This window comes from Lithobates pipiens, unplaced genomic scaffold (assembly GCF_037356315.1).
Source record: "Lithobates pipiens isolate NorthernLeopardFrog02 unplaced genomic scaffold, aLitPip1_a1.2 Scaffold_25, whole genome shotgun sequence".
NCBI lineage: Eukaryota > Metazoa > Chordata > Amphibia > Anura > Ranidae > Lithobates > Lithobates pipiens.
In genome coordinates, this window is record NW_027507787.1 from 129,972,771 (window position 1) to 130,116,949 (window position 144,179).

Below are 144,179 nucleotides of genomic sequence, written 5' to 3' on the forward strand. Positions count from 1 at the left end.
TGGATACTACACTATGGGAGACATTTTTTCTCTTCCATGAGGAGCATAGCTGTATATAGCTGCCATTGCCTGGTAAATCCAAGGGATGCCTGAGAAACTGCAGATGCTGGAACCTGGGAATATTGGCCGAGATTGTGGCGTAATATGCTTATTACCCCTGCGGGGGTTACAGGAGCTGGTGAGTGGGGACCCACGAGGGGGAGCACGCAACTCACCCGTCAAGAGCTCCGAGCACAAAAGTCTCCTGCATTAACCTGTTAAACCAGAAATAATCAGTCACATTGCAACGGCTGTACATGTGTTTGTTTTTTTCTTGCAATTTTTTTCTTGTGTGTTTGGTGTATTTTTTCAGAAAAACTTTTTTGCCACAACTTATTTAATATTTTTTGGAAAACTTATATATATATTTTTGGAACACTTACATGTTCTACACCACCTGTTGGTGTTTGGACAATTTATACATATAGAGTTTTCACTTATTCATTTTGGACTTATGTTTAGTCTTTTTGGATTCACATGAGGTTAGAATCACTATTGTACTGTTTAAATATTATTTAACCAGCGGAGTGCCTCTTACATTAGGGGTCCCCAGCAGAATCCCTCCTTACATCAGGCATTCCCAGTGGAGTCCCTCCTTACATCAGGCATTCCCAGCGGAGTCCATCCTTACACCAGGCAATCCCAGTGGAGTCCCTCCTTACACCAGAAAATCCCAGTCGAGTCCCTCTTTACATTAGGCATGCCCAGCGGAGTCCCCCTTACATCAGATGTTCCCAGTGGAGTCCCTCCTTACACCAGGCAATCCCAGTAGAGTCCCTCTTTACATCAGACAATCCCAGTGGAGTCCCACCTTACATCAGGTGTCCCCAGCGGAGTCCCTTCTTACATTAGGCATTCCCAGCAGAGTCCTTCCTTACACCAGGCATTCCCAGTGGAGTCCCTCCTTACACCAGACAATCCCAGCAGAGTCCCTCCTCACACCAAGTAATCCCAACGGAGTCTCTCCTTACACCGGGCAATCCCAGCAGAGTCCCTCCTTACACCAGGCAATCCCAGCAGAGTCCCCCTTACATCAGGTATCCCTCTCAGTGAAGCCCTCCTCATCAGGTATCCCCCAGTGGAGCCCCCCTCTCATCAGATATCCCCCAGTGGAGCCCCCCTCTCATCAGGTATCCCACAATGGAGTCCCCCTCTCATCAGGTATTCCCAGTGGAGCCCTCCTCTCATCAGGTATCCCCCAGTGGAACTCCCCTCTCATCAGGTATCCCCCAGTGAGGCCCCCCTCTCATCAGGTATCCCCCAGTTAGAGCCCCTCTCTCATCAGATATCCCCCAGCAGCGGAGACTCTCTCCGCCGCCACTACAGAAAACCAGATCGAACAGGCAGAGTCAATGGAACAAAATAGGCAGAGCCGGCCGGGTGGCTGCCAATCGAGCTGCAGCGCTGCCTACCCCCCCCCCCCCTTCCCACACCAGGTCACAGACAGACCGGCAGCAGGGTGAGAGGTGGGTGGTGCCACACCAGCCGCAGGCCTCTAGCAGCGGTAGAGGCAAAAGATCAGGAAAACAAGGATTTCCCGGGACATTTCCCAGGAATTGCGAAAACCGGGAAAAGGGTCTAAATCCTGGGAATGTCCCGGGAAATTCCAGACAGAAGTATGCTCTAACTGGACTTTTGCTAGACAGCTTGGTCTGTTAAAGGAATAAATGACTTTCTGGCCAAATCACCAGGTACAAATAAAGTAAAAAAGTAAAACAAAAAGCCTAAAATGGAAAATGAATGCCACATCTACAAACTGGTAAGCAGCAATATGTTATTTTTGTTTTGAGGTTTAGCTATACTTTAACTTCCACTTGTAGAAATAAACCATTGACTAATATAAAAAAAAAAATTTTTAAGGAGAAATCCCTAAAATCCCCTCTTTGTGGGGGAAGGAGGAGGAACTTCCGGCTGAGTTCGTTGCTGTTTGGTCTGCTCAGGATTCCTAGGCTGTGAGTTTGATTGCTTCCCCCTGTCTCTGGAAGAAGCTTCAAATGATCAACTGAATATTTATCACAAGCTGGCCAATTACTGGAAGGAAGCATTCAGAAAGTGGTTGGGGAGCAAATAAATGAGCAGGAACCCAGAGCAAAGAGTTATTTCCTTGTTTTGCTTCTTGTACACACAGCCTACTTTGACCGCGGGAAAACGCAAAATGATTTTAACGTGTTTTGTGGCTGGCGATCAAAATGTCCATATCATGAAGGGAGGTTTACGCTCCCCCCTAACCGGAGCAGTTCCTAAACTCTGCTAAAAGCCTATGTGTACATTGACCAGTGGCATCCGGTGCTCAATATTTTGGGGAGGGGTGGCGGCAAACAAACCTACTGTGAGTGAAGGGGCAGTCCTTAAGGAGGCAGCTGCCAAAAACAATTGCGTGGAGGGCATGTCAAAAAAAGCCCTGGGGAAAACATTGCCTAAAGTTTTGGTAGCTTCATCTGACCAGATTTTGTGCTACAGCAAATCTACATTCCTTTTTATTTCACTGAGAAAAGTTTTTCAAAATTTGAAACCACAACTGGAATCATCCTCAAACAACCTGAGTAACATCAGTCAAGACCTCTAGTGTGGTAAAAAAAACAATAGAGGGCTAGAGGACTGCGCTGTCTTCCCCTTGCCCTGGCAACTGTTTTTATAGGTGAAGTTCCCTCTTTCTGATGTCGGCGGCATTCCTTTTAGTGATTTGTTTTCCTCTGTTTTGTACTTGGGCTACCCACTCAGTATTTGATTTTGTTTTTTACTGTGTAGGGCTACCACCCCAAGGAGCCGCTTAAGTATATTTGGTTCCGTACTCTGCCCCAACCCCAACAACAGTCCCAACCCCTCTGGCACACCTAATATGCGGTATCAGAGCAAAACACAGCAGTAGAAAGAACACAAACCGTGGTAGATCATAAAGTATGTTTACTGATATGATAAAGGCACTTAAGGGTGAACAACATAAGCGTACACGTTAGAACAGGGGTAGGGAACCTTTTTGGCTGAGAGAGCCATGAACGCCACATATTTTAAAATGTAATTCCGTGAGAGCCATACAATATAATTAAAACTAAATACAAGTAAATGTGTGCATTTTATGTAAGACCAACACTTTTAAAGTACAATAAGTCTCTGAATTAAAAATTCAGATTTTTTTTAAGGGATAAATCAAAGAACAAAAGGAATACGGCAAAGTTGCCAAACATGACATAAACAATAAAATGTGTAACAAACACTTTAAAAAGAAAAACCCAATAAAGTCCAAATATTTAAGTGAATACAATAGTCCTTGAAGTCCACGTAGGACACAAAATGTGGTGTTTCACACGGTGTAAAGGCTAAAAAGAGGTCTTGAAGACATCTCAAACCAGTGACATCTGGGTAGGTAAAAAGAAGATGGGTACTCTTACCGAAACACAAGGTCATACAGGCATATATAGATGGATGAATCCCCGCAGGTCTATCCGCCACTGGAACTGCCGTGGATCCTCTGGTCAAAGAAGGATCAGTCTGTATCATCCACGAAACTCCAACTCCTCAGGGGTCCCGATGGAATGGACGGGAAGAACCAACTCAAATCCAAAAAAACGGGCTAGCTAACGAGGCCAGACTCATGCAGGGGATCACATATGAGAAAAAAGAAAAACAGCTCTAGTTAGTCTACATGTGTTCATCTGCTGTGTCTTAGTGAGCAGCAACTTTTTTGGTTAGCGCAATATTTTCCTTTTTTTTTTATTTTCAGTTCAAACATGACATGACCTCTGAATTCTTTTTAATAATGTCGTTATGCTGTTGCTAACCAATGATGAAAAAATACTTCTTACCATTAATGCGACTTCTGGTGCTGCATGGTTTTGCTGATGGCTCTGTAGTCTGGTTGATACGTGGTGAGGTTAAGCTTCATGTAGTAGTTGAGACTTCCATCCGTTAAACGTGATCGTAATTTCGATTAATTATAACTGTAAGGTTGTCATCTCCCCCACTGTAATATCCACGTCATCTCCCCCACTCTAATATCCACATCTCCCCACTGTAATATCCACATCTCCCCCCACTATAATATCCACATCTCCCCCCCACTGTAATGTCCACATCTCCCTCCACTGTAATATCCACATCTCCCCCCACTGTAATATCCACATCTCCCCCCTTTAATGTCCACATTTTCCCACTGTAATATCCACATCTCCCCCCACTGTAATATCCACATCTCCCCCCACATCCCCCTGCTGTAATATCCACATCTCCCCACATCTCCCCCACTGTAATATCCACATCTCCCCTATGACTGTCTGCTTGCTTATCACTACACAAGCAGGCAGATCCATGAGCAGTTGAGGCGGGTGATGATGACATCAGCACGCCGCTCACCTAGGGTGCCGCCGGGTGTACCAAGATGGCCGCCGCTCCAGAGCTAGGCCGAAGCCACGGCCTTTCCTATGAGCTCAATGTGTGGATTGGCACACCATGCGATCCGTGGATTGAGAGGGCCAGATGCGGCCATCAAAAGATCCAAATCTGGTTCGCGAACCATAGGTTCCCAACCCCTGTGTTAGAATAATATTTCAGGTTTAATGTTGCCATTAGTAAAATGGCAACCACCATGGAAGAATATCAAAAACGTATCCAATATGCTGAATACCTAAACAGCTATTATACACACATATGCATATACATGGCCTATGTGAACAGGCAGCAGAAGGGCAGAAGAATTGCTTTCAGCTATGTCAGACCACTCCCTTCTGTTCCTCAACCCACAGGCGTAAACATTAAATGCAAAAAATCAGAAACATACAATATTAGTCAACTGCAATGAAGTTTAACTTGTTCTTTCAGAGAGTTCTAGGTAAATTCAACCTTAATGAGCACAGCAAAGACAACCCCCTGCAGTGGGTAGGGAGGTTTGAAGTAGTCCTATAATGTAAAGAAGCAATGCTTTGGTCTTCAGTAGGGATGAGCTTCGTGTTCGAGTCGAACGCATGTTCGACTCGAACATCGGTCGTTCGTGCGTTTGCCGAATTCCGAACGTTTGGGCCGTTCGCGGCAAAATTCGTGTGGCCCACAATGCACTGCGATGGCGCAATGCATTGCTGTCTCACGATTGGCCAAGCATGCACTGTGACCCCGCATGCTTGGCCAATCGCAGCGCCAGTAGCGAGGAGAGCAATGGTTGGCCACAGGCATCCTGCCTGTGGCCAATCATAGCTCAGACTGTGTAGTGCACGCCCCACACTATATAAAGCTGCCTTTCAGGCGGCCTCGTGTAGTGTTTGTTAGCATCTGAAGCAGTGGGTGTTCTGTGTACCTTCAACACAGTTACACACCAATCGTTTTTGGCTGATTTACTATTTTGCTCTTGTGTAGTGGTTACTGTCTGTGCCCTGACCGCAGTATACACCACTATATTCACCTCACCTATATAGCTAGTGATCTAGCTTTAATAATAGAGCTTGCAGTCAGTAGTGTTAGTGCGTGCTGTCTGCGTGCTCTGTACCCAGTACATACCACTATATACACCTACAAAGCTGTTCTCTATTTGAGCCCGATTGTCATTTACTGGAGTTATTGGAAGTTGTGTGTGCCTCCAGCACAGCACAGTATACATCTGTATATACCCCTTTAACTCTGCTGTTTTCTTGTTATTGTCTGCGTGCCCTGACCGCAGTATACACCGTGATATTCACCTCACCTATATAGCTAGTGGTCCATCTTTAACAATAGAGCTTGCAGTCAGCAGTGTCACTCAGGAGATAGTGCGTGCTGTGTGCCTGCTCTGTACCCAGTACATACCGCTATTATCCACCTACATAGCTGTTCTCTATTTGGGCCCGATTGACATCTGCTGGAGTTATTGGAAGTTGTGTGTGCTTCCAGCACAGCACAGTATACATCTGTATATACCCCTTTAACTCTGCTGTTTTCTTGTTATTGTCTGCGTGCCCTGACCGCAGTATACACCGTGATATTCACCTCACCTATATAGCTAGTGGTCCATCTTTAACAATAGAGCTTGCAGTCAGTAGTGTCACTCAGGAGATAGTGCGTGCTGTGTGCCTGCTCTGTACCCAGTACATACCGCTATTATCCACCTACATAGCTGTTCTCTATTTGGGCCCGATTGGCATCTGCTGGAGTTATTGGAAGTTGTGTGTGCTTCCAGCACAGCACAGTATACATCTGTATATACCCCTTTAACTCTGCTGTTCTATAAAAAAGGCATCTGCAGGAGTTAGTGGGTGTTGTGTGCCTCCAGCACAATATAAACTACCCAACTACTGTTTTACCCAACTCCCTTCAGGCCATTACCATGTCTGGAAGGCCAGCAAGGAGAGGCAGACAGGCGCGAGCCGATAAAAGAGGGCAAGCAGGCTCTGTGTCTAGAGACAACAGTGCTGGTCGTGGACGCGGTGCATTGTCATCAGCACGTGGCCATGGGACATGCTTGTCCTTCTTTTCTGCAGCTGGACATGTTGAACCGCAACATGCCAACGACTTGGTAGAGTGGATGACCAAGCCCTCTTCATCCTCCTCATCCTCTCTCACCCAGTCTCAGGGTAGTAGAAAAGCAGCTGCCAACACATCGTCGTCCCTCCTCTCAATGTCATCATCAGTGACACCTTCCCTAGACCCACCACGTCCTCCTGAGGAGTCTCCTGAACTCTTTGAGCACAGTGTTGGGTACATGCTCCAGGAGGATGCCCAGTGTTTGGTGGGCTCTGATGATGACACTCAGCTAGAGGAAGGCAGTAGCGTGAGCACAGAGAGAGGGGATGCTCAAGAAGGACAGCAATCTGGCAGTCATGTTCCACAAGCTGCAGCATACTGCCAGGTTTGCTACAGCGATGAAGAGGGAGGGGATGATGAGGGCACTGACTCCACGTGGGTGCCTGGAAGGAGGGAGGAGGAGGAGGAGGCACATGTCCAACGAGGCAGGATGCCCTCCGGGGGCCAGCTTAGGGGCAGCACACCGACTGAATCACACCGCAGAGCTCCGCCTGCGCAGAGCGCTTCCTCTGCGCAGAGCGCTTCCTCTGCGCGTTGTTCTAAAAGTTCTTTGGTGTGGGCCTTTTTTGAGACGAGTGCATCAGATCGCACCGCTGCTATTTGCAACATATGTCTCAAGCGTATCTCACGTGGCCAAAACATCAGCCGCTTGGGCACCACATGCTTGACCAGACATATGTTGACCTGCCATGCAGCTCGTTGGCAAGCATACCTCAAAGACCCACACCAAAGAACAAAGCGGACCTCTCCTTGCTCCTCATCAGCTGGCATCTCCAACCCCACTAGACCTTCAGTCCTCTCTGAAACCTGCTCTGAGAGGAATGAAGGTGTAGAATTAGGTGTGTCACAGCCAAGTGCTTCCGGGAACTCTGCTAGTGGTACATCCACGTCCGATTATAGCAGACAAATGTCCCTGCCCCAGCTGCTGGACCGGCGGAAGAAATTTACTCCCAGCCATCCACATGCCCAGCGGTTGAATGCTAGCTTGGCTAAATTGCTAGCACTTCAACTGCTGCCTTTTCAGTTGGTAGACTCGGCCCCCTTCCGTGAGTTTGTACAATGTGCGGTTCCTCAGTGGCAGGTCCCCAAACGCCACTTTTTCTCACGGAAGGCAATTCCGGCTCTCTACCGGCATGTGGAAGGCAATGTCCTTGCCTCGCTGGACAGGGCGGTCAGCGGTAAGGTGCATATTACCGCTGACTCATGGTCCAGCAGGCATGGACAGGGACGTTACCTGTCTTTCACGGCCCATTGGGTCACTCTTCTGGCTGCTGGGAAGGATGCAGGACAAGGTGCAGTAGTATTGGAGGTTGTTCCGCCACCACGCCTCCAAAATGCTACTATTGGTTGTGACACACCTCTCTCCTCCACCCCCTCCTCTTCTTCTTCCTCCATGGCCTCTTCCAGTGCTCTGTCCTCAGAACCAGCGGTGCTCCGTAAGCGTTGCAGGGGCTACGCAAGTACGCAGGCAAAACGATGCCATGCCGTGCTTGCGCTGGTTTGTTTGGGGGACAGGAGCCACACTGGGGCGGATGTTTTGTCAGCTCTGCAGGGGCAGGCCGAGAGGTGGTTGACGCCACGCCAGCTTAAGCCAGGAATGGTGGTTTGCGACAATGGCACCAACCTCCTCTCCGCCCTCCGACAGGGACAACTGACCCATGTGCCCTGTGTAGCTCACGTCCTTAACCTGGTGGTGCAGCGGTTCTTGGGCAGGTACCCCGGCTTACAGGATGTCCTGAAACAGGCCAGGAGAGTCTGTGTGCATTTCTGCCGATCATTTAATGCCTGTGCTCGGCTGGCTGAGCTCCAAAAGGAGTTGAACCTGCCCAAGAACCGCCTTATATGTGACATGCCCACCAGATGGAACTCAACATTGGCCATGCTGCAGCGGCTGCACACGCAGCAGAGGGCCATCAATGAGTACCTGTGCGACTACGGCACCAGGACAGGGTCAGGAGAGCTTGGTTTTTTCTCACCACGCCAGTGGGGCATGATCAGGGATGCATGCACTGTCCTGTCACCGTTTGAGGAGGCCACAAGGATGGTGAGCAGTGACAGTGCATGCATCAGTGACACTATACCTCTTGTCCACCTCTTGGAGCATACGCTGCGTGGAATAATGGACAGGGCACTTGAGGCAGAACAGAGGCAGGAAGAGGAGGACTTCCTTGCCTCTCAAGGCCCCCTTTATCCAGACAGTGTTCCTGCTGTGCCACCCATCACACAGGAAGAGGGTGAGGAGGAGGAAGAGGAGGAGGAGGATGATTGTGTCAGCATGGAGGTGGAGGCTGGCACTCAGCATCAGCAGCAGCAGTCTTATAGGGATGATTTACAGTCCCAAGAAACACGTGGACTTGTACGTGGCTGGGAGGAGGTAGCTGCGGATCATGTGGTCCTTAGTGACCCAGAGGACTCCGGACCGAATGCCTCAGCTAACCTACGCTGCATGGCCTCCCTGATCCTGCAAAGCCTGCGGAAGGATCCTCGTATTCTTCGGATCAAGGAGAGGGACCATTACTGGCTGGCCACTCTCCTTGATCCACGGTACAAGGGTAAGGTTGCCGACCTTATCTTGCCATCGCAGAGGGAGCAGAGGATGAGACATCTCCGGGGGGCCTTGCAGAAAGCTCTGTGCAACGCGTTCCCAGAGACTGGGAGGTCACAAACTCCTGGTCCTGGACAACGTGTTGCTGAGGCATCAGTCAGAAGGAGCGGTGGAGAAGGTGGCCGTCTGACTGATGCTTTCAGACAATTTTTTAGTCCGCAGCCCCAAGGTATGATTGGTTCCAGCACCCATCGCCAGCGTCTAATTTACATGGTGCAGGAATACCTAGGGGCAAGGTCAGACTTGGACACCTTTCCCACTGAAAATCCTCTGGCTTACTGGGTCTTGAGGATGGATCATTGGCCAGAGCTTGCACAGTATGCAATTGAGCTACTGGCCTGTCCTGCATCCAGCGTTCTTTCGGAACGCACCTTCAGTGCTGCTGGTGGCTTTGTTACCGATCACAGGGTGCGCCTGTCCACCGAATCAGTTGATCGACTGACCTTCATCAAGATGAATCAGTCTTGGCTCACCCACAGCTACCAAGCACCTGAAGCTGATGTAACCGAATAATTTTTTTTGAAATACCACATCCCTTCAAGACTGCCTATGCTGATGCTGAGTGACTGTCCTGTTATGTTGATTGTCTATCCTCTTCCTCCTCCGCTGATATGTTGGAAGAACATTTTTGGTTCTGGGTGATGCCAGCAGCCCAATTTTTCTGCCCCTGTTTAACAGGGGCGTTTAAGTACAATTTTTGATGCAATGCTTTGCAGCAGGGCTAATTCCTGCAAAAAAACTAGAGTGTATGGCAGAGGTTGCAGTGTGATGGCACCAGTGCCTAAGGCCCAATTTTTCTGCCCCTGTTTAACAGGGGCGTTTAAGTACAATTTTTGATGCAATGCTTTGCAGCAGGGCTAATTCCTGCAATAAAACTAGAGTATATGGCAGAGGTTGCAGTGTGATGGCACCAGTGCCTAAGGCCCAATTTTTCTGCCCCTGTTTAACAGGGGCGTTTAAGTACAATTTTTGATGCAATGCTTTGCAGCAGGGCTAATTCCTGCAATAAAACTAGAGTATATGGCAGAGGTTGCAGTGTGATGGCACCAGTGCCTAAGGCCCAATTTTTCTGCCCCTGTTTAACAGGGGCGTTTAAGTACAATTTTTGATGCAATGCTTTGCAGCAGGGCTAATTCCTGCAATAAAACTATAGTGTATGGCAGAGGTTGCAGTGTGATGGCACCAGTGCCTAAGGCCCAATTTTTCTGCCCCTGTTTAACAGGGACATGTAATTACAATTCTTGATATAATATTTCACAGGAGGGCCCCTTCCTGTGCCCACCCAGAGTAACTGTGAGGACTTATAGTGTTGTGGCACCAGCACCACAACCACCAAAGGTCAATTTTTCTACCACTGTTCAACAATGGCATGTTATTACAATTCTTGATATAATCGTTCACAGCAGGGCGCTCCAGCGCCCACCAAGAGTCACTTTGAGGGCTTACAATGTTGTTGCAAAACCAACACCTTGTTCCGCCATTTCTGCAGAGCATATAGGGCAGGCCCCTACTTTCAAACATCCAACTTACAAACATCTCCTACTTGCAAACGGAAGGAGACAACAGCAAGTGAGATGAAAAAAGATGGACGACAAAACAAATTATACAGGGGTGATAACCCTTCCCTATGTTTTCCAAAAAGCTTAAAAATATTTTTTTTGACTGGAGCTACACTTAAAAAATGTACCAGTTGAAAATTACAAACAGATTCAACTTAACACAACAAACCTACACAGTCCCAGTCTTGTTTGCACCGCCTGTATACTGCTGTTCTGAGTATATAGGGCCTGGGGGCCACACGCATTTCCTTTTTTTAATATGGGTACGGGGTTCCCCTTAATATGCGTACAAGACCCAAATAGGCTGGTAATGGGCAGGGAGGGCTACCCATGCCATTTTTCTGAATGATTTTCAACCATATTGCAGGAACCAGATATAACATTAAAACCGCAAGCAGTTTTAAATGGTGTTATTTCCGCTTAATGTCATTTTGTGCAGGGACTGTTCTAAACACGGGAAACACGTGGCACTTCACAGGCATACTACAGACACCCACCAGGCACCATATTTAAAGGAATATTTCACTTTTTTTTTTTCACTTTAATCGTCATTAAAATCAGTACTCCCACCAAAACGGTAGTTTTTAAAACTTTTTTTTGCAGTGACCCATGTCCCCTGAGGCAGGAGGCAGGTCGCCAAACCCTTTTTAGGACACTATCTTGCATATTAGCCGTTAAAATTAGCACTTTCCAATTCGAACGTTCGAGTCCCATAGACTTCAATGGGGTTCTAACGTTCGTACCGAACGCGGGGGTCGTTCGCAAGTTCTGGTGCGAACCGAACCGGGGGGTGTTCGGCTCATCCCTAATCTTCAGCTAGCTTTGTGGAAATTACAAGTGAAGAATTCCTAAATAGCAGAGCAAAGCAACTTGACTGACATGGATGTAATAATCAGAGAAACAGACTAGCAAGGTGCAAATAAAAACACAGTAATTGCTGGTTCAAAAGTGCTGTAACCTGTAGGACTACAAGTAGCAGTGAGGTGAATGAAGACAGTGATGTCTGTATACAGTGTCTATGTGGATGAATGGTCTTATCCTTCAGAACCATAAGCAACAGGTAGTGAACAGAAACAATGATGTCTGTATACAGTGCCTATTACAAAAGAATGGGCTGATGTCCTCTCACCAACTCTGTCACTGAAGCTGCTGGTAGCAATGAAGATGGTGATGGCTTTTCAGGGCCTCCCTCTGGGCCCTTGCTCAGGGAATGAGGGATCTAATGTACTATGCACAATATAGTAGCATGCCTTTGACTGTAGCAAGTATTGGCCTGGAAAAAGCATATGATGGAGTGGATCATAGATATATCTTTACTGTGTTGAGGCAGATGGTAAAGCTCAAGGACTTTGTGTGTTTGGTGGAGTGCTTATACCAGGGGATCAGCTGACAAGTTTTGGTTACTGGGAAGTTATCTGTGTTACGAACGTGGGTGTCAGATCCCTGCCCTCCTCTCTAACTGGCAACGAAGGACCGGCCAACCTCACACCACACTGTCACTTACGTAACAATGCCACACTCAGCTGCACCCAGCCCAAAGATTTTCTAGCTTGCGGGACCACAATCTAGGTGCGGGCAGCCTGAGAGTGGTTGTCACTGGGCTAATTACACAATTAACCCTTTAACTGCCAGCACCCCTGTTTAAAAGACAGAGCCAGGGGGACTCGTAATTTTAGCAATATCAATTATAATTTTAGAATAAGCGTCTGCAACACACACTGCCACCACAGACAGGTCTACTCAGTAGCCTTACTCTACAACAGTAGCACCCTTTTTAAAAGACAGGTTTGTTTATAGCTTGCATCAGGAGTAGGGATGAGCTTCGAGTTCGAGTCGAACTCATGTTCGACTCAAACATTGCCTGTTCGCCTGTTCAGTGAACAGTGAACAATTTGGGCTGTTCACAGCAAATTCGAAAAGCCGGAACACCCTGAACAAGTCTATGGGAGAAATCTAAAATGCTAATTTTAAAGGCTAATATGCAAGTTACTGTCCTAAAAAGTGGGGACTCGGGTCCTGCCCCAGGGGACATGGATCAATGCAAAAAAAAGTTTTAAAAACGGCAGCTTTTTCAGGAGCAGTGATTTTAATATTGATTAAAGTGAAACAATAAAAGTGTAATATTCCTTTAAATTTCGTACCTGGGGGTGTCTATAGTATGCCTGTGAAGGGGCGCATGTTTCCCGTGCTTAGAACTGTCCCTGCACAAAGTGTCATTTCGCAAGGAAAAAAAGTCTTTTAAAATCACTTTCCATTGTCGGCTCCCGTAATACAGAGAACACTCAATGAGTGTTCTCTGCATTAGCCGACAATTCATTCATTGATAATATAAAATAAAATAAAAAATGAGTGGGGGTTCCCCTAAATTCAATTACCAGGCCCTTCAGGTCCGGTATGGATATTAAGGGGAACCCTGTGTCAATTTTTTTTTTAATTGACGTGGGGGTCCCCCTAAATATCCATACCAGACCCTTCAGGTCTGGTATGGATATTAAGGGGAACCCCGCATCAAATTTTAAAAAAAATTGACGTGGGGGTCCCCCTAAAATCCATACCAGACCCTTTATCTGAGCATGCAACCTGGCAGGCCGCAGGAAAAGAGGGGGGACGAGAGAGCGCCCCCCCTCCTGAACTGTACCAGGCCACATGCCCTCAACATTGGGAGGATGCTTTGGGGGTCTGTGATGTTGATGTGGACAAGGGCCTCATCCCCACAACCCTGGCCGGTGATTGTGGGGGTCTGCAGGCGGGGGCTTATCAGAATCTGGAAGCCCCCTTTAACAAGGGGACCCCCAGATTCCGCCCCCCTGTTTGAAATGGTAAGGGGGTACAATGTACCCCTACCATTTCACAAAGAAAGTGTAAAAAAGTGTAAAAATTGTTAAATAAGACAAACACACTTTTAAAAAATTCCTTTATTAAAAAAAAAAAATAAAAAAAAAAGATTCCAGCGGTGGTAATCCACTCTTGCTATCCAGCGATGAATGATCATCTCTCCAGGGTCCAGCGATCGCTGATTTAATCCAGCGACGGGTGATTTTCAGTCCAGCGCTGTCCATGCATGCATCCGTCTTCTGTCTCCACTGCGGAGACACTGCGGGGATCCCAGCACTGATGTTTCTTATATTAGGAGGGCGGGGCCACCCGTCACCTGACCCCGCCCCCTCTGACGCTGATGAGGGAAGCCATGGGGTTCCCCAGTGACGTATGGGTGACCCTGCCCCCCTCTGATGTAAAGCAGGTGCACCCACGCTTTTTTTTATTTTTTTATCAATGAATGAATTGTAGGCTAATACAGAGAACATTCATTGAGTGTTCTCTGTATTACGGGAGCCGACAATGGAAAGTGATTTTAAAATACTTTTTTTCCTTGCGAAATGACACTTTGTGCAGGGACAGTTCTAAGAATGGGAAACATGCGCCCCTTCACAGGCATACTATAGACACCCCCCAGGTACGAAATTTAAAGAAATATTACATTTTTATTGTTTCACTTTAATCATTATTAAAATCACTGCTCCTGAAAAAACGTCCCCAAACACTTTTTAGGACAGTAACTTGCATATTAACCTTTAAAATTAGCACTTTAGATTGTGAACGTTCGAGTCCCATAGACTTTAATAGGGTTCTAAAGTTCACACGAAGTTTAGGTCTGTTCGCAGGTTCTGGTGCGAACCGAACAGGGGGGTGTTTGGCTCATCCTTAATCAGGAGCTTTGAAGACAAGGTTAACACTTTTCAACATAAGGGTTTAATATAAAAAGGTCAAGGTTGGTGCGAATAAAACATTTACAGAAAAAGGATGTTTCAAAAAATAAAAACAATATGCAGCCACAAAGAGATAGGGTAGAATTGGAAAGGAAGAATACTTGCAATTAATGTCCGAGGGTTGATCAGAGTTCGATCGATGAGCAAAGGTAATCGGTTCTCAAACTTGGCAGATGTTCCTGCTTGGATGGTAAAAGGAGAACTGACCATTGCCTTGGCCTCTCCTCTTTTCTGTCAAATCAAAGGGAGTGTTGACAGCGACCAGTGACCAATTGTCTGGTCATCTTGTTTAGGGGTTGGTTGCTGGGAGGTGTCTGCACTCATGACCCTGTCCCAGGTACACTGTCATGGTTATGCAATAGTTTGTCTGCTTACCTGTTGCCATGTGTTCATCTAGAGACTAGCCGACCCTCACCTGTCTGCTTTTGTAATCCATCCTCTGGCATGGCTCCACCCTAGCTCCTATCAGAGAGCTCTATATTAACCTGTGCACTGCAGGCCAGCCTTGCTGATCAACCTTTGTGTGTTAGCTTCCTGTTACCTGCCATGTGCTCTACTGTTGTTCCGCTAAGTCCATCCTCACCACTAGAGGCGCTGGTGAACACCTGCTGGCTCTTAGACTCCGCGCCCCAGGGAATCTTATGCTCTAACCCCAGTGGGATCTGTCCCCCGTCTGCAGCAGTCAGTCGTAGGGTCCACAACCTTGCGTGCACTCCTGATCCCTACGGTGTGCATCTGTCACCTCGCCTCAAGGTGACCTGACAAACACTTTGTGATACATATTCATATATCTGCCTCTCTACTGCTTATAGACTGCAGATATACATTTTAGTGATCAGCATGATATTTGCTTCAAAACAAGTACACATGACAGGTTTCCCATTTCAGGGTTACCTAGGAGGAATAAGGGGTCCCAGTGGCTTCCCATATGACCTGACATAGGGGTGTCTGGACTTGTTATAGGAAATGTTAGAAATTATCTGAGGAAACTAAATATGTCCATATTATGGCTGTGCTAGTATTACTTTGGAAGTTATGAAGCATGCTGAAGTTTCAGAACTATACTAATCTGTCAGCACTCTATGTGGTTTGAGGTATTTACGACAGGTATCTGTTGGTTCTCTGAATGGAGAGGGTTACAGTTTTACGACAGGCTGGAATACCCTGCCAGGCAACATGAGCCTCGGGAGGAGGAAGGAGGGAGTTCAGATTCTTCTGTGTCAGGGCTGGCTTAGCCCTTCCTTCTCTGGGCTGGCCGCTCAGCTATCAGCTAATTGCCAGCTCTCTTCTCTCTCCACAGTTACCAACTGTTCCTGATGATGCTCGTCTGACCTGCCTACTTAAAGCCTTCCAGCTCACTTCACCTCTGCCTTTGCCTTGGTCACATCACTGAAACCATCTCATGTGGTTTGTTTAAAGACTGGCTTGCTGACATCCCTTCTGGCTCCTTATCCTGCTTGCTGTGCTATACTTGGATACCTGACTTCTGGCCTGGCTGACTACCCGATCTGGTTACTGGACTCTGGCTATGCTTGACTACGCTTTTTTTATTTACCTTTTTATTTTTATTAATAAACAAGTGTGATTTAATTGTACTTCTGTCTCAGCCTGATTCATGGTTTCTGACAGTAGGCAAAGGCCATGAATTCAGAAAATACAGTCAATCCACTTGTTGGTAATATTTTTTCCAGATTGGATGAGCAAGATCACCGCATGGATCAGTTTGCTATGGCATTACAAACATTCCTGAATCACACGGCTCACCTGGAATCCCCCACGGTGGCTGCTCCGGAACAACCTGAGTCGCAGGCTGCCCCTGCTGCTGCGGCAGTCTCTGTGCAGGCACCCGCCTCAAGTATTACCTCTATAAGAGGTATGTCTGGTTCTGCTCCGCTTCCCCAGCATTTGGGGGTGATCCAGTTCAATGCAGAGGGTTTCTCAATCAGGTTGAGATATACTTTGAGATGCTGCCCCAGGCGTTTCTCACGCACAGAAGCAAAGTAGGTTTTGTGATATCTTTGCTTTCTGAGAGAGCCTTGGCCTGGGCTAACCCTCTATGGGAGATACAAAAACCTGTTGTCTTGAGTTACCCTCAGTTTGTGGCCTCCTTTAAAAGGGTTTTTGACATTCCTGCACGCTCCGCTTCTGCTGCCAAGTGCCTCATGTCCATCAGAGTATGAGAACTGTTGCCGACTATGCCATTGAATTCCGTACTCTGGCAGCAGAGGTTGCTTGGAACAATCAGGCCCTCGTGGCTGCTTTTTCTCATGGTCTCTCGGATTTCATCAAAGATGAGATAGCAGCCCGAGATATACCCACTGAGCTGGAGAGCTTGATCTCGTTTGCCATCCTCATTGATTCCAGACTCGGAGAAAGATTTTCTCTTAAGGAGCGCTTGTGGAAGTCTCCTGTGAGCTTTGTAGTCCCACCCATGCCTCCCTCACCTCCCATGCCTCCTGGTACCGAGTTGGTCAGTGAAGATGAACCCATGCACCTGGGCGTCACATGTCTCTCTGCGGATGAGAGAGGATTTAGGAGGAGGGAGAGATTGTGCCTTTATTGTGGCCAGGCAGGTCACTTTTTGAAGTCTTGTCCTACCCGTCCAGGGAACGCCCGAACCTTGAGGTCCTGTCATGGACAGACCTTAGGTGGCGTTGTTTTGTCCCCAGTTATCCAGAAGGATAAGCCCCTGGTTTTGGTCACCCTTTCTTGGGCTGAGTCGTCCATCGAGATAGAGGCTCTAATCGACTCTAGGGCTGCATGCCTGTTCATTGATGCTGCATTTGTTTTGCAGCACTCAATTCCGCTGCAGATGCGTGACACTCCACTTGCCATTGAGGATCTTGACGGGAGACCTTTACAGCCTGCCCATGTGACTCATGAGACAATTCCATTTTCCATGGTCGTAGGGGCTCTTCACCATGAGATAATCCAATTCCAAGTTATTTCCTCACCTCACTGGTTATTGGTTATCCTTGGTTACAAAGGCACAACCCCTCTTTTGATTGGCTCCATGCTGAGGTTCTCTCCTGGTCACCACAATGCAATGAGACATGCTTCCTGAAGGTATCCAAGGTCCTGTGCACCTCTTCACTCCCCTCCCTGCCGGAGGAGTACCGTGATTTTAGCAATGTCTTTGATAAAGGTCAAGCCGGTAGTTTGCCTCCACACCGGTCTTATGATTGCGCAATTGAGCTTCAACCTGGTACCATACCTCCTTGTGGCCAGGTTTACCCTTTGTCGGTCTTGGAGGATAAGGCCATGGAGGAGTAAGTTGCTGATGCACTTTCTCGAGGTTTCATCCGCAAATCCTTGTCTCCTGCTGGTGCTGGTTTCTTCTTTGTGAAAAAGAAGAGCGGTGAACTGAGACCTTGTATAGATTATAGGGGTCTCAATCATGTCACGATTAAGAATGCCTACCCGATTCCATTGATTGCAGAGTTAATTGACCGCCTCAAGCGAGCAACGGTTTTCACTAAGCTTGACTTGAGAGGGGCATACAATCTCGTGCGCATTTAGGAGGGCGACGAGTGGAAAACTGCATTTAATACCAGAACAGGCCATTATGAATACCTGGAAATGCCTTTTGGCCTTTGTAACGCCTCAGCAGTTTTCCAGAAATTTATTAATGATGTCCTCCGAGATTTGTTGCAGTTCTCTCAATGTCTCAATCTCAATGATATCCTCATATTTTCCAAGTCCCTGGAGAGCCACCACACAGATGTTTGTCGTGTGCTTCAGAAACTCTGAGAGAAAATTCTCTATTGTAAACTGGAGAAGTGCGAGTTCCATCGTGAACAGGTTACATTTCTGGGCTATGCCATTTCCACTGCTGGTTTTTCGATGGACCCAGAGAAACTTTTGTCAGTCCTACATTGGCCTTGACCCATGGGTTTACGTCCTCTGCAGCATTTCCTGGGCTTTGCCAACTACTATCGGAAGTTTATTCGTAACTTCTCGTCTCTGGTCAAGCCCCTGACTGATATGACCAGAAAAGACGGTAACCCACAGAGTTGGTCTCCGGAGTCCATTAAGGCCTTTGAGACTCTCAAGGCTGCCTTTGTTTCTGCTCCTGTGTTGGCACATCCTGATCCTACCTTGTCTTTTATCCTAGAAGTTGATGCTTATGAGACTGGAGTTGGCGCCCTTCTGTCTCAACGTCCTAACTCTGAGAGAGCTATGCATCCATGTGGCTACTTTTCCAAGAAATTGTCACCTGCTGAGTACAATTATAAGATTTGTGACAGAGAGCTGTTGGTGATCATTTTAGCCCTGAAAGAATGGAGACATCTCCTTGAAGGTACCACTGTGCCTAATCTTATTCTTACTGACCATAACAATCTTACATTCTTGTCTGAGGCTAAGCGACTCTCTCCCAGAAGGGTGCTGTGGGCTCTTTTCTTGTCAAGCTTTAATTACATTGTCTCATTCTTACCTGGTACTAAGAATGTAAGGGCTGATGCTTTGTCACGACAGTTTTCCTCCACTTCCAAGACGGAGTCGGTTCCGATTCCTATAATTCCTCCTGATCGTAGCTTGGCTATGGTTTGCACCAGTCTTACTTCTCCTTTGGGTGACAAAATTCTTGCTGCTCAGGTCCATGCTCCTCCTGATAAACCTTGTGACCGCTGCTTTGTCCCTGAGAGTCTCCGTACTGAGAGTCTCCAGACTTACCATTTTCTCAAGGCAGCTGGCCATCCTGGAAGAACCAACTCATTTGGGCCATTTCCCAACAATTCTGGAGGCCTAGTCTACCGGCTGATGTTACTGCCTTCGTAGCTGCCTGTCCCGTGTGTGCTCAGAGTAAGACTCCAAGACACCTTCCAGTGGGCCTCCTACAACCCATACCCTATGGAGAGAGGCCCTGTACTCACCTGTCTATGGATTTCATTGTGGAGTTGCCCAACTCCCAAGGCAACACTGTTATCCTTATGGTGGTTGACCGGTTCTCAAAGATGTGTCATTGTATTCCACTTAAGAAGTTGCCCACCTCTAAGGAACTGGCTTCCATTTTTGCTCGGGAGATCTTTCGCTTACATGGGCTACACAAGGTGATTGTCTCGGACAGGGGCAGTCAGTTTGTTTCCTGGTTCTGGTGAGCCTTTTGTGCACAGTTGGGAATCCAGCTTGCATTCTCTTCTACGTATCACCTGCAGTCTAATGGGGCCGCAGAACGAGCCAATCAGTCCTTGGAGCAATTCCTACGTTGCTATATTTCTGACCATCATAACAACTGGTCTGACCTATTACCTTGGGCAGAGTTTGGTCACAACAGTGCCTTGAATTCTGCCTTCCGATTGTCTCCATTTATGGCGAATTATGGTTTCCAACCTTCCATGTTGCCTGACTCATTTGTTCCGCAGAGTATTCCTGCATTAGAGGAGCATCTCCGTGATCTTCGTTCCACTTGGGTACAAGTTCAAGAGGCTTTGCGTCATGCTAATCAGGGTCGTCTTAAATATAGATTGGGCCCTGGGCAAAATTTTTCTTGGCCCCCCCCCTATGCAATTTCCCTCTCCACCTACTCTGAGACATACAATAAATAGCAGCTAGACCTAAAATCAGTTTTCTGTATCAGGCAGCAATTGTGATTGGTTGCCAGCAGTTACAGCATATCTTTACTGCTTACTGACTAGTTGCTAGAGGTTACAGCACATCATCTCCTCACAGCAGGGGAGCATGATATACATAGGAATGCCACCTTTATTTACATATCAATGCCGCCAGCTGCAGCTATTTACTTAGTATTGTCACCGCTATTTACATATGAATGCCGGTTATTTATATGTAAACACAGGGTCTGCAGGTGAGTCACTTGCACACAACAATAGGGCAGAGCTGGGCAGCATTAGTACCAACACTTCACACAGATATTAGGACACAGCACCGGAATAAAACTTCAAGGGACGAGGGAATTAAAACCTGGATAGTTGGCAAGTATGAGGCAGCTGTTTTGGACCCCACAACAATGACAGGGTCCAGGGCAGCTGCCCCTTTTGCCCTGCCTTAAAGACGGCCCTGATGCTAATGATAGGTACAGACTCCATGCTGACCGCAGACGCCTGCCTGCGCCTTCCTACCAGGTTGGGGACAGGGTCTGGCTGTCATCTCGCAACTTCTGGCTTCGTGTTCCCTCACTGAAGTTTGCACCTTGGTTTATTGGGCCTTTCCGTATCCTTCGCAGGATTAACCCAGTGGCTTACGCGTTGGACCTTCCTCCTAGTATGCACATCTCTAATGTGTTTCATGTCTCCTTATTGAAACCGTTGGTCTGTAACCGATTTACCACCTTGGTGCCACGTCCTCACCCTATTCAGGTTGAGAACCATGAGGAGTATGAGGTACAATCCATTGTTGACTCCCGTAGATTCCGTGGGTGCATACAGTACCTGGTGCATTGGAAGGGGTACGGTCCGGAGGAACGCTCCTGGGTTTCATCCTCTGACTTACATGCCCCTGTCCTCCTCCGCGAGTTCCATAGATGGTTTCCCCTCAAGCCCGGTGGCCCTCCGAGGGAGAAGGTCCATTGAGGAGGGGGTACTGTCAAGGCTGGCTTAGCCCTTCCTTCTCTGGGCTGGCCGCTCAGCTGTCGGCTAATTGCCAGCTCTCTTCTCTCTCCATAGTTACCAGCTGTTCCTGATGATGCTCGTCTGACCTGCCTACTTAAAGCCTTCCAGCTCACTTCACCTCTGCCTTCGCCTTGGTCACATCACTGAAACCATCTCCTGCGGTTTGTTTAAAGACTGGCTTGCTGACATCCCTTCTGGCTCCTTATCCTGCTTGCTGTGCTCTACTTGGATCCCTGACTACTCGATCTGGTTACTGAACTCTGGCTATGCTTGACTACGCTTTTTCTATTTACCTTTTTATTTTTATTAATAGACAAATGTGATTTAATTGTACTGTCTCATCCTGATTCATGGTTTCTGATTAAAAAAATATATATATAATGTGATATTCCCCTGGTTCAAAGTAAGGGGTCCTGTGCGTCCTTATTCACTGATTCAGGTCCGAATTTTTGCCTGAATTTGCGCCTGAATCATACCCTTTTTAAATGCTGACCGCGGTTGTCCCGAAGCTGTGTGAACCGGCTCCGTTGAGAGCCGGGCACACTCTCATGTCATGCAAATTGGATGTGGGCCTTAAGTGCACTTTTTTGTGTGTGTGTTGACATGCACTTTTTTTGTTCACATATGGATTTTTGTTTTTGCACACCACTGCAGAATAAAAATAAATAAATAATAAGTTTGCTCGATGCAAAATAAAAAAAAATAAAAAATCTGCTTTACGTTGTAGGAAGCCCCTGCATGAGTAATTATCTTTAACCAGTTCCCGACCAGCGCATGCCGATGTACGTCGGCAGAATGGCACGGGCAGGCATATTGGCGTACAGGTACGTCCAATCTTTGATACCGCCATGCCATCGCGAGCGCGCCGCCAGCGATGGGCTCGCATGCTGGTCTGGACCCCCGTGAGTCCAGTCGCGGGTCCCGCGTACTCGATCGCCGCAGGCATACCCGTGATCGTCTCACGGGGCGGCTGAACGGAGAGATGCCGTTGTAAACAGAATGTCACATTTCCACAGCACCATTATTATGTTGTATTTGTAAACCTGTTTGGTGTTGGTGTCCCTTGTTAATTTTGACATTGTATTTTTGAAATGTACCTGCCTACTCACCCAAGAATTTTATATTTGCTATTTGAAGAAAAACACATAGGCAAGTATTTCCTTGAAAAAAAAAAACTATTTATTTTACATCATAAAAACAAAATAAAGATGAAGGTAACGCTGGAGAAAGTGCTTGAATTTGCAAAGCCTTTGGCCCCCAAGGCACACATGAACTTTGTGGCTCAAAAACTTGGTAGCTTGAGACGTCCATATAGAAAGGAGGTCAGTCTGGTCCAGGAATCCCAGAGAACAGGAGCAGCAGCAGATGACATATGTACCCAGGCTGTGGTACTACAACAGGCTGTGTTCTTCAGATCAGACTGAAGCCAGTCAATCACTTTCTTGTCTTCCGTACAGCCTTCCCTGCAGCCTTCCCTGGAGGCTGTGGCTCTGAAGGTGGACCTGTGGCAGGAGGAGGAGGATGGGGGAGCAGTTATTTTGCCACTCAACCCCTTGTGGATGGTTGTAAAAATAATTTTTTCACATTTGCGCCGTTGACCCTCCTCCATTTGCTGTAAATTGGAGGCTATGTAGATGCCATAGGCCTCTACAGCATTGAGGGGGGATTTCAGGGCGTCATTAGCCTTCTAGATGAGGGCCTGTGCTGCCTTCTCTGTTTTAGTCCCCTTCCTGGGCCTTTTGTAAGGAAGGACGAGGGGAGGCACCTGAGACTGGGTGTTACTGGGCCCTGCCACCTCCTGGCTGTCACCTTCCTCCACCTCCTCCTGTGTGCCACTTGCCAGAGCCTCGTCCTGGCTGAGGTCTTCCTGTGTATGAAAAAGGGACATCGTTTTAGTTTTTTGTTCATCAAACACACACAATTTTCAGCTCATGACTGTTGCAAATTTAATGTTACTAAATAGAAAAGACTATCATTCTGAGCCCAGCATTTTTCATTCTTATCCCAATCATTTTTGGCCACTACTGTCTATTGATATGTGAAACACTTTTTGTTAAATCATTCATTTCTTCTTATTAATAACATATAATTAACAATCATCATTTTCACATAAAAAATATGTATAACAATCCTATACCTGGCTCCAACTGGGCTCCTCAATCTCTTCCTGGATGGAAGGCCCAGGTTGGTCCACAGAAGCCTCAGCTGGGCTTGAGGGAAGGCTGGATGGAAGGCTGGAGGGAAGGGGTGCTGGAAGAGTCGAAAGCGATTCCCTGGCCTCAATCTGGTCATCAAGAAAGCACATCCTGTTATAGTACCACAGACTGGGTACATAAACCTGATCTGCTGCTGCTCCTGACCTCAGGGATTGCTGGACCTTCTGATACTCCTTCCTATAGGTGCTTCTCAAGCTACCAATTTTTGTTTCCAGAGACCTTATGTCTGCATTGGGGGCACAGGTCTTTACAAATTCAAGCAGCTTCTCCAGCTTTGCCCTCCAGCTGCTTTGTTATGATATAAGGGTTTTTTCACCTCCCATAGATTTCTCATATCTCTGTATTTATCCAGGAATTCGCCCAGGAATTCTTGATCTTTTAATGGATACATATTCTCTGCAAGACCAAACAAAAGACCAAAAAACTAATCTCAGGCCGCGTACACACGCGCGGACTGTTGGCCCAACTTTGTCCGTCCAACAGTTTGAGCGAACAGTCCGCTCAAACTTAGCATGGACGGACATGGCCACACACGACGGACGAACAGTTTGCTGAAACCGTGCGCGATGACGTGAACGGCACGTACGACGGGACGAAAAATACGACGTCCTATACACTGCAATGCAACCTTCCGACGTGGAAATCCTTTCTGAGCATGCGCGAGACTTAGTTGGCCGAACAAGCCTACACACGAGCGAACAGTCCGCTGAAACAAGGTTTCAGCGGACAGTTTTTCGGAATTTCCGTAAGACCTTGTTCGGCCAACTGTCCGCTGAAACTGTCCGCTGAAGCCCCACACACGAGCGGACTGTCCGCCCAAACACTGTTCAGCGGACAAGGTTGGGCGAACAGTCCGCGCGTGTGTACGCGGCCTCAGGATAATCTTAAAAGCCGATATAGGCCTCAATCTAGATTCAGTATAGTCCGCTCATGTCACCAAAGTTAAAATCTTACCTTTGGTCTAACGTTCGTCGATTCCATTCCTCCTTCCTCTGCACACAGAACGTAGTTACGACACACATGTATTTAAGCTTTATATACACTGCGCATGTGTGAAACTCTGCCCGCGTCATCCGCCCCTGACGTTCTTTCTAGACTATTCCCCACACACAGAACGTAGTTACGACACACACGTGTTTTAGCTTGATATACACTGCGCATGCATGAAACTCCGCCTGTGTCGCCTGCCCCTGACATTCTTTCTAGGATATTCCCCGCCCCGTCTCTTTCGTCGCAGTGGGAGAGGAACACGGCGGAGACACACCAGGTGCATAATAAGAATAGCAGTAACGAGGAGGAGGAGGAAAGCCTGGAAGCAGGAACGTCACGATCCCGGAGGAGATTTAAGGCCACAAATATGTCCTTTGCTGAGATGTTGGAGATGTTCGACATCTTGAGGAAGAACGACTATGACGGGAATTATGGTACATACCCAAACCCAAATCTGAGAAAGGCCAAGATCATGACTAAAGTTGTGAAGAGTCTGCACAGGAATTTTGGGGTACGACGATCCAAGGATCAATTGAGGAAACACTGGTCGGACCTCAAATTAAGGGAGCAGGATCAGTACAGAAAGATCAAAAAAGTTCTTTGAAAAAGTAAGTATTTGTCATGTGTTCCTATTATTATTAACTAGTTGCTGACCGCCGGCCGTCAAATGACGGCCAGGCGGCGCAGCTATTGTGGCGGGAGGCCGTCATATGACGGCCTCCCGTTTAAACAGGGATGCGCGCGATCGTGCGCGCGCATCCCTGTTTCTTCGGTGGCGGCGTGTCACGGAGACACCGCTCGCCACCGAAGGGGGTGAACAGCCATTCGTTATGGCTGTTTACCACGTGATCGGCCGTGATGAAGTCACGGCCGATCACAGATGGTCACACCCCCTACGTGCACGGCGCATGCGCGCTATCGCGAGCGCGCTGCGCGTGCACGTCGGTGGCGGCGTGTTCCCTGGGAACACTGCTCGTCACCGACACTGGTAAACAGCCATTGGCTGGCTGTTTACCCACGTGATCGGCTGTGATCCTTTCACAGCCGATCACTAAAATGTAAACAAACCGCGGTAACGGGATGTTACCGGGTTCTCCTCCTCACACACCGATCGTGTGTGAGGAGGAGATTGCGGTAACATCTCGTTACCGCATACAGTGTACACCAAACATACTGATTGCCCCTCCCCCCAATAAAGAGGACCTGTCACCACCCCTCATAGTACCTGTCAATCACAGTCCATCAGAGTACCTGTCACAGTCCATCAGAGTATTTGAGTACCTGTCCCAGCCCATCTGAGTACCCGAGTACCTGTCCCAGCCCATCTGAGTACCCGAGTACCTGTCCCAGCCCATCTGAGTACCCGAGTACCTGTCCCAGCCCATCTGAGTACCCGAGTACCTGTCCCAGCCCATCTGAGTACCCGAGTACCTGTCCCAGCCCATCAGAGTACCCGAGTACCTGTCCCAGCCCATCAGAGTACCCGAGTACCTGTCCCAGCCCATCAGAGTACCCGAGTACCTGTCCCAGCCCATCAGAGTACCCGAGTACCTGTCCCAGCCCATCAGAGTACCCGAGTACCTGTCCCAGCCCATCTGAGTACCCGAGTACCTGTCCCAGCCCATCTGAGTACCCGAGTACCTGTCCCAGCCCATCTGAGTACCCGAGTACCTGTCACAGTTCATCTGAGTACCCGAGTACCTGTCCCAGCCCATCTGAGTACCCGAGTACCTGTCCCAGCCCATCTGAGTACCCGAGTACCTGTCACAGTTCATCTGAGTACCCGAGTACCTGTCCCGGCCCATCAGAGTACCCGAGTACCTGTCCCGGCCCATCAAAGTACCCGAGTACCTGTCACCAGGCCATCAGAGTACCCGAGTACCTGTCACCAGGCCATCAGAGTACCCGAGTACCTGTCACCAGGCCATCAGAGTACCCGAGTACCTGTCACCAGGCCATCAGAGTACCCGAGTACCTGTCACCAGGCCATCAGAGTACCCGAGTACCTGTCACCAGGCCATCAGAGTACCCGAGTACCTGTCACCAGGCCATCAGAGTACCCGAGTACCTGTCACCAGGCCATCAGAGTACCCGAGTACCTGTTCCAGTCCATCTGAGTACCCGAGTACCTGTCACAGTCCACCTGAGTACCCGAGTACCTATTTGCAGCCCATGTCTCATAGAATATACGTTGGGGTGTTTACTTTCCAAAATGGGGTCATTTTGTGGGTAATTTCACTGTCCTGGTGGTCCAGGACCTTCAAAAGTGTGATGGGTAGGAATGAAATAAGATGTGTCATTTATGCTCCTAGAACGCCTGAACGTACTACTTCAATGTTTGGCCCATCTATGTGGCCAGGCTGTGTAAAAGTCCTACACATGTGGTATCGCCATACTCGGGAGGAGTAGCAGAATGTATTTTGGGGTGTAATTTTTGCTATATACATGTTATGTGTTAGAAATATCTTATAAATTGACAATTTTGTGTAAAAAAAAAATGCGTTTTAATTTTTTTCCACATATTCCAAAAACTTCTGGAAAAAAATGAACCGTTCAAAAGACTCATTATGCCTCACAGATTATACGTTGGGGTGTTTGCTTTCCAAAATGGGGTGATTTTATGGGAAATTCCATTGTTCTGGTACTCCAGGGCCTTCAAAAGTGTAATAGGTGGTTGAGAAATGAGATGCGTCATTTTTGCTCGTAGAACGTCTGAAGGTACTACATCGATGTTGGTGCTCTGTATGTGGCCAGGCTGTGTAAAAGTCTCACACATGTGGTATCGCCGTACTCGGGAAGAGTAGCAGAATGTATTTTGGGGGGTAATTTGTTGTATACATATGCTGTGTGTGAGAAATAACCTGATAATATGACAATTTAGTAAAAAAAAATAAAAAAAAATAAAAAATCTTCATTTTGCAAAGAATTGTGGGAAAAAATGACAACTTAAAAAAACTCACCATGCTACTTACTTAATACCTTGGGATGTCTACTTGGTAAAAAGGGGTCATTTGGGGGGTATTTGTACTTTCCTGACTAGTTAGTGCCGGTTCACACAGGGGCGACGTGACTTGCAGCGCGTCTCACAGACGCGACCTGCACACGATTTCAGCGGCGACTTGCAAAATGACTTCTGTATAGAAGTCAATGCAAGTCGCCTGAAGTCGCCCCGAAAATACTACAGGAACCTTTTTCTAAGTCGGAGCGACTTGAGTCGCTCCTATTAGAACGGTTCCGTAGTACAGAACGGAGCGCGACTTGTCAGGCGGCTAAGTCGCCTGACAAGTCGCGGTAGTGTGAACCGGCACTTAGAGTCTCAAGAAATGAGATACACCTGATGTACTGAAGGCCTCATCAGAAGTGATCAATTTTCAGTGATTGGCACCATAGTTTGTAGACTCTATAACTTTCACAAAGACCAAATAATATATACTAATGTGGGTTATTTTTACCAAAGATATGTAGCAGTATAAATTTTGGCCAAAATTTATGAAGAAAAATTACTAATTAGCAAAAATTTATGACAGAAACGAAGAAAAAGGCATTTTTTTCACAAAATTTATGTTTTATTTTATTTATAGCACAAAAAATAAAAAACCCACTAGTGATTAAATACCACTAAAAGAAAGCTCTATTTGTGTGGAAAAAAGGACGCAAGTTTCATATGTATACTGTGTTGGATGACTGAGTAATTGTCATTCAAAGTGTGAGAGCGCTGAAAGCTGAAAATTGGTCTGGTCAGGAAGGGGGTGTAACTGCACTGTACTGAGGTGGTTAATATTGCATGCTGCGCCATGCGTTTTTCTTTATGGGAGTTGTACATTTAAAAATGGCTACTTTCATGTTCATATGCACAGTAAGCGATCGTAGTAAACATTGTTAGTTTCCTAACTAAATACACTGTTTTCCCAGATCCCTAATTAAATACATTTGTTCATGTTATTTTTGAATTTAATAAAAGAGGTTTAGGACATTGTTGTCTAGATGTGTTTGAACCTAGAAGGAATAGCAAACTAGATTCAGTGTAATGTATGGAGATGACAGTCAGCACCTGTCTACACATCTGGACTCAGGTGCACTAGTGTGGGACACCAGAACAAACTTTTTAGGGTGTCAAACACAGGTACTCCATTGTATACATGGGGGCCCATAAAAGGTAAGTATTCCAGCTTTAGTAGGGCATAAATCATGTTTTCAGCTTGTAATTCTGACCAAACACACAAATGCACCCCACTTCCAAGCAATGTTTATCATTCATATTTGTTGCCTCAAATATCTGTGTGCTAAATATACCTTTTGTTTCATTCTCATAGGGGAGCAAAGAATCGGGAGATATCAGGTCACCAGGGACCCCTCACCTCCTGAACAAGGGGAACAGAGGTCACAAGCTGAGGATGTGGAGGAAGGAGAGGTGCCCGAGATTGAGACCACAACAGGTGAGTGTCTGACACCCCAGCTTCAGGTAATAAGAGATGTATGTTTGCATATTTCTAATACATGGTGTGTTTTTTGGATTTTTAGGTGATGTACAGGTTGTGGAAGAACAATCATCAGCTAATTTCACCAGTGACAGTGCCCAAAGGCTAATCCAGGACATCATGTGGTGCAGCCAGGATTTACACGTTATAAAACAGAAAACTATGGATATTGAAGTAAAACTTAACAACATGATTGATGTCCTAGGAAGAATTTAATTTTACTAAAAATTGGCACTATTTTGTGTCAAAAATTTTTACTTTTTAACCACTTCCCACCCGGCCAATGCACATATACGGCCGGGTGGGAGCCGTCTACTCCTGATAGGACGTTCAGGAACGTCCATCAGAAGTAGCGGGATCGCGCGCGGCGCAATCCCGATGCGCCCGTGTCACCCGGACAGATCGGCAGGAGGGCTCTGTGATTGGCCCTCCTGATCACATGACGGCCGTGTCCAATCACGGCCGTCATGTGATGTAAACAAACAGCCGGTTGCTAGGCAATCGGCTCCTCCTCTCCTCACACAGAAGTCATCGCTGAGGAGAGGAGAGCGGATAGCTGCAGCCGGCTGATGATCAGTGAGTATGAGCTGTTTTTTACAGCTTTTTACTCACTGATCATCAGTCTAGTGTACACACAAATCACCACACAGTAAACACACCACACAGTATAAACACAATGTCCCCACACATGTCCCCAAAACATACATGTCCCCAAATAATAAAAACACATGTCCCTAATAATAAAAACACATGTCCCCCACATAGGTCCCACTAAAATCACATGTCCCCGAGAGGGGCGTGACCGGATGTCAGGGTGAGAGGTCGCGGCGGGCTCAGACCTACCGCTCGCTCCAGAGACTAATGCTGCCAAGGTAGTTTGGAGGAGGAGGAGGGAAGGAGAAGCCGAGCGTTGAGGTGCCGAAACTAGGGGACGCTGTGAAGCTGTGACACCACGAAAGTGAGAGTAACGGTACACTCGGTTGACCGAACGGCGCAACAGTGGAGACATGTGGAGGTCGCCATAGGAAGCTCTCCCATAGAGGAACACCGATCCCCACGTAAGAAACCCTGTGAGAGAGGGAATCCAAGCGAAGGGAGGGATTGAGCGATACCCCCCCCCCCCCCCCGGTGGAAGAGACGTAAGACCCGAAGGTATGACTAGGAAAAGGGGGGTGGAGGAGGCGACCACACATAATGGATCACAAACACTACGTAGTTCCAAAGATAAGGCTGGCCACTCGACCGGGCTGACAGGCGTTGCTGCTGCTGCCGCCGCTTCTAAATTGGAGCGATATGCCCATACGCCTAATCAGACCCCAAACCAAACACCTAAAAAGAACGTGCAAGTCGGAGAGGGGCGGCTGCAGAGTACTGCAGCCGTGCAAACGGTTGGAAGGAAAAGCCAGGGCTTGACGTCCGAAATAGAGCCGACAAGTTTAAATAAAGCAATATGTATGGCAGTCCGGTCGGACACTATGGGTGTAATGGGTGGAATATCGGAAGCACAAGCGTCCGTGAGCAATCTCTCCTTGGAGAGGGGGACTGGACGGGACACTGAGATAAGTACAGAAGGAGAAATTTGGGCAAAAGGTAAAGAACCATCACTAAAAGAAATTCTTTCTGCGGTGAATACATGTAAATTATCATTGGATGATGTATCAGACCAATTAAAGCAGATAAGAGAAGACGGGATAAATCTTAAAAATGAAGTACAGAAAACTGCGGCCCGTATATCAGATATGGAGGAGAGAGTCAGCCAGGTGGAGGATGATGTACTCCCGCTGAAACAGGAGATGCAGATGATGAAGGGCCAGTTAAATTTGTGTATGGCTAAAATGGATAATATGGAAAATATTATACGCAGGAAAAATATCAGAGTTTTAGGTGTCCCGAAGAAAAGTGAAGGCAATAATCTTGCTGAATTTATGGAAATATGGATAAAGGATAAAGTAGGGAGTGAGAAGCTATCAAGATTTTTTGCAATCGAAAGGGCGTACAGAATTCCGTTTAGGATGGTGGAAGGAAGAAGTCATCCTAGACCCATAATCATCCAATCGTTGTCCTATAGAGATAAAGTTGTTATCCTTCAAAGAGCAAGAGAACTGCGTAACCTTAAATATAATGGGGTAAAGATTTCATTGTACCCGGATTTTTCCCCAGAGCTGCAAGGACAGAGAGCCAAGTTTATAGAGTGCAAAAAGAAATTGCAGAGTCTTAAAGTGAACTATGCATTGCTTTATCCGGCAAAGTTGAGGGTATCAGCATTTGGGGAAAACATATTTTTTAATAGTCCAGAAGAAGTTAAGTCGTGGTTGGAGGAAAATAAATGTCTGCTGCAACAGAGGGGAATGCTGTAATATGAAAATAGAAAGAAGATGGACATTTTTCTTTTTTTTTTTTTTTCCCTTTTTCTGGACTAAGAGGGAATGCCCCCATATTGCTCTGTTTGTCTCCCTCCCTCTCTTCTTCCCCCCTTCCCTTCCCTCTTTTTTTTTTTTTTTTTTTTCTCTCGGCAGTAATGTGGACTATTTTTTTGTTATAGAAATAAGAGTTATGGGAGTGGGTGGGTAGGGCGAGTAGGTGGGGAGGATATATCACCCTGGGAGGTAAAAACGGTCATGTTGGAAGCCCCTTAGAAGGGCCCCAAGTGGGGCATGGGAGGGTGGGGGAGGGGAAAGAAAAAAGGGATGGGGAGTATGAATGGATGAATGATAGCGAGAGAAAGGAGGTTGAAAGGATAGGAAAGGATATAGGTAGGCATGGCAAAGGATTATTAATTGCACAAAAAAAATATATATTTAAGTATAAAGTTGATGGGTGAAATTGCATTGAATATGGTGGTCAGGGAAAAAGGGCACAAGAAAATGAAATTAAGAGAGGCACAAGGAAATAATATTGTTCAATTTATATAAAATGTGTGTAAAATGTGTACAAGAAATACGGTAAATTTGAGATACAAAATATGTGTGGGATTAAAATTTTGGAGCACAGGGAAAAAAGAAAAAAGCAAGGGGGAGATCACGTGTGAAAACACAGAAAAAGCACGCAGAATGGAGAATAAAAGTATGATATTGTGATTTAGGTTTTAAATATGGGAGTAAGCAGTAAGGTAGGGAACTTCACTAAAAAGGTTAAAATTTGTTCTTGGAATATACGGGGGGTGAAGGAACAGCTGAAGAGACGTGCGTTATTTTCCATGGGGAATATGGGTAATTATGGGATGCTCTGTTTGCAGGAGACCCACCTGGACCGTGATACAATAAGTGTGCTAAGACACAGAAAATATAGGATACAATATCATTCTACATACACTTCCTACTCAAGGGGAGTGAGTGTCTTAATAGATCCTGGGTCGGGCCTAACCTGCAGGCAGAGCATCGTAGATGTTAAAGGGAGATATGTGTTCCTTTTTTGTGGTATAGAAGATAGAGTATGTGTGATTGCAACTGTGTATATCCCACCACCATTTAATGCAGAAATATTATATGAACTGCTGAAGTTTATAAAGGATAAGCCTGGAATCCCAGTCATAATAGCAGGGGACTTCAATATGATAATGGATCAAAAAATAGATAGGTTCCCACAGAAGGTCGGTAGTAGGGAGGGACCTAATGGGTTGTTATTTCAATTCTGTGAAGAAACGGGTTTTGTGGATATATGGAGAAAGTGGAACCCCTTAAAAAAACAGTATTCTTGTCACTCTAAGACGTACTCCACCTTGTCCAGGATCGATATGGTGCTGTGTAATGAAGAGGCGCTGGGGATGGTGGAGAAAGTGGAGTACGAGCCAAGGGGAATTTCGGACCATTCACCGGTAATGTTTTTAATGACAACAGGGAGAGGATGTAGTAGGAGGGAATGGAAGATAAACCCATTTTGGTTAGAACTAATGGATAACATGGAGGGGGTAAAAGAAAATCTAAAAGAATTTTTGAGCATAAATGTGGGATCTACGTCCCTGGGAATAATGTGGGATACTTTGAAAGCCTTCTTAAGGGGGGAACTAATAAAAAAGATATCACAGATTAAGAAGAATGGGGTAGCAAAGGAAAGAGAAGCAAAAGAAAGGGTAAGGAGGTCAGAAGAGAGGTATATAAGGGCCCCCTCAGAAGAAAGTTCCAAGGAATGGGAGAAAAATCAGGTAGAATATAAAAGACTTATATGGGAGAAAGAAGAGAAGAAAAGGCAGTTCCAGAGGCAGTCCTTCTTTGGCGAAGGGGAACAAGTGGGGAGGGTATTGTCAATGATTGCTAAATCAAACAGTTCGTCCCCAATAATACCGGCGATATTGGATAGGGAGGGAGGTATGAGGAAGTCAACACCTGAAATAGTGGAAGAGTTTAGAAAATATTATGAGGAACTATATAAAGTTTCAAACTCTGAAGTAGAGGGGGAGATGCAGGAATTTTTGGGGAAAATAACATTACCCAGGCTGTCGGAGGAAGATAGGGAGGGTTTGGAAGCACCATTGACCCTGGAGGAGCTGCAAAAAGTAACAGCAGAAATGACAAATCAGAAAGCACCAGGTCCGGATGGACTGCCGATAGAGATTTATAAAAAATTTGGGGAGATACTTTTACCGGCATTCCTACAGGTGTTCAATGGTGCTTTTGAAGCGGGACAGCTGCCGCAATCAATGATGGAGGCCACAGTGGTGGTCCTAGCAAAAGAAGGGAAAAACCAATTGGAGACCGCATCATATAGACCTATATCGTTATTGTGTTCAGATGTTAAAATTTTGGCAAAAGTACTTGCAACAAGGGTAAAAAACATAATACCAAAACGAATACATCAGGACCAAACTGGGTTTATCCCAGGGCAGTCCACAAATATGAATGTGAGACGCACTTATTTAAACATTCAGATTCCTTCAGAAAACAAAGGGAATAGAGCAGTTATGTCCTTAGATGCAAAAAAAGCCTTCGATAGTGTGGAGTGGCATTATTTGAGGAGGGTGTTGGCGGAATTTCAATTTGGTCCGGGATTTATGCAATGGATAAGAGTACTGTATACAGGCCCTAGGGCGAAAGTGAGAATAAATGGGGAATGTTCAGAGGGGTTCCATTTGGAGAGGGGGACAAGACAGGGCTGCCCTTTGTCGCCCCTGCTTTTCGCCCTCTCGATGGAGCCTCTGGCTATAGCCTTGAGAGAGGCGAAGGATATCCAGGGGTTTAAAAGAGGGAACGAAGAGGAAAAGGTTGCCTTGTATGCAGACGATGTATTGCTGTTATTAGGGGACACGGGGCCCTCATTGGTGGCGGCAATGACCCTGATAAAAGAGTTCGGGTATTTCTCTGGACTTGAAATTAACTGGGAAAAATCTGCCCTCCTACCAGTGGATCCCCTCGATACCCCACTGCCAGTACAGGTATCCCAAATAGAAATAGTTAAACAAATGAAGTACTTGGGAGTGAATATGACGGCAGACCCAAGGCAGTATATAGCAGGGAATTTAGTTCCACTTATGTCAAAATTAAAACGTAAAATTAGAGTATGGAAGAACCTCCCCTTGTCAGTAGCCGGTAGGTGCAACTTAATTAAGATGGTGTGGATGCCTCAAATATTATATGTTATACAAAACTCACCGGTTTGGATTCCAAAATATTGGTTTAAAAAAATGGAAAGTTTGTTTAGAGAGGTGATATGGAAGAACAGTGTGGCAAGAATTAGCTTACAAGCACTACAGAGACCAAGGGAAATGGGTGGGATGGCACTACCTAATATGAGATACTACTTTCTGGCTGCCCAATTACAGTATATGAGGGGAGGTAACCTGGTGGCAGTGACAGGAAGGGGGGGTGGACCCCTGGGGAGGGATACTCCACATAATACGGTCGCGGAAGCCGTGGAAGCCGACTCATTTAGGACCAGTTGCCCCACAGTCCAACTGATGGTAAAGTGTTGGGAGGAGGTAAAAGTAATATTGGGGTACAGAGGATATACAGAATTCTCACCAATATGGGAAAATAAAAACTTAGAGGAAATTAAGAAAATGGGGAGATTAGTAGAATGGGATCGGAGGGGCATACACTTCTTAGTACAACTATATAAGGACGGGAGACTGAAAACATTTCAGGAATTAAGGGATGAATATGGGTTACCGGCTTATTACCTCCTTAATTATATACAAATTAAACATGCGTTAGAGGCACAATTTAGAAACAGGAAGTTGGAATGGAGTAAGATGCCTGCACTCAGGAGAATCATAAGCTATAATATATCGAAAGGAGGTATTTCTGAGATCTATAGGTATCTAAAGGGAACAGAACAAGAAGGGGTAATAGAGGAGGAAAAAAAGGCAAAATGGGAAAGAGAGGTGGGCCCAATATCGGTAGAACAGTGGGAAAAGGTTCTGGCATTGGGGGCGAAAGTTTCCTTATCTCCATCAAATAGTATATCTCAAATGTATTTAATCCATAGGGTATATTATACTCCTCTTAAATTGTTTAGATTTGGGAGTAGACAGGATGCAGAATGCCAAAGGTGTGGGGACCGAAGAGGAGATTTAATACATATGATTTGGCGATGCCCAAGATTATATAGATATTGGGTAGGAATAATAGGAAAAATTAATAAAGTGTTTGGGTTATCATTGGAAGTAGAAGCCAAAATCTGTATAATGGGATTGATAGAAGAAGAGGAGGTACGAAGGGATATCCACACAGCGGTCATTAGATGCCTTTTTCAGGGGAGGAAACTAATTGCGTTTAAATGGCAGAGGAGGGAAGCGCCTACAGTAAAGGAATGGATGGAAAGGGTGAAAGACAACATAAAAAAGGAGGAATACATATATAGGAAAAGAGGTAATTATGGGAAGTTTGTTAAAATATGGGGAAAGTGGGGTGAGCAATGAGAAAGGGTGAGTAAGTTGCAAGAGTGATGGATGAAGGAGGGAATGAATGAGAGGTGGGGAGGGGGACGGGAGAAGGGAATGAGCAATTTGTTTAAGTTTGATGTTATTTAAAATTTTCTTTTGTATAAATTGTGAATGGAATATTACTGGCGGAGGGAATGGGAGGGGGTTGATAGGGGGAGGGAGGATGGGAGGGGGGGATAAGGGAAATTTGTCTGTAAGGGGAATTATTGTATGTGATTACTTTGTGGTAATATTTGTAAATTTGAATATAAAGCAAATAAAATAAAAAAGTTTAAAGATTAAAAAAAAAAATCACATGTCCCAATGATTATCTGCACACATATGTACGTGATCACCTGCACACATATGTACATGATCATTTGCGTACATATGTCCGTGATCACACAAACCAATTATTATACACTTAACGGAATTTTTTTTACCAAAAACATGTAGCAGAATACATTTTGGCTTAAATTTATGACAAAATTAGATTTTATTGGATTTCTTTTAAAATAGAAAAAAGAAAATATTGTTTTTTTTTCCAAATTTCCGCTTTTTTGCGCTTATATCGCAAAAAATAAAAAACGGAGTCGTGAATAAATACCACCAAAATAAAGCTCTATTTGTGCAAACAAAATGATAAAAATGTCATTTGGGTACAGTGTAGCATGACTGCGCAATTGTCACTGAAAGCGCTAGAGCGCTGAAAGCTGAAAATTGGGCTGGGAAGGGAGGGGGCCGAAAGTGCCCTGTATTGAAGTGGTTAAAAAAGCCTAATTTTTAAGATGCACACAGTATGTCAACATGTGCTATCTGCCATCAGGGGATAGCAATGTACGCATTTTGGGCCTGCACCCCCAAAACACGTCCATTTGTCCCCCATGATGGGAGATAGCACATGTTGACATTAGGCATGGGATCAGAATGAAAATCCCCACTTTGACTCCCAATTTGTGTGCATCTTCAAAATTAGGCTTTTACAGGGGTGACTTCACCCCATCTGTGGAAGGCAAGATCCACACGTTTTGGACAATATAATGTGTGATCTTGCCTTTTAAGTTTTTTAATGTTGAACTTTGTAAGTTCCATAGCCGTGTATGTTTTGTTTTGAAACATGGCTGTTTATGTAACCTTAAACCCAAAAAATATTTAGCTAACTCAAAATGTTATATTTTTATACCCAAAAAATGTTTTAAAACACACATGTGAATGTGTACGGAGTAAAATAATTTTTACTCAACAATGTGTGGCTTCTTCTTTCAATGATCAATAAAAAAAATTGTGTTTAAATTGGTGTTTACACTGTCAATGGGTTTAGATAATAATGTACAAACCACTTGGTACTGCAAGTGCACTAGGAGACAGAAAAAAGAAACACAAGCAGGAATTAAAAAATCCTGATTTTTCCAGCTTTAAATGTAAAATTTATTCAAAAATGTGCTGGCAAAGCAATGCCCCACCTCCCCGAAAAATATTCCAAATAATTTTGTCGCACTTCACGGGCACTTTGGGGGGGCAAGCCAGGACGGGCCCCTTCCAGGGATGTCATTAATTGCGGAAGTCCAGCGTCAGCCCAACTGTCACCACATAATTTGGGTTGTTTCTTTTCATAAAGTTATGCAGGATGCAACAAGATAAAATTATGGTATTAAGTTTGTATTCCGCCATATTAATGGCCATTTGAAACAGGCGGAACAGGCTGGCCAGAATCCCAAACGCGTTCTCCACAACTCTTCTGGCTCTGGCCAGCCGAAAATTAAAAACCCTCTTCTCAGGGGTGAGAGTCCTCAGGGGGAATGGCCTCATGATATGGTTTCCCAGACCGAAAGCCTCATCTGCTACGAACACAAATGGCAGTCCTTCGACGTTCTCCTCCGGGGGTGGCAATCCCAAGCCACCACTCTCAAGACGTCGGTAAAACTCGGTCCGGGTAAATACTCCTCCATCCGACATCCGGCCATTCCTCCCCACGTCCACATATATAAACTCATATGTCGCTGACACCACCGCCACCAACATGATACTATGAAACCCCTTATAGTTAAAATAGTATGACCCCGAATGGGGTGGTGGGACGATGCGGACGTGCTTCCCATTGATTGCCCCTCCGCAGTTAGGAAAATCCCACCGCTGAGCAAACTGGGAGGCCACAGTCTGCCATTCCTGTGGAGTCAAACAAAAAAATATAATTAGTAATTTTGCACAAAAACATTACAAGCAGATTATACACAAACATTGTTGGCCAACATCAGTATAACATTTCTTGGAAAGAGTATTTAAAGACTAAAATATAAGGTCCACTCATTAGATTCATCATCACCCCCTCTGATGGCCCCTTGTAAATATTTCGGGGGGAGGTATGTTTTGGACAGGTAACCACCCTCTCCACTACGTAATGGAGTAATAACAAAGTAATGTGTGTTACTTTGGCCAGCCCCTTCTTAATTCCACTATTAGTAGCCCACCGGACAGGTAATAAGAAGTGGCATCAAAAAAAATTTATTAATGGAAGCACATTTGTAGATTCTTCAATTACCTATCAAGATAATAATAGGAGAATAAAAATGTAAACAGTAGCATTTGAAAGTATTGAGGCAGGCCCTTGCACTACATGCTTTGGAGAAATGCATCCATAAATCTGACCACAAAAAGAGGTATGTATAGTGTGTATTGGGTTTGGCAAAGTCAGCAGATAGAGGATTGCTATCAGCTGATTTATTAGCAGTTGGGGGGAGGGGGTTCCAAATGATTTTGGGCCCCCAAAAAAGCCTCTGGCACTCTGCATGAATTTAAGGACAACAATAACATTTGTAAACATTTTAGGGGGTCTTTAGGGTAAAGCATTACAATGGAGATGACAAAATACATTGTTAAGTCACTAGACTATAGGAGTATATGGGCCTCAGATAGCATGCTGGGGGGGGTTAGTGAAGGCAAATATGCATGAAGGAGAAAAAAGGAGCATACAAAATTCCAACATGCATGAGGACAAAGAGGAAATTCCCAGCGTATTACAATTATGTTAATTATAGAATGATGAAAGAAATCCAATACATTAGCAAACATTAAATACATAGAATTATGCCCCGTACACACGAGCGGACTTTTCAACATCCAAAGTCCGTCAGACCGAGTCCGTCAGACTATCCGATCGTGTGTGGGCTGCAACGGACTTTAGCTTTGCAAAAGTCTGACGGACTTTAGAAATGAAGCATGCTTCAAATTTTCCCGACGGAACTCCGCCGGACCCGGTCCCCTTCGAAAAATCCGCTCGTGTGTATGCTACTCCGACGGACTAAAACCGACGCTAGGGCAGCTATTGGCTACTGGCTATGAACTTCCTTATTCGAGTCGGGTCGTACGTCATCACGTTCGAATCCGTCGGAGTTTAGTGTGATCGTGTGTGGCCAAGTCCGTTCGGCCGAAAAGTCTGTCAGAACTCCGTCGGAACTCCGGCGGAACTCCTTTGGAAGTCTGTCGGACATAAGTCCTCTCGTGTGTACGGGGCATTAGATGTTAAAGGAGAAAACTTACCCTCATATATTCCTTCTGCAGGACCTGTATGATGGCAGAACAGGTCTCTGGGATAATGATTTCCAGAGCCTGGGGGGAGATGCCTGTCGAGAACTTGAGGTCCTGAAGGCTTCTCCCAGTCGCTAAGCACTGCAACGTCGCAACTAGCCTCTGCTCTGGAGTGATGGCTTGCCGCATGCAGGTATCCTGCCTGGTGATATAAGGGGACAGCAACGCCAGCAGACGGTGAAAAAACGGGGTCCGCCATCCGGAGATAATTCCTGAAATCATCAGGATTATTCTCACGGATCTCACGCAGCAAAGGCATATGAGAGAACTGGTCACGTTGGCGCAACCAATTCTTGGTCCACGAACTCCTCCTTGCCCTGTTCATGGACTGGGCTTGTGTCAAAGTAAGAACCCCAACACCAAGCCCCCGCACAGCACGAACTCTACGATGAGTACGTACACATAACATGGCTTCAAAACGGTCGGCTGGTCAGAAAGGACAACAGAAAGCACTGATAAACATCAAGGCCTGAAAGAACGAAATGCAAATCAGCAACGAGCGGACAATAAGCCCTGAAAATCAAAGCGTACTATGCCAAGATATAGTCCACAATGAGAAACAAATGCTTACTGACTACACGCACTGATAAGCAGATACGCACCGACAAGCACAAACTGTAGAGCAGTAACGAACTGAAGCACAAATATGAAAAGCGCGAATCGTCTCTCACCAAACTTCTACTAACACGCGATAAACACGAGATCAGCAGGAGCCCTAAGGGTGCCGTACGTGGTGCTGAACTTCCCTTTTCTAGTCCCGTAGTACGTGGTGTACGTCACCGCATTCTTGGCGATCGGAATTTGGTGTGACCGTGTGTACGCAAGACATCTTGAGCAGAATTCTGTCGGAAAAACCATCAGATCTTCTTCCGACGAGAATTCCGATCATGTGTACGTGGCATTACTTGTAGGTAAAATTAATAACTCCTAAACCTATATGGTTTAGGACATATTTACTTTATATGGAGACGCAAAGTTAGCGGCACATGCACTGTGAAGGCACCCGCATGCATGTGCGGGACTGAAGTAATCCGCGGCTTCAACCACTCACAGCACCGGAGCCGTGATACCCGGAGGAAACGCCAAGGGAACATGTCAGCTCCCTTGGCGCGGACCGGGATCAGATGTCAAGGTCTTGTTCTAAGGTGGGTATTTCATAATGAGCTAGTATGCGCTGCATACTAGCTCATTATTTTTTATTTTTTGTAAAATATATATAAACTAAATATAAACTCACAGTGATGATATAAAAAAAAGTAAAATCAATAATGAACAATTGCAGCTGCTATACACAAAGTGCTAATCACTTGAAAACCATAAAACAAATACAGTGCTCTCAAACATACGGAGTGGATATAAAAGAATATATATGTGAAAAAAATGATATGTAAGATGAACCGACACAAAGTCCAAAACAAATCACAGAAGGTGCTCCAATCCAAAGTGAATGAGTAAAAACTTCAGGCGTACAACACCCCCTTAAGAGTCCCCACTCACCAGATCCACATGAAAGCCAGGTCAGCAGATCCAGGGTTCCTCAATGAAGACTTTGAGCCAAATAGACACGTATCCAGAAGTAAAAAAAGGGGGAACTAATAGTGAAGTGCCATCAAAAAATTGATTTATTTGAACAAAAGATGGATGCTTACAAAACAAAGGGATTAAACAAGCATCAGGCATGGAACAGATTGTATGAAACCAGCGTTAGTAGCGTGCGTTCCGAACGGCCGGAACTGACGGGACACTGTTTCCGGGAATACTGACGTCAGTTCCGGTCGTTCGGAAGACACACGTTTGGAACGCACGCTACTAACAATGGTTTCATGCGATCTGTTCCATGCTTGATGCTTGTTTAATCCCTTCGTTTTGTAAGTAGCCATCTTTTGTTCAAATAAATCAATTTTTTGATGGCACTTCACTATTGCGGCTTAATTTCCCGGTTCCCTACTGCGCATGCGCGAGTTGCGCTGTGCAATAAGGATGGTCCCCGCTGTCTCTGGGATCCGTGTGTTTCCCAGCAGACAGCGGGGGACCTTCGAAAAGGGGCGTAGCTTCTGCGGAAAGGGGCGTAGCTTCTGCAGAATCTACGCCGGAAGTGGGTGCAGATACCTGTACTGTACAGGTACCTGCACCCCCTCCCCCCTGAAAGGTGCCAATTGTGGCGCCGTAGGGGGGGGTTCCAATGAGCGGAAGCTCCACTTTAGGGTGGACCTCCGCTTTAAATATAATTTTTTTCACATATATATTCTTTTATTTCCACTCAGTATGTTTGCGAGCACTGTATTTATATGTTTATACTAGCTCATTATGCCTATGTCTTGCAGGTTTTTTTGTTTTAACAACCGCTTTAAATGTGGTAACAATTGGAATAAAACTAGCATTTGATGAAACCTCAGACGTCGGTGACTAAAAAGAAGCACTACTGCAGATCCTCACACCTGCACCCTCAGCCACCAGATGGCGCTAACATATTTCTGAGTAATCTCGTCTGGTCACAGACGAGAGCAAGTGCCTTGTCTCGCGAGAGTTCGGCTGTCCCTTTTCTGTCTCTTTTGTGGTTGTCTGCACTGTTGTGTGCGGGGTGAAGGCGGCTCTCTGCCACCGGAGAGTATTGCTTGGTCACCGGGACCTCAGACCTTCACAGAAACAAAGTGGTGAGTCTCTGCTAACACATGGAGTCGCTACGGTGTGTGTACTGGGGTTGTCGCGGCGCTAACATTGTACAAAGGGTCACCCATCGCTTTTTCCTGTTCTCCTACCTTGTGCGCATGTGCGACGTCATCAGCTGTGTGATGGGGAAGCTCGGCTAACCCGGTGAGATGGGGGACAATCTGGTCAGTCAGGGCAGACTTCTGTATAATTCCGGCTGTACAATCCCCTCTAGTCTAGGTGTACCGGAGCTATGCAATATGAGGACTGGCCCAAACAATGCATCCTGTATACACCCAATCACAAGGCCAGATTATACATAGCTGGTGGTAGATCTGGTCATCCATGTGCCAATGAGGACTGAAGTGTGGCCCTGGACATCACTAAAGGGCCACACATAAAATACTGTGTACAGACAGCAGACACTACAGGATATAGGTAAAGGCTATTGGTATGATACAGGAGGTGGCCGGAGACTGCACACATAATGCAGGAGACTGCTGGAAATGCAGCTATAACAGGGCAATAGGGAGATAAAGATGAGTGTTTGCCTGTGGTCCGTACAAAAATGGTCAAATGGCCACAGGTTGGGCACCAGGGATCCAAGGCTTGTTCGCACAGGCCCCCCTACATTAGGGTATGTGGCTGCACAAGTGTTGTGATGCTTTGGGGTCCCAGCAAAAATGAAACTGCACATTGCATTTGGTGGGTCTTACTGATGTCATGTATCACCCATTCAAAGCCCAAGGCTATGTTCACACTGTTGCGAATTGGATGTGGGTTTCCCTGCATCCAATTAGCATAGCAGGAGATAGCTCTGTGGTTGCTGAAATGGTGAATGGGGACACACTGGACTCCTGCTGTGAGCGTGCTGCAGTGTGAGCGCAGCCTAACTCTATGTATTAGTGACCTTACTCCGATCTGTGATCAGCTGAGAGTCCTTGACTCGTGATCACAGAGCATGCAGGGGGTGCCCAGACATCCTATGCTTTGGAGGACGTACATGGATGCCCTCCCAGCAATTAAGGCCTGTGCTGTAGCCATCTTTCAGCTATAGGGCGGGAGGGGGTTAAAGGAGAGTATGCCTGTGGAGTGGTGCCAAACCTTGGTACCAAAAAATAAATAATTCATAGACCATGCTTTAAAAGCTTTTACAGGTTATCAGTTTAGCTATACATAGAGGGCCTGGCACTAGAATTCTTGCCTTCACTCTCACATTCGTGGTGATATTTCACATGTGTGTGATTTCCATTTACATATGGGACCGACATGTGCATTCACCTTTGTGCATGAGCATGGGGTGGGGGCTCTTAACACTTTTTTTTTTTTTTTTATTTTTTTTTACTTTTTAACTCTATACTTTTTTTTTATATAAAAAATATATATTTTTTTTTATTGGATCAACTTGATTGTTTTTGCAGGGGATGAGCAACATCCCTTGTGATAACATTGACCATGACAGGCCCTCTTTATGGAGAGATCTAGGCTGTCCTCTGGCCTCCAAAGCATCTGGTCAAACGGAGATCAGTTTGAACAAATGCTTTTATAAGCCGGTAACGACTTGTTTACATGAAAGCCAAACCAGAAGTGACACCCCTAATCGCCTCCCATTTCTGACATCACACAGTGGGAAGAACAATTACAGTTCCTCTCGCTGTGTCCCTTGATCCGGATGCCAGTGGTCACATCCAAGGGCGGACTGACTCATTGGGCCCCTGGACAATAGGAGAAGATTATGGGGACCCCAGGCAATAGATTATGGGGCCACACAGTATACACATACAATATATACACACACTGAAAAGGTACTGGAGAGGCGAGGCCGCTATAATCTTGGGATTTTTAAAAATAACAGATTTTTTATTTTCTTTACATATGTCCCTGGTTTTATTGAGGCTGGCAACTCTGATGGGGCCCCTTAGTGGCAAGGGGCCCTTGGGCAGTCCGTCCCTGATCACATCCTTACTGGGCTCCCTAATGGGACAAGAAAGCCCAGTAAAGGCTGGGGGTGGGGGTCAGCAACCCACCGCCTGTAGAAGTAATCCAGCAGCTGTATAGCCACTAGGATTATGTTAGTGTGCAGAATCTTCGGCTGAAAGATACAATACCAGAATCATGATTGTAGCTGGCCCGGCGGGCGGCGCTATGACCGCCGGGCACCCGAGATCGCTTGTGACAGAACGAGAACCATGATTTGTGTGTGTAAAGACACAGATCCCGGTTTTCTCAGGGGAGAGGAGGCAGATCCTAAGTATACTAAGTATGATACTAAGTAATAAATATGAACATCGATATCTGTCTTCTCCCCTAGTCAGTCCCATCCCCTCTACAGTTAGAACACACCTAGGGAACACTGTTAACCCCTTGACCGCCCCCTAGCGTTAACCCCTTCCCTACCAATGTCATTTATACAGTGATCAATGGCTATTTCTAGCGCTGATCGCTGCATAAATGTCAATGGTCCCAAAATAGTGTCAAAAGTGTCCGACCCGACTGCTGCAATATTGCAGTCCTGATAAAAATAAATAAGAAATAAAAATTACATAAACCTATCCCCTATTTTGTAGACGCTATAACTTTTGTGCAAACCAATCAATATATGCATATCGCAATTTTTTTTTTTTTTGCCAAAAATATGTAGAATACATATCGGCCCAAACTGAGGAAAAACATTTTTTTGTGGTTTTTTTTTTTTTTTTTTTTTTTTTTTTTTTTACATTTTTTTTTATTATAGCAAAAACTACAAAATATTATTCTTCTTTTTTTTTTTTTTTTTTTTTCAAAATTGTCGCTCTTTTCTTTGTTTATAGCGCAAAAAATAAAAACCGCATATTTGATTAAGTACCACCAAAAGGAAGCTCAATTTGTGGAAAAAAAAAGTTTTGTTTGGGTACAACGTTGTGCGACCGTGCAATTGTCAGTTAAAGCGATGCAGTGCCGAATTGCAAAAAATGGCCTGGTCAGGAAGGGGGCAAATCCTTCCGGGGGCTGAAGTGGTAAAGCAAATGAAAATGACAAAAAGGAAAGCAGCACATAAAAGCCAGTAAAGTCCTGATTGGCGACACTGGTAACAGAAGCCACTTACGTTGACAGCATGAAGGTGGGGGGGGGGGGGGAGCAGATAACTGGCTTCTGTTTACTTATAGGTGGCACTGATGGGCGGCCACTGGCAGGCATTACTGATTGACACTGGCACCTCTAATGGGCACTGATTGGCATCCCTGGTGGTCATGGGTGGGCTGCACTCATAATCAAAGCAGATCCCCCTCTCCAGGAGAGCAGCCGACTGGCTCTCCTCTACTCGTGTCTGTCAGTGCGAGTGGAAGAAAAGCAGATAAATGGCTCTTCCTGTTTACACTGTGATCAGCTGTGATTGGACCCAACTGATCACATGGTAAAGAGCCTACCTCAGAGGCTCTTTACCTTGATCGGTGATGCGGTGTGTCAGACAGACACACTACACCAACGATCGGCTTATTCTGCTGGATGTCATATGACATCCGGTCATAATAACTTGACCACTTTCAGGCTGTCATTCTGCTATATGGTGGATGGGAAGTGGTTAATCACCAAGACGGACTAGGGCCAGTGCGATTGATATCGTGCTTGGAACAGTGCTCATAACTACAACTAACATGCATGGCTTGCTCCAAACAAATGAGGAGTGGGGGGGGGGGGAGGAGAAGTTTGGGAGCTCACAGAGGAGAATGTGTGTAATATATGTATATACAGTGGTGTGAAAAAGTGTTTGCCCCCTTCCTCATTTCCTGTTCCTTTGCATGTTTGTCACACTTAAGTGTTTCGGAACATCAAACCAATTTAAACAATAGTCAAGGACAACACAAGTAAACACAAAATGCAATTTGTAAATGAAGGTGTTTATTATTAAAGGTGAAAAAAAATCCAAACCATCATGGCCCTGTGTGAAAAAGTGATTGCCCCCTAAACCTAATAACTGGTTGGGCCACCCTTAGCAGCAACAACTGCAACCAAGCGTTTGCGATAACGTGCAATGAGGCTTTTACAGCGTCCTGGAGGAATTTTGGCCCACTCATCTTTGCAGAATTGTCCTAATTCAGTTACATTAGAGGGTTTTCGAGCATGAACGGCCTTTTTAAGGTCATACCACAACATCTCAATAGGATTCAGGTCAGGACTTTGGCTAGGCCACTCCAAAGTCTTCATTTTGTTTTTCTTCAGCCATTCGGTGGTGGACTTGCTGGTGTGTTTAGGATCATTGTCCTGCTGCAGAACCCAAGTTCGTTTCAGCTTGAGTACACGAACAGATGGTCGGACATTCTCCTTCAGGATCTCTTGGTAGACAGCAGAATTCATAGTTCCTTTTATCACGGCAAGTCTTCCAGGTCCTGAAGCAGCAAAACAGCCCCAGACCATCACACTACCACCACCATATTTTACTGTTGGTATAATGTTCTTTTTATGAAATGCAGTGTTCCTTCTACGCCAGATATACTTGGACACACACCTTCCAAAGAGTTCCACTTTTGTCTCATCGGTCCACAGAATGTTGTCCCAAAAGTCTTGGGGATCATCAAGATGTGTTGTGGAGAAATTGAGACGAGCTTTGATGTTCTTTTTGCTCAGCAGTGGTTTTCTCCTTGGAACTCTGCCATGCAGGCCATTTTTGCCCAGTCTTTTCCTGATGGTGGAGGCATGAACGCTGACCTTAACTGAGGCAAGTGAGGCCTGCAGTTCCTTGGACGTTGTTGTGGGGTCTTTTGTGACCTCTTGGATGAGTCGTCGCTGCGCTCTTGGGGTAATTTTGGGCGGCCGGCCACTCCTGGGCAGGTTCACCACTGTTCCATGTCTTCGCCATTTGTGGATAATGGCTCTCACTGTGGTTCGCTGGATTCCCAAAGCTTTGGAAATGGCTTTATAACCCTTTCCAGACTGATAGATCTCAATTACTTTCTTTCTCAATTGTTCCTGAATTTCTTTGGGTCTCGGCATGATGTGTAGCTTTTAAGGATCTTCTGGTGGACCTTACTGTGTCAAGCAGCTCCTATTTAAGTGATGCCTTGATTGTGAACAGGTATGGCAATAATCAGGCCTGGGTGTGGCTAGAGAAATTGAACTCAGGTGTGGACAACCACAGTTATAGTATGTTTTAACAAGGGGGGCAATCACTTTTTCACACAGGGCCATGATGGTTTGGATTTTTTCCCCAATCGTCTTTCAGGACAGCCACCTTCGAGAGACACTGGCTCCTCCCCTCTTAGGAAACACTGCCTTCATTTTCATGATTTAAGCCTCCTCCTCCCTTCGTTCCTCAGTTATGGTGTTTCCTCCGGTGGGGAGACATCGCTAAGGAACCTTAGCTGAATTCGGTTGGTGAGACTGAAGCTATCCGAGCGGAGCCCCGGCCCCACTCGGTTACCCGACCGTCTATCGGTCGGCCCTTGACAGTCGGATCAGCGGGGAGCTGAAGCGTTCGTACTGTCTATACACCCTAAACTTCGCTTGGGGAAAGCAGGAAGTTTTACAGGGTCGTCCGTCCGTTCACCCGCGGGTGTTTTAACGGAACAGGCAGTCCGGTCGGCTGGGGAAGCTGAACTTTTGACTGACCTTTTTCTATATACGCACTCCAATCTTCGCTTGGGGAAAGCAGGAAGTTTTTGGGGAGGTTCATCCCTGCGTTTCGCCCAGTGGGGCGCTGCAACGAGGACGTCCAAGGCCCCCCGGTGTATCCAGTCGGCTGGGAGCCAGAGGCCGGACCGGTTGGCGGGCGACGTCAATTCCGGTGGGGGCGGACCTCTTCGTTGGATCCGCGTCTTCCGGTTCCGGACGCGGCACGTGGAGGGGAACCTAGCGTTCGGCTGGTGCAGCCTCTCTTTCTACAGTTGCACAGGTAGCTGTTGGAGGCACGTTCGTACCACTCTTCCTCAACAGGAGAATGTCCAAAGCAGTGGCTTCGGGAGCTCCAGGAGTAACGGCACCAGCCACTCAAAGGTAAAAGCCCTGGCGAGGGGTTCCCTTACCTTACAACCAGTAGCTCCACTGGTGTTTTTTCCCCCTAGGTGGTCGGGGGGAAGGGCAGTGCGTCTGGGATCCAGATGGAGATTGATCCTAGGGGAGGGCACTCCCGGTGGTCCTCTTAAGTAGTGCTGGTGTTTCTTTTTTTTAGGATTTTATGCTGCTCTTTTATCTCTAGGTCTCTGAAGGACATGAGCAAGTCTCCCCTTGGTTCTAGGAGGGAGCGTCCTTCATATAGAGCCTCTTTGGGGAATCCCTGGTTCAAAGGCACTTGGTAAAGAGTGTATTGAAGCACCGGATAGCTCAGTCAGACCTTTAACCCTTTCCCGCCGAGCGTACGCACATCTGCTTACTCGGCTTCCGAGGGTTATACCGGGATGATGCCCGCACCTGCAGGCATCATCCCGGTACCGTTTTTTACAGCAGGCGATTGGCTATCCAGGCATAACAACCGATGCGGCTAAAAGCCGCTCGGCTGTTATGCAGGAGGAGCGGGAGGGGACGTCCCCCCCTCCCGCCGCCTCTCGCCGCTGTTACCGGTGCTCCCGCTCGATCGGGAGCACCGATTTGCGATCCGTCGGCTCTGGCTGCTGGGGAGGAACTGGAACGAAGCCGTAATCGGCTTCGTTCCAGTCTCCTCATCGTAAACACGGAAGCGACGTCATGACGTCACTTCCCGTTTACTCGGCTGCCAATGGCGCCGGTTTAAAAAAAATATCCGGTATTCAGAATCGCCGTTTTCGGCGATCTGAATACATTGAAGTGTAAAGGAGGGGTGGGGGGTCTTTTAGACCCCCGATCCCTCCATAAAGAGTACCTGTCACCACCTATTACTGTCACAAGGGATGTTTACATTCCTTGTGACAGCAATAAAAGTGATCAAATTTTTTTTTTTTTTTTTTAAACAATTTAGTCATTTAAAAATAAATAAAAAAAATAAAAAAATAAAAAAAAAAATTTCAAAGCGCCCGCCGTCCCCGCGAGCTCGCGAAGCAAAGAAAACGCATACGGAAGTCGCGCCCGCGTATGTAAACGGTGTTCAAATCACACATGTGAGGTATCGCCGCGATCGTCAGAGCGAGAGCAATAATTCTAGCAGTAGACCTCCTCTGTAACGCTAACCTGGTAACCGTAAAAATTTTTTAAAGCGTCGCCTATTGAGATTTTTAGGTACCGTACTTTGTCGTCAATCTACAAGTGCGCGCAATTATAAAGTGTGACATGTTTGGTATCTATTTACTCGGCGTAACATTATCTTTCACATTTCGCAAAAAAATTGGGCTAATTTTACTGTTTTGTTTTTTTTTTATTCATGAAAGTGTCCCTTTTCCCAAAAAGTTGCGTTTAAAACACCACTGCGCAAATACCGTGTGACATAAAATATTGCAACAATCGCCGTTTTATTCTCTAGAGCCTCTGCTAAAAAAATATATATAATGTTTGGGGGTTCCAAGTAATTTTCTAGCAAAAAATATGGATTTTAACTTGTAAACACCAAATTCCAAAAATAGGCTTAGTCATGAAAGGGTTAACCTAAGGTTCCAGTGGCCTCAGAGGGTTCAGGTCCCTGTTTGAGCGCCATCAGGAAACAGGCAGCAGAACACGGTGCATATCTGGCGGCTTCTGGGAAGGTTCCAGTGGCCTCAGCTCCAGAGCACTCTTTCACCAGCACAGCAGAGTGTTCCACCTAACCCGATGGATGTTCCTCCTGCAGGTTAAGGGAGAGTCTAGAGGGTTCCAGAGAGGAAGTTGAGGAAGAAGTTGACAGTGCCGTCTCAGACTCCCAAGGGAATCTGATAAAGGTGAGGGCTTGGGTGGGGAACCCAAAAGAACCCCTCGATATAAACTTCCCCCTGGATGAAGTGGATAAGCTCTTGAGAGCTATTCATACCACTTTAGGAAGAAGGCATTGTCGCCCCACGATCAGATGTACTAGGACCTGGGGGAAGCGGGTGTTCTCGGTTCATGATGTCTTGATCGATGCCATCAGGAATGGCGGGGTCCCGAAGGAAAACCTTTCTTTTCTGGTGCATTAAAGCAAAGGTTTTTTCTTGGGCGGAAGAGGAAGCTCTTGTCTGGAATAGAATCTCCCAGGTTAGAGACTACCTTTCTTCAGACGTCCAGGCATACTGACCTGTCCTCAGGGACATGGGAATGCTTTCAGACCCTATGTTTGAAATGATGGACTCACTTCTGAAGGATGCATGGGCTTTTTCTCTTAAGAAAATATCTAAGCCTGCCATAGCGGCCACAGTGGTGGCTCATAATATGAAGTGTCGGCTTAGCCAGATTAATGCATGAAGCAATGACGGCAGAGGAGACTTTCTATCCTCCTTTCCCATGCTGCTTAAGGTGTTGGCATACGCTGCTTCGATTCAATCCAGGCGAATGTATGCAAGATCTTCGGCTCTGACCAACTCAGCCTGGAGGGCCTCAAGGCTGAAGACATGGCAGGGGGTCAAGGCATGGCAGGGGGACAAGGCGTCCAAAGCAAAGCTCTGGAATCCTTTTTACAGGAGGCTGCTGTTACTGCTACTGTTTACTGCTGTTTGGGCCAGGTCTTGAAGCAGGGCTAGATCGCACGGCTGATAAGAAAAAGGCCTTTCCCCTTAAGAAGAAATATGGGGAGCAGTAAAAAAGAGGCCTTCCTCCCCCAGTGGGAGATGATCACCTCCAATCAGTTTGTGTTGGGGATCATCGTAAGAGGTTACCGTTTGGAGTTTTCAGAACTCTCCTCTTTTGAGACTCCTTGTCACTGAGCTGCCAAAATGTGCCCTTCTTTCCTCTTCAGGAGTTAGAGGAACAGGAAGTGGTAATACAGGTCCCAGCAGGATATATAGAAAGGGCTCCTATTCTCACATTTTTGTGGTTCACAAGCCTTTGGGAAAAAAGTTCAGGCTCATCCTGAACCTGAAACGTCTGTGTGTCTTAGTCACCTACAGATGGCTTTCGTTGGTTTTGGTCACTGGGTGAGGGCACCTCTTCCACCAAAACTGTTTCAGGGCATGGATAGTATGGATGCATACCTGCATATTCCCATTGCAGAGAACCACCAGCGTTTCCTTAGGCTGGCAGTGATAACTTCTGTAGGGGTGCTACACATTCAGTTCAAAGCACTTCCCTTTTGGGCTATCCCTTTCCTCCTCCTATCTTCACCAAAGTGATGGTAGAAGTTCTGGCATTCCTGCGTCTCAGGGGAGTCTCGGTGATCGTGTGTCCTGAAGATCTTCTCCGGTTTGTACCTTCTCTGACGCAGTCGATTTGGGATCAACAGGTAACAAAAGACCTGTTAGTGAGCCTGGGTTGGCCTCTGAACCTAGAGAAACCCAACTTAAATTCCTTACCAGGGGGTCACCTTCCTGGGGTAGGTGCTGGGCTCAACAGAACAAAAGGTCTTCCCTCCTTGGAGAAGATCCAGAAGATAGACAGAGCACTGTTGTTTCTCCAGGGCAACTGTCAAAAACTCAGTTAGGCAGGTTGAGTTTACTGACAGCCACGCTCCTAGCAGTTCAGTGGACGGGGTCATGTTACCGTCCTCTGTAAACTATTCATCTTGAAGCTTTGGGACCACAGTCAGGGGTCTTGGGACTCTTTGGTTCCAACTCAGGTAAAGAGGTCCCTTTGGGAAAGGGAGCACGTTTGTTACAAGACCTAGAATGGAGTTTCCCAGTATCCAGGGTGGTTACAACCGATACGAACGGCTTAGGTTGGGGTACACACCTAGACTCCTGTTTGGTACAGGAAGGAATCTAAGAGATCCTCAAATTGGAGGGAGTTGAGAACAGTAGATCTGGTTCTCAGGACCTCTCAGAGTTCTCTGGAGACTTCATGTAAGAGTCATGGAAACAATCCCTTGGCAGTGGCTTGCGTCGACAGGACGGGGACTCCTGGAGCGGATCCTTATGGGTCCTGGCGAAGGCCATCCTCAGATGGGCCGAATATTAAAATCCTGTCTTTTCAGTGATCTGTCTTGAAGGAGAGCAAATCCTGATATTAGATTTCCTCAGAGCAACCAGGTTCTCAAGCAGGAGGTTCTTCGAATGGATCACCCAGAGTTGGGGGATTCCTTGCATAGACCTCTCTTTTTCTCAAGGGAAAACGCAAAGGAAGCCATCTCCTGTTCCATGAACAGGGGAGATGGGAGGTCGGGAGCAGACACACTAAAGCACAGAGTTAGGGTTTCTCTAAGTGCTATGCTTTCTCCCCTCCCGTTCTGATTCCTGCAGGGTCAGGGAAGTTTTCAGGTGGAGATTACTACCTATTTTCTAATCACACCTCTTGGGCCCAGGAGGCCGTGGTTCTCCATTCTGAAGGGCCTGTCAGTAGAACCCCCCCCCCCCCCCCCCCCCCCGGGTTTTCCCGGTCTAGGAGTGTCCCTTCTCCCAGGGTCCAGTCTGCGGTCCCCAGGTGGATTCTTGCAGCTTGGCTACTGAGAAGGAATTGCTGAAGGGCAAAGAGGTCTCAGACTGTTTAATAGCCACTCTTCTGAATTGCAGGTAAATAGAAACTCAGACCATTTTCTTGAAGGTATGGAGACGGTTCAACAGCTGATGCTCAGAGAACTCCTTCAATGTGCACAGCCTTGTAGCCGTTCTAGAGTTCCTGCAGTCAGGGGCAGATAAAGGTTTAGCCCCATAAACATTGAACAGTCAGGTTTTCGCTTTTAGCGTATTCCTGGAAGGGCATCTAACATCAGACCTTGGTATAGTAAGGTTCCTAGAGCCTTAAGTAGGCAAAGACCAAGCCTTTGGTCGCCCCCTTCCCAGTCGGGGTCACTCATTAGTTTTACAGGTTCCCACAAAGGAACCTTTTTCAGCAATTGGAATCTGGCTGGTTATGGTTGATCACTCTCAAAACTGTGTTTTTTGTGGCGATCACTGCGGCAAGGAAAGTGAGTAAACTCGAAACCCTTTCTGTTAAGGCACTCCCTTTCCAGACCATTCAGTTTTTAAGATCATTCTGGCCTTTTTACCTAATGGTAGTCTCTAATCCTCAGAGAGTCCGAGAGATTATGCTGCCTATTTTTCGTTCAAAACCAGTGAGCGAACAGGAACACATCTTCTTGGACGTGTCCTTCATTATTTTGGTTACACAAAGCCAGTTCAGGAAGTCTGATTTACCTTTGGTGTTACTTCCAGGGGCTAGGAAGGGTTCCAAAGCCTTTAGACGTACGCTAACCAGATATTTAAGGTCAGCCATTGGGCAGACTTGCGCGGTTGGGGTATTAAAGCCTCCAGTTAGAATTAAAGCACACTCAGCCAGGACAGCGGCAACTCCGCAGACAATGTGGGCTGGTGTGTCTCCTGAACAGATCTGTAGAGCCGCAACGTGGTTCAAGTTTTCTACGTTCGTGAAGCACTATAGATTGGATCTTCTCTCAGCCAAAGACCAAGCCCTTTGGTCACAAGGTGCTGCAAGCAGTAGGTCCCACCCTAAGACAGGGTACTCGCTTATCCTCTCAAAGGTGGCTGTCCTGAAAGACGATTGGGGAAAAATGGAATTACGTACCGGTAATGTCCTTTTCCAGGAGTCTTTCAGGACAGCACCGGTTCCCACCCAAGTTTTTTGCAGATCATCGGGAACTCATTACATGAGGCCGTCAGGTAAGACTTAAAGGTTTGTTTATTTGATGTGTTCTTGTGTCTCCCCAGTTGGCCGGAGGTACTCTGGAAGAACTGAGGAACGAAGGGAGGAGGAGGCTTAAATCATGAAAATGAAGGCGGTGTTTCCTAAGAGGGGAGGAGCCAGTGTCTCTCGAAGGTGGCTGTCCTGAAAGACTCCTGGAAAAGGATATTACCGGTACGTAATTCCATTTTTTTCACCTTTAATAATAAACACCTTCATTTACAAATTGTATTTTGTGTTTACTTGTGTTGTCCTTGACTATTGTTTAAATTGGTTTGATGTTCCGAAACACTTAAGTGTGACAAACATGCAAAGGAACAGGAAATGAGGAAGGGGGCAAACACTTTTTCACACCACTGTATATATATATAGATATATACATTTTCTCCAAGGAGTTTTTTTTTTTTCCTTTGTACACATTATTAATAGTGGCTTTTAGATCCAGCATATCTGGATTTGATTTGAATCACTAGTAAAAAGGCTTGATTTAAATCATAATGTTTAACCCCCTCACGCCCCTCGGCCGTCTAACAGCCAGGCGGCGCAGCTCTCGTTCTTGGGAGCGTGCATCGTGGAAATCGGTTGTGCGGTGTGTCAGACACACCGCTACACCGTTCTCGGTAAAGAGCCTCTGATGGAGGCCAATCATGGCTGATCACGATGTCAACAAGAAGAGCCATTGATTGGCCTTTCCTCACTCGAGTCGATCAGCTGCTCTCCTGACAGGGGGGGGCCTGTTCTGATTGTTTATCGGCACAGCCTCTCCTCAGATACCCGCCCAGGACCACCAGGATGTCGCTAGGACCACCAGGGATTGGAACCACCCTGGACCACCAGGGAAATGCCAATCAGTGCCCATCCCAAATGCCTGCCAGTGCAATCAGTGATGCCTGTCAATGCCATCTATCAGTGCCACCCATAAGTACCTATCAGTGCCCATAAGTTAAGGAGAAAATGTGCTTATTTTCAAAATTTTATAAAAGAAACAAAAGAAAAACTTTATTTTTTCTTCAAAATTTTAGGTCTTTTTTTTTATTTGTTTAGAAAAAAATAAAAACCCCAGAGGTGATCAAATACCACCAAAAGAAAGCTCTATTTGTGGGAACAAAATTATAAAAATTTATGTTTGGGTACAGCTTAGCATGACCGCGCAATTGTCATTTAAACAGCGCTGAAAATTGTCTTTGACAGGAAGGGGTTGTAAGTGCCCTGTATTGAGGTGGTTAAAGAGAAACACTGTTCTCTGTCCCATAGCAGCTCCTCCTCTAACCCGCTGTTAACTCACCGACAGTCCTATTCACTTTAATGGGACGGCTGGTGATACGGCAGTGACACAACAAGGTGAGGGACGTGGCGGCAGCAGGTAAGTGGATGCCTGCTAACAGGCGCTGCCATGATGGATCTGAAATTAAAGGTGCTCTTTAAGGCTGGGTTCACACTGCTGTGCGGAGCGGCTCACTAAGGGGTCTGGTGCTACCCCGTTCACCGTTTCAGGTCCAATTTCAGTCTGTATTTTTGGCTGAATTTGGACCAGAAGACACACAGGACTCCTGTGCAATCTGCTCCGCAGCTGTGTGAACCGGCTCCATTGAGGGCGGGTCACAGTCTCCTGACTTTGTTTTATCTTATGTTTACTGTGAAATTGTGTGAATGCATCAATGCAGTGCATGTTATCTCAGCTTGCAGAGCTTGGATTAATTGAATGAGTTTAGCAAAAATGTAAATATTGCAGAGTTTACAGCCTCATTCTACATAATTTAGCTCCATTTCATGCTGAATAAACTAAATTTATTTATGTATCTTAAATAGAAAACTATCTTTTAGATAGCTAGATGTAGATTTTATTTAATTTTTTTTACTCCAAAGGCATTTTATTAAAGCGGCGTTCCACCCACAAGTGATAGAAAGTAGTAGGGAACCAGGAGTGAAGCCGAAAGTCTTCACTGCCTGGTTCCCTTAGCAGGAATGGCGGCGGCAGCAGCACCCGGGAGCCAATCCAAAGATTGGCTGGGTTGCCGACGTCACGGGCTCCCTGGACAGGTAATTGCCCTAATATTAAAAGTCAGTATTTGTAGCTGCTGACGTTTAATTTCTTTTCACCTAGGCTGGACCTCCTCTTTAACCACTTGCTGCCCACCATACAACAGAATGACCGCAGTAAAGTGGTTGTGTTAGCCTGACCGGACGTCATATGACGTGATCGGGTTAACACAGTCGGCGCACAGCTGTGGGGGCGTGTAGCATGGTGATCGGAAGTGCTGTCTGTCAGTCTGACACACCGCAACGCCAATCGTGGTATGGAGCCTCTGACAGTGGCTTCTTACCATGTAATTGGTCATAGCTGATCATAATGTGAACCAGGAAGTGCCAGTAAACGTCATTCCCCGGTTCACGCTGACAGGGAGAGACGATCGGCGGCTCTTCTTGTGGGGGGGGTCTGTGCTGTGTGCTGTTAATCAACACATTGATTATCAGCACAGCCCCCATCAAAAGCTGCCCAACACCTGCCAGCCTGTCCTCATAATAAACGCATGTCAATACCCTAAAAAGTGCCACTCAGTGTTGCCTATCCAGTGCCGCAAGTGCTGCCCATCAGTGCCCATTATTTTTTTTTTTTAATTGTCTGTCTTGTCTGCAGGGGTGATCAAATACCACCAAAAGAAAGCTCTATTTGTGGGAAGAAAATTATAAAAATGTTGTTTGGGTACAGTGTTGCATGACCACGCAACTATCATTCAAAGTGCGACAGCGCTGAAAGCTAAAAATTGGCATGAGGGGGGGGGGAGTGCCCTGTATTGAAGTGGGTATAATACCTTTGATAAAAACCATTAATTTCTATCCACTGGTTTCGTTTATCTGGCGTTTGAGTGCCATGTGATAAGTGCCATTTTTGGCATTAGACAGTTTGTACAGGACATTTATAGGACTGGATTGGTAAGTGACTACGACCCCCCCTTCGCGCTGAGGCTCTTTAGTGCTGGAAATAGCCTCTGCTAAGCACCTGAAAACCACCTTTCATTCATTCCAGTGTGACTTTTCACATTCAGGCTGTGCGCTTGCGGGACGTTCCGAGAAAAGTGCTGCAAGCAGCATCTTTGGGGGGGGGGGGTTGGGGTGGCGCTGTATTTAGGGCTCTCAAGACGCACTGCCCATTGGAATGAATGAGTATATGAGCATGATGATATTGTCCTGGTACTAGGGCTGGGGGAAAAAATGTATTTAAATCGAGTTGAGAGGTCGGATCGATTCAAAATTTCAGCAAATCGTTTATTATTATTTTTTTTTTTTTTAGATTTTTTTTTTTTTTTTTTTTTTTTACCAGGATCGGTGCCGACACCGACCGCATCGGTCCTGAGACAGGAGTTTTTAGGTGAGGCCGCGCCTTTGGCCTAGTCCGTGAGGCCGGATGCCATGGACACCTAAAAACTCCTGCCCTCAGGACCGGCACAGTGTCTATCCAAAAAAAAAAAACCTTGATTCAAATTAGAATTTTGGGTGCTTCTTCGGGAAACTCTGTCCAGCATACAATCTACCTGATACAACAGATGATCTGAACTGCTTTTCTCCTAAATGTTGATCAGAAGCATGCTATGTGAATTTTGTGATTTTTTTTTTTTTTTTTTTTTTTTTTTTTTAAGATCTACACAGCGGTCCTCTGTCATGTTCACCCACCTTGCAGCCAAGCTTGGTTACTCCATTAATGGTTAAAGCATGTTGTGCTTTCCTTGCCAGTGGTTGTCTGAATGAAATAAATGTTCTGATTCTGGGATGCCATTACTCGGGTTTAAGTGACACAGTACATATGTTGTGGAGTACCCTGTCAGTGGACTGGATATGAAACATGTAGGAATACTTGTTGAACTCTTTTGGCATCTGACCATCATTGCTGTTTAATCTCTGCGCTTACCTACCATCTGGACTACTGGATGGCATGTCCTTACGCCGATTTACATAATTCGCAGAGATTGTATGCTGGACAGTTTCCCCAAGGAGCACCCAAAATTCTAGTTACCACCTGCCTCCAATGTTCACACATTTATTGGATTAACATCTAACCTCGATGCTCCAATAAACCCCTATACCAGGACAATGTCATCGTTCAAATTTTCATCATGCACTGCCCATCATAGATGTATCCAGCAATAGCCTAGCAGCACTGTTTCAGTATCGGTGAGGTCAGTAAGTGACGTTGATCCCCTGAGGACCATTCACATAACGATTGTCAGGAATATTGATCAGCTTTTTAATACAACATACAGTGATAATTATCGCATGACAGTCCTATGTGAATGGTTTTTCTCATCCGGACGTTTGAGTTTGTCCTTGTAATATTAGGTGTCATTTTTTTGTCCTTTGTCCATTCTCACTCACTAATTTCTTGTATTTGTACTCTTGAAGCATTGTGTGTGAAGATATTGCTTATCATTAATATGAACTTTCCTAGTTTCCATTTCTGTGTAATTTTTGAAACAAATTTTGAATTTTTATGACTAACCCTGATCAAGACCCTCTGTTGCCTAAGTAGCCACTTGTCTACCTGGGTAGCCTTACCCGGGTTTCACTTTGTATGCTCTGTTTGGTTTGGCTATGGTAACAGCACCCCATTCTGTTGAGTGGTATAAGGGTGAAGATAATTAATATTTCTCAGTGAATACACCTATATAGGACACATTATTTCTTGTGTTTACATCCCCCCCAATACCATGCCTGCCTGACACTCCAGCCCTCCTGATCCCCCATGCCCTCCTGTCAACCCAGCCCTCCTTATCCACCCAATACCATGCCCTCCTGTCTCCGCAGTGCCATGCCCTCTTGAGACCCCAGCCCTCCTGATACCCCTGTACTGTGCCCTCCATACTCTTCTGCTTGCCCTGCTGACCCCCCTGTACCATGCCCTCCCTACCTATACCATACATACTGCTGACCTCTGGACGCTGCCCTGCCTTTTACTGGGCAGTTCCCTACCTACTACTGACCTCTGTACACTGCTCTACATACTACTTGCACTGGCCAGAAATCTGGTCAGGCCTGAAATTAGTCAAGAAAATCAGCCTGCAGTACCAGATCTTCTGCTTTCATGATGAACTCCGGAATCAGACTTGCGGGGGTAACCAGTTGCTCCCCAGACATAAAACCAATTATGAATAAAAGTGAAAGCTGAGTTTCGCATTAAAGCGAACGCTTAAGGTAGGCTGAGTTTGTATTTTTACAGTGACAGTTTTAGCAAATCAATATATGCTTATTGCTAGGGATGCACAGAAAATCTTGCCGAAAATGGGGACGGGGCCTGTGCGGGGCTCCGCCCATTGTACGGGTGTTTTCCTTGTCTGTCCTCCTTTTGTCCCGCCCGATAGTGCGGTGATCTCCGTGTGTCACGGAGCTGTGCATTGAATTGCCTGGGCGGCTGCAGTAACAATGTCCCGCCTCCTGTGACAGGCGGTACACTGATCCAATGGCGGGACATTGAATCAGCGTGACGTGATTACGGGAGGCGGGACATTGTTACTGCAGCCGCCCGGGCAATTCAATGCACAGCCCAGTGACGCACAGAGATCACCGCCCTGATCCGGGCATGGGTAAGGCTGAATTTAGACACTGGCAAGCTGCATGAGGGGGAAAGAGTGTGCCCAGGGCAAGCATTGCAGAGTTTTGTCCGCAGCTAAATCGCACGTTTTTTGTTCCCACAGTGCTGCTGCATCCAAAAGTCATTTGTTTGCCTCTGAAACTATCCACCTCTGGCCACTTGTGTGAATGTAGCCATGCTATATAACACCAGGTCACAGGACAAAGGCTGTACTCCCTTTATTGACCATATAATAATAATCTTGCTTTTGACCCAGCTAGGTTTTTATCTCCATGTGATAGAATGGGGAAGGGTTAAGTTATTGCTAGTAGAGGTAACGATAGGAGCATTCCCAATAGAAGTCTGTTGGAACGGAACCAGGTAGCTTGCTTGGGGCCAGTTCACACCAGATGCAGTTCCGTGTGCTTTTTCTTTTTTTTTTTTTGCACAAAATGCATGCACGGTGTTTTCCATGTCTTCCAATGGCTCTAGTTCACACCATGCAGTCAGTTTCCGCACCGGAAACTGACTGCATGGTGTGAACTACAGCCATTGGAATACATGGAAAACACTGTGCATGTATTTTTATCGGGCAGGCTGCATCTGAGGGGAACTGGTGAGGCTGCTTTGATCTCCTGCACCATGCCTGCAATCTCTGACCATCTCCTGCACCATGCCTGCAGTCTCTGACCATCTCCTGCACCATGCCTGCAGTCTCTGACCATCTCCTGCACCATGCCTGCAATCTCTGACCATCTCCTGCACCATGCCTGCAGTCTCTGACCATCTCCTGCACCATGCCTGCAGTCTCTGACCATCTCCTGCACCATGCCTGCAGTCTCTGACCATCTCCTGCACGAAAATATTTTTTAAAAACAGTCATTTTCGGTATCGGTTTTCGGCCTAGTGTATTTTTCATTTTCGGTATCGGTTTTGGCACCAAAAAACCCATTCGGTGCACCCCTACTTATTGCATTGCGACTGATGAAGACTGTAAAAAAAAAAAAATTATATATATATATATATATATATATATATATATATATATATATATATATATATATATATATATATATATATATATATATAATATATATATTCAAAATTGTTCTTTTTTTTTGTTTGTTTACAGTGCAAATAATAAAAACGCAGAGGTGATCAAATACCACCAAAAGAAAGCTCTACTTGTGGAGAGAAAAAAGAACGTGAATTTTGTTTAAGAACAACGTTGCGGGACCGCGCAATTGTCAGTTAAAACCATCGTTTTTAACTGTGCCGTATCCCAAAAAAATGGCCTGGTCATTAAGGGGGCATATCCTTCTGGGGCTGAAATGGTTAATGTATACTAGTGTTAGCTAATGTATTATGTTGCAATAGGGCAGATGTATTCTTTTGAATGAGAATAGCATAGTCAAGTTTGTCTTGGAAGCTGCTTTTGTGCACCTGCCAGAAATCTATTGAACTGGTTACTTCTGTGCACTCTGCCTCTTATGGCCTGATATCTCAAGTATGGTTATCGGCTCCGTCTGATTTTTCTTCCCTGTGGAATACAGAAAACCTCTCCCTATGTTAAGGCTTAAGGAGTCAATTTACTATAGGATTTCACGTGTGATCTGAAAGTCGCGTGACTTTTTTTTTTTTTTCTGGAAATATCACATGTGATTATAAGTCAAGTAAAAATATTGAATGTCGGGTAAATGCTGCCAAAAATTAAAAACAAATCACTAAAAACACACATTTATTATTTACCATCATATGTATTTTAGTAATATAACAATAACGCATTACAATGGGGAACTCTGCATTGGCCAAAGTATACAATGTATCAGTGTAGAAATGTTCTGTCCTGAGCTCAGGAACAAAACTAAATTGTAACGTTTCTCCAGAGGGAGATCCTTCCATGAATGGAAACTTGCTAGAATGTTTTCTAAGTTTCACAATATTTCTGTGTGCATGCGTTTTAAGCCTGGTACACAACACTATGAGGTGTTTATTTTTTTTTTATTTTTTTCCAGGGTTGAATGAAAAAAACAAACTGTCAGCTGCAGTCGAACCCGCTGTACTAATGATTTGACATTAGTACAACGATCTGCCTCACTGAATTGTTCTGTTTTGACAGGGGGAGAACATTTCGATCAGCGCTCTCGGCCAATCGGGAGTCGTCGGCAGCTGGTTTTCCATCATGCTCATTTGGCCGGCTTCTGTCGGACTGGGAGCCATACACATGGGCTGAGTGTCGGGTGTTTTTATTTTTTTTTTGAACCAGGTGATATGGCCTGGCATTCAGCCCATGTGTACAGGGCTTTAGGGCCATTTCACACCAGAACGCGGTGCAGGAAATACCAGGTTCCATGTGTGTTTTATACACCATGATCAGAACGTACTTCAGTTGCAATCTGCAGTTGGTGTCGATATTAATGACACTCCAAATGCAGGTTGCAAACACAATGCGTTTACCCTAACCGGAAAGCATGGCACACAAGTGTCATGCAATCTGGTTGCAGTGAGTTTTCAGTTTTTCTTTTGGTGCAGTGCAATATCCGCCTATTCAAAATGAATGGGCTGACATCACACCGCACAGGAAAGCACACAATGACCACTCTGTCATAAATTTCTGCAACTGCTTCAGAGTTGCTGTAGGCCTCTTGGTATGACCTCGACCTGTGCTGGAAACGCCGGCTCCTGCATTTGCGGGAGTGACATCATCGTGGCTCCAGCCAATCGCATAGGTGGAGCTCACAAACCTGAAAGACGGACAGGGGGAATATGTCAGCCCTCAGTGCTGGAGGGCTTCAGTATTTCATAATGTGCTAGTATGCTGTTGCCTTGCAGGGTTTTTTGTACATTATTGGTTTACAACTTCTTTAATGCACAGCCTTCAATATTTTCTGATTCTCTGGCTTTTTATGGGATAGTAGCCTTCATATTGTTCTCAGTACATGTAGTACCTAAACTGTTTATGTGCATCATGACATAGTGGTTTGGATGGCTTCTCAAGCCCTTGTAATCACAAGAACAAGATACCCGGTGCCAAGGGACATTATGAAATCTGTTTTACCAGCTGCCCAAATAACCTACAGAAGTCAAAATAAAGCAGCAGCTATTTGTAGAATTGGTGTTTTGAAAGAATGCATATTGGAATTTTGTTTGCAGGTGTGTTTTTAAGGTAATTGGCTTTGGTTTGGGGCTACTCATGTAGGTAGTTGTTGTTTATTTAAAATGTTCATTCCAGAAAAGGTTTAAACTTTGCATTTTTCATGTGAAAACCCGTCTGACTTGCCGTTTGTTTTTCTTATGTTCAGTAAGTGCCTATTCTCCAGGTTCACAGAGGAGCCTACATATAGGTTAGGATAGCTTTAAACTCCACAAACAGGAATTAAAATGATTGCTGGGATGTGCAATTTTTTACCTTTTTAAAAGAACAAGATGGGGGAAAACCATCTGTAGTCTGATTAGAGGGTATATTGTGATTTGAAGGATAAAATTCCAGTCCCCCCATGTACCAATATAGCATTAATGTGTTTTATTGTTTAAAAAAAAAAAAAAAAGCTTTTCATTAAATCTGACGGTAAAACTCCGCTAAAAATATCTGCGTTTTACCGCCGATGATATGGGCGCAGCAGTGTGAAAGCCCTCTTACCGCTTGTGATTAGCGGTGTGCAGTGTCGGCCTCCTGGCGGGATCAGACACGTGAGATTGTGAATATGCACAAGCCCATCACTAGCTAGCATAGTGGGAGTGCACAATTTGTGTCTCGTCTTTCCTGTGACACCCATAGGGCAGCCTGTTGAAATCAATTGGCTGCACTACATGTGGCTTATAGGACATTTTGGTGTTTTGTGGGGTTTTTTATTGTGCGTTTTGCAGCATTTGCCACTCATTTTTTTCACATGGCAAAATGTGTGTTTGCTACTGTGTTTGGTGTGCCGTTACCAATTAATGGCACTGAAAGCGCAACTAGTAATTTTAGGTGTATAAAGATGGCCATACACTATACAATCTGATTGTACAAACATCAATGAGGACAGTGAAGTGTCTGTAGAATTAAAGGAAAGCTTTGATATTTTTGAAAAAGAATTACATTAATAGTATATTGGTACATAGGGGAGCTGGAATTTAGAAAAAAAAGGTGAACAAAGGTTAACTTGTCCTTTTTAAGGTTAGTCTTTCTTAGCTCTTTCATTTGGCATTTTGAAGTGTGCAGGAGATGAGATAACAGCCTATGTGGATAGAGCTGTAGTACTGAAAACAGGACAAGGGTGTCCTGAGTTCTCTAAAGTTCACCATGCACTGTGCAATCTCCTTTAGATCTGCCATCAACTATGTAGTGCAATGGCCTGCCAGATTGGATACAGAGTGATTAGCTAGATACAGTGCCTTGCGAGAGTATTCGGCCCCCTTGAACTTTTCAACCTTTTGCCACATTTCAGGCTTCAAACATAAAGATATAAAATTTTTATTTTTTGTGAAGAATCACCAACAAGTGGGACACAATTGTGAAGTGGAACAAAATCTATTGGATATTTTAAACTTTTTTAGCAAATAAAAAACTGAAAAGTGGTGCGTGCAAAATTATTCGGCCCCTTTTACTTTCAGTGCAGCAAAATCACTCCAGAAGTTCAGCGAGGATCTCTGAATGATCCAATGTTGTCCTAAATGACTGATGGTGATAAATAGAATCCACCTGTGTGTAATCAAGTCTCTGTATAAATGCACCTGCTCTGTGATAGTCTCAGAGTTCTGTTGAAAGCACAGAGAGCATCATGAAGACCAAGAAACACACCAGGCAGGTCCGTAATACTGTTGTGGAGTTTAAAGCCGGATTTGGATACAAAAAGATTTCCCAAGCTTTAAACATCCCAAGGAGCACTGTGCAAGCGATCATTTTGAAATGGAAGGAGTATCAGACCACTGCAAATCTACCAAGACCTGGCCGTCCCTCTAAACTTTCAGCTCAGACAAGAAGAATGATCAGAGATACAGCCAAGAGGCCCATGATCACTCTGGATGAACTGCAGAGAACTACAGCTGAGGTGGGAGAGTCTGTCCATAGGACAACAATCAGTCGTACACTGCACAAATCTGGCCTTTATGGAAGAGTGGCAAGAAGAAAGCCATTTCTCAAAGATATCCATAAAAAGTCTCGTCTAAAGTTTGCCACAAGCCACCTGGGAGACACACCAAACATGTGGAAGAAGGTGCTCTGGTCAGATGAAACCAAAATCAAACTTTTTGCCCACAATGCAAAACTATATTTTTGGCGTAAAAGCAACACACCATCCCCACTGTCAAACATGGTGGTGGCAGCATTATGGTTTGGGCCTGCTTTTCTTCAGCAGGGACAGGGAAGATGGTTAAAATTGAGGGGAAGATGGATGCAGCCAAATACAGGACCATTCTGGATGAAAACCTGTTGGAGTCTGCAAAAGACCTGAAACTGGGACAGAGATTTATCTTCCAACACGACAATGACCCCAAACATACAGCAAAATCTACAAAGGAATGGTTCACAAATAAACGTATCCAGGTGTTAGAATGGCCAAGTCAAAGTCCAGACCTGAATCCAATCGAGAATCTGTGGAAAGAGCTGAAAACTGCTGTTCACAAACGCTCTCCATCCAACCTCACTGAGCTCGAGCTGTTTTGCAAGGAAGAATGGGCAATAATTTCAGTCTCTCGATGTGCAAAACTGATAGAGACATACCCCAAGCGACTTGCAGCTGTAATCGCAGCAAAAGGTGGCTCTACAAAGTATTAACGCAAGGGGGCCGAATAATTTTGCACGCCCCACTTTTCATTTTTTTTATTAGTTAAAAAAGTTTCAAAAATCCAATAGATTTTGTTACACTTCACAATTGTGTCCCACTTGTTAGTGATTCTTCACAAAAAATAAACATTTTATATCTTTATGTTTGAAGCCTGAAATGTGGCAAAAGGTTGAAAAGTTCAAGGGGGCCGAATACTTTCGCCTATTCTATAAATTTTGGTATATCTAAAGGAGATTGTAAAATCAGATTGTATATAGTACCACCTTTTTTTTTTTTTTTTTTTTTTTTTTTTTAATATACACCTAAAATTACTAGTTGTGCTTTCAGTTCCATTAATTGTTAATGACACACCAAACACGGAAGCAAACAAACTTTTTGCCATGTGAAAAATGGGTGGCAAATGCTGCAAAAAAAGAAAAAAAACATGCAACCCACAAAATGCCAAAATGTCCCATGAGCCACATGTAGTGCAGCCAATTGAAAGCAACATAAAAAAACTCCACTTTAACAAGTCATAAATTACTTGCTGTAATAATGAAATACGTCTAGGTCAGGGCTCGACAAAACCCGGGCTCCAGGTCGCATTTGCGACTAGAATTAGCGACCTGGTCCCTGGGGCAGCACAGCTGGGGGTATCCTGTCTCCGTGGACCCCCCCCCCCCCCCCCCAGCGTGATAGCGTCAGGCCGTTCCGCCGGCGGCAGGTAATTGAGGCCTTCTGCGGTCCTATGATTCCTTCTGGAATCTGGCTCCCTCTTGTGGTGGCCGTTGGTAGGATAACCAGCAATGCTAATGGAGCTTCCCCTGCCTGTCTTTATTGCCTGCCTATCTCCTTCCCTTCATTTAGAACCCCTAAACATTATATATATATATATATATATATATATATATAATTTTTTTTTTTTTTTTTTTTTTTTATTCTAACACCCTAGAGAATAAAATGGTGGCTGTTGCAATACTGTCTGTCACACCGTATTTGCGCAGCGGACTTACAAGTGCACTTTTTTTTTTGGGAAAAATTATTTAATAAGACAAGAGTAAAGTTAGTCTAATTTTTTTTTACATATTGTGAAAGATGATGTTACGCCGAGTAAATTTATACCCAACATGTCATGCTTCAAAATTGCGCCCGCCCATGGAATGGCGACAAACTTTTACCCTTTAAAATCTCCACAGGCGACGTTTTAAAAAAATTCTACAGGTTGCACGTTTTGAGTTAGAGGAGGTCTAGGGCTAGAATTATTGCTCTCGCTCTACCAATCACGGCGATACCTCACATGTGTGGTTTGAACATCGCTTTCATATGCGGGCGGGACAGGCACGTTTTAAAAAATAAAAAAATAAAAAAAAATCTTTTAACTTTTTTATTTTTTTCACTGTTCTTTTAAAAAAAAATTGTCACTTTTATTCCTATTACAAGGAATGTAAAAATCCCCTGTAATAGAAAAAAGCATGACGGGTCCTCTTAAATATGAGATCTGGGGTCATAGATACCTCAGATCCCATATTTACACTAAAATGCAATACAAAAAAAAGAAATTGTCATTTGGAAAAAAAAAAAAAAAATGTCCCTCTAAGAGCTAAGGGCAATAACTTGGAGACAGGTGGGGGGGGGGGGGCATCTTCCCCCTCATTCGTCTCAATGTCAGGCCAGGGACAGGTCCGGATCGCCGTTACCGACCTGGCTCCTAACTTTTTTTAGCTGGCTCCTAGATTCCAAGCAAATTTGTCAAGCCCTGGTCTAGGTAACATTTTATTTACTCTATGTACAGTTGTGCTCAAAAGTTTGCATCCCCTTGGAGAATTTGGTTATATACCTGTATACTATGTACCATTTTTAAAGAAAACATGAGTGAGCGGGCAAATGACATTTCTTTTATTTCTTATGGGATTCATATTCTGTAACTGTAGGTCATTACAGAATGACACAATCGTAAAACAAAACATGGCAACAAATAAACTAATTAAATGACCCCTGTTAAAGTCTGCACACCCTTAGTTCTTAATGCTGTGTATTGCCCCCTTTAACATCAATGAACGTGCTCCAGTCTTTTGTAATAGTTGTCTATAGGGCCCACATTGATTGCCCTGTCTATACAACTGCCGGAGGGTGTCCAGCTGTATGTTGGAGTTTGTGAATGCCGCCTTGACGGTGGTAGCTACCAATGCATTCGGCTTCCCCCTGGAGTACAGTGCGCAGACTGGAGTCCCCAAGTCCTGCCACCTGTGTGACAGAAGACCGCTCCTCCGCTAGCAGGGCACCAGGCAGACATGATGTGGTGGCAGAGCCAGATCATGCTGGCTCCAAGATTTAAAGCAAATTTGTCAAGCCCTGCCCAAAAGATCAGTGATCTACCACCATGCTTCACAGTGAGGATGATATTGTTGTCTCTATAGGCCTTGTTGACCCCTTTCCAAATATAGCGCTTTATGGTTGTGACTCTAAAGCTCTATTTTGGTCTTGTTACTACAGATTAGTGTGTCAAGCTGTGAGGCTTGTCAAGGTGTTGTTGTGGCATTGGTTTAGTAAAGGCTTCTTTCTGGAAACTTGACCATGCAGCTCATTTTTGTTCAAGTGTTGTCATATTGTTCTCCTTAAAACAACCACACCGTCTTTCTCCAGAGCAGCCAGTATTTCTCTTGTTATCCTGAACAATTCTGACAGTTGTGGCTGCAATCTTCCTTGGTCTACCTGACCTTGGCTTGGTATCAAGAAATCACAGAATCTTCCAATTCTTTGTAAGTAAACAGTACTGACTGGCGTTTTCAATTTCCATCTTTATAAAGTTCAGACACAATATTCGTGTTTACCAGCCTTAAGAGCATTGTGAAAAGCAGGCTTTTTCAAAGCATGTGCAGAGCTTTCAGCAAGCTTTATTTAAGCTTGAAAAGTACCATTTAACTCCAATTTGGGAATGTTAGACACTGAACTTACTGTAATGGTGGTGCTAACTTTCACTTTAAACAGGTTAGGCTTTAGCACTGCTTGAAGATTGTTTAACCCTTCCACTGCGAAGTGCTTGGGTGCACCTAAACTTTTTTTATTTTTTTTTTTTTTTTTTTTCTTCTGCTTAACAGCCCCCTTTGTAATAGCAATGTTACTGTGATCGGCTCCATTTAATAGGCCCCTGATATCTCTCCTGCACTACACTAAAGCTACTTGAGCACAGATTGTATGTGCTAGAGTTCTGTGGAAGTTATTGGGTGGTCATGCGACCACTTGATTGCTGCCACCTGAAATCAAACAGTTGGGTTGTCAGGTTTATGACTGTCAGAAACCATGAATCAGACTGAGACAGAAGTACAATTAAATCACACTTGTTTATTAAATAAAAATAAAAAGGTAAATGGAGTAAGCGTAGTCAAAGCATAGCCAGAGTCCAGTAACCAGATCAAGTAGTCAGACATGCCTCAATAACCAGATTGGGTAATCAGCCAGGCCAGAAATCGGGGATCCAAGTGGAGGAACAGCAAGCAGGATAAGGAGCCAGAAGGGATGCCCGCAAAGCCAGTCTTTAAACAGGTACGCAGGAGATGATTTCTTGTGATGTGACCAAGGCAAAGATGAAGTGAGCTGGACTGATTTAAGTAGGCAGGTCAGACGAGCAGGATCAGGAACAGCTGGTAACTGGAGAGGGATGAGAGCTGGCAATCAGCCAACAGCTGAGCAGCCAGCCCAGCGAAGGAAGGGCTAGGCCAGCCCTGACAATGACAGACGCTGGCGGCAGTAAAAGGGTTAAAGTGATGGTACATCCATTAAAGCATAACTAAAACCTCCAACCCTTTACAGCCAAGTTTCTATTCTATGTGCAGTTACCATGATGCACATGTGATCAGGTATGGCATCATTTATTTGATAGCTTGACAGTTTGGTTGAGAGCTCATGCAACTGTTATTATTCATGGCACGTCCTGACGAAGCTGGGGTTCCCTAGCAAAACAAGTTGATGCCATGCTCTTGCATGTCTGACGTCGCTCCACGCTCCTGTCCGCTTCCACTGAAGCCCGTCTGTACCGGTGTGGAAGCGCTTGAAAACTGAAGCGAGATGCATTGCTCCAGTATGCCTGATGTTTTTCTGCTCTTGTTGGCTTTCACGAAAGACCGAATGTACCGGTGTGGCAATGAATTGCACTTCCAGGGTGAAGGTGCCAGATTGCCTGAGCCGCACACTTACCTGGTCTGTCATTGAGCAATTCATACAGCATGAAAACTATGCGTCCGCACTTGGTGAGCCATGGAAATGAGGAAATGCGTGAAGGCTGGATACTGCCGGGGGCTCCATCATACCCTGTTCATTTGAAGCCCATCAAGGGACACGTGTTTTGCCATTTCTACCAGTGTCGCTAGCCCTGTTTTTCTTCTTGTGCAACCATCACGTTTGATATCTTCATACCATTTATTTGCATGTCAGTGCTGCAGGCTCCTAGGTTGTTGATACATTGCCTTTGGGTGGAGGAGGAACATATAGTGCCTAGGTACTTAATACATTTAATAAGTTATTTTTTTTGGTTTTGATTATTCATGGCATGCCTTCAATGTAATGGTTTTGGGAACTTAAATCGATGGGTTTAGTTCTGCTTTAAAATTTATATTTAGCATAAATCTGAACAGCTGAATAGCGCATTTAAAGCCTTAAAAGAAAAAAAAATTGCTCAACGCTTGCTCAATACAAATTGAAGCCCATGTGAACAAGGCCTTGGAGTGGTGCTTGGGGTATCGCTTCCAAAACTACAACTTCAAACTGAGCAAAAAAAATAAGATTTATTGGTAAGGCTAAGTTTAGACATTTGGTTAGAGAATGAAAAATATGCAGTTGAGCTGCATTTTTAATATCCACCTTTTTAAAGTGGTGTTGCCACCAAAAAAAAAAAAATTGCTTAAAATTCATAAAAATTAAAAATAATTGGAAAACAAAAAAAAAATGATTTACTCACCTCTAAATGGCTGTTGCTAGGGGGTCCCTCGTAGTCTGCCTCCTTCATTGCCCAGGCTGGTGACATCACTTCCCCTCGGTGCCCCACAGTCATCTGGGACTTGTCACGTGCAGTGGGTGCCCAGCTGTGAAGCCACAGCCGGGTGCCCACAGTAAGATCGCTGGATCCTAGGACAGGTAAATGTCCGATTATTAAAAGTCAGCAGCTGCTGACTTTTACATTTTTATTTTTTATTTTTTAGGAGGCACCCCACTTTAAGAAGCAAACGGCAGCAGTCGTTTTTACATACTGTTGTGATGCTTCGCTCCAGCAGCAAAGGTTAACCAACACATTGCGATTGGTAAGCCCACCAAATGTGTCCTATTGAAGCGCCACAAACGCCCGGCAACCATGTGCAGTGCATGTGGTCGCAGTGTTTGCAATCCAAAAGGTAGCATCACATCACCTCACTGCCTGTCAGTTGCCTCTGAAAAGTGATCCAAATGTGCATCCCTCTTCAGAGGAGTGGTTGTTTTAGACATGCGTCTAAAATCTACCCTGAAAGTCAGCCATAGGTTTTTTTTACCCTCGATAAGTTGAGTGTTTCTTGTTTTAACATATTGGCTTCTTATCGTCTGTGCACACCAGCTGAGTGTTTGGATAAGGCGACTGTAAGACTGAAACTTCTGGTAAAAGAGGCAAAGCAGAGATAGTGACACAAAATCCTATCTGCAGTTTGTGTGCCACAGACGTGGTTGGGAAGGTGGTTCCAGAGTTCATACACTGTTCAGACGTGCTCAGGTGGCAGAATGCATGTTCAGAAATAGACTGACTTCATTTGCTGTGACCAGCAGTCTTTGTCCAGATATTCTTTGTATGGACTACATGCATAAAACGCTCATGCTGACCATATGCCCAGCCTGTTTTCCAGCAATATAAACCAGCTGGGAATATCTGAAAGTTATTGTACAGATCTAGACATAGTGCTACAATGCCTGCAATATCGGTGGTGGGTTGTCTTGATCCATTCAATCTTTCTGGGATTTGTTGGGATTGTAAACTTGATAAAATGTCTAGAAAACTTGCCTATATATCATGGGCCGCATGAAGGGAAACACTGGGCTCTCACCCAGCCAAATTCCAGCCTGTATTTCCCAGTGGCAGGAAAAGCAGTTTGTATCTGGTTGCTCTGAATGGACCACCATAGGGCTTCTCTGACCTTTTTATAGATTGGACCATCTTATACTGGACTCATTCACAGCAGTGTGTGTCATTTTTGTGTAATGCAAAGACACTGATGAGCACTGTGAAGAAATGGTGCAGTGTGGTATGACATCTCACTGCTAACTGTTTTGTTTTATTTTCTGTAACTTTATTGAAATGTTTCAAACTTACATTTCATTCCTTTTCTATTCACCATAGCATGCTGCGATCGCACTGTGTAAATAATACAGCATGTCCTACCTAGTAGAGTAAGGAAGGCTAGAACTACTGGCCTGTGGTGTCTTTGTCCTAGTTGCAAACATCCCCTCACTTTTTTTTTTTGTACTGTGGTGCTTAGTAGCTATGCTTTTTTTTTTTTTTTTTTTTTTTTTTTATTGATCATTGTTTACTTGCATACAGCATTACAGAATAAATGGCTTCTATTGGAAACTCCAGCTAGAATCTAAAATACCTGGTGGCTTGTGCTTCATCCTAACATGCAGTCTGTCAACCAGGTCCACTCTTACACCAGGTGAGAGGTCATCTGCCTGTATGTCATTTTTGTTTGGCCAATAAAAGTCATCATAAGTAGGAGTGGCTCCTCCCACCAAGTGTCAGGAGTGTGGACCCGATAGGGAATGGCAACATTGTAAAACACTTGCTCCGCCTCCTATCAAGTTCACTCTGACAGCCTGTGGGAGGAGCTGGTTGGGCTGCTGTGATTGTGCAAACGCACCTGCATGGACCCCCTTCAATATAAACCTAGCTTTATACAGTCCATCAGGAATCTGATGTTCATACATAACCGCTGTGTGCAACTAAAGCCTCTAGTACACACTATTCGTTTTTTGTTTTGTTTTTTCAATACCAATCCGCAGACCTTTTATGGTCACACCCCTTTCACAGTAGTCTGTGTTCTGCCGAGAACTCCAACTTGCTAAATTCTCCAACCACCTCACTTCCGATTTAGAGATTTCAGCAATAATTGGAGACTTATACAAAATTGAACCCCCAGGAATGTATACAGTCCGGTACTGGATGATTTCGCTGTTTTCACAGAACGCCGCCTGCTACTAACCAAAAACATGTCAAAACAAAACAACTTTTTTTAAAAAATTTTTTATTTTTTTCTCCGTACCTGCTGTTCTGTCAAAGTGGCAAAATCATCCAGTACTGGACTGTAGATGCTCCCGGGGTTCTGCCGAAAACTCCAACTTGTGTAAATCTCCCATTAGGCTGGATTCACACCTATGCATGTTTAGTGCTTTTTGCAGATTTGCACTACAGTCCATTTACCATGGTTTCTGAAATGTTTAACTGGAAGTGAGGTGGTTGGAGTTCTGGGCAGAACACTGGCGCTTCTGTCTGACTACCACACACAATACACACAGGCCAAATGTCGGCAGGTTTCTATTGAACGATACGGCCCTTAAAAGAGGTTTTTTTTTTTTGTGTGTGTGTGTGTGTGTGTGTTTTTAACCCATCATACTTACCTAGAAGGATGCAGCATCTGTCCCTTGGCGTGTCTGCACTGAGGACCGAGCGATTGAACACTGCCGATGACTCGAGAGCTGCTGCCTGTCAGTCAGCAGCTCTCCTCTGTGCTCCTCCACATTCATTGGAGCACTGAGCTGTGCAGGGGCAGGAAGGGCTGTCTCAGCGGCTTGCCGAGACAGGCCTCCATCCAGGCACCTGGTGGATCCAGACTTTATTGTCTGGACTGGTTCCAGTGATGTCAGCAGAGAGCGGACTTCAGACCACTTTGCTGAAAATGTGTTTGCTTTCATGTTTGCGTAGATTTTCAGTGTAGTTTTTGGAATACTTTATTTCACTTCAATTTGCGATCTTTTATTAAGTTGTGTTTTTTAAGCGTTTGCATGTGATTTGTGTGCTTTTTTGGTGCAGAAAAATTTAGCATGCTGTACTTATTTTAATTTTTTTTTAGCTTACATGAAAGCAGTGCAGTGTTATACACCAGGATGATTGGAATCCATTGTGTCTGGGTACAATACTGCTTGTATAAACACACCTGGATGCATATGGTTTAGCTCAAAGATTTGATATTCCCTTGAAGCCAGGGATTCAGCCAGCCCAGGCCGCTTAGCGTTTTCGGGAGGAAAGGTAGCAGCAGCCTCCCCGCTTCCTTTCCTTTGTCCACTGAACCCCCCCGTGATGATGTCACTATACGTAGTATAACTCATCACTGAATGGAATCCTATGGCGTCTGTGGACGTTTATGAAAAGACGGCAGGAATACATTCAGCACTGTGTTAGCTGTCCTCTGCAGAGAGGTGGCGCTCTCCCCTTCCGCCTCTCTCAGCGCTCTGCTCTGAGCTGTGTACGTGATCCGCCGCTCCCTGCTAGTGGCGTCAAGCGAGCACTGAGGCCCGCCCACATTCCCGTGACGTCAGCCGGTGATTCTTATACTGGAGCGGCCTCGGTTCTCGTTCTTCCGCCGGTGCCGGTACCGAGACATGCATCTGTCACAGGAGCAAGGTATGGCCTGTTCATTGCTAGTAATGTATTTGTATGTGATCACAGATTGGTGTGTGCGGTACAATGACAGGAGGATTGCTTGTGCAGATCTGTGGTATTGTTCTATGTGAGAGGTCACCCGAAGTGTCATTCTATTCCCCGGGGTCATACTGGACACCATAGAGGAGATCCGTGTCCTGGGGGGTGACGGGCCCGGATCTCCTCTGCACAGATCTGACAGCTCGTGATATTCGGCTCCCCCTCCCCCCATTTCTAGATGTCTCCGGAATCGTTCGAGTTCCGCTCAGTGTGTACCTGGGCCGTGCATGTTTTCTGTGTTTTTGCAGCACGTTTTCCACTTGTTGTCAGTCACATTTTTGATGATTTTTGTAGGAGGAGGCTGCACAAACGCACCAAAAATCGCATGAAAAGCACACAGATCGTCCGTTTTTCGCTTAATAGTCGCAAGTAGAACTTTTGATTAGGTTACTAAAAAAAATCGTAAGATTTGTATTGTATTTTCGGATGACAACTGTACTGACTAAACGAAAATCCTACAATCTGGTATCGTACAAGGAAAATTTTCGCGCTTGTCCCATCTAATATCTGATGAATTGTCGTGATTGGCTATCGAAAGCTCTGTACTAATCCGATCATTGTGCAAAAGCGTTATTTTTGTCAGATTTTCGGATCGTGTGTATGGGCCATAAGTTCACACCTGTGCGTGTGCTTTTCATGCATTTTTTCAGTCGCATGTTTGATGCAGCTTCATTAATTTTTTCTTTTTTTTTTGAGGAGACTGGTTGTTAATCACAAAACCTTCCTGCATGGAATAAATAAGTCTCTGCACCTCTTGCTGGAAGCTGTATACATTTGTATGACATTATATGCCATTATATGCCATCACAGCATCATGACATTATATGCCATCACAGCTGCCAGCACAGCAGCAAACAAGTAGCTTTTCTGTAACTTGGAAAACAGACTAAAAACTGCTGACATTTGGTACTGTCCACTTTTAGGTAACTTTGGTTTGTGAAAAAAAAAATTCTAACTTCATGTATAATGCTTGTCTTTGTGGCTTCTGTCTTGGAACTGTCAATAATGGTCATACTTTAATAGAAATGTACCTTGGTTTATATTTAGAGCCGAAGGACAAGTTCAGGTTCACCAAAACAAAACAGATTCTTCTGGCCTGGGCCATTTACTACCCCCCAACCCCCCCCCCCCCGGTGCTTACCTCCCCAACAGTAGCCACCTCCTCCAGTGTTCTGCATAGGCACTCCCCATAGGTCTAAATGTGTCCGCACCGGTACTGTTGGGGGTTATGTGCAGTGGTATGGGCAGTGCTGGACAAGATTTTGGGGTGAAGGCTGTAAAACACCACCTCCGTGTAGAAGAGGTAAGTATGCACCTAGGTGAGGGGAGTTTAGGCTTCTCTAAGTTTGGGGGCTAGGGTGGGCAGCCTGGAGGGTTTTGAATAAACTTGCACTTGTCTTTTTAAGTTCATTAACTTCTCCTTCATGAGAGGTTCTGTGTAAACAGCCTGGAATGTGTTCCTTGTTTAGGCCCCAGTCTGCACAGCTGGCTACCGCAGACTGCCTACAGATCATGTAGCTATGAGCGGTTTGTGATAGTAACCATATTATGAACAAATGTCAGTTGCACGTTCTTTTACTAGCGCAGGTTCATAGCTTTTTAAACTTGCTTTTTAGAACCAACTTGGTTATTTATATTTCTTGATGGAGTGTTAACATTTTGCTATATTTCTTGCTGTTGTAGTTCACTTACAGCTTGCTAATTATAGCTTTTTTTTTCTGGGTGTCTCCAAAAGCTGTTTTTGCATGATACAGTGTTGTACGGCATCTGGGATGTTTTCTAGGAGATATACACTTCCATTTTTATCTCTTAGTTACAGTTCTTAGAAACTGCTGCGTGAGTGACATGTCATTTTGCTGACAGTGGAATGCTTGTGAAAAGTCAGAGGACGTGTATTCATTTTATTTTCTCTCCTCCCTTTTTTTTTTTTCTAAAAGTGCCAAAAAAAATGGATTTGAACCAAGATCATTCCAGTGGCCAAGATCCACTTTCTAAATGTCTTCAAGCTAGAAAGGAATTAGAAACTGCAATTCAAGCACTACTTAAAACAGAACAACAAGTAAAGGAAAATGGCAAAGAGGTATTTTTTTCAATTTTGGGCATCTGCCAAGACTAATCCTATTCCATCATATTTGTGATAAATGGAAAATCAAGCTAATCTGAAAGGGTCTTAACAAAACAAATGTTTTTGTTCTTTTAGTAACTGGTTCTACACTAATCTAATTTGATCCATTTCTAAGGTGTATTTTTTTTTTTCCTGTTTGATGCTAGCATTATTTCTGCTATTACATAATTTTGATCACATGATGGAATGTAAATGAACGCTGTGCTCATTTTATGATAAGGGTTACAATGTCTCACTGTGTGGCAGGTTATAAAATGCAGTCTTCATTAATTAAAATCAATTTCGTGTGACTGCATTAGATATTCTTAGGGACTACATGTTTTTTGAGCCTGGTAATACTACACCAGGGGTAGGCAATCTGAGGCTCTCCAGGTGTTGTGTAACTACATTTCCCATGAGGTATTGCAAGGCTGGCAGTTACAATTACTCCCAGAGGCATTATGGGACTTGTAGTAATGCAAGAGCTGGAGGGCCCCAGTTTGCCTACCCCTGTACTACACTCACATATGCATATTCTTTAAAGGGCTCATACATGTGGGTAGAAAAAATTCCACTGCTTGGGACGTTTTTTTTTTTTTTCTTTATTCAAATAATATTTAGGACACAGCAAATGACATCCCAGCGAAAGAACCAGCTATGAGTAAGCACTAGCCTTAGTGCAATACGCGTCAGGTGTTAGCATCTTTTGCTGTGTCCTAAATATTATTTGAATAAAGCATCATTTTAGCATTGGAGTGCGGCCGTTGTCACACACATTATCTGCATGCTGTGGCTCGCACCCGGATCCCTTCACCTGGAGCAATTATTTCTGAGTTCCCAGGACCTGCCTTTGAGCGGTGGTGTATATCTCATACATGCATGCAGCGTTCGGAGGCATAGAAAAAAAAGCCCTAAAGCTGCATTTGGAGAGGCGCATGTGAGCATAATTAATTTACAACATATGTGGGTACATTTATTCTAGTGACCAGAATAAAGGAATATTTTAGCCAATAGAATGAGTTTATATTCATATGCAAAAGAAATGCATACCAATACGTGAGTTAAAGCGGTTGGTACCTCAAAAGTTCATATTCCTGATATGTGCCTACTGTACTATGTACTTGTGTGAGAAAGTATCCTGTTCTCTTTTTTGTATTCATTTATGTGAAATCCCTGGTGTTCTTGCCAGTCCCTCGGCTTTCCTATTAAAAACTGACCACATTAGGTGGGAGAGGACAGCTTGGTGGGTTCTCTAGCTATGCTGGGAACTCGGTTTGCTCTCCTCCAATGATCGGACTTGTCCTGAAACACCCCCTGCTGCACAGCCATTTACTGGGAAGCTCAGTGTTCTGCAGTTTCTCCTCCCCCAGCTCTTATGCAGCTGAGAACAGAGGGAATGTGATCATTTATTTAAAAAAGAGGGGGGGGGGGTTTATATCTATACAAAATGTTTTGCCTTTGATTTCTATTTTAAACTGAGTTGTTTCATAAGATGATCGTATACAATCACTTAAAGAGACATTTTGTTTTTTTTTCTGCCAACTCATGAGGCCTAAAAGTGCTAATAGGGCAGAGAAACTACTGGGACCCGCTGCTCTTGTCTTCATAATGCCTGATCAGCAGCTTGTATTTTACTAGCATAGAAATTGCACGACACAAATGCCCAGCCGCATAACTCACAGCCCAACTGGGGTGGGGGGGAAGGAGAGTCAGTCTTGGGGATTGCTGCTTTTCAGAACTCATGTACCAATGAGTAAGAACACAATAGAAGGAAAGTGCTGACAGTCATAACACTGATCTCCAAATGAATAAAGCATGTCTGTTTGTTGTTAAAAAAAAGTCCTACACTTAACCAGGAACATCCCATAATTGGCCCAAGTACAATACCTGGAGGAGGAGACCTTATGAGTGACAGGATGACTCCAAGAAACCGCCGAGAGACTGGCTGGGCTAGTATGGTAAAGTGCACTGTGGGACTCCAATGGGGTTTGTGATCCGGCTGGATGATTCCAAAGAACTATGATGGAGGTCCTGCAACCAGTGAGGGAGCCAACCAGGGACACCAGGATGGGTGGAAGCAGCCAAGGGCACCTGACAGTGATGGCCGCTTCACAGACGAAGTTGCACCCGTTGCCCAGAAATTATGTCAAAAGCTTATGGAGGCGAAGGATGGTATGCCACGAGCTATGGGCAGCACTTGTGATGGATGAATGGTCCAGGGTGCACTAAAACAAACAAAAGCCAGAAGCCAAGACTACTTGTTTCGAGACGTGGCCCCTTCTTCAGGTCTAAGGGGCTTATGGGAAACTGTGGCAGGAAGAACAGTGCATAGGTCCTCTGTGTGTTCTAAAATGACAATGACAAAGCCTTCCATCTGCAGGTATTGAACTTTCATCTAATGCTAGGCACGGGGCAGATCCGCTCAGCGGAATCCACTAGCTCAGTGGGAGATCGCTCCGTTGATCTCTGCTGAGCTGGCAGATGATGGGTCCGTCTCTGCATACTGAGCAGGGAGGGACCCGTCAGAGCCCCACTGATTTCTATGGGGAGATCGGACAAAACGGACAGCATGTCCATTTTCATCAGATCCTAGCCAATCTGGCAGACCGATGGTGATCGCCATACATCTGTCTTGATCGGATGGCAGGCGGGTAACAGCAGACACATCTTCGCTGACCTCCACCTGCCCATAGGAGTCAAGGGGTGGCCTGCTCGAATCTGCCTGAAATCGGACAGGTGGATCCCAGCGGGCTTGGGCTTCATGTACACAGGACGTTTTTACAACCTTTCCTGAACAATTTAACTTGACAGATAGTAACCCGCATTTAAAATGTCAATTTTTCTGCATTTACATGCCTCATTTAGCCACATTTTGCCTCGTTTGCGTTTTAGAAGCGTTTTTAAAAAAATGAGCGAAAATGAAAAACGGCTGTAAACAAACATGGCTACCGAGTTTAGCTATACTAGCCACGTTTTAGAGGCATTTCAATCTCCAAACGCTTCTAAACTCAGCGTCTGAACCCACTTTTTTGGCGTTACTGCTGAGCAGTGTTGCCAACCTACTAGATTGAAATTTACTGACACGACACACAAAATTTACTGGCATGGCCACATTTTTACTGTATTTTCCAAAAGTTACAAAATTATAGTTTTCAGTGAAAATTCATTATTTAGGCTACAACCAGTACAATCTGCAATTAGCAATGTGATTTAAGGTAGCTATTAAGGCAAAAAAAATTGTTTTATCATTTTTAATTTTTCATATAGTAATTAAGTAGCTCAGGGACAGAACTCAAGAGGCCAAAAAATTAGAAATAGATTTTCACAGTGACACTGACAGCAGTGTACAGCAGCATATGATACCTCACTGACATGACCCATTTCCTCTTGAGGCACAGTGACAGTCTCTCTCCACGCCAGGTGGTCCCTTAAGTCCAGTCCAAACGGCACTAACATTCCCGCTCCTGGCTTGCTTTGCTTCTATCCCAAAGACCCACACAAGTGGCTCCGACCGGCTCGCTTACACTATGACCTTGCACAGCATGCTTAGGCACCGCCTCCGCCAGACCCATGCACCGCCCCAAATGCACTGTAGCAGGCACTCAGGTGGACAGTGTCATAGCCGGATTTTTAACTGGCAACCTTTTACTGTTGCTGACATTTACTGGCAGGAGAAAAGTGGCCCTTTTTTTTTACTGGCTACTAGTAAAAATATGGACAGTTGGTAACACTGCTGCCCAGCGCGTACAATGCAATGACAAGCTGTTGGAGGTCGCAGCTCTTTGTGACTGTTCGCACAGCGATTTATCTGCATGCTGCGTGCGGCCATTCATGATTACCACAGGTAATGGCTGGTTGTGCAAACAGTCATTAAATAGCTGTGGCAACTCACAGCTTGTCATTGCATTTTATGGGCTCGGAAGGTACACCTCTCTGCACACCTTTCAATCCCAGCAGCAGGAATCTGCAGGTTCTCTCAGCATGTGTAAATGCTCCTGCGAATGGAGCCTAACTGATTGGCTTCTTGTGGTCTACCAGTTCTTTGGTCTCTATAATGTAAAGTGATCATAACTTTTTAATGCAGAGTTAGTCCACTGTAATGTAACAAAAGAATGGTGTTTAGCCACAGAGATTCAACCAAGTGATAGAATATTCTTCTTTATTGAAGCATTGATATTCGATATTCTACAGCCAGATTATCTCCATTACTGAATGCAGAATTGGTGTCAAGGGTGGCCCACAGTGGCTTTTTTGCTTGCACATGACCCCCCTTATATGCAGGGCATTGAAGTGGCACTAAGACATCCCTCCTGATTCACTGTTATCCACTGATCCCCTTCAAACTTCCTTCCCAGGTTCTTGTATGTGATCTCTGTAGTATATAAACCCCTAAATTTGATGCAAGAGGTGCATTGGCAGGGATGAATGTGCTACTTCAAATGGGGGTGGGGGAAGAAAAAAGCAATTTAAGACCTCATGGGGGCTCTAAAGGGGGGCATAATAGCCTTGGGTTCCTGGGATTAGGTCAGTTTCCCTCCCACTGACCACCATCAGCAGGTCAGTTAATTTTTCCCCTACTGGTCAAAGACGCCATTTTTCTCCTATTTTGAGTTTTATTGTAGAATCTAGTTTATATAACGCCACAATTTACTAAATATAATTATTTATTGATTGATATTGTGAAATCTACATTGTATTGTATATAACTGGCACTAATCGATTCCTACCAACATTTTTTAGTATATTACTCTCAAACGGTTGCATACCCCTGACCTGATGTGAAAAGCAACACTACACTTCATGGTTCCAACTCTTACAGAAGAATTTTTGTTTGTCTGAAAGAGAACGTTCCCCCTCCTATAGTATACAGTCCCTGACAAGTCTTGTCGTTTGTGTACAAATTGACCTGAAGTGCCGCTAAAATATATTTCTAATCAAGATTTTGTTACAAGAAATGGGTCATTTTAATCCCAACAGCTTTTTGTAATAATGTTTCAGTGCAAAACGAAACTGAGAAAAAGTATTCTAATATTCACAGCTTGGTAAAGCCCATTGAGTCAATTTTTGCCAAGACATAAGTGTTGTCGCCTTGTTATATGAGCTTCACCTGTGACTAATAATGGATCAATTAGGTCTCAGGTGTGTATAAAAAGAAAACCAGTACACTAGACCTTCTCAACTGCAACTAGACCTCTGCAAACATGCCTAAGATTCACCCGGAGACTAAAGTGTTGATTATCAAGAGGCTGAAGACCAGATCCACTGCTGATGTGGCAGACACCTTCAATGTGTCTCAGCGTCAAGTTCAGAGGATAAAAAAAAAAAGATTTGAAGAGACTGGAGACGTTTTGGACAAGGCCAGGTCAGGCCAACCTCGCAAGACAACTGCTCGAGAGGACCGTTTGTTGGCTCGAAAATCCAAGGCCAGCCCATTTTCCACTGCAGCAGAGCTCCACGAGACCTGGTCACCTGAAGTCCCTGTGTCAACCAGAACAGTTTGTCAGATTCTGTCTCAAAATGGCCTCCATGGTCGAATCAGTGCCCATAAGCCAGCACTAAACAAAAGACAATTGAAAAACCTTGTGGCATTTGCCAAGGGCAACAGCCTGCTAAAAGGATGGACTCTGGAAAAGTGGCAGAAGGTGGATTTTTCAGATGAATCTTCTGTTGAATTACACCACAGTCGCCGCAAATATTGGAGACCTACTGGAACCCGCATGGAGCTGAGATTTACCCAGAAAACAGTGACGTTTGGTGGAGGCAAAATCATGGTCTGGGGTTACATCCAGTATGGGGGTGTGCGAGGGATCTGCAGGGTGGAAGGCAACATCAATAGTCTAAAATACTAAGAAATCTTAGCTACCTCTTATATTCCCAACCATAAAAAAGGCCAAATTTTGCAGCAGGATGGTGCTCCATCGCATACTTCCATCTCCACATCAAAGTTCCTTAACCACTTGAGCCCTGGACCAATTGTCCGCCTAAGGACCAGAGGTCTTTTTACAATTTCGCACTGCACTGCTTTAACTGGTAATTGCGCGGTCATGCAATGTTGTACCCAAACAAAATTTGTGTCCTTTTCTTCGCACAAATAGAGCTTTCTTTTGATGGTATTTGATTGCCTCTGCGATATTTATTTTTTACGATATAAAAGTAAAAAGACTGAAAATTAAAAAAAAAAAAAAAATTTCTACTTTTTGTTATAAGAAAAATCGAATAAACTAAATTTTAGTCATACATTTAGGCCAAAATATATTCAGCCACGTGTCTTTTAGTAAAAAAAAATCATATTTATTGGTTTGCGCAAAAGTTATAGCGTCTACAAACTAGAGTACATTTTCTGGAATTTACACAGCTTTTAATTTATGACTGCCTATCATTTCTTGAGGTGCTAAATTGGCAGGGCAGTACAAACCCCCCCCCCCCCCCCCCCAAATGACCCCATTTTGGAAAGTAGACACCCCAAGGAAATTGCTATGGGGCATGTTGAGCCCACTGAATTTTTTGTTTTTTGTTTTTTTGTCCCAAGTGATTGCATAATGAAAAAAAAAAAAAGTTTACAAAAAGTTGTCACTAAATGATATATTGCTCACGCATGCCATAGTTATGTGGAATTGCACCCCAAAATATATTCTGCTGCTGCTTCTCCTGAGTACGGGGATACCACATATGTGGGACTTTTTGGGAGTCTAGCCGCGTACGGCACCCCGAAAACCAATCACTGCCTTCAGGATTTCTAAGGGTGCAAATTTTGGGGGATCGGGGGGTGATTTGTGTGCCTATGTGTACCTACATGTCAGTGTAGTGTTGGTGCACTTACTATGTGTTCTCCTCTCAGTCTGGTCAAAAAGACCGCCCGGAGGAGAACGACATCACTTCCTCCCTGCCTGTGTTTACACTACACAGGTGGGGGAAGCTTCTCACTTGCCAGGAGCGATCGAGAGGGGATGGTCAGAAACCAACGGCCATCCCCTCATCCCAGTTCGCTCCTGAAGCAAAACGGATCGCCGCAGCCAGCAGGAGGGGGGTCCGATTGGACCCCCGACCCGCTGGAGGGCAAGCACGTACATGTACGTGCTTGTGCCTGTCGGTGCCTTTTTTTTTCCGACGTACATTTACATGCGGCGGTCCTTAAGTGGTTAAGGCAAAGAAGATCAAGATGCTCCAGGATTGGCCAGCCCAGCCACCAGACATTAACATCATTGAGCATATGTGGTGTAGGATGAAAGATGAAGAATGGAAGATGAAACCAAAGAATATTGATGAACTCTGGGAGGCATGCAAGACTGTTTTCTTTGCTATTCCTGATGACTTCATCAATAAATTGTATGAATCCTTGCCAAACTGCATGGATGCTGTCCTTCAAGCTCATGGAAGTCATACAAGATATTAAATTTGGATCTCGCAGCACCACTACTAAATTTGCTGACATATATTTGGATTTTCAGTAAAGTTGTTCAATTTCTGTATAGGCGACAAAACTTTTGTCTTGCCAAAATTTGACCTGTCTTTCTTGATTAAATGATAAATCTTTTTTCAGTAAAACTAATTTATTTCAGTGCATTAAACATAATTTGGGAGGGCTTTAGCTTTACATATGAGCTATTTCTAATGCCAATTGATTGATTAATTAAAAGTCAGGTTAAAAACAGGAGTTTCTACAAAATAGAGAAGCGACAAGACTTTGATCTTGTGTGTGAAAAAAAAAAAAAGGCTCGAAGGTTTCCGGTTTGCACTGCCATATTACTGGTTTCCAAATCGCTGGTACTTGGTAAGTACATTAACTCTCTCCTTGTATGCATATAAAAATTATAAACGCCCCCCCCCCCCCCCCTTTTTTTTTTTTTTTTTTTTTTTTTTTTTATAAGTGATCACATACATTCTGTTCTCAGCTACATAAGGAGCTCAGAGCTGGAAGAAGAGAAATGGCACACTGATCTTCTCAGTGAATGGTTGTACAGAGAGGGGCATGTCAGCATAAGCCACCTCATTGAATTAGCTCTCATCACAGCTAGAGAACTGACCAAGCTGTGCTTTAATGCATAGTGTGATCAGTTTTTAATAGGAAAGCAGAGGAACTGACTTCACACAAAGGAACCAATACAAAGAAAAGGGGATACTTTTTCAAACAAGTACATGGTGCAACCGGTATCAGGAGTTGATGGGCTTGGGCGGATCTTACCCTCTAGGAAGCCGTCACTGCACACCTCCAATCATAAGCAGTGAGGCCTTTCCTGACTGGCAGCTGCACATACACATGCTACCTATGATTGACAGTGTGCAGTGCCGGTTCCTGGTGGGTTCGAGCTCATTCTTAATCGGGAGTGTTGGTTTTACATACTCTTTTTAAGGAAATCTAGTATTTCCCAGTTTTCTCACTTACAAATGAATGTGCTATTGTGTTTTAGATGCTGTAACTATCAATTTCTTTCACAATGGCCCTATGTTTATAATTACCATTGTTACTTGCAGGTTAAAGCTCAGATTCAGTCTTGTATTAGTCGTAACCTGGAGTGTCTGCGTAGCCGTGAAATCTGGCTCTTGGAGCAGGCTGACTTAGTTCAGCAGCTGAAGGAAGAAGCCTTGCAACAGCAAGCTCAACAGCTGTATTGGGTAAGTGTACCATAGGTTCCTCTGGACACTTTTTTCTTCACTGATGTCTGCGTGATGATTTGTGTAATGATAGAATTGACATTTTTATTTTTTTTTATCATTTTTTAAAATAAACAAGCAGCTGAGAGCTGTGTTTTGTAGGAGTTTAGTAATTATGACTTTGGTAATACTTGTAATTTCTTAACAAGCATTAGTCCGATGTGTTACAGGGATGATCTATTGTGTTAGTTTTCAGTGCAGAGTTTCAGTGTGAATCTTATAGCACCCTTGAAGTGGTAAAGTCTGCAAAATACTGACAACCTTTCCAGTGATGCAACCATTGAATCTTTTGCCAATCGCTGATATCCTTTTCCTGCGCCTCTGCCCTGTTTTGGCTTAATTTGGCTGCCAAGGATGACGTGACGTTGTACATGTACACCAGTCGCTGATCCGGCACCATGCGAGAGTATATGTTAAGCTGCACATGTGGAGCTCAGTGTACATTCAATCGAACGTGGCTAACGGGCAGGTCAGTTTGTTTTATTGTAGAAGACATAGCATGTTTCTGCTGTGACAAAGCTGCCTGTTCACAATTTATTTTCTTTCTTTTTTCTGAATGTTTAGTTCCACTTTAACTCTGCATAGAGAAACGGTAGCTGAGTACCATGTAAAAATCCTCTCCTGACCTGCACCTTTTAACACCCAATCCCTGAAATGGGTCTTTAAAACTTGGCAATAAATGTAACAATAAAACTGGAACGCATTGACTCAAATTCCTTGACTCTTACCTAATGTAACCCTTTACAGTGTTACTAATCCCACAACAGTAAAATTGGTCTGTATATCCTGTAAAAAAAAATTGTTATATTCACTGTGGAACCTAAGGGGTTAATACTGTGCATTGTGTAAAGGCTGTTTGATCCTGTCTTCTCTGATCGTCCGTCCCCTTTTTACTGTCCCCAATCCATCTCCTGATAGCACAGAGCTCAATTTGGTGTGTATTGGGAGGGGACATGTGATAGGCACAGGGCCAATCAGCACTGTCCAGACAGAGGGTCAGGGGTCATGCAGCCTCATAAGACAGACAACGTAGAATGAAAACTCCTCTTACAAGCTTTAACCAGACACTCATAGAAGTCACAAGACTGCTATATACTGCTGATGAGAAAAGGTATTTAGCAGTTTATATTTGCATAAATAATTGCATTTCCATGTTCTGCGTACTGTGGGAGACCAGATATAGTGAATTCAGAGTCCTTGGTTTAGTAACACGTTAACCAATTCTTAATGCTTAACTTCTTCTGTAGATTTTGCACTGGGAGCAGTTGTGCTTCATCCTACAACTTGTGCTGACAATTCTATGCTAAATGTAGGGATGAACAGGAGAATAAAAAGCATTAAAGAATAAGGCTTTGCAGTCCTACACAATATCTGTGGCTGGTATTGATTTGTTAAACTTGAGCTAGAACAGGCAGATCTCTTAGCAGCCTTTATCATCGGTGAGATTTTTTTATTCTCTGTCTAATGCATTATTTTTATTTTAGTTGTTGGGACAGTTCAATTGCCTGATTCACCAGCTGGAGACCCCCCACAGTAATGACCTTGCCAATCAGATCACAGTTTGTTTAGAAAGGTAAGTGGCGTAGCATAAATAGCTAAATCATAAAAGTACAGGTTTCCTTTTATACCCATTTTGATTAAAGTTGATTTTCTAATCCTACAGAAAATGTGTAAGCTTTATCAATGGCTTTCACAACCTATTATGTTCAATCATCCTTCTAAAGTGTTAAAGCCATGTGGGAACTGTTCTTTCTCTATGAATTTTCCATAGTAAACTGTAGAAAGAGAGAAAGTTACTTGAACATTTCCTGAAAGAAATGATGGGTACTTAAAAATGTACAAATATTTTTAAACAATGTAATTGAATAGTAATACAAAGCTTGTTTCGCTGTCTTACTTCACAGGAATTCAGTTTGTAGTATAGGTGCTTTTTCCTTTTAATAACACAAATACCTGCATATATAAATTTGTATTCTTTATGGGTTTAATTTTTACAAATTTTCATACTGCTGGGGTTAAAGTATTTGCTAAAAGTGTATTTTTAGCTTCCATATCATTCTGGTTAAATTATTTCCACCACTATTAACTTGGTGTTAGCGAAGTTTCTTCCAAGGCAGAAGTTTGAACCCTAGATATTAGCATTAACACTGAAGTCTGCATCTGCACCAAGATGGGTAAGGAAGCTCACAAAGTATGTTGGTAAGGTGTCTACTAGATCTTCTCCCAGCCTGTACAGCGGACAAAAATGTACATGTTTTCACTAGCTGCCCTCATCTGCACAACTCTCCACTCATATTTTATGCATTTAATTCCTATTTTCAAACAACTGGTTAACCAGGCTTGCTAGGCAATGCCTGAAGTAGCAGACAGAATGGAAGTAAACATGGGTATGTGAGCAATATTGGCAACAGGGAAGAGAACTGTGTTAATGTGCTTTGCCCTGCAACCCAACCCATCCTAAGCTGCTTGTCCCCTCTACACCCCTTTTCACAGTTTGCTGGTTGATATGAAAATCCTATTTTGTGATAATTTTGTATTCTCTTTCAGGTTGGGCAGTCTTGCTCTGAGCCCTGAAGAAACACCCGCTCTGAGTTTTGAAGCTGATGTCCCATCTCTTCGAAAAGCTATTACTGCATTTGGATCAATTAAAACTGTGGTGAGAGCATCGCGTTAATATATGCAGTGCTTGCCTAACCTCCTTTTCTATTCTTGGGTTTGTTTTGCACATCCATATTTATGGAAATTTTACACAACCACAGGAGCATGAATTGATGTTTTGCATGTAATGAATATATAGTGCACATGCTGTAAAAAACAGGCTGAGAGCAGAACACACAGCCATGAAGCTGGTATCTCTTGTGATCACCCAACATGGACTTATTGCAACGCTGCACTGACAATAAAAAATGTCTCCCTACACCTTACTGTTAAATCCTCAGCAATTTCAGCATAACACATTGAGCACAATAAAATACATTCCCCAGTAAACTACAGTGCATCTGGAAAGTATTCACAGCGCTTCACTTTTCTTTTCCCCCACATTTTGTTACAGCCTTATTCCAAAATGGATTAAATTTGTTATTTTCCTCAAAATTCTACAAACAATATCCCATAATGACAACGTGAAAGACGTTTTGTTTGAAATCTTCACTAATTTAGTAACTACAAACCAAGCCATGGATTTCAAGGAATTGTCTGTAGACCTCCGAGACGAGATTGCATCGAGGCACAGATCTGGGGAAGGATACAGAAAAATTTCGGCAGCATTGAAGGTCCCAATGAGCACAATGGCCTCCACCTGTAAATGAAGTTTGAAACCACAGGACTCTTCCTACAGTGGTTCACTCAGCCAAATTGAGCGATTGGGGGAGAAGGGCCTTAGGGAGGTGACAAAAAACCAAATGGTCACTCTGACGGAGCTCCAGCATTTCTGTGTGGAGAGAGGAGAACCTTCTAGAAGAACAACCATCTCTGCAGCACTCCACAAATCAGGCTTGTATGGTAGAGTGGCCAGACGGAAGACACTCCTCAGTAAATGTCATATGACAGCCCATCTGGAGTTTGCCAAAAGGCACATGAAGTACTCTCCGACCATGAGGAACAAAATTCTCTGGTCTGATAAAACAAAGATTGAACTCTCTGCCCTGAATGGAAAGCATCATGTCTGGAGGCAAACAGGCACCGCTCATCACCTGGCCAATACCATGGGGATGTTTTTCAGCGGCAGGAACTGGGAGGCTAGAGAAAGATGAATGAAGCAAATTTCAGAGACGTCCTTGATGAAAACCTGCTCCAGAGTGCTCTGGACCTCAGACTGTGGCAAAGGTTCATCTCCCAACAGGACAACGAGCCTAAGCAGACAGCCAATATAACAAAGGAGTAGCTATGGAACAACTCTGTGAATGGCCCAGACTTGAACCCAATTGAACATATTGTAGAGGTCCGAAAATGGCTGTGCACAGACGCTCCCCATCCAACCTGATGGAGAGGTCCTGTAGAGAAGAATTGGAGAAACTGCCCAAAAAATAGGTGTGCCAAGCTTGTAGCATCATACTCAAAAAGACTTGAGGTTGTAAATGGTGCCAAAGGTGCTTGAATAAAGTATTGAGCAAAGGCTGTAAATACTTTTATGTACAAGTGATTTCATTTTTTTTAGTTTTTTAATTTGAAAACATTTTAAACGAACGTCTTTCATGTTGTCATTATGGAGTATTTTTAGCATTTTGAGGGAAAATAATTGAATCTTATTTGGAATAAGGCTGTAACAACAGTGGGAGAAAAAAATTAAGCACTGTGAATACTTTCCGGATGCACTGTAGTTGTTAAAATTGTTACCCTGACATTTGCAGGCAGTTTACAATTTTCAATGCCTCTGGCTCCTGTTCTCTTAGTGCTGCTTCCCCGAGCTTCCAGTCTTCACAAGAAAGGGGTGAACAGTGTAGTGTTGTAGAAAGAAGGGAGGAAGAGCAGGGGAGTGCCTTGGCATCCCAGGTTACGTGGCTGGGTGTTTCATTCCTAAGTTTTTATTTTTTAGTTTTCTTATTTTGTCCTTCAGCATAGCTTAGGACACCATTGCACAATCGGATGGTTTACAAAGTCAAAGTAAATACGTTGACAATAACAAAGAGCTCACAGACTTACAAATATTCCTCTGAATGCTGATCCTTATGGGAATGTTGATACAATAATCAAATGCATGGACAAACTAACTTCAAGGCACATAGTTACCTCAAGCTACAGAGCTCAGATGGTGTACCAGAGCCTCAATACATGATGCAATGCTGAAGTGCTTATTTTATTTTCCAAAAGCAGTTTTTAAGCACTCCAGTATGAGTGGATTGAGGAGGGAAGATAGGTGTGTGTGTGTGTGTGTGAACAGTAGGAGGAGATGAGTAGGAAAGGAAAGTGTGGGGGGGGGTAGGAGGAAACCATAGCTGTGTTTTTTAATGGCTCTAAACAGCACAGAGATGCACAACTCTAGTCCCTGCATGCGTGGGTGGATCCATAGGCTGTTGCAAGAGGCAGCCCACCCTAAAACTGGAAAAGTAGGGCAGTGGTCATCGCACCAGCTTAAACTGGACTATAGGCCAGCATTAAAAGTTTAAAGGCTGCAAAGCCAGTAAATGATTAAATCAGCTACTTAAAACTGAGGATTGATTATCACTTTAAGGCTACTTTCACACTGCTCTATTGCAAAAACACAGTAAAAATGCATATGCATTTTTACTGTTTCCAGTTCATTTTTCGCATGCGACTTAAAAACCACATCAAAAATGCAACCGTGGGTGCAGTTTTCATGCGTATTTGCTGTGTTTTTGATGCGGATTCCATTCATTTCAGTAAGGTGCATTTTTTTATGCTGCGCCAAACATGCAGCAAGCCGGACTTTTAAAAATGCAACAGACCAGCGTGAAGAGTCCAATAGGATTTAATGGTCATTTGTTTTCCTTCTGCTTTTTTAGCACAAGAACAGAAGAAAAACTGATCAGTGTGCAGGCAGCCTTAGGCTCCTTTCACACATGCGGACCGTTCAGATCCGCCTGTCAGTTTTTTTCAGCAGATATGAACGGTCACTCCCTACAGCTCTATGGAGCGTCGGATGTCAGCGGCGACATGTCCGCTGACATCCGATCCTCTCCGCAAAATCCGCATGGATGCAAACCCTATTTTCCATCCGTCTGGCGGATCGGATGAAAATGGACAGTCAGTCCTTAATCATCTGATCTCCCCATAGGTGGAGTGCGGATATCTGACAGGTCTGTCCCGACAGAGTGCAGAGATGGACTTGTCATCCACCGGCTCAGCGGGGATCAAGCAGAGGAGTAAAAACTGACAGGCCCATGTGAAATTGGCCTAAGGGGCAGTGATGGACAGACCATTACTCAGCGCTGAATCTCTTTAGCCATACTAAAAAGCTATATTATTTAAGCTGGCCATAGATGGATCGATTTTCGAACAATGCACAAAAATGTGTTCATTTGAGAAAAAAAAAGTCACGCTGCTCCCTCAAATTTTAGCATGTAGTTTTCATTTGGTTTCCATTTGTTAAAAAACATTCATTCCAAAATGTTAAAAGTAAACAATCTTTTGAGCGACATTTGAATGTTCTGATAATTTTTTTATACAAATCTTCCTAGGACTTTTTTTCCTATGAATTTTTGTTCAGAATTCTATTCATCTATGGCCAGCTTAAATATAAGAAACCAAGAAAACAAATCTGTCTATAGATCTCTTGACTCCATTCAGTCAGAAATGTGTATATATGCTAATAAATGTTTAAATTTTTCTCATGGTTTTTATTTTCTTTCTGTATTTCAAGAACTGTGAAGTAAGTCCAATAATTGCCAGCCCTGCACCATGCAGTTTTGTTACCCAGAATCCCTGGCTTCTCAACAATTGTTACGTTCCTCCAGTCGATCAGGTACATCAACTCTAATGCTTGATATCATGTCTAAACAGCTGTACTTACATAGTTGGTTAGTAAGGTTGAATAAAGACACCAGTCCATCCAGTTCAACCTGAGTGAGTGTCTACAATTGTCCTTGTACATTACACACTCGCATCGGTCCCTACCCTCAAGGAGCCCATGATCCAAGGTCCCCATTCATATACTAAGGTTAATTTTGGACATAAGCCAATTAACCACTTGAGACCCGCGCTATAGCCGAATGATGGCTACAGCGCGGATCTCCTTTTCCGGGACTACGTCTATTGACGTAGTCCCGCGCACGAGCGGCCTGCGCGCCCTGTGATCGGCGAGTCTATGAGACTCGCCTGATCACCGATCCGTGCAAGGGGTTGATCCCGACCCCTTATCACCTGATCAGCTGTCAGCCAATGACAGCTGATCATGTGATATAACGGAGCCGGTAATCGGCTATTATTCCTCCTCGCGCTGTCAGCGCGAGGAGGAAAAAAAAAAGCCGATCACCGGCGGCCGTGATGGGGACATCAGTCCCGATCACGGCCAGCCCTGCCAGTGCCCACCTGCCCCCTGCCAGTGCCACCCAGCAGTGTCCACAGTGCCACCCAGCAGTGCCCACAATCTGCCTCAACAAAGGTGCTGCACCCCAGTGCCACATATCCGTGCCCATCAGTGTCATCTACCAGTGCCCAGCAGTGCCACCTATCAGTGCCCATCAGTCCCATCTATTAGTGGTACCCATCTGTGCCCATCGGTGCCGCCTTATCTGTGCCCATCAGTGCCCACCAGTGCAGCCCATCAGTGCCCACCAGTGCAGCCTATCAGTGCCACCTCATCAGCGCACTTCAATGAAGGAGAAAAATGACCCGTTTGCAAAATTTTATAACAAACTATTAAACATGATTTTTTTTTTTTGCATCTTTCTTTGTTTAGCAAAAAATAAAACTCCGAGCTGTAATTAAATACCACCAAAAGAAAGCTCTATTTGTGGGGAAAAAATGATAAAAATTTCATTTGGGTACAGTGTTGTATGCCCGCGCAATTGTCATTCAAAGTGCATCAGCGCTGAAAGCTGAAAATTGGTCTGGGACTGAGGGGGGTTTAAGTGCCCAGTAAGCAAGTGGTTAACCTACATGCATGTCTTTGGAGTGTGGGAGGAAACCGGAGTACCCGGAGGAAACCCACGCAGGCACAGGGAGAACATGCAAACTCCAGGCAGGTAGTGTCGTGGTTGGGATTTGAACCAGCAACCCTTTTTACTGCTAGGCGAGAGTGATAACTACTACACCACTGTACGGCTATTGAAATAGAATAGTTTGGGTGATGGAGCAGACAGAGCATAATTGCTTTTCCCATTGCAACAATATGTTAAGCTGACCAAAGACTGTTAAAACCGTGCATGGGCAGGCTGATTGATAAACTTGGGTACAATCAGTCTTCATTGGTACAACCAGCATGTCGGATTTTTTTAGGATGTGATTATTGCTGGCGGCTAGCGATAATCGCTGTATTCGCCTGGCATTGTATACTTTTAGTGTAATTTTCTTATGCAAACACATTTTTAAGGCCCCTTCTAGCCAAAGTGATTAAATTTCATTTGACAAAACATTTTTGTTTTAATATGTCCTTGCAGCTAAACTGTTTTGGATTTAGGAATGGGAAACTTTACATGCAATATCAAATTGTTATTAACCACTTGCCGCCCGCCCCCCGTCAAATGAAAGCTGGGCAGTGGGCTTTTGTTCTGGGTGGACTTCATATGACGGCCTCCCAGAACGACCGCTCTCGCCGTGTTGCTAGGACATAGTGCAACCCCGAAACTGACAGAAACAAAGAAACTTTATTTTTTATTTTTTTTAAACATTTTTGGTCTTTTTATTTTTTCCGAAAAAAAACCCCAGGAGTGATTAAATACCACCAAAAGAAAGCTTTATTTGTGTGAAGAAAATTATAACAATTTCACATGGTTACAGTGTAGCATGACCATGCAATTGTCATTCAAAGTGTGACAGCGCTGAAAAATGGCCTGGGCAGGAAGGGGGTGTAAGTGCCCCCTCTATTGAGGTGGTTAAACTCCTGTATTAGAGGCTTTTCCCTGCAGTTGCAAAGTTGCTAATATGCAAATAAACACATCGGCTCTAGCCAAAATCAATAGTTAGAACGGGAACAAATCGGAACAAACTAGAGTTTAAAAGGGAGCTCTCACAATCTAAATATGGGAACTGACATTGTTAACAAGTTGTGAATTCTGTGTTACTTCCTTTAGTACTTTGTAAGTCAGCTAATGTTCGTTCCAGGTCATTGATTCACTAATTAGTTAGAAATGAGAGGATTGACCCAGAAGTAGTCATCTTCCATACTTTATTTTTATTCTTTTATGGCTTTATGCTCAATTGTATCTTCAAAATTTTCACAATCATAGCGGTTCTATGGAATGTCTTGCAAACAACAACAAATTGTGTAGCTTTACACTAGATTTAATGCCAAATTTTCATACAGTAGTAAAACTTTTTGTACTGCAGTAGCTAGGAGGAAATGAGTACTGCATCTAGGATTAAAATTGTGTGTACATAGCATTTTTGGTTAATCTATTTCATTTTTATTTTTGGTTATATATTTTGATAAATATTTTTAGTACATAGTTTCCATGGTCAACTTCAGCAATGCTGTACATGTTGCAGGTCCCTTTATAGCCGCTTAAATAGATTTACTTGGTGGAGAGAGGATTCGGTGGATGATGATTTTTATATTTATTTTTTTATATAATAATAGATAATAGTGCTGTCCAGTCGCAAATTGTATTTAGTGGCCAGATCCTGAGTTTGAGACTCCTATTAGCTACTCACACTGTAGCATATACCTACACATATACCTACACATGTATACTCAAAGTTCTTCTCTGTCTGGCACAATGCAAACATTGTATATTTTAACAAAAATGTTTAAATATTGCTTCAGCGTACTCAAAAGAAACTGGTCATGAGAGAGATATCTAGGCTGCTACTGTTGAACGCTCCTTCTGCAATTGCCTTGTTGGGTGGCAATCATATGGTTTCTTTGGCTGCAGCGCTTTGCATTAGAGTACCAAGTATAGTGATAAATATGCTACTGTTCTGTAAGGCCCTTTCACTTGGGCGCCTCCCATTTTGCAGAATCCGCTTGCTCAGCATGGAATCGTTCCACTGGTCCCCACTGAGCAGGCAGATGACACGTCCATCTCCACTCACTCTACAGAGCAGAGATGAACAAAGTCCTGCACTCCTCTGTGGAGTAAATGGACCGTCAGTCTGTTTTTCATCCCATCTACCAGACGGATGGAAAATAGGACCACCATCCATCTGTATTTTTTGGGCAGGATTGAATTGACTGACATCTGCCGTTCCATAGGGGAGAGAGCAATGACCGGTCAGGTCCTCCTGAAAAACTGACAGGTGGACCTGATCGGACAGCCCATGTGAAAAGGGCCTAACAGATAATTATGGAACCCAGACACAGTAGGGCATTTTTAGATGACTGCCAGCAGTGGCAGCTCATGACTTTATATAAATGGTAATTATTTTTTAGCCAGCAATGTACAGGAAAGTTCCAGCCACAACAGTGTTCTATATTAGGAAATGGCTGGTCCTGTAGGATTCGTTGTATTTTGGTGCCAGTTTTCTTCAACATGGGCCACGTGACTAGATTATTTTAATTTTTTTTATAGGAAACCACCTGAATAATCCATTAATGTTTTACGATAAAGTTGTTTTGATCTCCTGCTTAGTTAACAAATTGGAAACCTTTTTCTTTTCAGAAACCTCATTCTGGGGCTTTGAGCACATCTCTATCTGAATGGCTTTTGGAGGGCAAAGTTACCAGCATTTCTCCATGTCCTGCTTTGTACATTCCAAGCTCTTCTCCACAGGATTGGCTCATAAACTCAGACATCACTGGACATATTGCGGTATGTTCTGTATAGAATATGTACTGAAATCCTTTTAGTCACGTCAATAAAGAGAGCTTGTCCAGAGAAACAAATTGTCATTGCTGTCCAGCTTTTAGACCCCTTTCACACTGGGGTGTTTTGCAGGCGCTATAGCGTTAAAAATGGCACCTGAAAACTGCCCTAAAACAGCTGCTCCATTCACTCCAGTGTGAAAGCCAGAGGACCTTCACACTGGAGCGTTGCTCTGGCAGGGTGTCAGAAAAAGTCCTGCCAGCAGCTTTTTTGGAGTGGGGAACTCAACGCTCCTTCCCTTTGTAATCAGTGGGGCAGTACTGTCGTACCGCCAGCAAAACGGCACTGCGGCAGCGTTTTGTGGGTGCATTTTAACCCCTCTTCGGCTGATAGCAGAGGTTAAAACTGTCCCGCTACCAGCCAAATGGCGCCACTTTACCGCTGACACCCAGGGCGGCATAATGGGAAAGGGGTCGTAATCTTTTTGGGGCCACCGATGTATGGCACCAATAAGTAGGCAGACTTGTAAACACTGTTGATCACTATAGTAACTGAGAGTCTGTTTTGTAGCTGTCTGTCGGCTTTTTAGCCACTTGATCATTTTCATATAAACAAAATGTGGTGCCCCCTTGTGATAAGTTAAAAAAAAAAAAAAAAAGAGGGTCACGAGGATGACACTGTGGCAAGGCCTGACCAGTTTCGCGGGGCACCACCGGCTGCGTCAGAGGCTCAGATCGCGTGCAATGGATGCAAACCCACCACTCACCATGTATTAAATAATGGCACACTATTTATCTATATATACATATAGATGAATAGTGTCATTATTTTAATATTTAATACATGGTGAGTGGTGGGTTTACATCCACTTGAACAGCAAACAGTCGTGCTTGCTCCATAACTTAGTTGCTGAGCTTGACATATTATGATATCTATGAGATCAGCACTCCAAATCGGCTAGGTCAGCTGTTCAGTTGATACTGTAGCAGGATTAGGGTAAGTGGCTCAGAAAATGTAAGTGACTCTCTGGCCAGCTAGGAGTGCAAAATGACCAGCATTGAAGGAAAGCGGAACTTGTACTAGTAGTACTTAATTACTACCCAGCAACCTCTTGCTATCTTTATCTTTTGCATTCTCTGTAATCGAGCCTCTGCTGCCTCCTATATCTCCTTGTTGGTTCAGTACTATGATGTGCAGCCTAATGGGCAGGTAAGCAGGTGCAGGGTTAAGCTGTCAACCTCAGGCACTAGAGTGGCAAAACAGTGCTCCAAGTCTTGAGACCCTGATCATGGGCGCATACCTGCTGCTCATTTAATACTTTTTAAAAGGTAACTTTTTGGTTAGTCTAGAGACCTTTAGGGACTTATGCACCATGTGCAAAATTTCCAAACAACTGGATGTTGACTTAATCAGTAAAGTCACTAACAGTATCATCTGTTAAAAGAACAGCATGTGTTCGGTAAGAAAATTTCTCATGACTAAACTATTGTATAAGATAAATGTCCAAAAAAATGGTCCATGCTACTCCTCTCATTTAAGAGGCACAAATGGTTAACCTTGATTTGTTTGACTTACAAAAGTTCTTACTAGTAAGTTTACTTGCTAAGTAAGGTCCATTATAGACTTTGAGTATGAACTTCACTATGTGAAATGTGTCTAAGTTTTTATATTTTCAAGCCTCATGAGCTATTAATAAACGTACAGTCAAGCAGATGAGCAGTAGGGGCCATTTTTACCTGGAATTCTATCTTGTGCATTGGGATAAGGCAAGGTCCAGGAGCCATAATGTGATACTGCCAAGGTAGATGATGCATGTTGGTCTCCCTTGTGGCAGCAGTGAGAAGTGTGTAAGTTACTGTTCAATGGCCAAGTTGGAAGCCTGGCTTGTGCCATCAGGATAGTTTTCTGTAAATTAACTGCTCTGCTCAGTTCAACTGCCAATATGCTTTGTATTCAGAATGTATTAATTTTACTTTTTTCCTATTTAACAGGGTTCAGAAATGCCTGCACCACCAACTTTTGACATTGAGAAAATCTGGGGTAAACTAGGGGAATTGCATAATTGGTTGCTAGAGTCCCAAAACAAGGAATCTTGTCCTGAGAAAACTGGAGTGCGTACACGTGACCATTCAGAGTCCAGCTCTTTTTCCTTTGAAAAAGTTGATGATATTGACTTTGATTTGGAGGATCAGGAAGAGATGGATCTTTCAGAGTGGCTCATTTCCCCAGCGACTACAGAAGAATCGACCAGTGAAGTGGACAAATGGAAACTCCTCTTTCATCCATTTGTTCAGGACTACAGCATTAACGATTGGCTCCACAAAGTAGAATCCTGCAGTAACTGCTGTGGTGGAAATACAGCTCCCTTAGAAATAGAAAATCTTGGGAACCTCCGATGCTTAAATGAGCAGCTTGGGGGGAAGAAGGCTACTGTGTCTGGCAATGAAATGTGGCTGTTGAAGGAATCCCAGGCCTTCTTTAAGATGGAAGAAATCTGCAAAGCTAATGAGCCCTGCTCTACTCTCTCGGAATGCGTTTGTGATGAAAGCTGTGAGAAAGATGCTCTAAGGAAGTGGCTTTTGAAGAAGGAAGGGAAAGACAAAAATGGCATTCCTCTGAATCCAGAACACATGGCCAAAGACCAGGAGCCAGAAAAGTCAAAACCTTCCATAAATATGTGGCTGCATCCATGCAAAATAAATTCTGGGGAGCAGACTTGCACCAAGAAGACAGAAGAATGTGATCCCTTAATTAGGCATTTCAGAGCATTGCTTGAAACACCTTTAGCCAATTGGGTTGTCGAGTCCACTACAGCAGAGAAGGCAGAAAACGAAACTTCAAGTAGTAAATGGAAGCTGAACCCCTCAGAGAATCATTCTCCATTTCATTTGCCTCTAGACACTGGTTGCTGGGTGTTGTCCTCAAAGAACATAGATAACGCAGAAAAGTCAGAACATCCTGCACTGGAGGATAAATGGCTCCTACGTAAAAAAGCACATGTAAGTCTATAGATAAGATATTTAACTAAGGCTTATATGCTTTCTTGCTAGAGACCTTGGCTAACATTTTTAATATTATATTTCGACCTAAAACTATTTTGGGTGACAGAATGTAACCATTTACCCAATTATGCCTGTGTGTGATGAGATGTGTTTTTTTTTTTTTTTTTTGGTTAGGAATATTATGGCCTTCCAAGTGTCAGTGACCTCTTTGCCCGCATGAAGCTAGCAGCAGACAAAGACAAATGGCTGTACCGCACTCCCTTACAGGTATGCATACATTTTATTCCAAGAGAACATTGTCATGTAATTTTGTAATAGAACGGCAAATAGATTTGCACAGTATTGGCTTTTTATATTTACTATATTTAGATTTGGGTGAGCACCGTTTGCTTCACCTGCAGACTTTTTATGTTTCAAAACCTCTGGTGAGATTTTCGTAAACATGGACCAGTCTGCTCCCCTCCCTCCATACTCTTATCAGCATGAGGATATTACCCGCTTGCAGCAGGGAACATTTGACAGAGCAGGTAACATTGTCATGTGAATATCACCCCACCGAGAGATAAAGCACAGTGACAAAGTGCTTAGAGATTCTACCTGAAAGCTCTGGTGTACTTGGTTTGAATCCCCATCAGAACACTATCTGCATCTATCTCTGTACTCCAAAGACATGGTGGGTAGCTTAAAGTGATTATAAAGTCTCGTTTATGACAAACATGTTATACTTCCTCTGTGCAGTGGATTTGCACAGGACAGCCTGGATCCTCCTCTTTTCAGGTCCCTCTTCTCTGCTCCTGGCCCCTCCCTCCTGTCGATTACACCCACAGCAAGCAGGTTGCTATGGGGGCAAATGAGCCAAGCTGCAGCTCTCTGTGTCTATTCAGACATGGAACTGCTGGTCGGCCCCACCCCTCTCTCTACTGATTGTCTAACTGACTTAGACAGCAGCATGAGCCAATGGCGCCAATCAGGAGGGAAGTCCCAGGCAGCCAAGGGACTCATGGACATCGCTGGATAGAGATGGGGTTATGTATTAGGGGGTGTTGGGGTGGCTGTTGCACACAGAAGGCTTTTTTATCCTAATGCATCCCCCCTTTACAACCCCTTTAACGACTTGGCGCCCATACTATGTCATATGACGTCGTGGGCTTTGTGGTGTAATATCTGAATGATGCCTGAGGCCACAGACATCATTCAGATATCGGCATTTTCAGCCGGGGATTCCCTGCACCATAAGAACGATCATAGCGGCTGATCCGCCGCTTGATCGTTCTTGCGACGCCTCCCGCTGCCCTCCGGTGCTTGTACCGACTCACCGCTTCCATCAGTGAGTCGGTCACAGGATCCGCCGGCCCCCGGATGATACCATAGAGCTTTCCGGCGGACCAGATCGTCCCCGGAGTCTCTATGATCGTTCGGAGGCCGGGTGCAATGTTATGACGTCACGCCCGGCCTCTGCATTCAAATTAACGGCGCCATTTTGGCTGGGAAGCCAGGATCGTTTTTTAGGCTTCCCAGCCTAGAGGTGAGATATGGGGTCTTATTGACCCCATATCTTACTGTAAATAGGTCCGATCATGCCATATTCCTATTACAAGGGATGTTTACATTCCTTGTAATAGGAATAAAAGTAATCCATTTTTTTTTTTAATTTATTTTTTTTAAGTGTCAAACTAAAAAAATAAAAATGTAACCATAAAAATTAAAAATGAAAGCGGACCCTGTCCCCGTGAGCTCGTACGCAGAAGCGAACGCATACGTAAGTCCCGCTCACATATGAAAACGGTGTTCAAACCACACATGTGAGGTATCGCCGTGAACGTTAAAGCGAGAGCAATAATTCTATCCCTAGACCTCCTATGTAACCAGTAAAAAAAAATTAAAGCCTCGCCTATAGGGATTTTTAAATACCAACGTTTGGTGCCGTTCCACGAGTGCGTGCAATTTTGAAGCGTGACATGTTGGGTATCTATTTACTCAGCGTATCGTCCTCTTTCACATTATGCAAAAATATTGGGCTAACTTTACTGTTTGTGTTTTTTTTTTTTTTTTTTTTTTTTTTCTGAAAAAAACGTTCGAAAAATTGCTGCGCAAATACCGTGTGAGAAAAAACAACACCATTGTCTTCTCTAGGGCAGAGATATGCAATTAGCGGACCTCCAGCTGTTGCAGAACTACAAGTCCCATGAGGCAAAGCACAACTCTGACAACCACAAGCATGACACTCAGAGGCAGAAGGCATGATGGGACAGCTGGAGGTCCACTAATTGCATATCCCTGCTCTAGGGTCTTTGCTAAAAAAAACATTTAATGTTTGGGGGTTCTATGTAATTTTCTAGCAAAAAAATTGTGAATTTTACATGTAAGAGAGAAATGTCAGAATTGGCCTAGGCGCGAAGTGGTTAATGGGCAAATTGGCCCTTCAGGGCAGAGACTAATGTAAGGCACTTTGTGTAAAGCAACTGCATAAATTGTCAGTGATTTATTAATAACTAATCAAAATGGTATTAAATGATTCAAAATTCCATTAGACAAGCAAAACTGAAAATGTTTGTATGGCACTAATCTCAGACGTCTTTTCCTACACAAGCTCCAGGGAAACAGTTTTTGTAATTTCAGTACAAGTATAAAGAATATTCTGTGAACATTGCAGTTTTCTGTTTATTTATCTAATGTAATCAGCGCTGTCATACCAGCATGTGACAGTTGGCAGTTCTCCTTAATTGTTTACAGAAAAGTTGAGAAATATTGCTGTAGAGCTTCTTGAGCAAGCCTTTTAATATAGTTCCAGCGGCTATCACATGTGTGCAGGTGGACTTCCCAACCTGCAATAATTACAACTTAAAATGTTGTATTGAGTACGATGGAAGAACTGTTCTATGAAAAATGTTTACTTGTCGTCCCTTTTGGGGACACTGGAAAGTCATTTTATTTGCGACTGCAGTCACAGGAACACCAAGCTGCTTGAAGATGGTTTTATAGCCTTTACCTCTGATGTGGTGATCTATAGTTTTCTTTCTGATCTCCTCAGGCAGATGTCCGTCTTGCTTTCTCTGGTCCATGTCCAGTGTGGTGCACACTGATACCAGAGGTCAAATGGTTCCCGGTATTCTATACCATGTTCACAGTTCCCAAACCAAAAATGAAATAGGCTGTACTAGTGCTGTGCATATTGTATGATTCAGAAATGTCCTGTGAAATATACTGGTGGGATTATACAAAGCAATGAGCTACCAATTGAAAATTTTGTTCAGCCAATAAATCTTGAAAAGTCCTTGATATGCTTACTACTTTTTTTTTTGTTTGTTTTAAATGTGCCAAAATGGTTCAAGAATAAGATAAACTAATGTCTGTTATATAACATTATTGTGAAATGTGCTAAAATGAGGAGTATTCTAGTAATTATGGAAATATCTCATTGCAGATGTGAAGCAACTTTTGATCTCCAAACTTTGGTCAACCACGCACACACCAAAATCTTAGTGGAAAAGACTTACTAGCTGTTTGCCTGCTGCCTTTTCCTCTGGATTGTTTTCTTGCTCATAACATGTAAAGAAATGTAACCTGTAACGAAATTGCTAAATTGAAACTATTTGGGTAACAATGTAATCTGTTTCTTGAAAATGCCCTTTAATTCCTAGTGACAGAGACAATATTTTCATGATGTGGTGTTGTAATAATGGAGTCTTCGACATTTTCTGTGTGTCTGAGATCTGCTTTTTTGTTATTTTTTTTAAAAAGGCGCATTATTGCTTAAAACAGCAATTTGTTGTTCATAGTTTTAAAGTGTGTTAACTTTTTAACATGACTAAGCTGTGGGCATACACATTGGTAAGTACTCATAGATGCCCGCATGTGATTTTTTTTTTTTTTTTTTATTCCAGTAACTCTGGGGAATATATAAAATGCAGCTTTAGTTAGCCCTGTCCCTTCCATCTGATAGGCTCAGTGAAGCAGTTCATTACAATGTTGGATCAATAAGGAAGCAAGAGAGGGGGCATAACAAAACACAGATTTTGGAACTAATCTCACTATTTGCATACTACAGGTCTCTGGCCTTTTGGGAGCTTTAGGGTCACTTTTACACTGAAGTGCTTTACAGGCATTTTAGTGCAAAAAAATAACGCCTGTAAAGTGCCTCTCCTGTCACTCCAATGTGAGAGCCTGAGTGCTTTCACACTGGAGCAGTGTGCTTGCAGGACGTTAGGAAAAGTCCTACAAGCAGCAACCTTGGGGCACCGCTCCTAAAACGCCCTGCCTATTGAAATGAATGGGCAGCGCTGCCGACGCGCCTGCAAAGTGCCATTAACCCCTTCTGCCGCTTGCGAGTGTTTATAAAAGGGCCCGAGAAAGCACTGCTAAAAGGACGGTAAGGCGCCTCTAAAAACTTTACCATTGACGCCCTCGCTGTCCCAGGGTGAAAGTAGCCTAAATGATGCGAGTACATGCATCACATGTTCACATGTGCCGGCAATTTAATTCATTTGAAGTGATCATATGTTGAGGCTGGGACTAAATTAGTTATTAAATCTCTTTGATACTGATTTAACTACTTGTTGGTAGACATCTCTTTAGTACCACATTGATTTCAGTAGCAGAGTGGTTTAATAGCCTGATGCTGAAGTACCAGTTTTAATCTTTGTTTTAAATTCACATTTTTTGCACATAGGAGTGGACTGAAAGATATTTAAACACTTGAGGTACATTTTTGGTGCTGTTATAGAATCTTCTGCAAGATAAAACATCATCTTGATCATAAACAATCAAGGATTTAAACACCTGAAGGTGCATGTGGCTCTCAGTGATATTCATTTGAACTGTTCATTCTGAGTTCAATACACCTGTTTACTGTCTTTAAAGGGCAGTCACGCTCTTCAATGAATGTGAAAATAAAAGTACCATAGAGTATAATGGCTGTTCCGTGCATGCATTGAGAGCACTGGAGAGCACAGTTTGAGTAGAACCACTATAGTATTTGTTTTATGTTATCGAATAGCACAGGTAGAATCCTATTTTGTATGTCTTGTTAACGGCTCCAGTGGAGTGGCAACACAGGGAATAGCAATGATTGATTCCCAAGATAGGAATACTGCATCCTTTATGCCTAATGATGATTTATAATTTTTAAATAATTTTTTTTTTTTTTTTTTTTTTTTTAATACAATATTCGGATCCTGATAGTACAAAGTACATGTAGTACTTTGTCCTTTCTTCTTAAGTGTCCTTGTATCACTAGCTGTGACATCAGACAATGTGTGCTCCCCTCCCCCAAGCATATGGTAGCCTGTTACCGCAAACAGCTAGGAGACAGCTGCTTTGCCAGCAGGTTTCCAGCTCCCGACACTTGCCCGAAGTAAGCACTGGCAAGAGGAATGCAGAAAGATTAAACGCTTATGCGTCTTGCCTCCCTCTGGGTTCCTTTTGCCGGCGCTTCCCTCAGGCAAGTGCTGGGAGGCAGAGATGGGCAGTCTCTAGCAAAGCAGCCATCTAAAGAGGGGGGCATGCCCTGGCTGACATCACAGCTAGCTTCACAGGGAACCTAGTACTGCATGTACATGTTTCCTTTCAGAACCTGAATAGTGTTAAAAAATAAATAAAATCTTCTATTGGCATGTGCATTACAACATGTCATTATCTATCTGTGGCAATGAATGGTGGTCCCTGTGAGACACTCAAAGATCTCACCATTGGCATTCTCCCTGTGGATCAACAGGAAACATGTTCATGTGTTTGTCACCAACTGCTCATTTTAGGTGGTGTAGAAAAGTAATTGAGAATTAAACATTTTGAGGAGACTCAATACAGTAAGAACTACTTATTTTATAAGTCAGAAATGTACTTGAGCGGTTTTCTTTTAGAGGGGTACACATTTTAAGTTGCATTTCTTAAACCTGTATGAGCAGAAAGCTTTCGTTTTAATCTTTTTCATTTTAGCGTTTTGCACAGAGTGATTGGAAAAGGCAATCTTATTTAAAAAAAATTGTCTTTCAACTCTTTATATATATTAAAAGGTCTTTGTTTCTTTTGCTTCCATAATATCTTGAATTAACAAAGTAACCTATATATTTTTATGGATAACCTACTTGGAAGCAGGTATTTTAGTTAAATCTTTTATGTTTAAATGTGCTCGTAATATTGTTACCTATTTGCCATCAGAAAAACCATGAAGGAAATGGAAATCGAGTTTGATGCCACAGGCTCTTCAGTTGGTGACTCGGATATTCCCAGATTATGAAGCTGTTCAACTGAATTGCCCCAGAGTGTCATCCCTGGTCTAATGTATTTTGTTATGCGATTGTGCCATCGTACATGTAGACATTTAAAGTTTAACACGTCTTAAATCATTCATTATGGGTAACCTATTCATTCTAAAATTACTTTCTTTGTTATGTTCAATTAAAGAATTGGAGCAATAATTATGACTCGACTTTTTTTATACTTGATCTCTTATACTACTATTTCTAGAAATGAAGTCATGCTTGATGTTACAACATTTGGACACCTTAACGGCTTCACCCCTGGAAGATTATACCCCCTTACTGACAAGAGCACTTTTTACAACATGGCACTGCGTTGTTTTAACGGACAATCGTGCGGTCGTTCGATGCCGTACCCAAACAAAATTTGTGTCCTTTATTTCCCACAAATAGAGCTTTCTTTTGGTGGTATTTGATCACCTCTGCAGTTTTTATTTTATGCGCTATAAACAAAAAAGCAACTATTTTGAAAAAAAACAACTATTTTTTAACTTTTTGCTATAATAAATATCCCCCAATAAAAAAAAAAAAACGTCTTCATCGTTTTAGGCCAATATATATTCTGCTACATATTTTTGGTAAAAAAAAATTGCAATAAGTGTATATTGATTGGTTTGCTCAAAAGTTATAGCGTCTACAAACTATGGGAAAGATTTATGGCTTTTTTTTTTTTATTTTTTTTTTGCTAGTGATGGCAGTGATCTGTGATTTTTAGCAGTATTGCGATGGACAGATCGGACACTTTTGACACATTTTTGGGACCATTGAGATTTATACAGTGATCAGTGCTATAAAAATGCACTGATTACTGTGTAAATGACACTGGTAGGGAAGGGGTTAATTGTGTGTACCCTCAGTGTTTTCGAACTGTATGGGCATAGGACTAAGTAGGAGAGGAGACGTTTTGCTGTTCCTACATAGTAGGAACAAATGACATGTCTCCTCTCCTCTGACAGCACAGGGATTTTGTGTGTTTATACACACAAATCCCTGTGCTGGCACTCATGCGTGGCCGGCAGCAATTGCCGGCTACATGCATCGGGTCTCCCACCGTGCAGCGGGTGCGTGCCCTCTGGCGGCTCTTAAAGGACACCTGTACGGGGTTTCTCACGGGAGCCATTCTGCCCCCGTATATAGACATGAGCCGGTCAGAAACAGTTAAATAAGAAAAATATATACCGGTAGTAATGGCTGTAATTAAAAAAACTTCTCTCTGCAAGTCAATGGCATAATGTGAGAGTATGCATTGCAACTATCACATTATGAAACGCTGACCTTAAAACAAAGCCCTCCAGCAGCACACTGTCACCGCTGACTGGGCTTCCATCTTCTACAGGTCTCCAGCCATTTGAATGAATGGCACATGCTCACAGGAGCCATGATCACAGCACTCTAAATGGACCAAGCAGGGGTCTTCAAACTATGGCCCTCCAGTTGTTCAGGAACTACAATTCCCATCATGCCTTGTCATGTCTGTGAATGTCAGTTTTACAATGCCTCATAGGATGTGTAGTTCTGCAACAGCTGGATGGCCGTAGTTTGACGAGCTCCCTGGTATACAGTATTTAGACAGCTGAACCAGACTTTGGGGATGGTCAGTTTACACAAACCATTTTACGGAAACTATGGAATTTTAAGGATTTTTGCTAATCATTGCTAAACTTCTGGAGATGCTTACGACTGTGTAAAAAAGCAAGGACCCAGTGATGTCGGAACTTCAGGTGTGGTTTTTTTTTTTTGTTTTTTTTGCAGAGGTTCCCAAGCCCCTAAAAAAGATTTTAGGCTTAATTTCTGACCACCCTATTGCAGACAATTTTCAGGTGTGCAAAATCCAAATTTAGAAAAACCGAATAAGTAATTTTAAGGAGGTATAAACCAGCATAAATTGTGTGAAGTGGTGCAGTTAAATCCTGCAAGACCAGTTCCAGTCACTGTATTCCTTCTTTAAACTCTATCTTCAAAAGTGAAAGGTTACAAAACAGAGCCTCTGGCCATTCCCTGGCTCAAACTTACACCAAGATGAGGCAGAGATCACTTATCTACAATTAACAGAAAAAGAAGAAAACAATAAAAGCAAGAAGAAATAAAGCCAGACTGCTCAGGTCCACCAAGAGGAAGAAGTAATTGAATTGGCAATGCAGACAGGCACAGTCAGTCCACTATTTTCAGTTTGAAAAACTTAGTGCATGACCATGCGCATAAAACACATCAAGTCAGTAAAGGCATATAAAGGAGGATTCTGATTTAGAGCACTCGGGGCTTTAAGCTATTTATTGGGGGGGGGGGGGGGGGGTGTCGGCACACAAAGGTGATACATCTTATGTTTTATTTGTATGGAAAGATTTCATCCAGATGTTCCACACCTTGCCAAACTTAGCTGCCTAACCCTGTGAGGAATAAGTGGCCTTATATAGGGCTACAGAGCAGGGGCGGACTGACCATTAGGTCATTCGGGCGCCGACCGAGGGCCCGTGGCCAGTAGAGGGCCCGTGAGAAGCTCATAGCCCTGAGTCTCTTATCGGTGCTGTGGCTGTGTGTAAATGGAAGAGAGAGAGAGAGTCGCTCGCTATTCTCCAATTGGGGGAGGAGGCTTCCGCCTTCAATCCACACCCCTCGTCTCTCATTGGCTCCAGAGAAGCTGAATTTGTGGCGCCAAATCTGAGTCCTGAGCAGGAGAGGAGCTAGCTGGAGGAAGCATCGGAAATATCAGCGCTGACAACTAGCGCACGTAGGACACTGAGCTGAGCCGACTGAGTGAGGGAGGGGGAGAGCACCACCCCAGGAGCCTGGACATTGTCACTAGTCTGCTCATATAAGACACCCCTCGGGTCAATAGATAAAGGTGAAACTCGATCTCTTCCATGCTTGTGTGTGTCAGGCAGCACCCGAGCCTCCTTCCCCCCCTTACCGGGGGGGGGGGGGGGACAGAGCAAGCGGGACAACACAGTAGAGATCATTGCTACCCATAAAGTAGTCACCGGAGCTCCTCCAAGACAAGATAACAGGACGGATGGCAGACTGCATTCTTCTACTGTGAGTCACGATTGTTCTGCCTTCCACACTGTATAAATATGTGCGTTAAAGTGGTTGTATACCCACTTTTTTAACTTTTACCTACAGGAAAGCCTATAATAAGGCTTACCTGTAGGTAAAAAAAATATCTCCTAAACCTGTACGGTTTAGGAGATATTCCCCTCGGTATGCGCCGCTGACTGCAGCGGCGCATGCGCACAAGGGGGTTCTCTCCGTGAAAATCCGGCAGCGCTCGTCCGGCCGGATTTAAATCTCCCGCGCGCTAGCGCGGGAGTGACGATATAGCGGCTCCGGCCACTCACAGCGCCGGAGCCGCGATACCCGGAAGAGACGCCGAGGGAGCATGTCGGCTCCCTCGGCGTGGATCGGGCGAGATGTCGGGGCCTCGTTCTAAGGTAAGTATTTCATAATGAGCTAGTATGCGGTGCATACTAGCTCATTATGCCTTTTGCTTTGCAGGTTTAAAAAAAAAATTGCGGGTTTACTACCGCTTTAAACTTGTCCTGTACATCAGCAGGACAGGTCTGGTGAAAGTAAAATTCTTGATTTATGTTAAGAATCAACTGGGACTTTTCAGGTACTACATACATCAGATGCATTTTCACAAAATAATTCTTTTTAATATATGTGTATGTAGAATATCTCTGTAGCACCTGAAAAGTCCCAGTATATTTCTAACATATTCATGAATTTACGCAATAACAGCAAAGGATGTGGTGCCACAATACAGCCCATCTCTAGGAAATTAAGATATAGTTCATTTTTGCAGTGTGTGTGTGTTTACTGTTTTCATGCTCCAGCCAGCTGCACTGCTCTCTTCCTCTAAAACTCCAGCCTCATCACATACCATAAAGTAACATTAACCCTGTATGGTATGATGAGGGGGGCTGGAGTGTCCTCTGCACATGCACCTCCGCTGCGTGGGCAAGCCCTTACACTCATTTTCAAACATACATGCGCAGTAACATAATGGCACCGGGCAGCACCATTTTTAAATGTAAGGCAGCAGTGGCACTTTGTGAGGTTTCAGGAGTGGCGCGCACCTCCCATCACAGCCTAGTAAGACCCCTCCACAGCCTCTGACCCCTGTACCATGACCGCAGCCTCTGACCCCTGTACCATGACCGCAGCCTCTGACCCCTGTACCATGACCACAGCCTTTGCTGTGTGTGTGTGTGTGTGTGTATATTATATATACTTTCTTTACTTTGCTGCTATGGGCTCTAGCCTCAGAATCTAATTTCTCCATCAGTTTAGGCCAATATGTATTTTCTACATGTTGGTAAAAATCACAATATGCTATGGGATATTTTTATATAATTTTTTTACTAGTAATGGTTAACTGTACTAATGACACTGGTAGGGAAGGGGTTAACACCAGGGGGCGATCAAAGGGTTAAATGGGTTCCTAGGAAGTGCTTTCTAACTGTGTGGGGGAGGTGCTTTAAATGTGGGAAAACATATCTGTGTTCCTGTTTAGCAGACACACAGGATCTCGGTCTTCCCTACTAACAGAATGGCGATCTAACTTGTTTACATCGGCAGACCACCGTTCTGCCTCTGATGGAAACGATCGTCTGGACCCAGTGGACATTGGGTCCACCAGACCCACTATTTAGCTCTGTGTGTCCAATCAAGGCGGCAGTGGGTCAAACAGCGCACAGACCCGCAAGTGTAGAAGCACTGTACCTGTACGTGATTCTGCTCACAGGAGACGCAGCCCCACAGAAAATGTACGTGGTTATTTGTGCGTTTATTGTTCTTTATTTTCTTAACTCTTTAAACATTTATTTTGAACATACAGTAGAGAAATTCTGTGACCAATGCATGTAATGTAACAGTGCAATATATATATGTGGGGCTTTGTGAGGGTGTGGCTTGTGGGTGGGTGGTGACAAAGGGGGCCCCATGATCCCCCTATTGCCCGGGGGCCCCATGAGTTGTCAGTCCGCCCCTGCTACAGAGGCATTTATGAGGGACTTCCAAAAATTTAGGGATGGTGCCTCGCCACTTCCATTTAAGCACCATGGCTTTCCTTGCTTAAAACAGCAGTACACCAGCCTATAAGGGTCTTGAATGCCGACTAGGCTGAGCAAGCACACTTCATCGTCAGTGGGATAATTGGATTTTATTTTTTATTTTTTTTAATAACCGCTTACCTGTAAAATCCTTTTCCTGTCGCATCATGGCAGCATACACTCTGGGTTGTGACTCCGCCCCCACAACCTGATGGGACCACATAGCTATAAGATGAAGATACGCCCCCCGCCCCAGTATTCTCTTATTTTTCCTCACCTGTTGGGACCGCACGGGTCATCACCCTCTTACCGCTTCGCCCCAGCCAGGTTCTAGCCTCTCCTGAGTGGAAGTCCTTACCGGTACAGCCTCTAAAGGAAGCTAAATGGAAGGAACCCCACTGTGGTGATCTCAGGGGTATGAATACTTTTTCTCTGCAAACAGAGCATTGCCTCTATAGCCGTTGGAAGTAAGCCTTAAACAGGCTGAAGGCATATAATAAAAAGATTGGTCTTTAAGCCTTAAACAGGCTTAGTACCTGCGGTGGTCTCCGGTTTCCTGTTCCTCCCTGGTGTAACTCTGTCTGCAGCTTGACAGCATACTCTCTACCTTCAGTATCTCTTGTCACCTTAGGTTGTCTGGTGCCTTTCCCCCAGTGTTGCCTCTCTGCCATAATTTACTTCCTTTTGCTGAACTCTGTAGTCTCACAGCAGCATCAGCATTCTTCCTGGTCACTCTGTCGCTTTGCACATGCTCGCTGTGCACTTTGGGCAGCCTATGTATGTCTATCTATGTCTTTTCCCTTTTCCAAGATGGCGCGGGCGGCCGCACGGCACTACTGAGCATGTGCGGGTGGGAGATGACTCCGGCTCCAATTTTAAAAGGGGAAGATGCCTTTTTTTTTTTTTTTTTCAAAAAAGTTTATTGAAAAAAATTATGAGAAATCTACAGAATAATGAATAGGAGTAAAGTACATCAGATACACAATAAGTCGTTCAATCGTGACAAATCTATGAGGGGTAGAAATCCCCTATGACGGTACAATACTCGTAAATAACTTGACTAACTTTAGAGAACTAAATGACCCTAAGGACATATAAACACAAAGGCAAAAATAGTAGGCCAACCCAATATCAAGGAGAGTAGGTGTTCACATTCTTGTGCATTCTTCCAATAAAAAGACAGCAATAGTCATGGTACTTAGCAGGGGTGCATGCTTTAGGCACATGCCCTAAGAAAGTGGAAAAAGTGGTACGCAAATGTTAAGACTTAGGAAAGTAATGTTGCATATTCTGATGAGGTTCGAAAATGATGCCAACAAGCCCAAATTTTCCAGTAGCCGAGTGGAGAATCTTTCGTTTGGTGTATAAGTTCTTCCATCTCAGCCACCATAGAAATGCGATGGAACCAGTCCGAAATGGAGGGGGGACACTGGATTTCCATAGGACCGGAATGCACATTCTCGCTGCATTAATGAGATGTTGTGCCAGGGATCTTTGATATTTTGATCTCGAAATCGAGGTATGATGGAGAAGTAGTTGTGCTGGCGAAAAATCTATGGGGAGGGTGGTGATCTTACAAGTGAGACGGTGGACCTCCGTCCAGAAAGGTCGGATATGGGGACATGACCACCAAATGTGGAGGAGAGTTCCCTCTTCCTGAGAACATCTCCAGCACGTAGAGGGCACTTGGGGAATAGTTTGTGTAACTGAGACGGGGTTTTATACCATTTTGCAGCTAATTTGAAACCATTTTCTTGTACTGACACATTGATAGACCCCTTGTGAATATGGGAGAATATGGTTTCCCACTCCTTTTCCGACAAATGTAAGTCCAAATCTGATTCCCAACTGCAGGAGGATTTAATAGATCTGGGATTACATTCCACGAAGAAGGTGGTGTAGATTTTGGATATGAGGTGTCTTTGTGGTTCCATCGTGTCGCAGAGAGATTCAAAAGGAGTGAGTGATCTAGTAAAATCTTGTTGTTGCTGATGAGAGGTTAAAAAATGTCTAATTTGGAAGTATACCCATTGTGGGATCGGTCGTCTGGGATCTTTACTCGGTACGTTTGCGCGCGTTAAGAGATTTCCATTGGTGAAAAAATGTCGGGAGAGTATCTCTGGGTGTGGCCATATGGAACGAAGAAATGAATCGGATTGACCAGTTGGGAAGTCTGGATTATGTCTAATGGGTGTTAGTGGGCTGCGGTGAGACGAGATTTGAAGATGCCTTTTTTTTTTAACGCAGATGCCTTTTTTGCCTGTTTTTTGTGCTCAGTTGAATTTCATGACTGCTACATTTCTATTTTTTTCTGCCCCAGTGTTGCCTCTCTGTTTGGTAAGTATCTCCCCTGTATTTTTCTTCTCTCTTTTTCTTGTTTCTGTTATGGCTTTATCTTCCTTACCCTTTTTGTGTTACCTGTGTCTTCAGGCTTCCTCTGTTCCCTATCCATGGAGACCACTGCTCCAGCAGATCACCACCAGCATAATAGGTAAGAGGGGAGGAGTTTGGTAAGTAGAGAAGATCGAAAAATAGAGCAGAACGCACTAGTGCTACCTAAATGGTTAGCCCCATCAGGTCCGCAAGATCATCTCTCGGAGATTCCTCGCATAGAAGAAGCCGCTCTGGCCATAGGCGGAGCCATTCGGGTGGAGGAAGTCGCGCAGGGAAAGGGAGTCGCAGAAGGAGTCGCTCCAGGTCTCGTTCAAGGCGCAGCCATTCCCGCCGAAGAAGATCCCCTGACTGGAGGCGCCATTCACCAGCACGCCACTCCCATCCTTCTGAAAATACCTGCTGGGTATGCGGGGCCATAGCCCTTCCAGATATGTTGGCATGCCGCAGGTGCTTGGAAGAAGCCACCAGAGAGAAAGGGCAAGAACATAGAGAGCTCACAGAGTCTTCTGCCCCACGTGTCGCTCCGGACACGGAGTTATCTCCACAGGGTGCTTCGCCGGCTCCCCCAAGTACTTCCAGAGAGCATGATTCTCCTTCAGATGAGGAAGAAACAGCGGGCTTTGACTTCTCCCTAATAGAGCCTTTTGTAAGGTCAGTGAAGGGGGCCATTAGCTGGGAGGAACACCAGGAGGCCCAACCCAAAAGGAGAAAATATTTCCCGAACCTGATGAGAGAACCCAAAGCCTTTCCCTTCATTGATGAGTTGGAGGAACTTATCAGAGACGAGTGGTAGAGACCCGAGAAGAAAGCAAGTCTCAACAATCTGTTTGCCAAACTATATCCTCTAAAGGAGGCTAAAATTAAATCTCTCGTGTCTCCGCCAGTGGTGGATGCATCCCTCATGCGCCTGGCCAGGCACGTTACGCTCCCGATCGGGGACGCCGTGTCATTCAAGGACGTCCTGGATAGGAAGATCGATACTGATCTCAAAAGAGCTTGCCTAGCAGCAGGAGGCGTATGCAGGCCAGCAGTGGTTCTTGCAGCTGTGGGTAAGGCTATTTCCAGTTGGTCAGCAAGCACAGAAAAGCTTGTGTCCAAGGCGCTGATCAGGACCAGATAGTTAGGGCCCTGCAAGAGCTAAGCCTTGCAGGGGATTTTGTGGCAGAGGCATCTGTGGATGCTATTAAGTCTGCATCTAGGGCTATGTTGTCCTCGGTAATGGCCAGACGGGCTCTCTAGCTCAAACCCTGGGCGGCAGATCCTGCTTCCAAGTCCAATTGGTGCCGCCATCCTGTATGATGGCGAGAACCTTTTCGGCGCAAAATTGGACTCTGCTATTTCTAAGGTCACTGGCGGAAAATCAAACCATAAGCAACCCCTGGACGTTAACCACCGTTAGCGTCGGGCACAGACGGTCATTCGGGTGACTTCCCCCAGGGGACCATTTTTGCCCAACAAACCTCCCGTCATCCTGGCAAAAGAGGTTAACCTTGACCCGATACGTTCAGGATCTGCTCCAAAAGAAAGCAATTACCGAGGTGCCCCTATCCCAAAGAGGTCGGGGGTTCTATTTCCCTCTATTTCTAGTAAAAAAGAAATCAGGGGACCTACGTCCGGTCCTGGATCTAAACTTAAACCGCTCTATCCAGGTAGAAGCATTCAAAATAGAGAGCCTACAGTCTATCCTCCAGGCCATAAATCTGGGGGACTGGATGCTCTCCATAGATCTACAAGACGCCTACCTCCATATCCCTATCCATTCAGAACTCTAAAAGTTTCTCAGTTTTTCGCTAAACCACAGACACTTTCAGTTCTGAAGTCTTCCGTTTGGAATTTCTACGGCTCCCAGGACCTTTACAAAGGTCCTTCTTCCCGTTATCACGCATCTGAGGGAGAGGGGGCTACGAGTCCACCATTATCTGGACGATATTCTCCTCCTCTCAGACAGCCGGGAGTCGCTGTTACAGCATCAAAAGATCCTCGTCTCCACTCTGCAGAATCTGGGATGGCTCATAAACTGGGGGAAGAGCCAGACTCTGCCCACCCAGAGAATGATCTTCTTAGGAGCCCAACTAGATACCCAGTTGAATACAGTGCAGCTGCCTCCGGAGAAGTCTTCCCTGTTGGTCCGGAAGGTGAAGAAGGCCATTCTAGCAAGATCTCTGTCGGCCAGAGTATGCCTCAGCCTTCTAGGCTCCCTATCAGTACCATTCCTATGGTCCGTTGGTCTCAGTGGCACACCAGACCTCTGCAGAACTCCTTCCTACATCAGTGGGATGGTTCATCCATGACCCAGATGATCCGGATCTCGGAGACAGTCAGGCACTCGTGTTGGTGGACTCGTCCCCACAACTTAAACAATTGCAAACACATAGTCATCCCTCCTCAGGGAGGTAGTGACCATGGACGCCAGTCTAGAAGGTTGGGGAGCCCACTACCAGTCCCATGCAGCGCAGGGCCGCTGGCCTTTCGAAGTACGGGTCTCGGTATCGAACGTGCTGGAGATGAGGGCGGCCCTCCAGGCTCTCCTGGCCTTCAGCTCCCTTTTGAGGGAAGCAGGTCCTCTTAAGGATGGACAACAAGGTTGCTGTCGCCTACATAAACAGATGGGGGGACCAGGAGTCCCTCCATGATGCAGGAAGTTCTCCCTGTGATTGAATGGGCACAGTTGAACCTGTCAGACCTGAGGGCGACCTACATCCCGGGGGTCGAGAACATCTTAGCCGACACGCTCAGCAGGGAGTTCGCCTCCAACAACGAGTGGTCCCTGAGCCCTCAGGCCTTCTCCCTCATCTGCCAGACCTGGGGTCAACCAGACATAGACCTTGCTGCGACTCCGGCAAACTCCAAATGCCGAAGGTTCCTGTCGAGGTTTCCCTTTCACTTAGCGGAGGGGACAGATTGCCTCCAGCATCCCTGGAATTTCCATCTCGGGTATATCTTCCCTCCGACTCCCCTGATAGTGAGATTTCTCTTAAGGCTCAAGAGATCAATGTCCTTGGTGATAGCGGTGATTCCTTTTTGGCCCAGGAGGCCATGGTTCACCACCCTCCTACAACTGAGCACGGCAGACCCTCTTGCTCTTCCCCTGTCAGCCGACTTGCTTTTCCAGGGCCAGCTACTACATGCAGATTCGGGGAAGCTGCACTTGATGGCTTGGGGGCTGAGAGGGCTAGGTATCTATGTCAGGGCTGCTCCCAGAAGGTAGCTGATACCCTGCTCCAGGCCAGAAAACCTACCACCAACTGCACCTACCGCAGGGTCTGGGAGAAGTTTGTTGCCTTCTCTCAGGACCTTGGTCGGGATCTGTCCTCCCTTTCGGCTCCTCTGATCCTAGAGTTCCTGCAATCAGGCTTAGACAAAGGTCTTAGCTCTAGTACTCTGAAAGTTCAGGTGTCATCTCTAGCCCCCCTGACAGGGGTTGAATGGGCTCACGATCCCCTTGTTATGCAATTTCAGAAGGTCTGTCTTAAACTAAGACCACCTAGGAAGCCTTCCTTTCCAACATGGGACCTATCAGTCATCTTAGAGGTACTATCCATAGAGCCCTGTTTTCCGCTGGAAAACATCTCCCTCTGGCACCTGACACTAAAAGTCACCTTCCTGGTCACAATCACATCAGCGAAGAGAGTTTCAGAGATACGGCTCCTTAATCAGTAATGCTTGCATCTGATCATTCATCCGGACAGGGTAGTTCTAAGACCCTTGGATCACTTTATCCCAAAGGTGGCATCCTCTTTTCACTTCAACCACGAAATCAACTTGCCAGCTCTTAACACAGACCAGGGTGACCCTCATCCTCTGGATGTAAGGGGCAACATCATAAAATATCTTTCCCTGTCCAAATCCTTTAAAAGATCGGAGAACCTCTTCATCATTCCCTATGGCCTTAGGAGAGGTCAAGCAGCGTCGGCCCAAACCATTGCCTCCTGGTTGGTGAAGGCCTACTTGCTGAGTGAGTTGCAAATTCCTGAAGACCTGAGGGCTCATTCCACCAGAGCAGTGGCCAGCTCCTGGGCAGCATATTGTAGGGTCTCAGCAGAAAACCAGCTGCAGAGCGGCCACTTGGTCCTCCAGGAACACCTTTATCTCTCACTACAAGGTGGACTCAGTTCAGCTATCAACAGTAGAATTGGGAAAGTCCATTATTCAAGCCAACTCTATTCCTTGCTAATAAACGTTTACCTTTGCATCTCCCACCCAGTCTGCGAGTTAATCCCCAGAGTGTATGCTGCCATGATGCGACAGGAAACCAGAAAATTGTATACTTACCTTTCTGTAATTTTCCTTTCCTGTCGCATCTTCATGGCAGCATACAATATCCCACCCGCAAAGGTGATTCATATATACAGAGAATACCGGGGCAGGGGGCGCATCTTCATCTTATAGCTATGTGGTCCTATCAGGTTGTGGGGGCAGAGTCACAACCCAGAGTGTATGCTGCCATGAAGATGCGACAGGAAAGGAAAATTACGGAAAGGTAAGTATACAATTTTCCGGTTTCTTGGAGTACATCACGGGACACAGAGCTACAGTAATAACTATAGGTTATATGGCACCTTCAGGTGATGGACACTGGCAAACCCTAAACAGGAAGTCCAATTCCCCATATAACCTCTCCCCTTACTGGGAGTACCTCAGTTTTGTAGCAAAGAAATACACGTGTAACCAGAAATACACGTGTAACCTCTGTCCCATGATGTACTCCAAGAAAAGGATTTTACAGGTAAGCTATTATAAAAATCCTATTTTCTTTATCATACATCACGGGACACAGAGCCACAGTAATAACTGTATGGGAAGTCCCAGAGCAATGCCACCTGAGGGGGACACAGACAAAAGTAGGGTGCAATCAGACCTGAGGACCTATACTGCTGCCGGCAGCACACTGCACCCGAAGGCGATATCCTCATGCCTTCTTACATCCACCTTATAGAATATGGTGAATGTATGGACTGAAGACCAGGTTGCGGCCTTGAAGATTTGAGCCATGGCGGCTTGTTGCTGCACTGCCCACAAAACACTAACAGCCCTGGTGGAGTGCGCTTTGACATGAAAAAGGTGGAACCTTCTACAAGCCATAAGCTTGAATTACCTGCCAAATCCATTTGGCAATAGTGGATTGCTGCCTGTCCTTTCCTAGGATGTTCAGGCAACACAAACAAAACATCTGTTTTCCAAAATTTGAGCAGTCACCTTCAAATAGATCTTGACTGCTCTCACTAAATCCAAAGTGTAGAGATTTTCCTTCCTTAGAACAGGGTCCTGGAAAAAATTAAGGTAAAACAATATCCTGGTTTAGGTGAAAACCTGAAACCACCTTTGACAGAAAGCTAGGATGAGGCTGCAATACTACTCTATCCTTGAGAAAAATTTAATATTGCTTTTTAAAAGAAAGAGCCGGCAACTCTGATACCCTTCTTGCAGATGAAATGGCTACCAGAAAAAAACTAGCTTCCTTGTCAAAAGGACCAAAGGAATATGTCGTATCTGCTCAAAAGGCTGTTTCTGTAATGCCAACAGAACTAAATTCAAGTCCCAAGGGTTCAGGGGTGCCCTAACCAGTGGATTAAGCCATGTTACCCCCTGTATAAAGCTTTGGATCAAAGAATGCGAAGCAAGCGGACGCTGAAACAATACTGATAAGGCCAAGACCTAGCCCTTGATAGTACTCAAGGCCAGTTTCATCTCTAGCCCCATTTGCAGAAAGGCAAGAATTCTGCCTATGACATGCTTCCTAGGATGCCAACCCCTGGATTCACACCAAGAAACATATATACCTTCCAGATTCTATAATGACTCTGGAAGCTGCCTTCCTTGCATTAATCAAGGTAGGTATCGCTGAGCCTGAAAGCTCACGATTCCTCTGGGTTTCAATAGCCAAACCATTAAATTTAGAGTTTGTAATGTAGGATGGAACACTGATGGTTCCTGAGATGGCAGGTCTGGATGTGGTGGTAGGGTCCATGGGGCCACTACCACCATCTTTACTATTTCTGCATACCAAGATCTGGTCCACGCTGGGGCCACAAGAACTGCCGACTTCCTTTCCCTGCTTGATCCTGCAAAGAAGTCGTAGCAGCAGAATAGGAGGGAATGCATAAATCAATGAGAACTGATCCCACAGGGTCACCAACGCATCTGTTCCGCATGCGTGTTCTTGACACAAAGTTGTTGACTTTGTTGTTGAACCTAGATGCAAACAAATCTACATCTGGGATATCTCATCTTTGGCATATAGCCAGGAAGACAGGGTGAAGGGACCATTCCCCCGGAAACAACTGCTGGCGAATTAAGTAGTCCGTCTGTCTGTTCTCTACCGCTGGAATGAGATTCCACCCTCTGGGCTGTATCTATGACCAGACTGAAGTACTCTAAACTTCTTACTGGCTTTAAAGATGATTTCTCTAGGTTGATGACCCAACCTGGGTATTCCAGGTAGTTGACTGTGGTGATCACGCTTTGGTCCAAGCGGACTACTGACTGGTCTATTAAGAGCAGGCCGATCCAGGTATGCTATTATTGTTATACCTTGAGTCCTTAATCTGGCTAGGGGAAGGGCCAGAAGTTTTGTAAACACCTGAGGTGCAGTAGCTAGACCGAAAGGCAAGGCTACAAACTGAAAATTAAGTCCTTCTACTTCAAAAACGCAGATACTTCTGGTTAGCAGGGAAAATAGGTACATGCAGGTATGCATCCTTGATGTCGATTGATGCCAGAAGCTCTCCCTCTTGTAGGTTGGAGACTACTGATCGGATTGATTCCATGCGAAAAGTGCGAATCTTCAGAAATTTGTTTAGATCTTTATCTAGAATGGGTCTGACATCCCCATTTGGATTGGGTACCATTAAAAGGTTTTAATAAAACCCTGACCCCTTCTCTTCCACGGGAACCACCATGATCTTTTTGTGACAAAATTCGGTCTAATGTTAGAAAGAGTGACTTCTTTTTTTCTGGGTCTTTGGGGACATTTGACCTGAGGAGACGGGAATTCTCGGAACTCTAGTTTGTACCCTAGAGCTACTGTGGATACCACCCATCTGTCCCGAATTTATTCCTGCCAGACCATTGAGAATTGCAGAAGTCTTCCCCCCTAACTCGAGCGAGTGGGGGAGCGCCCCTTCATAAAGGGGCTTTGGCGTTCTGTCTTGCCCCAGGACTTGTCCCTGGGGTTGACCCTGAGGTTTACCTCTTGAACCTGATGGTGGAGGACGGCGCGACTGCCTGGAGGCTGATGCCTCTGGCACTAGGACAAGAGTCAGTTTAAATGATGGACGTTTACTCTTTTTCTTAACTGGCAAAAGGGTACTGTTGCCCACTTAATATTTTTGGGATATATTTGTCCAAATCCTCCCCAAACAGCTTTACACTGCGGAAAGGAAAACCAGCCAGGAGCTTTTTGCATGGCGCTTTGGCTGACCAACTTTTTAACCATAAAACCAAGGCGAGAGGTTTGAAGAATAGAATCTGATTGTGTCAATTGCAAAGCATAAAGCTGCTGGCAGTTCAGCTAATTCCTGAGCCTGCTGTTTCAAATGGTCTCTTAAGGACAGACATACCCCAATTACCGTCACTGCAGGTTGAGCCACTGAACCTGCCCAAGAGAAAGTGTTTTTTTAACAGGAATTCCAGTTTTTTTTTATCAGTTGGATCCCTAAGCATTTGCGCTTAGTCAACCGGACAAGTCAAAGTTTTATTCACAGAGGATATAGCAGCGTCAATTGCTGGTATACTCCACATCTTAGTAAATATTTCCTCCAGAGCATAAAGTGTTAAGCACTTTTTTTTTTTTTCCTTCCTAAGAAGTTTTCATCTGGGTGATTCCACTCAGAATACATAAGCTTTTCTTTTTCAAATATAAATTTTATTAAGCACCAACTGAGGGAGAAATCCCAGCAATACAGAAAATCTGAAAATGCAAAATGTATTACAGACATTATATTCATTGTGACAGAGAACATCAACCATTGTGCATCCGAGTGTTGTATGGTACAGATATGTGTGGCGTACGTCGTATGGGTTTAAGCCGCCTTAACTGTGCCTATCAGTGCCCACCAGCGACGCCTCATCAGCGCATTTCAACTAAGGAGACAAATTACCTGTTTGCAAAATTTTATAACAAACTATTAAACATGATTTTTTATTTTTTTTTTGTTTTGCATTTTTTTTTGTTTGTTTAGAAAAAAATAAAACTCCCAGCTGTAATTAAATACCACCAAAAGAAAGCTCTATTTGTAGGAAAAAAATGATACAAATTTCATTTGGGTACAGTGTTGTATGGCCGCGCAATTGTGATTCAAAGTGCATCAGCGCTGAAAGCTGAAAATTGGTCTGGGCAGGAGGGGGGTTTAAGTGCCCAGTAAGCAAGTGGTTAAGGACCAGATCCTCTATTTTACTAATATCCTCCACCTTCCGCAGCCAATCCACCACGGTCAGTGGAAACTGTTGTTTCCAGCGTAGTGATATACATGCCTTTGCGGCATCCAGTAGGTGTTGAGTTAATGAATTTTTGTATTTTTTGACCGGGATTTTTGACAAATGGAGGAGGAAAAAAGATGCATCATTTGGTAGCTCGTAATCTGTGAACTCCTGAGTGATGCGTCGAGTCTCCTTCCAGAAATTATGCAGATTAGGGCAGGACCAGAAGATGTGGAGCATTGAACCCTCCCCAAACCGCCAACATAGCTCTGAGGTGTTGGGGAAGCACTTGTGTAATCTGGAGGGGGTAAGGTACCATCATGATATAATTTTATAATTTGTCTCTTGTATTTTGCTATTTGGGATAATTTGAAAACACAACTGATGATTTTCTGTTTTTGTGTCTCTGAAAATTTATGGTTAAGATCTCTCTCCTATCTATCTAGACAGAGTAGATGAGGTTATGTAGGGGGTGAGTTTAGTGCGTACATTTTGGAGAGGGTTTTCGCTAACGGTTCAGTTCCTGAATAAAATTCTTCAAGTGTTGTCAGTTGGCGAGAGTATTTCCGAGGATTGGGTAACAAATGCAGGAAATGGTGCAACTGCACCGCTTTCCAAAAGGGGAGTTGGGATATACCTGTCGCTTCAGTTAGCTCCGATATGGTGGGCCAACGTCCTGCTGTCACAAACTTGGTGGGCATGATCGAAGCACCTCAGGGTGTCAAATTCAGTGGGGTGAAGGCCTGGCATAAAGTCGGGGTGTCCTAAGATTGGGTATAGTGGAGAGTTGTGTGAGGTAAGAGAAGACTGGATGGTTGTCTGTCTACTGTGGCGTAATGTGGTACCCAGAAGGGGGTGTGTTTTCAGCCCCAGGGGGAGAGAGTCATAACACCAGAGGAATGTCAACTTGGGCCTGCTCTATCTGGCCCCAATGTTTAGTTGTCATGTTGAGTCTCCAGTCCAGTATGGAACCTGAGTGGCCTGGAAATATTGTCTGATGTCTGGTAGCGCTAGACCTCCCCGTTTTGGGAGTGACATTTGGGTCCTACTTATGCAGGGTTTTTTATTGGCCCAGATAAATCGTTTAAATAGAGAATGAACTTGTTTTAAAAAAAGAATGTGGTATGTGAATAGGGAGGGCTTTTAAGTAGGATGCACATTTTTAGGAGGTTACATCTGCCAAACCAGGAATGGAGCCCTCTATTCCACTTCTCTAGGAGGGAGCAGGCCTCAATCAGGATGGGGGGACAGTTCAGTTCATATGTGCGTTTGATATCAGTTGGGATGTGTGTTCCTAAGTATTTTAAAGCTACGTTTGTCCACTTAAAGCGAAAATGAGCTTGCATGGACTGCATGGCAATTCCCATTGCTGCCGATTTTGAAAAATGTATCTTCAGACTCGACAGTGTGCCATATGTATCAAATTCTTGGAGAAGGTTTGGTAAAGATATCTTAGGGTTGGTTAAGGTGAACAGTAGGTCATCTGCATAGGCTGCGATCTTGCAGTGGGTGTCGCCTTCTGGGAACATAAGCTTTTCTAGTAATGAATGGACAGGAAAGGCACGCAAGGCTTGCGGAGGCTTTAGTGAACACAAACAGGAAGTGGGCCCTTCAACTGACTCCGTTAAGGGTAGCTTAAATGTGGTGTGGACCATTTCGGTAGGAGAATGCACCAGCAACTTCTCAGCATGTGAAGCTGAAGAAGATCCTTCCCTACTTGATTCCTCGGAAGAAGAATCCTCAACCTTTTCATGGTCCCCTGAGGGGGATTAATCTTCCCCCTCCCACAGTTCCTCCGTTTGAGTATCCTGGATGGTAGAGGAGGACCTAATGCGTTTTCTTCCACTCTGTGAAGACGTGATTAAAGTCACTAATCTTTCCTCTAAACCACTCATAGCTGAGGAGGAAACCTGCTCAGTTATATAGACAGGGCCTGAAGTGTTGGAAGCAATTGCAGCCCCTGATGGCTCATAGTTTCATAGTTAGTAAGGTTGAATAAAGACACCAGTCCATCCAGTTCAACCTGAGTGAGTGTCTACAATTGTCCCCTGTACATTGCACACTCACATTGGTCCCCACCCTCAAGGAGCCCACAGTCCAAGGTCCCCATTGATATAGGAAACAATTCCTGTGTGCCCTTGCGGTGACAGACATTTTACAATGAGTACAGGCTAGATCACCCCTCCATTCTCCACCGCCGTTCCACGGAAAAATTATATTTTTTCAAATTTGGGGATTTGTAGAGTTGTGGAGGAAAACCGAAACTAACTTAGGGCACCCTGTAAATTCCTACTACCACTGAAGATTTACAAGCCCTCTGTCACTTTGGGGAAAAATATCTACCTAATGAAAGCAAATAAGAAAAAAAAAAATATTCGAGCTCCACGGGGTGGGGTGAGAAAACAAATCTTTTTTTTCCCTGGAGATTTAGGCCTCATGTACAGTGGATGCTCTAAAAACTCCAGTAGTGTTAGCTGTAGAATGAAGTTTGCAGTAGCTTTTTCTTAGCAAAACTATACTCCCACAAAAGCTAATGGCTCATAAATTTGTTTTTCAGCATTCAAGTGTTTTTACAGCTGAAAAACTCCTCTTCAAACCCACTAGTTTTGTGGGGGTTTTTCCCCAGCCAGAAAACGCCCCTGCCAAAAAACACTGATAAAAGCCTATGTGTGCATGGAGACATGGGATAGCATGCTGGGGATTTTATGGGCTGCAGAAAAAAAAATGCCTGAAGCTATAAACAGCAGCTGTAAAAACGTGCAGTGTGCATGAGGCCTAAGGCACAGGCTTTGAGTATTCCCCTCAACCTAGTTTCATATCTAATTATTGCTGACCTGTAACATGCTTAAAGCAAATATCAGCAACTTTTCTAGGAGTTCAAAGTGCATTAGGGCTTCTTTCTGAGCGAACAGGCTCTCCAGTAACACATATTTGTGTTCAGGTGTCGTATTTCTTTGCTAACCTTAGAAACTTCCAAAGCAGGCTCAGACTCGTGCAACCTATCCTTCAGTCAGTGTGTGGCAAATTGATTGTGCATAATATACCACAGTAGGCATTCTTGCAGCTGCCCTTTTGCCTAAGCCGTTTTCAGTCCACAGGAGCTCTCTTAATAGCATCAGTTTTTACCAATAAGCTGCTTTGCAGAAAGTGTTTCTCCAATACACTATACAAATATTATTGTAAGAATAAAAAGAACATATGATCGATGAATAAAATTGTATGTAAATGTATCTGCAACCGCATAGTAATAGCACAACATATAACAACCATAAACCACAATTGTATATCAAAACTAAGCATTACAGTGTTTGTTAACCCAAAGTTTGAAATCACTGCCAGCCCCTCTTTTATAGCCAAACATACTACACTGTATATGCATTTTATTAAAACGTGGCATGTAAATACCGTTGTAGAACTATCTTCAGGCCGGTCACGTGACTTGCGGCTGCTGTACACCTCCGATCTGGGTCTACTGCGGGAGGGGCCGAGATCTCCCTCTGACATCAGTCAGGTAGGTCACAGTGCTACTCAGCCCCTTGTGCAGTAGCCCTGGAGACCGGCCATGAGTAACGTGACCAGCCTAAAACCGTATTTACATCCCCCGTTTTAATAAAATGCATATACAGTGTAGTATGCCTGGCTAAAATAGAGGGGCTGGCAGTGACAAAATCTAATATTTTGTTTCTAATGATAGCGGCGTCGGGGGGGGGGGGGGGGGGGGCAGAAACAGAGACACAGAGCTGACAGGCGAGGGGGAGAGGAAAGCTGCAGATGACAGAGGGATGTACTCTGACCACGGTGCTCAGCAGCCCTGATTATCGTGGTCAGCACACGGGGACTCAGGATATGCCAGGATCAGCCAGGTTTTTTTTTTACAGTTTAGAGAGGAGCAGTTTAGACAGCACAAGCACTGTGCTCTTCAGTCTGCTTTAAGTTAATAGGATCTCTTTTTTTTTTTAGGTTAACAAACAGTTTAACATTCCTGTAAATCAATGGTCTCCGAACTGCAGAGCTGAATGAGGCCGTTTGCTTGCCTTTGTCAAGCCCTTGGGGCACTATTCCTCCCACTGACACCAACAATGGGGCACTATTCCGTCCACTGACACCAACAATGGGGCACTATTCCTTCCACTGACACCAACAATGGGGCACCATTCCTCCCACTGACACCAAGGATGGGGCACAACCAAAAATTTAATATAGTGCAGCTTACCAGTCATTAGATGTGATGGCTGCATCAATTTTTTTACTTTTTTTTTAGCTTTTTCCCATGGTGATCTGGCCAGTAACACACCTCTAGCTCAGTTACAGCTCAGTTATAGCTCAGTTATAATCAGTTACAGCAGTTTTTTCCTATTGGGATAAAGGTTTTACATGAATAAATAAAGCTAATTGTTTTAAATGCTTTGTCTCATCCATGTAAACTGACACATTCTACTGGGGAGCTTGAGCTTTTGAAAAACAACAAACTTGCTGGCTGGATCACTAGATGATAGTAGCAGAAACAAAGCCTAAAAAAATTAATGCAGCCACCACATCTAAGAATTGGTAAGCTGAAATATAACGTTTGCTTTTGGGTGTAATACTGCTTTTAAAAAGATTGATATACACAGCAATCTCTACACACATAATGAGAGGCAGTATGTATGTTAGGGTTAGGCGTTACAGGACTTTGTGATGTAAGCACGCTATTTGCCGCGGCCATCTTTCTACACATGTTTGACATGCTTTTTACCTTTTCGATGTTTATGAGTACAATGGTTTTAAACTAGCATTTTAGCTTTTTGGGACATACTGCACCATTGTGTTGTCATTTACATCCTTTTGAGGTTATCCTTTGGTGAAAGCCTGGAGTGACGGAGGATGCAGAGCCTTCGCCGCAGATGATATATCCGATTTTGTTCCTTGTATGCTGATGTTGACCTCTCCATAATTTGAGGTTCAATACTATCTGGTAAGGGAATTTGTTTTATCACACAGCGGGGATGTTAGATCTACTCTCCCTCATTGGCATTGGTGTATGGTATCTTATTTTATTCGCACATCCTATGGACTTAATCATTTAGGTGCATAAGAGACCTTTTTTTTTAATTTAATTGGTGCCGCTCCCTTTTACATGTTTTATGTATGTTAAGTTTGCCACCTGTCTGATTTTGCCCGGGTGTTTCCCTTGAGGGTAAAGATGATGGACTACCCAAGCATGTCTCCAGTCCTAAACCCTACTAAGCATCTGTGGGGCATCCTCAAATGGAAGGTGGAGGAGGGCAAGGTGTCTGTGGAAGAAGACCCCAGTGGCAACCTGTGAAGCTCTAGTGAACTCCATACCCAAAGGGGTTAAGGCAATGCTGGAAAATAATGGTGGCCACACAAAATATTGACACTTTGGGCCCAATTTGGACATTTTCACTTAAAGCGATTGTATAGTCTTTTTTATAAGTTTAACCTACAGGTAAGCCTATAATAAGGCTTACCTGTAGGTAAAAAAAAATCTCCTAAACCTGTACAGTTTAGGAGATATTACCCTCGCAATGCGCCGCTGACTGCAGTGGCGCATGCGCACAGGGATTCTTGGCTGAAAGTACGGCAGACGCCGGACCCTGCCGGAAAGAAATCTCATGCACGCATGCGTGGGAGTGCCGATATCGCGGCTCCGGCCACTCACAGCGCCGGAGCCACAATACCCAGAAGACAAGCCGAGGGAACATGTCAGCTCCCTTGGCGTGGATCGGGCCAGAAGTCGGGGCCTTGTTCTAAGGTAAGTATTTCATACTGAGCTAGTATGAAGTGCATACTAGCTCATTATGCCTTTTCCCTTGCAGGTCAAATGTCAGCGGGTTTACACCATTATACAAGCTGTACACTCACTACTTTACATTGTTGCCAAGTGTCATTTCTTCAGTGTTGTCACATGAAAAGATAAAATAAAATATTTACAAAAATGTGAGGAATGTACTCACTTTTGTGAGATACTGTAAATAATTAAACAAAGCCACACTTGACACGTATGTCTAATCGCTATACACATACAGTAAGCATCTTATTTTAGCATACTGCTGAGGTATGGGCCAGCTTCCAGATGTGTGCTTGTGATAAAGGAACAGCTGAGCCACCAGTAAGATTTTGCAGTACAGTACTGGTATGGAAAGCTTATCTGTCTAGAAAAAAATAAAAATAACTGGATGTGAATGAAGCAAGCAGACTAAACAGTGGGCATCAAAATTAAGATTTCTTAGTCCTCCAATACAGCCGACTAGAATTTAGTCTTTAACCATGGTATGCAGCCACCTTCGGATGATCGGACACTGGCAAAAAATAAAGCTGCAGACACATTTTCTACTTATCCCCTCTTACTGCCAGCTAGCTTCAGTTTTTGGTAGTATTCTTGGGTGATGGACCTGTTGTCTTCTCTGAGAGAAACTTACCTCTTTTCTATGGATTTTTTTTCTCTGAATCATTCAAGATTCCTGGCTGCATCATAGTCGCTGCATCTCTCTCTCTACAGCTTCCAGGATAGATTCCTTCAGGAACTATACCCGGACCCCACCTAGATGAAGATGCATGACCAATCTGTAATGACGCTTCAGGCACTGGGCCCTGCATGGGAGCTTACCTTGGCATGTAGTGCATCATGTTAAGTTAGCCACTGGGTGAAATACAGGTGCAGGGCGATGGTCTGCTAAAGGCAGAGCCCTGTTTCTGATGATTTCTTCAGAGGTCCACTGTAAAAGACAAAACCAGGATGGAACTGTCTGATACCTTAAATTCTGGCCAGAATTCAAACACTTCTTCTGCAGTAAGGGCAGGGCTTGAGTCCCTAAATTATGTCCGAGGGTGCTGTTGCTCCTATGGTATAAAGGATCATGGGTTGAGAAGCTTTAAAAGGCACGTTGCAGCCATGGAGCAGTAAGACTGCCAGCTGTCTAAGTTTTGTATAGTTTTTTTTAGTTGGTTTGGCAAAGGTCTTGTGCTACTGCACAGCCTTATTTTTAGTTGCTTCACTGCATGAGCCATTTTCTTTTCTTGAGTAAGCTTCTCCCGATTAGGGATGAGCTTCGTGTTCGAGTCGAACGTACGTTCGACTCGAACATTGGCTGTTCGGCCGTTCGGCGAATTCCGAACGTTTGGGCCGTTCGCGTCCAAATTCGAGTGGCGCGCGCGGACCACAATGCACTGCGGTGGCGCAGTGCATTGCTGGCTCATGATTGGCCAAGCATGCACTGTGACCCCGCATGCTTGGCCAATCGTAGCGCCAGCAGCGAGGAGAGCCATGATTGGCCACAGGCATCCTGCCTGTGGCCAATCATAGCTCAGGCTGTGTAGTGCACGCCCCACACTATATAAGGCCGCCTTTGAGGCGGCCTCGTGTAGTGTGTTAGCATCTGAAGCAGTGGGTGTTCTGTGTACCTTCAACACAGTACACACCGATCGTTTTTGGCTGATTTCCTATCTTGCTGCTGTGTAGTGGTTGTTGTCTGTGCCCTGACCGCAGTATACACCACTATATTCACCTCACCTATATAGCTAGTGATCTAGCTTTAACCACTTAACAACTGCCCATTGCCGATTAACGGCTTCAGGGCGGTTGTTTAACTCTGAGAGGCCGTTAATTAACGGCCTCCCAGAATTCTGCTCTCGCGCGCCCCCTGGGGCGCGCACTCGAGAGCATCCATGACCGCTGGGTCCATAGGACCCGGCGCATCACGGATCACGGTAAACGGCCACTCGTCGCGGCCGTTTACCACGTGATCGCTCCGTCAAATGACGGAGTGATCACTTGTAAACAAACCGGCGTCTTTTTTATGACGCCGGTTCCTCCCTCCCCTCTCTGTACCGTTCGGTACAGCGGAGGGGAAAGAGATCGGTGTCAGCAGCGATGTGGGCTGCATCTGCAGTGCCCACATCGCTGCTCACCGAATTTAACCCCTCAATTCCCTGCCAATACTCTGCAATACCAGTGCATACTCTGCAGTACCCTGCCATTACTCTGCAGTACCCCGCCATTACTCTGCAGTACCCCGCCATTACTCTGCAGTGCAGTACCCTGCCATTACTCTGCAGTACCCCCCATTACTCTGCAGTACCCTGCCATTACTCTGCAGTACCCCCCATTACTCTGCAGTACCCCCAATACTCTGCAGTACCCCCCAATACTCTGCAGTACCCTGCTATTACTCTGTAGTACCCCGCCAATACCCCGCCAATACTCTGCAATACCCTGCCATAAATTGCCATACCCAGCCATACTCGGAGATACCCAGCCATACTCGGTGATACCCTGAAATACCCAGCCATAGACGCCCCCCACCCCTCACCGCCCTCCGGTGCTTCTACCAACTCGCCAGTACGATCAAAGCCAGAATCTTTTTTTTATTTTTATTTCAGGCTTCCCAGCCTAGAGGTGAGATGTGGGGTCATATTGACCCCCAGATTTCACTGTAAAGAGGACCTGTCACCCCATATTCCTATTACAAGGGATGTTTACATTCCTTGTAATAGGAATAAAAGTGATCAAAAATATATTTTTGGGGAAAAATATGTCAAACTAAAATAAATAAAGTAAAATGAACAATAAAAAAAAAAAATTTTTTTAAAGCGCCCATGTCCCCATGTGCTCGCATGCAGAAGCGAACGCATGCGTAAGCCCCGCCCACATATGAAAACGGTGTTCAAACCACACATGTGAGGTATCGCCGAGAACGTTAGAGCGAGAGCAATAATTCTAGTCCTAGACCTCCTCTGCAACTCAAAACATGTAACCAGTAAAAAAAAATTGTCGCCTATGGGGATTTTTTAAGTAGCGACGTTTGGCGCCATTCCACGGGCATGTGCAATTTTGAAGAGTGACATGTTTGATATCTATTTACTCAGCATAACTTCATCTTTCACTTTATGCAAACATTGGGCTAACTTTACTGTTTTTTTTGTTTGTTTTTTAAGTACAAAACTGTTTTTTCCCCCAAAAAAACGCGTTTGAAAAATTGATGTGCAAATACCGTGTGAGATAAAAATTTGCAACGACCACCATTGTATTCTCCAGGGTCTTTACAAAAAAAAAATATATATATAATGTTTTGGGGTTCTCTGTAATTTTCTAGCAAATAAATGATGATTTTTACATGTAGGAGAGAAATGTCAGAATTGGCCTGGGTGCTCCAGAACGCCTGATGGCGCTCCCTGCATGTTGGGCCTCTGTATGTGGCCACGCTGTGTAAAAGTCTCACACATGTGGTATCGCCGTACTCGGAAGTAATAGCAGAATGTGTTTTGGGGTGTAATTTGTGGTATGCATATGCTGTGTGTGTGAAATAACCTGATAATATGACAATTTTGTGGAAAAAAAAAAAAAAAAAGGAAATAGGCCGTCAGTACTTCAGGTGTGATCAATTTTCAGATATTGGCACCATAGCTTGTGGACTCTATAACTTTCACAAAGACCAAATAATATCCACCAATTTGTACTTATTTTTACCAAAGATATGTAGTAGTATGAATTTTGGCCAAAATTTATGAAGAAAAAATTACTAATCTGCTACATTTTATAACAGAAACGAAGAAAAATTCATTTTTTCGCAGAATTTTCGGTCTTTTTTCTTTTATAGCACAAAAAATAAAAAACTGAGAGGTGATTAAATACCACCAAAAGAAAGCTCTATTTGTGTGAAAAAAAGGACAAACATTTCCTATAGGTCCAGTGTTGCATGACTGAGTAATTGTCATTCAAAATGTGAGCGCACCGAAAGCTGAAAATTGGTCTGGTTATTAAGGGTGTTTAAGTGCCCAGTGGTCAAGTGGTTAATAATAGAGCTTGCAGTCAGTAGTGTTAGGAGATAGTGCGTGCTGTCTGCGTGCTCTGTACCCAGTACATACCGCTATAATATAGGGCAGGCCCCTACTTTCAAACATCCAACTTACAAACGCAAGGAGACAGCAGCAAGTGAGATGAAAAAAGATGGACGACAAAACAAATTATACAGGGGTGATAACCCTTCCCTATGTTTTCCAAAAAGCTTAAAAATAGTTTTTTTGACTGGAGCTACACTTTAAAAATGTACCGGTTGAAAATTACAAACAGATTCAACTTAACACAACAAACCTACACAGTCCCTGTCTTGTTTGCACCGCCTGTATACTGCTGTTCTGAGTATATAGGGCCTGGGGGCCACACGCATTTCCTTTTTTTAATATGGGTACGGGGTTCCCCTTAATATGCGTACAAGACCCAAATAGGCTGGTAATGGGCAGGGAGGGCTACCCATGCCATTTTTCTCAATGATTTTCAACCATATTGCAGGAACCAGATATAACATTAAAACCGCAAGCAGTTTTAAATGGTGTTATTTCCGTTTAATGTCATTTTGTGCAGGGACTGTTCTAAACACGGGAAACACGTGGCACTTCACAGGCATACTACAGACACCCCCCAGGCACCATATTTAAAGGAATATTTCACCTTTTTTTTCACTTTAATCGTCATTAAAATCAGTGCTCCCGCCAAAACGGCAGTTTTTAAAACTTTTTTTTGCAGTGACCCATGTCCCCTGAGGCAGGAGGCAGGTCCCCAAACCCTTTTTAGGACACTATCTTGCATATTAGCCGTTAAAATTAGCACTTTCCATTTTGAACGTTCGAGTCCCATAGACTTCAATGGGGTTCGAACGTTCGTAACGAACGCGGGGGTCGTTCGCAAGTTCTGGTGCGAACCGAACCGGGGGGTGTTCGGCTCATCCCTACTCCCGATCAATACCAACAGCTCCTGGCTTTATACTGCACAGAACAGCAATCTTTTGATACCTACTTGGATTCAGCTGCCTATAGTGCGTAGCACAGAATACTTCACCCTTCACTCGCCACAGCTGCAGAGGTTGCAAACACTCCTCTGGGGACAATTTCTGCACCGCACATGGCAGATTACAAACAGGGAAAGAGGCCAGATGGCCTCACCAGCTCAGACTGCTGGGGAGGGGTAGAAGATATGGTTGTATCTCTAGAGGGCCCTAGTACCCTCTTTTTGGACAGTTGCCCTTAGGCTGACTCCCTGCCTTCCTCTGTACACTCTGCTGGGCCTTTGGCTATTGATCCTGAGGGGGGATTTTCTGCTACAATATCTGATTTCATGGGATTAGATCCTTTATTAGAGGTCATAGCTAACAGGTCCCTTTTGTCTTCTCACCTTGGTTGGCTTCTGACTTTGCCTTTGCTGTAGACATGCTGCGCAAGAAGGACATAGATAAAGATGATTCCCCTTTCCTTCAAAGGAATCCAATCAGGTTGAGATGCCTTTAGCTGAAATTTCATCCAAACTTAAGGATACCACTGCTATCCTTATTGACACTATAGAGTTTACCATATATGTTTAACACTCAAACACCCCATGGACTACCACATGGGCTCCCTACAATTGCTAAAACTTTCCGAGTCTACTTTCTTTTAGAGACTTTCCTATAGGGTGACTGGCCTTACCCTGAAATGCAATTTACTTCTCCAGCACTAGTCAGCAATATTGAGGAAAGCGAATCACACTTCAGAGACCAACGTTAGTGTGAATGAGCCCTTTAGATCCAGAGTGTCATTTCCAAAGGACTGCAAATGGCATTCTGTCTCTTGCTGCTGTTTGCAGGCAGTCATAGCCCCTACTCAGAATGAGGAACGCTTTAATGGTTTCTACTTAAACCTGTTCCCAAACCAAATAGAGGAGTTTGGCCTCTCAATTAGTTCCTTCAGGTTCAAACGTGTCACATAAAATTGTACAGATTGGTTATTTCCTTCCTCTATATAGGGGATTCTCTATTCTCAGTGGATGTCAGGGATGCCTATTTGCACATTCCCATTTATCTTTATCAATGCTATTTGTATGTTGCTGAGGACATGTAACATTACCATTTAGTCAGCCTTCCTTTTGGCTTGTCTATAGCCCTCTGTTTTCACCAAGGTGCTTGCCCCAGTCAAGCTCCATTCTCAGGGGCCAATACATGTCGTGGAATACCTGGACGATGTCTTGATAAAGGATCAGTCCTCGCTATCCCTGTTAACCAATGTGCAACGTGTAGAGAGAAAACAAACCAGAAGCAGGTGCCTCTTAGTTAATACTGTATAGTTTTAATAGACAAAGTGCATTAAAAACACTCACATTTAGGTTTCATTACTCAGGCACAGGATAGTCCGGTTACACCGATCTCCGTCACAGTTTCCAGCAGAGGGGTCACGTCATGTGAATCCTGAGAAAGGAGCTTGTAATCCACCAGCTGCTCTCCAAGCCTCGTTTTGGACTTCCCTGTAATCCACCAGCTGCTCTCCAAGCCTCGCTTTGGACTTCCCTGTAATCCACCAGCTGCTCTCCAAGCCTTGCTTTGGACTCTACCCACATGCTGAAAGATTCCTGCTGGTTAGGATGCCGGTCATGAGGATTCACAGGATGTGACCCCCTCTGCTGGAAACTGTGACGGAGATTGGTGTATCCTGTGTCTGAGTAATGAAACCTAAATGTAAGTGTTTTTAAACTATACAGTCTTAAGAGGGGCTTGCTTCCTGTTTGTTTTCTCTCTTAATGTTTGGTGTCTTCTTCAGCTCCCCCTGCAAGGCTGCCCTGTCTGCATAGACTGTTTCCTCACACAGAGTTTAACAGCTCAGAGGACATTTGTATGGACTCTAATCTCATGCTATATACTATAACCTGTGCCACTATCCAATGTATTTCTTTAGCCAATGTCCAACAGACAGTGCAGACTCTGCAGAGATTTATATTGATCATCAACCTTTGGAATCAACTCACTGATAAGGGTACTTGGGCCTGACTTTGGATACCTCCCTGTCCAGGTTTTTTTTTTTTTTAAAGGTAAATTTTATTTGTTTTTTGTTACATAACAAACAAACAACAACAATATATACATGCATATAGAGCGAACATCGCTCAAACCAATATCACATACAGCAGACTGGTATACATGCGATGGATATATAAAGACCTTGCACTTATATCTTTATTCTATCATAATAAAATCATTTAATGATCAACAGTTTCAGATGTTCCTTAATTAGTAGGTACGATAGTATTTTCGGAGCTAACCCATGCGTTCCATACTTTCAGGAATTTTTTTGGCCATCCTCTGGATTCATATGTCAGCTTATATAGTGGAATAGCTTGATTAATGATAGTGAGCCAAAAGGCTATGTTGGATGAGGCCTTTGATTTCCAATGAATGGTGATCTTTTTTTTTTAGCATAAAAAATATTATTCGCAGGAAAGTTTGCATATTTTTGGATAAACCCTCATCATCAATATAACCTAATAAAAACCTCAAAGGATTGCATACATTGGGTATTTTAGTCAAAGCGCTAATAAAGGCCGTGACCTCTGACCAAAATTTCCTGATCTGAGTGCATTCCCACATTAAATGGAAAAATGTGGCATCAGCCATGTTGCATCTGGAACATATTGCTGAGGGTAGTTTGTTGAGTTTAAACAATAATAATGGTGTGAAGTAAGATCTAAATAACATTCTGGTCTGTATAACTTTATCTCAGGAGGATATGACCGAGGGAACCTGGAGGGGAAGTATTTCCTGCCAGATATCCTCCGTCAGCTCAGGGATATCAGTTTTCCATTTGTTGGCCATGTTGGTAAGTCTATGAGTAGTAGAGTGCAATAAGGACCTATAGTATGTTGAGACTAGTTTAGTATGGGAAAAATCCGTTAGCATTCACTCTAGCAGAGAGGGTTGAACCTTTATGTTACGCAGGCCAAACTGTATGGACGCTCTGTGGCGTATATCTGTAGATAAAGGAAATATGCTGTGCACGGTAGCTGAACGTCTTGGCGGAACTCTTCGAAGGATCGGAACCTGTTATCTAAGAATAAATGCAATATCGTTTTTACCCCTTTTTTTGACCAGTATCTTCCATACGTTCTACGGGAGAATTCCCGCAGGTTTGGGTTCCCCCATAATAAATAACGTCATCACGTTCTGAACGATCGGATTTTCCGACAACTTTGTCCGACTGTGTGTATGCAATAGTTTTGGACAAAATCCGACGGATTTGGTTGTCGGAATGTCTAACCATGTGTACAAGGGCTAAGGAACATACGGTGGATCAGGTTTTGGAGGGACTCATATGAGGTGAGTATAGCTGCTTCCAGGGCCGTGGCCGCATTGTTGGCTTCTGGGTAAAACCACCAATGTGCATGGGTCAATTGTGAGGCAAAATAATAGGTTTGTAGGCAGGGTAGGGCCAGCCCTCCCTCCAGCACTGGTAATTGTAAAGTGTTTTTAGCAATCCTAACTGCTCCCCCCCCCCTTCCAGATAAACGTGATAAGGATTGAGTCTATTTCATTAAGTTTTATTTTTGTAACATATACTGGTGAATTACTCAGAATATATAGAAATCTTGGCAAGAAGATCATTTTAAATATATTTATCCAGCCTAGCAGTGTCAAGGGGAGGTTAGTCCATGTCTTTTATTTGTTCTTCATTCTGCTTATAAGAGGGTCCAGATTAATTTTGATGTAGGAAGAGAGTGGGTGTTGAATTATAATTCCCAAGTATCAAAAGGGGGTGACTATCTGTAGTGGGCAGGAGTGAGGAAGTGTTACCGTCGAGTCTTGATCTATCATAAATAAAAGGGAATTATCACAGTTAACCTGGAACCCAGAGAAGTGGCCAAACCTCCTGATAATCTCCAGCAAGGTTGGGATAGATGACTGGGGGGTCCGACAGGTATATCAACATGTCATCCACGTAAAACGATACTTTCTCTTCTAGACCACCAATCCTCAGTCCTGCCACCTCCCCCCTGGATCTTATCAGTGCCGCCAGAGGTTCTAGCGCAAATAGTAACGGCGACAGGGGGCATCCCTGTCTGGTACCTCTCTTTATTAGAAAGGGGTCGGACACCGATGCATTTACCTTCAATCTAGCTGTGGGTTTCAGATAGACTAATTGAACCCATCTGATAAAGGTTCCACGAACCCGAATTTCGCCAAGACTTCCAGCAGGTATGGCCATTTGACCGAATCTAATGCCTTATGTGCGTATAAGGCCAGCAAGGCTCTAGAACCTGTCCTATCGTGTGTGACTTATAGGTTGGTAAACAATCTTCGAAGGTTGATAGAGGTCGATCATCCTTGGATGAACCCAGTCCCATTCGCCCCGATAATTGTGGTCAGCGCTTCAGACATTGAGGGGGGGGGGGTTGGGTAGCAACTGTCCTGTTTTCATAGCAAAATTATAGGTGTGGTATTAGTATGTCCCTGAATTTCATATACCATTCTATAGAGAATCCATCCTATCCCGGGGTTTTGTTCCTGGCAAAGGATTGTATGGCTTCCCCTATTTCCTCCTCTGTCAGAGGGTCATCCAACAATGAGGCCTACTTGTCCTGATGTTTTGGTAATGAAATTTCAGCTAGATAATCATCCAGCTCTACAATGGTATATTGAGCCCTAGTAGCATATAGTGAGGAATAGAACTTGACAAATGCATCTAACACCTCTTCGTTCTGTTCTACCACTACACGTTATACATTTTTAATTCTCGGGATACTACATGACTGATAGTCAGGTCTAGATAAGTATGCGAGTAATCGACTATTTTTGTCACCGAACTCAAAGAGTCGCTGATTCTGATACAGCAACATCTTTTGGGAGCGTTCCAGTAGGACCAAGTCTAGTTCTCTGGATTTGTTTCCAAGTGGCATGTGTCTCAGGGGCGGGGACCGTTGAGTAAGTGGCCTCCGCCTTCCGAAGATCTCCTTCTGCGTCCATCAGTTTGGACTGGGATGCCTTGCGGGCCTGTCCAATTGCCACGGCAAAAACGCCTCGTGTGGGGGCCTTAAAGGCACCCCAGGTCATTGGAATGGAGGCACCTTGCCGATTGAGTACCCAGTAGGACTTCATTTTGCTTGCACTTTGGTCGACAACTGCTTGATCAGCCAGCCACAAAGTACTTAGCCGCCACATCCGATAAGAAGTGGGGGGACCCAAGACAGGTCCATCATCAGAGGGTAATGATCAGATATCGCCCTAGGGAGGTATCTAGCCACATTCACCCTATTTAGCAGGTCAGAGGAGACCAAACACAAATCAATCCTGGATAGGGTACCGTGCGTTTCAGAGTGACACGAGTACTCCCTCCTGTCTCCGTGCTTCCACCTCCAAGTCTCTACTAGATCAAATTGTGCCAGAAATTTACATAGGGGTGTGAGGGATATCGTAGAACATTTGAATCTATCCATAGAGTTATCGAGGACCGTATTAAAGTCACCCGCTATCAATAGGGGGCCTTCCGCCAACGCCAGTATGGAGTTCATCACCCGTTCAAAGAATGTTTTAGTGAGAGGGAGCATATAGGTTGGTTATTGTGTAGAGCTTGCCTAGGAGTTCAAGTACAATGACAACATAGCAGCCATTTGGATCAGTTTTGACATGTTTGATGGTGATAGGAGCTGATTTGGCTATAAGTATGGATGTACCCCTGGCATATGTGGAGTGTATGGCGTAGGCAATTTTTGTTCTGTTTAGAGCCATGACTCTCAATCCCTGGAGGTGGGTTTCCTGGAGAAGGATAACAGGGGATTAGGTGTTGTCAGATAATTAAACATCAATGAACATTTCACCTTGGAGTTAAGCTGGCAAACATTCCATGATACTAAGCGTAGTCTAGACATTTGTATAATTAAGTTATGTTTGGTGGAGTCCACCTCCCCAGGGCCCCCCGGGATGTCCCGGCAACTTGGGATCTGGCGCGCCACAAGAGGTGTGCCCCACCCCAGACATGTGCAACGGCAGCTCATTGACTAGAACTACCGTTTTTGTGCCTCGTGGGCCTAAGAGGTTGTACATCAATTGCATATATAATTGTAAATACCAGTGTTGCATATGAATAACAGCAGTACTAAAAAAGAAGAACATAACAAATACTCCCCCAACATTTCCCCCTTCCCTAACCCTCCCAGCTCCCATTCCCCAACCTATGAGAGCTTTGTTCCCATAACCAAATTTGCCAAGCATGAGGGCCATGGCGCAGAACCCCACCTAACAAACCCTGGGGAGCATGTAAAAGTTCATCGCCATAGGCTTCCATCCGCATTTGTCTACACAGTGTAAGTATGTGTGGTACCCCCTCGGAGGAGCCGAGTAGCCAGCACTCAACAAAAAATGAAAAATATCAGGGGATAGAGGAGGAGAAAGTGGACAACAAGAAAAGTGATTTGGTAGTAGTTGTCCTCCAGGATCAACAGTGAATGTACCTTCTGCGTTAGAGGATGTGGAGCTCAGTCTACTCCCACAATTGTGGAAAATAGTGGAAAACTGGGTGGGGTGATGGGAAATGAGGGGAGCAGAATATTCAAACCATCATTGTTCTCCCACATCCCTGCTTGCCTGTTGTCAGGATAGGATGGCGTATAACAGAATTGTCCCGACTGATTGTGAAGAAAGGGGAGCCTTAACGGGGAGGAGATCTCCTAATTTGGTTCCTGCGATCCGGATGTCTCAGGGTGTCCACCCAGTGGGACGCCTCCTTGGGATCTGTGAAAAAGTAGGCTTTGCCCTGGTAAACAATTCTCAAGCATGCAGGATATAGCATGCCGTATGGCATATGGAGCTCCCGTAACCTGTGTTTAATGGCTAGAAATGTGGCTCTTTGCTTTTGCGTTGCTCCAGAGAAGTCTGGGAATATGGTAATTCCATTGCCATTAAATGAGGCGTTGCCCTTCTCCCGAGCTGCTCTAAGGATAGCTTCTCTATCCCTTAAGTGAAGCAATTTAATAATCATGGCACGTGGTGGGGCCCCGGGTGGCAGGGGTTGCATGGGAACTCTATGCGCCCATTCAATAGCGAATACTGGTGAGAAAGTGTTGGCGCTTTGGTCAGCCATTGCTCCATGAATGCCTCCAGCGTTTTGCCCTCAGACCCCTCCGGGAACCCCAGGAAGCGTAGGTTGCTTCTCCTTAAATGGTCCTTCATGTCAGTAAGTTTATCAGTAGTATAATCCTGGGCCTGTTTCAGCTCCCTTACCGATCCCTGTAAGCATTGGTGGAATTATAGGGGTCACCGAGATCACCATGGCAACCGGGCCCCTTGCTGCAGGGGTTCCTTGAGGGCCCCCTGTACTCTTCGATGGGGGGGAGGCTGAGAGGAGCTTCCCGATCATCAGCCGAACTGAAATCGCCACTGTGCGGGGAGCTCCTCACATTAGGCTAAAGTGAAAGCACAGTGTGTGCTCTTTGTCTCCCCTTACAGTGCAGTACCTGGCAGGAAAAGCCAAGGTAAAGCACTGCTATTTTTTTTATAAGACTATCTACTCCTGTATTTGTGTGTGCATGTGTGGGTGTGCATGCATATGTATATGTGTGTGTGTGCATATATGTATGTGTATGTATGCATATGTATGTATGTGAATGGGCATGTGTTTATCGGTGGAGGTGCGTCCAAAAGGGCACACGGGTGCCATCCTCTCTCTCCAGCCATCCCCTCTATGACCAATGGATAGATTCATGCATAGCATAGCATGAATCTATCCATGGCCACCACTGCCACCCCCATATTTAGGTGCCCGGTCCCTTTTGGGGAGCCTTAATTACAGTGGCGGGGGGTGCTTTTGAAACACCTGATTAGAGCCATAGGCTCTAATAGGCTTCAAAATAGGTGAACGGCGAGTGCCATGCTTGACGCTCACAGTCCACCCAAGTGTGTTAGGAAAGTGAATATTAATTCACTTTTCTAACACTGAACTGCACAGTGGCAGCGTTTGATGGGTACACTGGCAGCATTTGATGGGCACACTGGTGGCATTTGATGGGCACAGCAGCAGAGTTTGGGCTCAGTGGCAGCATTTAATGGGCACAGTAGTGGCGTTTGATGGGCACAGTTGCTGTAATTGATGTTTTTTTTTCAGAATTTTTCTGTTTGCTTGCGCCCCTAAAAATATTTCCAGCTGCCACTGGATTATTTGTGCGTGCATATGTGCATATATATATATATATATATATATATATATATATATATATATATATTATACACATAATGTGTGTGTGTATATATATATATATATATATATAATTAGTGTGTGTGTGTGTGTGTGTGTGTTTATGTATGTGTATCTATGCACATTTTATGTAAAATGCTGTTCCTCCGAAAAGCAATACTGACCACCTGTTTTAACCCCTTAAATGCATCATCGCTATTCTGCAACTGCATGCAATGCACACAGTTTCAGGGGGGTTGCAGTGCAGCCCCATTCACCTAGGGGTGTACTTCAAGGGTGCCCTGACTGGAAAAAGATTGTGAAATACCAACATAGAGAAACCGATCTCTCCATTTTCCTCTTGTAGCTGCTGAATGCCTGTGGGTGGGAGAGGAGGAGAAGCGGGGGGAAATTGAGAAATCGGTTCCTTTATATGCAGCCACCCACTTGGGACCGGGCCCTGGTATTCTGCCATCGGGCTCGCAGAAAAGAGCTTTGTCCGGAGGTCGGGGGGGGGGGGGGGCCTCCATGGTTTCTTGCATCAGGGCCCTGAGGGTTCCAGTTATGCCACTGCCTGGGACGGGTCTCATTCTCTAAATCGCCAATGAGCTGTTCAGCGTTTGTCACTCTATGACAGATAGTGTGGACATCATGTTTAAGGAAGGATAACTCAGTCTTAATGGTGTCCATTTGTGAGGTGAGAGACGCATGGTTGTGTTGGATGGCTTCCATGATTTGAGCTGTGCAGGGCCTGTGTCAGTATTGCTTACTCTGGGTGTTGCAGGGTTAATGTCCTCCTCAGGGGAGAATATCAGAGGGTCCTCTGGGCTCAGAGTAGGGGGGATCTTAGCAACTCGCCCCTCCCTGCGATCTGGTACCATGGCACTGATGTGGAGGCAGGCTGGCACTGTGTATTCTCCCCGCGCTGGCCGGCGCCATCTTGCTTCGGCCCACCTGTCGGCAATGGCGGCTCGAATCCCAGGGCATCCTCCGTTGGTGGCCCGTATTTGACCATCTCCCGATGGGCACAGTACTCCCTGGATGCTGCGGGGGTAGGTGAGACCCCTCAACGACGGCCAGGTAATCAGGATGGCTGTAGGATGTGTGCGGAACGGACAGAGCTCAGGCTAAACACGTCCTCACATTAGGGTTGCCACCTTTTCTTCAAGTCAAACCCGAACACTTTAGCGGCGCACAGCAATGTTTTTTATACTATAAACTGTACATATATTTTGCTATTAAATAACATTTTTAATCATACGAAGTTAATAACAAGAGTCCCCCTTTACATCAGAGTCCACAGAGTTCCCCTTTTACATCTGAACTTGCAGAGTTCCCTTTCACTGTAAGGGGGGAATCTGCAGACTCTGATTTAAGGAAGAACTCTGGGGACTCTGACATAAGGAATGCTCTGGGAATCCTGATTTAAGGGGGAAAACTGAGAACTCTGATGTATGGAGAAGACTGATGTAAAGGGGAACACTGTGGCTTCTGTTGTAAAGGGGAACTCTGATGTAAGGGGTGCTCTGAAAACCCTGATTTACCTTACCTCGCTCAGAGGCAGGAGAGAGACTTCAGTCACAGACAGGGATGGATGGTGAACTCACTCACCCCTTGGAAGTCAGCACCTCTCAGCCAGATGTATCTGAGGCTGCTGGACTTCATATTTCCAGCCCCAACGTTCCTTTTCTGAGGCACGTGCCAGGGATTAGCGTGTGGGCAGACACAGAGGGGTAGGGGTGGGGGGAGGAGGTGCAGATCGAGCCCTCTCTCCTCTCCTGTCTGTGTGTTTGGGGGGGGGGGATTTCTTAGTGCTGGCTTTGGGCAGTGTGAAAGAGTGTAACAGACACTCTAAGTTTATACAACTGCAGCCAGCAACCCTGCTTGGAAGCCATAGTTCAGTCTAAATAATGTGTCCGGGTTTCAGGCAGTCTGAAACCTGGACACATGATTCCAAACCCGAACTGTCCGGGTGAATCCTGGACAGGTGGCAACCCTACCTCACATCCCGGTCGCAAGCCACGCCCCTTCCCCCTGTGCAGGGTTAGCCTGTCTCAGGACAAAGTTATATCCCAGAGATCCTATGCCCTGCTTCTGTGTCTACTACAAGTGACAGAGCTACTTTTCCAGTGCCACAAGCAGCTTCACAAGAACCCCTGCACACATCTCCTGAACATACTACCCACCATCATACACTCTGCACCTTTCTCCTGCATATGCACTCTTTTCCTATACATAACTTCATATACTGTGCAATCTTTTCCTGCACATAACATCATATACTGCACACTCTTTTCCTGCACATACCACCATGCTATTGGGGGATGTGGTTGTGTTTCTGCACTTATTCTCTGAGAATAAAAACGCTGGTAAAATTCAATGCAATATGGCAACCTGGAGGTGTTTTGTGCACTGTTTATGTACAAAACAACACCAGAAATGTAATTTCCTGCTTGTGTGGTTGGCTCATTGATGTTCCTAAGGCCGCGTACACACGGGCGGACTGTTCGCCCAACCTTGTTCGGCAAACAGTTTCATCAAACAGTCCGCTCAAAATTTGCATGAGCGGACTTGCCCACACACGAGCGGACTGTTTGACGAACAAGGTTGGGCAAACAGTTCGCTCAACTTTTGAAATGAACGGACTCGCCCACGTAAGGCGGAGGCAAATCCGCCCATTTCGAGCGCGTGTACAGGTAGGCGGGGCCCGCGAAGGAGACGTCGCGGGCTCCGCCGCCTGGAATGGGCTTAAAGGGGAACCCCAACGCCGAAAAAAATCGGCGTGGGGGTTCCCCCCAAGTCCACACCAGACCCTTGTCCGAGCACGCTACCCGGCCGGCCAGGAAAGGGGGGCGAGCGAGCGCGCCCCCCCTCCTGAGCCGTACCAGGCCGCGTGCCCTCAACATGGGGGGTGCCTTGGGGAAGGGGGGGCCGCGCGGCCCCCCCACCCCAAAGCACCTTGTCCCCATGTTGATGAGGACAAGGGCCTCTTCCCGACAACCCTGGCCGTTGGTTGTCGGGGTCTGCGGGCGGGGGGCTTATCGGAATCCGGGAGCCCCCTTTAAGAAGGGGGCCCCCGGATACCGGCCCCCCACCCTATGTGAATGAGTATGGGGTACAATGTACCCCTACCCATTCACCTGTAAAATAAAAGTACAATAAAAAACACAACACAGAGAAAAAATATTTTATTGCACAGCTCCGGGGGTCTTCCGTCTTCGGGGGTCTTCTCGCCGGACTCCTCCGCTATGTGTGTGTAGCTCTTTTGCTAGCGGAGGAGTCCGGCTTTCTTCCTCCCCGCCGCCGGCCTCTTCTCCCGACTTCGGGGGTCTTGTCCCCCTCTTCGGTTCTTCTGCCGGGCCACCGCGCCTGGTCCGGTGGCCCGGTCTTCTGTCGCCGTCTTCCGTTCTTCTGTCGCCGCCTTCGGTTCTTCTGCCGGGCCACCGCGCCTTCTTGTAGCTCTTTTACAGGCGGTGGCCCGGTCTTCTGTCGCCGCCGCCGCCGCCGCCTTCCGTTCTTGTTCTTCTTCTTGTTCTTCTTCTTCTTCTCCTGGAGATGTTGACTCGACGATCTCTCCGGCCGGAATGCCAGGGACACGCTCCGCTGCCACTTATATAGTGACAATGGGGCGGTGTCACATGGTATATGTCACATGGGTTGGTCACATGGGTTGATGTCACATGGGGACTATGACATCGTAAGGGGGCGGGGTCACCATGTGACCAACCCATGTGACATATACCATGTGACACCGCCCCATTGTCACTATATAAGTGACCGCACAGCGCGGCTCTGGCATTCCGGCCGGAGAGCTCGTCGAGTCAACATCTCCAGGAGAAGAAGAAGAAGAACAAGAAGAAGAACAAGAACGGAAGGCGGCGGCGGCGGCGACAGAAGACCGGGCCACCGCCTGTAAAAGAGCTACAAGAAGGCGCGGTGGCCCGGCAGAAGAACCGAAGAGGGGGACAAGACCCCCGAAGTCGGGAGAAGAGGCCGGCGGCGGGGAGGAAGAAAGCCGGACTCCTCCGCTAGCAAAAGAGCTACACACACATAGCGGAGGAGTCCGGCGAGAAGACCCCCGAAGACGGAAGACCCCCGGAGCTGTGCAATAAAATATTTTTTCTCTGTGTTGTGTTTTTTATTGTACTTTTATTTTACAGGTGAATGGGTAGGGGTACATTGTACCCCATACTCATTCACATAGGGTGGGGGGCCGGTATCCGGGGGCCCCCTTCTTAAAGGGGGCTCCCGGATTCCGATAAGCCCCCCGCCCGCAGACCCCGACAACCAACGGCCAGGGTTGTCGGGAAGAGGCCCTTGTCCTCATCAACATGGGGACAAGGTGCTTTGGGGTGGGGGGGCCGCGCGGCCCCCCCTTCCCCAAGGCACCCCCCATGTTGAGGGCATGCGGCCTGGTAAGGCTCAGGAGGGGGGGCGCGCTCGCTCGCCCCCCTTTCCTGGCCGGCCGGGTAGCGTGCTCGGACAAGGGTCTGGTGTGGACTTGGGGGGAACCCCCACGCCGATTTTTTTCGGCGTTGGGGTTCCCCTTTAAGCCCATTCCAGGCGGCGGGGCCCGCGACGTCTCCTTCGCGGGCCCCGCCTACCTGTACACGCGCTCGAAATGGGCGGACTTTCCGAGCGGGAACAGTCCGCTCATTTCGAAAGTACAGCGGACAAGCCCACACACGGGCGGACTGTTCGCTCAAACACAGTTTCAGCGGACAGTTTTTCGGAATTTCCGAAAGACTTTGTCCGTCCAACTGTCCGCTGAAACTGTCCGCTGAAAGCCCACACACGAGCGGACTGTCCGCCCAAACACTGTTCAGCGGACAAGGTTGGGCGAACAGTCCGCCCGTGTGTACGCGGCCTAAAAGTTTGCACTAAGATACAAGTCAAAGTTTAGGCATCAATTGCAATAGAAATGCTAGTTATTGTGAGATACTCTACGAGGGTTAAATACATCTAAAGGAATGCAGACACTGCAGCTTTTCTCATTAGAACACAAGGAGTGCACCAGCTGATTATAACAGACATAGTAGTTGGCTGGAAAAAGACACAAATCCATCTAGTTCTAATAAAAGGAAAAAAATATATACATACAGTGGATATAAAACGTCTACACACCCCTGGTAAAATGTTAGGTTTCTATGATGTAAAAAAATGAGACAAAGATAAATCATTTCATAACTTTTTCCACCTTTAATGTGACCTATAAACTGTGCAACTCAATTTGAAAAAAACAAACTGAAATCTTTTAGGTCGAGGGAAGTGAAACTAAAAAACTAAAATAATATGGTTGCATAAGTGTGCACACGCTTAAACTAATACTTTTGTTGAAGCACTTTTTGATTTTATTACAGCACTCAGTCTTTTTGGGTACAAGTCTGTCAGCATGGCACACCTTGACTTGACAATATTTTCCCACTCTTCTTTGCAAAAACACTCCAAATCTGTCAGATTGTGAGGGAATCTCCTTTGTGCAGCCCTCTTCAGATCACCCCACAGATTTTCAATTAGATTCAGGTCTGGGCTCTGGCTGGGCCAT

General features: G+C 44.8%; 1 protein-coding gene across 3 annotated transcripts; it reads left to right on the plus strand.

Annotated features, from left to right (window-relative positions):
• The first annotated feature begins 41,672 nt into the window (after positions 1 to 41,672).
• Positions 41,673 to 103,970, plus strand: NCOA4 (nuclear receptor coactivator 4). Of its 3 annotated transcripts, none has more exons than XM_077454872.1 (10): positions 41,673 to 41,801; positions 75,373 to 75,515; positions 84,012 to 84,152; positions 85,676 to 85,764; positions 86,739 to 86,847; positions 90,511 to 90,612; positions 94,409 to 94,558; positions 96,544 to 97,551; positions 97,729 to 97,821; positions 100,979 to 103,970. In XM_077454872.1, exons 2-10 carry the CDS (start codon positions 75,384 to 75,386, stop codon positions 100,982 to 100,984), a joined length of 1,830 nt encoding a protein of 609 aa, XP_077310998.1. In that variant the 5' UTR covers positions 41,673 to 41,801; positions 75,373 to 75,383; the 3' UTR covers positions 100,985 to 103,970. The 3 variants fall into 3 exon arrangements, with proteins under 3 accessions (XP_077310998.1, XP_077310997.1, XP_077310999.1); XM_077454871.1 differs by lacking the exon at positions 41,673 to 41,801 and adding an exon at positions 73,203 to 73,357; XM_077454873.1 differs by lacking the exon at positions 41,673 to 41,801 and adding an exon at positions 74,613 to 74,738.
• Positions 103,971 to 144,179: the final 40,209 nt, after the last annotated feature.

What these genes read in the sequence shown, in the direction of transcription:
- NCOA4 (XM_077454871.1), top strand. Translation starts at nt 73,336, where the DNA reads ATGCATCTGTCACAGGAGCAAG. An exon ending in AAGCTCAACAGCTGTATTGG is followed by an intron (nt 84,153 to 85,675) that starts GTAAGTGTACCA and finishes TTTTTATTTTAG; the next exon opens with TTGTTGGGACAGTTCAATTG. An exon ending in ACATCACTGGACATATTGCG is followed by an intron (nt 94,559 to 96,543) that starts GTATGTTCTGTA and finishes CCTATTTAACAG; the next exon opens with GGTTCAGAAATGCCTGCACC.